The sequence below is a fragment of the Papio anubis genome, chromosome 7 (assembly GCF_008728515.1).
Source record: "Papio anubis isolate 15944 chromosome 7, Panubis1.0, whole genome shotgun sequence".
In the NCBI taxonomy this organism is placed as follows: Eukaryota; Metazoa; Chordata; class Mammalia; order Primates; family Cercopithecidae; genus Papio; species Papio anubis.
This window is the reverse complement of record NC_044982.1, coordinates 97878940-98023118: the sequence shown is the minus strand read 5'-3', so window position 1 is coordinate 98023118 and position 144179 is coordinate 97878940. Positions and strand designations below refer to the sequence as shown.

At 43.0% G+C, this 144179-nt stretch overlaps 3 protein-coding genes and 2 long non-coding RNA genes across 9 annotated transcripts in view; 3 read left to right on the top strand and 2 right to left on the bottom strand.

Moving 5' to 3' along the window:
- LOC101006208 (SNW domain-containing protein 1-like) overlaps window positions 1-4410 on the bottom strand; it is a 33306-nt gene extending 28896 nt beyond the window's left edge. Inside the window, exon 1 of the mRNA XM_031668979.1 lies at window positions 2722-4410. Within this exon, the coding sequence (XP_031524839.1) occupies window positions 2722-2853 (132 nt within the window). The 5' untranslated portion in view covers window positions 2854-4410. The remainder of the gene's footprint in view (window positions 1-2721) is intronic.
- A 21707-nt stretch (window positions 4411-26117) lies between these two features.
- Window positions 26118-29359, top strand: LOC110742345. Its single transcript, XR_002519986.2, has 2 exons — window positions 26118-28259; window positions 28483-29359. It is a non-coding gene; the product is annotated as an uncharacterized LOC110742345 (long non-coding RNA).
- Window positions 29360-32979: 3620 nt separating this feature from the next.
- LOC116275767 lies at window positions 32980-67376 on the top strand. Its single transcript, XR_004185012.1, has 3 exons — window positions 32980-33431; window positions 66140-66237; window positions 66969-67376. It is a non-coding gene; the product is annotated as an uncharacterized LOC116275767 (long non-coding RNA).
- Window positions 67377-70048: 2672 nt separating this feature from the next.
- On the bottom strand, window positions 70049-91336 carry LOC101009208. Its single transcript, XM_021940319.2, has 6 exons — window positions 91175-91336; window positions 78885-79101; window positions 77356-77474; window positions 71424-71513; window positions 70934-71018; window positions 70049-70569 (listed from the first exon to the last, which is right to left on the bottom strand). Exons 1-6 carry the CDS (start codon window positions 91334-91336, stop codon window positions 70142-70144), a joined length of 1101 nt encoding a protein of 366 aa, XP_021796011.2. The 3' UTR covers window positions 70049-70141.
- A 46656-nt stretch (window positions 91337-137992) lies between these two features.
- Window positions 137993-144179, top strand: part of SV2B (synaptic vesicle glycoprotein 2B) — a 171343-nt gene continuing 165156 nt past the window's right edge. For 2 of the 5 annotated variants that reach the window (XM_031668325.1, XM_031668326.1), the window contains exon 1: window positions 138168-138759. The gene's annotated coding sequence lies outside the window, so the exon portion shown is untranslated. Of the gene's footprint in view, window positions 138091-138167; window positions 138760-138928; window positions 139496-139661; window positions 140717-144179 lie in introns of those variants that run through there. The other 3 variants (XM_031668329.1, XM_031668327.1, XM_031668328.1) reach the window with 3 other exon arrangements.

The window sequence follows — 144179 nt, the reverse complement described above, 5'->3', positions numbered from 1 at the left end:
AAGTACAAGAAGACCCCTAATGGTTAGCAAGATATGTAGAACACAGAGGACCTAGCAGCGCACTTTTCCAGTCAGGTGAGCTGGAGCTGAAATCTCATCTTTCCCACTGATTATGTGATCTTGGGTCAGATTGATTTACTACTTTATTTTTTCATTTATTTGTCTTCATTGTGACTGGGCCTTTCTGTGCTGCAGGTTAGTCTTGAACCCCTGGCCTCAAGCTGTCCTCTTGCTTCATCCTCCCAAAGTGCTGGGGTTGTAGGACTGAGCCACTGTGACTCGCCCAATTTGCAATTTTTAATGGAGGGTGAGGGAGTCATAAGAACAACAAAGATGGTAAAGGGAATTTGAGGAGAAAACAACTAAAATAACAAGGTGAAAATAAAACTGCCTGAGTTCTTTTACTGACTTCAAAAAGGTGATTTTCAGATTGAATGTTTTTGCAGACATTGCCTTTCCCTTCCTTACAGTGCTTATTTTTTCAGCCCAGGTTCAAGCTCAAAGGCCTAAAGTTTTGCAACATCTGATGAAGCAGGAAGATTTTTGAGACCAGCGCCAGCCTCTATTACATAAAGGAAACATAACCAGAATTTTGTCTAGCAGCCATTTGAAACAAAGCAAGAGCTTTTCTCCACTCCAAATTAAAAACACAGCTAACAGGGGCCACATTATTTGGCAGGACAGTTCCAACATGTGAACATCCTCCACCTCACTGCAGTTGGGGCTTACTTGACTCATAAGCAGCTGTTCTTACACAAAATATTAACGCTGAACCACGTGGTCACACAGAAGGCAGCGGTCGGATTGTGGATGTGGCCCAGCATGTTCTAGGAATGCTGAAAGGTGGGAGGAGCACAAATAAAAGCCTACTCTTTAAAAAACCAAATAATTCAAAGTAGAATTTTCTATCCCCACTCCCTCTCCCCTAATTCCCCAACTTCTCCACAATAGAAAGTAGCATCCAGATCTGGTTTGTATCCTCACCACTCACAAAGTGTTGCCCCCATAGCACTTGGTATCATCAGGTTATGGATAATTACAGTTCATTTGCTTTGAAGAGATGTGTGTCTACTCCTCCTCCTCTTCTGCCTCTCATGCTCATGTTCTTGGGGCTGCTGCTGAGGGTCTTTGAGAGCCACCAAGCTGTCTGGCTTCCAAAAACTTGTCCAAACCAAAAGAATCTTCCTCAAACTGAACTGGTCCTTCTCATCCTTTTGGCCTCTCTGCCTGTGGTCTGAACCAGAAAACTTGTCGGGAACAAATCTAGGAAACAAGAGAGAAGAGTATGAACTACTTTGTTTTCACTGGTGTAAACACTGAAACGGAGTTATATGGCTTGATATCTGTTGGTCTTTATTCTGGCTTCTAGGTCATCACCAAACATGTCCTTGTCTAGATTTTTACTGGACCCATAAATACTCTGGGCCATATCTTTACCACCTCTCCAGGCTTGGTCATAAACATTATAAATGATCTTCTCTCCACCAGCAAATCCACACTGACCATACCCTATAGGAAGGTGGAATGACATTAAATAAAACGAAATATCGTTACAAAAGATGAATCTGACAACATTCATGTGAAGCATCAACTGTTATAATTTGTAGCTCAAATTTTCCAGAATCTGAACTGCAAATTTTAAAAAGGTCTTCATTGGAATGCGCGTGGTGGCTCAGGCCTGTAACCCCAGCACTTTGGGAGGCTGAGGAGAGTGAATCACTTGAGGTCAGGAGTTCACGACCAGTCTGGCCAACATGGTGAAACCTGGTTGTTCTCGCCACACGCAGAATTGCCCCCAGTCTTTGGGGTAAGGGCTGCCACCTCTGGTTCCATCTGGGCTGAGGTCACCAAGTGAGTCACGCACTGGCAGAGCACCCTTTACTCCTTCAGCTGCCCATGTGGCTGTGTCTGCTGCCCTTCCTTGGCACTGGCTAAAGCCGAGTTTAAAAAGGCCACCTGCAGGCAACATGTGCGCATTCTTGTAGGGGCATACACAGGACAAATGGGGCAGGGACCAGGAGAGGAGCCCTTCCTTTGGGGCCTCAGAGGGTGCACCTGTGGGTCACAGGTGAAATGATGTGTGACTACTGGCTCCCAGGGAAGGCATGAGGTTCCAGAGAAACCAGAAGGCAGGAAACCAAGAGCATAAGGGGGTCTGGAAGGGACCACAGTGGAAGGCAGCAAAGGTGGGGCAGCTGGAGTCAGGCTCACCATGGCTGCCCAGCTCTCCAGGTCCTCCCGGATGCTCAGCATGGGCCGATGCGGCTGCTCCTCCTCTTCCTTCCCCCCTTCTCCTTCTCCCTTTCTCCTCCCCCCTTCCTCTTTCCCTTTTCGTTCCCCCCTCCTCCTCTTCATCCCTCTCCTCCTCCTCCTCCCTGCCCAGTCCATCTCCTGTGGGGGGTGGGGGTGTTCAGAGGGGTCCTCAGACAACCCAAAAGGGAGGTACTGTGGCCCACCCCTGTCCCCACCCTCACTGTGTAACTATGGGCCAGCCCCTTCCCAGAGGGTAATGAGCAGCTGTTCTTTATTTTCATTCATTTTTTTTTTTTTTAAGAGCCAAGGTCTCAGTGTGTTGCCCAGGCACAGTCCCACTGGCCATCAGTGCGGGAGTTCTGACCTGCTCCCTTTCTGATCTGGGCCAGTCTACCCATCCTCAGGCAACCTGGTGGCCCCCCTGCTTCTGGGAGATCACCATATCAATGTTGAACTTAGTGCAGACACCTGGTAAGCATAATGACCAGCTGTTCTAAAGGTCTCTTCCTCACTCCTACACTGCCAGCAGTCCCCGCTTCCTCCTGGGGCTCTCTCCTCTTCCTCTGAGTGGTCTCCTGTATCTTCCCCAGGGAGAGCCATGAGGCTCAACTGGGCCTGTAGCTGCTGGTTCTGCTGGCTGGTAGCTTCCAGGTGCTCCTAAGGGGCCAGGAAAGAGGGTGAGAAGGCACGGAGATTGCCAGGTTGTCCCCCTCAGGGCCCAGCCCTCAGTAACTCCCTCATCTGGGTCTCCTGAAACTCTTGGCAGACCATCTCAGCTACTGTTTTGCCCTGAGCTTCCTGTTGCTGCAGCTGGTCCACGAGCTGGGTCTGCAGCAGTAACCGTCTGTGCAGCACCTCCTTGTCAGAGGTCAGCTGCTGATAGGCAGCCACATACTGCTGCAGGTGACCCAGGTACTGGTCTGGCTGCCACTGCAGAGTCTGAGCCTCTTGGCTCTTCAACTCCACCTGAAGCCGGTGGCTGGCTTCTAGATTCTGGGCCCATAAGTAGGGTAGCGAGGGCACTGTGGGGCTGTTGCCTGCCCAGGCTCCTGGCCCCTTGCTCCAGGCCTAAGTGACTGCATCCATTGTCTTGCCTCCTTCCCCAGCCTCAAATCTCACACCCTTTTTCCTACCATTTAAACTGTAGGCCACAGACTGGTGGAAAAGCAGAGGGAGCCAAACACCATCTGCTAAGTGCACTACATGCCAAATGTTTCCATGTATTATCTCATTTAATCCTCAGCACCTCTGCAAGGAAAATGCTAACTTCATTTTGAAGTTAAAGAAACCAAGACTTGGAGATGCAAGGTAGTTCAATGGTGAGCAGTGGAGCTGTGGCTGGAATTCAGTTTCAATCTAAGTAACCTCTTATACCACTGTCTCTTTCCCTGTGATTTTGGAACTCCATGCCTCTAACTGGGATAATGATGTCCAGACCTGGGAGGAGCCCAGGGCTACCCACCACTAAAATTCAGAGGGCAGGAAGCAAGAAACAGTCACAGCACTGCCCTGGAGGGAGCTGGGGTCACCTCCAGGCTGGAGCTGTCTCTGGCCTCGCACCTCCCTTCCCCAGAGGCTGGTGCCTGCCTCCCAGCCCTTCTTTGATGGGGCAGGGGTTACTGTCTCCTTCATTTTCAGTCAGCTGCTCCTTCAGCTTGTGGTTCTGCACCCCTCCCACCTCGCCCACGCTACCCACGCTAAGGGCCCCAGACCTCCCTTTCCACCTTCCCCCATCCTAGGTGTTCTTGTCCACCTGCAGCCTGAGGGCATCTCTGTCTCTGCTTAACTGGTTGTTGTCCTGCAAATACAGAAAGGTGAAGTCAGGATACAGCAGGCAGAGGAGCAACTGGCCGACCAGGAAGACAGCTACAGTGACTATTCCACAGCAACACTTCATCACTCTCAATCATGCCTGACATATTTTTAAGGCATTTCCAAGCCCGTGGTCTCATTTGTTTCTCAAAGAACTCAGTAAGGGTGGAAGGGACACAGAAAGAGATCGAATTTATAGCTGGCTAGCAGAGGCCCAGAGAGATCAGAGAATATTGCTATCGTTCTTACCATTATGACTACCCCTGTTTGAACCTTTATTGAGTGCTTCAGCAGGCATCATGCTAACAACCCCATTTAATCCTCACAACCACCATAGGAGACAGTTACTATTATCAAATTTCATTGTGATGAAAAACATGGGGTATTAGAGGTTAAGTGCTTGCCCAAGATCACTCAGACAGAGCTGGGATCTAAACATCCAGGTATATCTGATTGTCCATGTCCCTGTTCTCACTGTGAGGCAGGAAAATAGGGTCTGGAGGCAGGGAACATAAGGCCAGTTCACACTTCAGCTATAACAGGAAATATCCTCTCCATAGGGCGTATGCGTAAATGACTTTGTAACTTTACTTCATCCTCTCCAGTTACATAGGGCGTACCTGAAGTAACCAATGGAATCCTCTAGGGGGTTCATTAAACCCTCCAAAATTTTGTAACGGGGTCCTTGAGCCTCTGTGCTCCGGCGCGCTCCCACACTGTGGAGTGTGCTTTCATTTTCAATAAATCCCCTCATTCCTTCCTTGCTTTGTGTGTTTTGTCCAATTCTTTGTTCAAGATGCCAAGAACCTGGATGCTTTCCACCTTTAACAGCTGGGGGTAAAGCACAGATAGAGGCAGAATAATCTGTGTTCACTTTTTGAAGAGTACATTTAGTATAGCCCAAAAACTCAGGCAAAAAATACAGAAGGGAAATATCTCCCAGCCACTGCATACCTCTCTCCTGAGTTTTTTTTTTGAGACACCGCTTCTGTCACCCAGGCTGAGTGCTGTGGCTGGATCTCAGCTCACTGCAAGCTCCGCCTCCCGGTTCTCGGCCATTCTCCTGCCTCTTCAGCCTCCCGGTAGCCGGGACTACAGGCCCGCCACCCTGCCCGGCTAGTTTTTTTTTGGTATTTTTTAGTAGAGACGGGTTTCACTGTTAGCCAGGATGGTCTCGATCTCCTGACCTTGTGATCCGCCCGTCTCGGCCTCCCAAAGTGCTGGGATTACAGGCTTAAGCCACCGCACCCGGCCTCTCCTGAGTTTTTTACCAATCCTTGCAGACATGTTTTATGTATAGTTTCATAGTACACACACACACACTAACACACACACACACACACACACATGTGTTCCCACTGTCTACACAAATGGTAACATATTAAAGATAATCTTCTGTATCTTTATGGTACAAGTATCGTAACCCCCACCTAGGACTTGGTCAATGCCACAGTCAGGTAAGGGCAGGGCAAGCATTTGGCCTCCAAGCTCTGTGTCCAATACTTGCTCCCCTCAGTGCCCTCCAACTCACCCACAGCAGCCAACTGCCTCTAATGACCACACACAAAAGCAGTGAGAAATGGCCCATGCTGCCTTCTGGGTGGGACATGCCTTCCTGCAGAAGGGACCTTTAGGCTCACTCCTCCATCTGGAAAGCCGGGCTGCCACGACATGGTTAGGTGGTTGACTCACCCTATTTGCCTTCTTCTGCTCCCTCTCCAACTCTCCCACATGCCGTCGGAAATACTGCAGGCGGCTGGTCAGATCCTCGGCCTCTTCTGGAATGAGAGAGGTTGAGATGGGGCCCAAAGGACTTCCCCTAAAGGCCTGTCAAAGTGTCAAGTTGAAGGATGATGGGGTGCTCAGATTCCCACCTTCAAACTGCCTGGCAGCATGCTGGGTGTAGTACAGTGCTGTCTGCAGCTGAGTTTTCTCACATGTAAGGATTTGTATTGCATGAACCTGAGCCTTTGGGATAAAAACCAAGCCAGGCATGATGGTTATTGCCTGTAATCCCAGCACTTTGGGAGGCTGAGGCGGGTGGATCACCTGAGCTCAGGAGTTCAAGACCAGCTGGCCAACATCATGAAACCCTGTCTCTACTAAAAATACACAAAAATCTAGCTGGGCATGGTGGCAGACACCTGTAATCCCAGTCACTTGGGAGGCTGAGGCAGGGGAATCGCTCGAACCAGGGAGGTGGAGGTTGCAGTGAGCCAAATTGTGTCACTGCATTTCAGCCTGAGCAACAGAATAAGACTCAGTCTCCAAATAAATCATTAAATAAATACACAATGCTTTCCATTTAATAAGCACTCAAAGCCCTTTATCAGTTTAAAATAAATACAAGCTGCTTGTAAAGTAAGGCTGAATGCTAAGTGATGCGGGAGAGAAAAAGGACATAAGTAACTCCTACTCTCATGAGGTTAATGACTAAATCCTGTTTTTCTAGAATCACCTGGCCTCTCTAAGCCCTGTGAATGAAACTGAATTTCTCACTCAATACCTGGCTATGACTTGCAATCATGAAAACCAAGAATTGTGTTATGTCACCATGTATTGCTTGTAACCTGAATTCCAACTAGGCTGGGATCAAGGGTTGAATCTTTCATGATTTGCTCCATAACCTGTGTGCTTCTTATCCCAGACCAAACTAAGCTTTTTTCTAGAGTTCTGCAATTTACAGTTAGTATATAAGGGTGGTTTTCAAACATGTAGTCTCTGGACCAGCAGCTCTAGAAGCACCTGGGAACTTCTTATAAATGCAAATTCTCAGGCCCCACCCTGGACCTGATGAATCAGAAACTCTGGACTAGGGCTTAACAATCTGTGCTGCGGTAATCCCTCCAGGTGTTCAAGAACCTCTGGGATATAGCCGGTAGTAAAATGTATTTCCTTCTGTAGGTCCAAAGCCAGGGATACTATATGTTCTGTCTCGATATGAAAAAATGACATGCAATTAAAAGACGTATATCTCCTTCCTACTCCTACCCTCCATCCAATGTGTTTTATTTTTGAGTTAAATAAGAAAATGAGTGGCAATCAGAGATTTAATCTAAAACGTATATTTACAGGTATTGGTTCTCATCCAGCCTGATCTCATCCAATATCATTTATATCCTCTTACATGTAAATTTTAGAAAAGGATCTTCACAATGTAAGACTCAGGCATACTAGGAGTTCTGTAATAAAACACCAAGTAGATCAGAATGTCCAAAATTACTGGAGAAGAAAACTGGAATCTTTGGTTATCTTTTCAAATTGCATTCAACAGGAAATTTAAGTTTTGAATTTTTTTCACCTTCATCTTCCAAGTTAATAGAATTAAGCCAAAATACTCCAGCCTTCCGAAGCCTCTAGCCAGGCAAAATTTTACTATATTACTTCTTGCTTTTCAATGGCTATAAAGCAGACTCACATTTTGTATAGCTGCAAAGATGCAGACCTAAACAGTTCCATCTGTTTAATATTAAAACAAAAGTCCTGTAAACCTCAGATGGTGAGTATAATACTTCACCATTAGCCCCAAAGCCTCAAATATGAAAAGATACCAAGAACACCACTAGCAATCAAAAGTAAACTCTCGGCCAGGAGCACTAGTTCATGCCGTAATCCCAGCACTTTGGCAAGCCAAGGTGGGAGAATTACTTGAAGTCAGGAGTTCAAGACCAGTCTGGGTAGCATAGTGAATTCACATCTCTACAAAAAGTTTTAAAAATTAGCTGGGTGTGTCAGCACACTTCCTGGGGCTGCTGTGCCATTGCTGGAATCTGCTCTATGGAGAGTATTGAGTACTTCTACCTGTAGCACTTTCCCTGACTGGAATCCTGCAGTTTTCACAGTGGCCCAAGATCCAAGAAGGCAGGGCAGAAGCATCGTGTCCCCTTCCCAGTGGGTGCAAGAGAGGCTGGCGGGGGGGGGGGGGTGATGCACAAGCCTGTGGGAGGGTGAGGGGCAGGAGGGGTGCATGGTGAGCCTCTGTTGACTGCTTGCTGCCTCAGCTGGAAGGTCAGGACCCAATGTCTATTACAGGTTGAATTACAGAAGTATTTCAGATTTCAGATTTTTTTACAGATTTTGGAATTCGAAAATCTGAAATCCAAAATGCTCCAATGAGCATTTCCTTTGAACCTGGCCTTCAAACATCATATCGGCGCTCAAACAGTTTTGGATTTTGAAGCATTTCAGATTTTGGATTTTCGGATGAGGGATGCTGTATTATCTTCTGAATGAGGCCACTCATTTAGGAAAGCCCAGAGTTTGGGGACATGGAGCTGCAGGCCAAAGAGGTGATTTCTGAGGTGGCTTCCAGTATGGAAGGGCCTCCAAAGTGGTTTAAGGCAAGCCACAAAATAGAAAACCTAATATTTAGCTAATGGAACACTGATAAAACCTGCTCAAGATGTCTGTCTACTAACACAGATGGATCCAAGCCAATGCATTATTATCATTTTAAAAAGGTACCAATCCCTCTGCAAAAGCACTGAATTGTGTATCACAAGGAATCATCATGGTGGTTTTTAGGATATAAAGAAGGTGTTTTCTGCCACAGATCGCATCTACACATTCATCTCCGTAAATCTCTAACATTTCTCCCTGTTCAGTCTCCATAGCTGTCCAAATCCCCTCTCTGGTTATTCCAAAACTCAAACCATGCTCTGATTTTCTGTATCCCGCTCCTCCCTTCTTGACCACCTGGAAGCCCTGTTCTGAGGGGTGCCCCTCCTCCCCTCCTGGGATCCCTGATCTTTCCTCAAATGGAGCAGTTTGGCCTCTCTTAGTTTCTCCAACTCTGCAGCTCAACCTTTCTTCCTTCACTACACAATAATGTCCAGGAGGCAAAGAGCCCACAAACCAGGGAACCTCCCTTTCCAGAAGGGAGGAGAGAGGTGACTACAAATATGTGGTTATGATATTCTTCCCTGGCACGACTGTTTCCATGGGCAGCGCTGAGCCCCAGTCCTGGCAGACCTCAGAACCAGGCTCTCATGAGCTGGGGCAAGTGGGGCCTAGGGAGTCTCTGGGTTGAGGATCTTGCGTACTACTCTGCAACTGCCCTGCTGATTTGGCTCACTGCAACCTCTGCCTCACTGGCTCAAGTGATCCTTCTACTTTAGCCTCCCAAGTAGCTGGGATTTGGGCTACCATGCTTGGCTAATTTTTGTATCTTTTAGTACAGACGGGATTTCCCCTGTAGCCCAGGCTGGTCTTGAACTCCTGGACTCGAGTGATTTATCCTCCTCAGCCTCCTAAAGTGCTGGGATTACAGGTGTGAGCCGCTGCGCCCGGCCTTGTGCCAGCTTTTAAATATCAACAAGGACAGATTAGAGAACAGTGGAAGAGGGTGAGCAGCATGATGAGATAATACAGAAATAATTTCACACGAAGAACTGGGCATGCTTGACCTTTTTTTTTTTTTTTTTTTAAAGCCATTCTTGGCTGGGCACAGGGGCTCATGCCTGTAACCCCAGCACTTTGGGAGGCTGAAGCTGGTGAAACCCCATCTCTACTAAAAATACAAAAATTAGCTGGGCATGGTGGTGGGCACCCGTAATCCCAGCTACTCAGGAGGCTGAGGCAGGAGAATTGCTTGAACCCATGAGGCGGAGGTTACAGTGAGCCGAGATCGCGCCACTGCACTCTAGCCTGGGTGACAGAGCGAGACTATGTCTCAACAACAACAGCAACAACAACAATGCCATTCTGTGCGGGTTGATTAAGAAAATAGAGTCAGGCGCAATGGCTCACCTGTGTAATCCTAGCACTTTGGGAGGCCGAGGCAGGTGGATCACCTGAAGTCAGGAGTTCAAGACCAGCCTAGTCAACATGGTGAAACCCCATCTCTACTAAAAATACAATAAATTAGCCGGGCATGGTGGCGTGTGCTTGTAATTCCAGCTACTCGGGCAGCTGAGGCAGGAGAATCGCTTGAACCTGGGAGGTGGAGGTTGCAGTGAGCTGATATCGGACAATTGCACTCCAGCCTGGGCAACAAGTGAAACTCTGCCTCCAAAAAAAAAAGCAAAAGGGAAAAAAAAAAAGAAGAGAATATATGTATTCACCGGAGGTCAACATTAGCTTAGGAGCATTTCTGAGATGAGATTTGGAGCTATTCAGCAATGGAAGTTCCTGGTACACACATCAGGTATTCACAATACCCTTTCTCAGGTGTTTGGTCACTGCTAGTGAGCCTGCCTGGATCAGTGTTTCCCAAATGACAGTTATTTGCATCTTTGCATTATTTTTGGGGGTGGGGTGGGGGCATATCCCATACTAGATTTTAAAAAATTGACATTAAAAATACATGTTTAAAATGTGTAAAGTGCACTAATCTTAAGTGCACTGGATGTATTTTTTATTCATGTATATACTTTTGTTATCCATCACCCAGGTCAAAATACAGAACCAGCACCCAGAGGGTTCCCTCCTCTTCCTTCCCAGTCAATAATCATACCCTGCTACCTAACCACTGTTCTTACTTCAATCACTGTCAACTAGTTTTGCACGTTCTTGAACTGCATATAAAATGTCTCAATTTTTACTTAACATTTTTCTTGAAGTACACTTGTTTTTTGCCACTTTTATTTGACCTAAGAAATACCTAATATTAATGAAAACAATGGTTTGATGATAGGCATTTCCCTCCTAATGCGGACTAAAGACTTAACCATTTGAAAAAGAAGTATCTTTGTGTATCAACTAATATATTCTCCTCGGCCACTGCTACATCATCGGACCACATTTGTTTCCTCAGCAACCAGATGATTTCTGAGGTCACGGTACTCGAACACGGAATGACTTTGTGGTGATCGAGTAGCCAAAAGTTCATTACGGAATGCACTGTCATAATTGTGATTCCGATATAGCGCTGCATCCATCCAACACTTGTTTAATAATTACATTTAATACCCACCTTAGACTGTCCTGTATTGTGCAATACACAGAAGATTAAACCTCACTTGAGTTGAAGCTGGGGGGAAATAGAGGAGTAAATCATTTCACGATGTGTGGTTAAGTGCTGCAGCTCAGGTAAACCACCGGGCACACAGAGAAAGGGCGGTTTCTTGAGGCAGGCGGAGGAGATCGTGGGTGGGCATCTCAGAGCAGCCTCTGCCAGCCACTTTGCACTCTGATCACTTTGCCACAAAGCAGCAGCCGCGGTCAACCTCATCTCCCCTTGGCAACCTGAGTGCCCCGCCCAGGTGCCTTACTATTGGTCTCGTGGAGCGGGATGGGCAGCTCTGCCGTGCAATCCTAGCTCGCAGCCCTTGCTCCGCGTGTACTCACGGGAGGACTCGCAGGCGTTACCGCCCTCCTGCGTGCCCCGCCCACCCCCGGGCAGCCTGTAGCTGGTGTGCAGGCGGGGCTGTGTGCAGGGCCGGCGCGGAGCCGGAGCAGCTGCAGTGAAGCGCTTGGGCTCCGCCGAGACTGCCGTGCCAGTTGCTCGCCTCGGTCGCCGCCTGTTTAGCCACCGCCGCCGCTGCTGGGGGAGCGGCCGCCTATTGTTTTTCTGTGCGGCGAAGGTGAGGAGCTGTCTCGGCCGGCGCGGGAGCCCCGGGAGCGTCACTGTGAGAGCGCAACTTAGTTGGCGGAGTTGGGGGAAGTTTTGTGATTTGAGGAGGGGTGGGGGTGCGGAGCGCGGCCCGTCCCCTGCGGCTGCTAGGTGGGGCGGGCCCCGGAGCTGCGCGGGGCTTCCGGGGCAGGCGGGACGGATGGGTAGCCGGGCGGCGCGGGGACCTCAGCTTTGCGGACCCCTCCTCTCTGCGCATCACCCTTCTCCCGTATTGTCTGCCTGGGGCTCGGCGCGCCTCCCACTCCGCAGCCCAACTTGGGGCCGTCGCCGCTTTCCGGGTGGGGGGCGCGCCCGGCCGCGGATGGCCCCGAACCCTGCCCCGGGTCCTTTGGGTGGCGCTGCTGGGGCGGGCTCACTCCTCCCCTGGGGCCGGCGGCCTCCGTTTGGAGTCCGCGCCCAGAACAAGTGCTGCGGGAGCGGGGGAGCGGCTCCCCGGGGGCCGACGCAGACGGTAAATCTGTCGGACGGCGCCCGCCTGCTGGGGTCTCCGCTGCTTCTCCCGGACGCGGCCCGGCTGAAACCCCGCCGCTCCGAGTCGAATGACCCAGGAGACCTGTGCGGTCGGTCCAACTTGCAGCTATACTTTGAGACTAATCTTATTTTTTTTTTTTTTTGTAAAGGCAAACCGGTATGTGAAATTGAAAAAAGGAAAAACCCTCAAACAAACTTTCTTTCTTTCTCTCCTCTCTTTCTCTTTCTTTTTTAAACTCAAGAAAGGGGGTAGATAGGTTTGTTTTGGAAATGGTTCTTATAGCAGAGTGATACCGTCACATTTAATGCTCCTACTGTGAACTCAGGAATTCACGATGGAAGTTGGATTGAGCGGTATTTTGGTGTTCATTCTTTGCTGACACTCATTAATGAAGTTATTTGGAGAGTTGATTGCTTCAGTAGAGTAAAAACCAGTGTGCCTTTTTTTTTTGTTTGTTACTACTTCCCCCCCACCCCCCGCATTGTTTTAATTTTCGAAGAAGCAGTTTATTCAGTTTTTCTAAACCATTGGATTGCCCAGATGAGGACAAACGGTGCAGTTCTTGAAAGGTCATTATTGGCAAGTTTGTGAAGGAGCTAAGATTAGTTGAGAAACCAGTGTTACTGTTCTTGTATTCGGTCGTGGACTCTTGGGGATTTGCAGGCTGCATTAAGTACAAGTCTGGTCCAGTTTTGGGTGCACGTATTCCACTGAATAATTTGTGTGGCTTATTATATGAACATGATTCTGTTTCAGTTCCCCAGATGGAACTAGCTTAAATGTCTGTCATTCATAGTGACAAATGAACAAAATAGCCAGAGTGTCATTTACTGTTAACTTCAGTTGTATTCCTTTACCATCTGCTAAATGAAAAAGAAAAATTTGAGAAATAACTGTGTATGTCAGTTTGTTGTGAGTGATTTCTCATGCTAAGTGAGTCATGTGGAGAAGTGTTCCTGGGCTTTTCTGGTTTGGTGGGCCTTGTGTTATAAAACCAATTTTCTTCACCTGATGAAGCTAAAGACAAATTTTCTTCAGGCACAGGCGTTGCACTTTAAAACTATAGAGCCAGTTTAGGATTCACAATACTCGCTCGATGGCTTCCCTTCCTGGTTGTGTGGTTGTGTGTGTGTGTGATTGTGGGGAGGGAGGTTGGTTGACAGGTTGGAAGGGATTGTCAGGGAGGGACACAATGTAAGCAAGTACTGTTTACAACATAACTTGACGAGTGCACCAGTTGCTTTCCTTCTCTGGGCGGTGATGGCATGTTATCTTGTAGGTACTATTGTTTTAGGATTTCTTACACTTCATTTGCCTTGACTAAATGGTAACTGCACACATACTGTACTATAAATGGACTCCTCTTCTAGTCCGTAACTCCTTGAGGGCTGTGATAGACCTTACTTAGCTTTGTACCCTCTTTGCCAGTAGTCTTAACAGTGCAGGCACAGTATGTGTTTGAATTGGGTAAATTATTTTTACTGCCTAGTGGTAGCTAGCGTACACAGGAGAGAGCCACTAACTCTGGGGACTTGTCCAAAATGACAATTCACTTGCAGATCTGTGATGAAATTTACTTTAAAAGGATTTCTAACTTAAAAAAAAAATCTGTCGGTTATTATTTATTTAAAGAAGTGGGGCTTAACTGGTGCTCTAAGGATTTCAACAAGAGATTCAACAAGAGATTTAGAAATCCGCCCCGCCCCCCCCTTTGGTGAAACTGTTATTTTTTTGGAGTCGGAATCTCACTGTTTCCCAGTTGTCTGCCGGGAACCCAACCTGTCCTCCCACCTCAGCCTCCCACAGTGTTGGAATTACAGGCCTGAGCCATCCCACCCAGCTGGTGAAATTATTAAAATTGTAGTGACAACTCTCCCTCCATTGTGAAATTGGAAAAAAATTAGACATTTTAGAAAAACGTACACCCTTTGAAGCTAGGTAGAGTTCAGATCCCCACATTTCCATTGACTAGCTGCATAGCCTCTCAGAGCTTCAGTTTCCTACTCCATAATGGTTAGTAACATGCTTTGCAGTGTTTTTAGGGATGAATGAAACTGTGAGGTACTTAACTGCAGTATTTAACATGAAGTAGGTAGCTATTTCCTAGTAGCTGTAATGATAATAATTTTGATAGGTTTTTACATGACTTAAGCATTCTTAAAAGTCTGATGCTTCTGAGTATAGAGGCTTAGCTATTTTCTACAAAGAAGGGGCCCCCTGACTTGCAGAGTCTTATAGGAATGCATTTCTTAGGTCATGTAAACTGGAAGGATAATGGAACAATAGCGAGTTTATCTCTCCTCACCTGTGAGTCTTCTTTTATATGTGGGACTCCTTTGAGAGTGCTTGTGCAGCCTTTGTGACTATGGCATTTAGGAAACAGAGAGATGGTCATACTGTGCACATCAAATAAGAGCTATGAGGTAGTCTAACTTCTTTATTTCACCTTAGTCTTGACAAATAACAAGTGTGGATTATGTCGCATTTCAATTTGTTTGCATGTAGAACTGGACTGGGCAATGCTGTTCAGTACAGATGAGCAAATCATCACTTCAAGATAACACACTTTAAAGGTGCCACCATTTACAGAAGAAAAGCAGTGATTTAAAGGGCTATACAGCACAGTTTAGGAAGTCACTTACAGCAATTCCATGAAGTGCATTGGCATTCTAGAAATATTTACCTGTAGGAGTTGAACAACAGGAAAAACATGGACACAATGAGGAACACGCACACTGGGCCTGCTGGGAGTTGGGGCCAGGGGAGGGATAGCATTAGAGAAATACCCAATATAGATGAGCAAGCTGATGGGTGCAGCAAACCACTGTGCGTACCTATAACAAACCTGCACGTTCCGTTACGTATGCCAGAACTTGAAAGCATAATAAAAAAAGAAAAATAAATACTTCTACCTGTTATGACATTTTCTTATTTTATCTCATTCCTTTCCAATAGTTTTTATGAAGAGATTATAGTAAACCTTTAAACATTATGCATTTGATCAAACTTATAGATTGAGGTTAAAGAAAACCTTTTAAAATTATATTTATGACCCTTTACAGAGTGAGGGTAAAACATCCTTATTGTGCTTTCAGGCAAAAGAGACTTGGAATTTTTTTTTTTTTGAGAAGCATCTCACTCTGTCACCCAGGCTAGAGTGCAGTGGTGCATCTTGGCTCACTGCAACCTTTGCCTCCTGGGTCTGCTTTTCGACCTTCTGTCAAGTCGGTAGCTGGTGCTACGGTGTAATGACCTCACCATGTCTTGCTAACTTTTGTGCCTTTAGTGGTAGCTTGTCACCTATATTGGCTGGTGGATCTGGTCTCAAACTCCCTGACCTCGTGGATTCACTCACTTCCGGCCTCCGAAGTGCTGGGATTATAGGTATGAGCTACCACCGCTACTGTCTGAAACTTGGACTTTGATGTTCCTCTTTTAAAGTTAACATCTGGCACTTGAATAGATCATTATTACTGATGGGGACAGGCGCCTGATGAAAGTAGCTTCCCTCTCTCTCTCTCTGTCTTCCCCAGGTTAGGCTGTTCTACTGCTGTAAATGGGGAGAGAAGAGAAAAGCTGTGTGGGTGGAAGAAAGTTTGTTTCATGGCTCAACGTGCCTATGCCTGTAATCCCAGCATTTTGGAAATGGAAAGGTGATCACTTGAGTTCAGAAGTTCAAGACCAAGCCTGGCCAACATGCCAAAACCCGCCTCCTACTAAAAATAGAAAATTAGCTGGGTATGGTGGCGTCACCTGTAATCCTTGAAGCATTTGGGAGGCTGAGGCAGGAGAATTGCTTGAACCCAGTCGATGGAGGTTGCAGAGCTGAGATTTACAACAATACCGTGCCTCTGCCTGAGAGCAAGACCTCACAAAAGAAGAAAGAAAGATAGGTCCCACCAAAGGCTCGAAAGCAAATGCAGTGGTAGACCTGCTCACTGCAGCCTGACTCATGACATCCCACCTCAGCTTCCCAAGTAACTGGGCTCATATGCATGCACCACCATGCCTGTGCTTAATTTTTTGTTTTTGTAGAGAGGATCTCCATGCCCAGGCTGGTCTCCAACTCCTGGACATGATCCTCTCACCGTAATCCCTAAAGTGCTAGGGTAGGGCTTATATGTGAGCCACTCATGCCTGTAGCTCAAGTTGGGGTTTTTGATTGGCATTGCATTGAAGCTGGAAACTTCAGGAGGCAAAATTGACACTTTAATAAATCTGTTTCTGGTATATCTATTTATTTAGGACCTTCTTAGATTCTTTCACCAGCCTGTAGTTTTAGCAATTAGGATCTTACGTATTTTGCAGTAATCTTATATTTATCATGGGTTGTGGTGCTGCCGTGAATGATACTCTTCAATTCCAATTACTGGGCCATAGGATATAGGGAAGATACGATTTTATGTTACATGCTGACCTTGGATTCTGGCTAACCTTGCTAAACTCATTTTTAGTACTCTAGCATTTTCTGTAGATTTTTGGAATTTTGTGCATAGACAGTAATGTCACTGCCAAATAAGGGCAGTTTAATTTCTTCATTTTCACTTTGTATACTTTTATTTCCTTTTTTTTTTTTTTCTTTTCTGAGACGAAGTTTTGTTGCCTGTGGCTGGAGTGCATTGGCTGGACTGCCCCACTGCAACCTCCTGCCTCCTGGGTTCAAGTGGATTGTGAGCCCAGCCTCCCATTGGGCTGGGATTACAGCCATACTGCTCTGGCTAATGTTTGTATTTTTAGTAGAAACAGGGTTCTCACCATATTGGCCAGGATGGTTCAACTCCCACCCTGGTGATTCCTGCCCCAGCCTCCCAAAATGCTGGGATTATAGGCATTGTTGACCGCCTGGCCCAAGAGGATTACACTGTCTTTGGCTTGGCTGGTATTTGCTAGTGTTAGATCAGGGGTTGGTACATTATAACTTACTGACTGTATTTAACATGCTGCCTCTTTTTATAAATAAATCTTTATTGGCACACAGCCACACCCATTCATTTACATATTGTTTAACAGAGACCATATGACCTGCAGAGTGTAAAATATTTACCACCTATGCCTCCTGTTAGCACTTTGCTGAGCACTGCTGGTGGGACACCACCTTGATTTAGGTGGCTATAAACTTTTGTAGCTTCGAAAGTTTGCATTAATTTTGCTCAGGCATATAGGTTGGTGAAAGTGCTTTCTGTTCCTTCTCCCAAACCAATCACACAACCATGTAACTTCATGCGTGAGTTACTGTGTGGTCCTCTATAGTGATTGAGTTTTTACATAGTTCTTTGCAGGCAGCATGAATTTCAGAAATCTCCAAACTTTTGATATTGCTAATCTTTGTAAACTTTGCACACTCAGCGCTGGTACATTCTGATGATGGTGTCCACACTGCACTCTATGAAGAAAAGACTGATGATAGTTTATATTAAAATGCAGGAAGAGAATTGCAGCAGCAACTTTTGCTTCTCTAATCAACACCGTAAAAGACTTACTATGTGTGGGCAGTGGGGGAGAATGTTAATTTGTAAATTGAGATAGTTGTATTAAAATTGAGTGACTCTTATTTTGACATGAAGTGAATATGTCTCTTTTATACAGTAGAAAACTATTAAATTTATTTGAGGACTTGTTTGGCCATGAAGTCACGTCTATTGTCTGCAGGGTAAGTTCTCACTGAGCCTCCTAGCACCTTAGCCACCACATCATAAGGTGACTTCAATGCTGTAATTCAAGGGCAAGAGCTCTAGATTTTTGAAATGAACCACTCATTTTTTTTTTTTCTAAGAGGAAATGCACAAATTGTGAGAGGAGATCTCAGCTTTTGTTCTAGATCTATAAGTTTTCTCCTCTATAAAATTGGCCTGAGCCAGGTGTGGTGGCATGCACCTGTAGTCCCAGCTAGTTGGGAGGCTGAGGCAGGAGGATGGCTTGAGCCTAGGAGTTTCAGGCTGCAGTGAGCTGTGATCACACGGCTGCACTCCAGCCTGGGTGACAGAGCAAGATGTTGTCTCTAACAACAACAAAATTGGTCTTTAAAAACTTAAATGAAGACTGCTAATCTGTGTGAAGTAGTGTGGTATAGCAGGTAGTGTGTGCATGAGGGGCAGAAGATCTGAGTAACCCTGGCCTTATTTCTTGCATATAATCTGATTTTTTTTTTTTTCTTTTGAGATGGAGTCTCACTCTGTTGTCCAAGCTAGAGTGCAGCGGTGTGATCTTGGCTCACTCCAACCTCCACCTCCTGGGTTGAAACAATTCTCCTGCCTCAGCCTCCAGAGTAGCTGGGACTACAGGTGTATGCCACAATGACCAGCTAATTTTTGTATTTTCGATAGAGACGGGGTTTCACCGTGTTGGCAGGCTGGTCGCGAACTCCTGACCTCAGGTGATCCACCCGCCTCAGCCTCCTGTAGTGCTGGGATTACAGGCATGAGCCACCGTGTCTGGCATAATCTGATCTTTGACAAGTTATGCAACCTCTTTCAGCCTAAGTTTTCGCATCTGTAAAGGAGTAATAATAATACTAATGATACTCAACCTTCCTAATTCCCAGGGCTATTGTTGTAAGGAACAAATAAGATGATGTATATGAACATGTTAATCAGTCTGTGGGGACATGGAATATTTATCGAGGAAAAAAACCTAGAAAGTCATCAAGTGGAGCTTTTTTGACCACAGGGGGCTCTTTTGATAGCAGAATGAACAGGAAGTAACCACAGATGGAATGGACTTGCATAATGAGAGAGATTTTTCCAGCCAACATTTAACCCTTTTTCCTACTTGCAGCCAATGACTCTCAATAGCTAGAGAAGATGTTCATGTATATTTCTCACAGGTACTTTTAGGGGAGTTTCTGCAGAGGACATTTGTGTGGAACTTTTCAACAGTTAGTGGGAATAAATTAGGGCAGTAGAAATACAGTTGAAGAATCTGAACTTGAAAAACTGTAAATGGCAAAGTCATACGAAAGTGAACCTAGTAAAACAGTAAAGTTATGTTTGTCCTGTCACTCATGACTGCCCTTGCCTGTCCAGAGGTCTGAAGGTTTAGTCTCTGAAGGGATCAAACAGAGAAGCCTCTGAATGGGATACTTGAGACTTATTTGTGGGTGTGAGCACAATACCAGTGAATGCCATGCCAAAAACAGGGATTGAATGGCTATATGCACACTCAATTCAGAATGGAGGCTGGGTGTGTTGGCTCATGCCTGTAATCCCAGCACTTTGGGAGGGCAGATCACTTGAGGCCAGGAGTTGGAAACTAGCCTGACCAACATGGCAAAACTCTGTCTCTACTAAAAATACACAAATTAGTTGGGTGTGGTGGGACGTGACTGTAATTCCAGCTACTTGGGAGGCTGAGACATGAAAATCATTTGAGCCCGGGAGGTGGAGGTTGCATTGAGCTGAGATTTCACCACTGCCCTCCATTTCGGGTGACAGAGGGAGACTCTGTCTTTAAAAAAAAAAAAATCCAGAATGAAGGGACTCATTGTCTTGTTCCTCCAACAAGAACATTGGTACCAAGGACATTACCTCTAGGCAGGAGGATAGAAGGCTTTTGTTTAAGAAATTGACCAGAGCGAGAAAAAAATGCCTAAATATACTGACATCAGTGTTTTATCCCAATAAGTACCATCTATACAATCCTAGAATGAAATTCGAAGTCAACAAAGTTCATCGTATGCTCAGAGTTTCAAATCAAGTTTTCTTCTCTACTGGTTAGTATAAGTAGATGGCCAAGAAGTACTAGTTATCTGAGAAAGTCTCTAACATGATAGGTTGGGATGAAACAGCAAAAAACCCACAACAACTTAGAGAATACACAGGCAAGACAGGGAGAAAATGAAGTAATAGAAAATTATCTATTATTAAAACCCTTAGAAGGAAAGGAAAGTATACTTCATCTATGGAAAAAAAACCAAGATGCTATATATAAAAATAAATATTTGGAGGACAAATATTCTGGAAATTAAAAGCACGATACTAGAAATTAGAAACTCAATAGAAGAAAAGGAAATCACCTAGAAAGTAGAATAAAAAATATAGAAATAGAAGCTAAGCTAAAAATGTAAGACTTAAAGGACCAGGAGATCTAATATCTGAATAATGTGAGTGTCCAGAGTGAAAGAACAGAGAACACAAAGTGGAGGAAATCATCACAGAAATAGTTCAAGAAAATTTCTCTGCATTAAGAGACATGAGTTGTCAGATTGGAAGGTTCTGTTGAATTTACAACAAATTGAGTAAAGACAGATTTACAACAATGCACATGTTGTGAAGTTTCAGAACACTGGGAACAAATGTTTCTACAGCCTTCCAAAATTTGTCATTACAAAGGATTGGTAACAAAAGTGGCCTTGAGCTGTTGAATCACAACCTTGAAGACAAGAAAATAATAGAGCAGTGCCTTCAAAATTCTGAAGGAAAATTATATCCATTCTAGAATTCTGTACATAAACTATCACTTCAATTTGAGAGGTGAAAAACTACATTTTTGGGTGTGTAAAATCTGTAAAACTGGGTCTTATGTAACCTTTCTTAAGAGGAATTAGGAAGTGGGCCGGGCACGGTGGCTCACGCCTGTAATCCCAGGTCGAGGCGGGTGGATCACCTGAGGTCAGGAGTTCAAGACCAGCATGACCAACATGGTGAAACCCAGTCTCTACTAAATACAAAAAATTAGCCAGGCATGGTGGCTCATGCCTGTAATCCCATCAGGAGGCTGAGGCAGGAGAATCACTTGAACCCGTGAGATGGAGGTTGCAGTGAGCTGAGATCACACCATTGCACTCCAGCCTAGGCAACAAGAGCGAAACTGTCTCAAAAAAAAAAAAAAAAAAAAAAGAGGAATTAGGAGATCCAGTTAGAAGAGAGTCCCCTGGAGGATGAGGAGATCCCAGAATGAGAGTTGTGCCAGTGGTGCAGATTGGAAGAATAGACTAGAGAGACAGATTGAGTGCTGTCATGAACAATTCCCCTGCTGACATTTACTTTTTTTTCAACTTTAGGAAAACATGCCTGGGTTTCATACTAGCTTCTAGTCTTGTCTTGACCACATATTGATGAAATTCCTACATCACTGCTGCTTAGACCTTCTAAGGTTCATTTATTTCACCCCACAGAATTTTTCTGTTTTCATTGACTCCTGAAGGCTAGTTGGCAAGGACTGAGGTCAGGTCACGGCAAGTTTAGAAGCAGAAAATACTGAATTCAGAGTACAGTCCATCCATTCAGAATGCTAGACATCCTTTGCCTGGCCCACAGGACAGTCCTATCTGATGGCCCAATTGTGGCAAGCCCTATGTTACTGAGGACTCACTGGTATGCCTGGCCCTACGACTTCACTGGAAGGGGCGCTCATAAACATTCAGGGCAACTGGAGACAGAGTGTGATCTGGAGACTTCTTCAGCTTTTCTTTTCTTGGAAGCCTTCATCTGAAAGTGGTGATATTATCTGCTTTTTTTTTTTGTGTGTGTGTCAGAGTCTTGCTCTTTGCCCAGGCTGAAGTGTGGTGGTGCCATCTCGGCTCACTGCAACCTCTGCCTCCCGGGTTCACGCCATTCTCCTGCCTCAGCCTCCTGAGTAACTGAGACTACAGGTGTCTACTGCCATGCCCGGCTAATTTTTTTTTTTTTTTTGTATTTTTAGTAGAGACGGGGTTTCACTGTTAGCCAGGATGGTCTCCATCTCCTGACCTCGTCATCTGCTCACCTGGGCCTCCCATAGTGTTGGGATTACAGGCATGAGTAACCGCGCCCAGCCGATATCATCTGTTCTGTACAGGGCTAGGGTTGTTCTGACTCCTGAGTTTTTCCAAATGAAACAATTATTTTTTAGGGATGCATACATTTGTGCTACAACTTAATAAAATGCAAAGGAATGCATAGCATTAAAGTCAGAACAGTGCTTAATTCTCTGGGGAGTGAGGGAGAACAGGGTACAATTCGGGAAGGGCAGGGAGTGGACTTTAAAATGACTTGTAATGTATTAATATTTTTCAACCTAGGTGGTGGGTACATTGTTGTGTAATTTTTACTATTTTGAAAGTGTAGGTTGGGCCTGGTGGCTCACACCTGTAATCCCAGCACTTTGGGAGGCCGGGGAGGGCAGATCGCTTGAGCTCAGGTGTTTGAGACCAGCCTGAGCAACATGGTGAAATCCCATCTCTACAAAAAAAATGCAAAGATTAGCTGGATGTGGTGGCATGTGCCTGTAGTCCCAGCTACTTGGGAGGCTGAGGTGGGAGGTGCGCTTGAGCCCAGGAAGTTGAGGCTGCAAGTGAGCCAAGATTACATCCCTGCACTGCAGCCTGGGCAACTAAGTGAGACCCTGTCTCAAATAAAAGTGTACATATACATTTTATACATTCTTCTCTATTACCTATATTTTAATACAGTTTTTAAAAATTATTTTTAATTTTTATGGATACATAATAGTTGTATGTATTTATGGGGATACATGTGATATTTTGATACAAGCATATAATGTATAATGATCAAATCAGGGTAATTGGGACGTCCATCACTTCAAACATTTATCATTTCTTTGTGTTAGGAACATTCCAATTCTTCTCTTTCATTGATTTTGAAATATGAAATAATTATTTTTAACTATTATTCCCCTATTGCGATGTCAAACCCTAGATCTCTTTTTTTTTTTTTACCTAACTGTATTTTTTACCCATTGACCAACTCCTCTTTGTCCCTGACCCCACTACCTTTCCCAGCCTCTGGTAACCATCCTTCTACTCTCTGTCTCCAAGAGTTCAGTTTTTTTTTTCTGCTCCCCCGTATGAGTGATAACGTGATATTTGTCTTTTTGTGCTTGGCTTATCTCACTTAACATAATGCCCTCCAGTTCCATCCATGTTGTTGCAAATGACGGGATCTCATTCTTTTTTCATGGCCAAATAATATTCCATTGTGTATATGTATCACATTTTTAAATCCATTCATTTGTTGGTGAACATTTAGGTTGACTCTCTACCTTGGCTGTGAATAGTGCTGCGATAAACATGAGTGCAGACAAGAGCACATAAGAGTGTGGATATATCTTCAATATATTGCTTTCCTTCCTTTTGGGTGTATACCCAACAGTGGGATTGCTGGATCATATGCTAATTCTAGTTTTAGATTTTTTGTGAAACCTTCATACTGTTCTCCATCTTGGCTGTACTAATTTGTTTTCTAACCACCAGTGTATGAGGGTTCCCCTTTCTCCACATCCTTGCCAACTTTCGTTACTGCCTGCCTTTTGGATAAGAGCTATTTTAACTGGGCTGAGATGATATCTCATTGTAGTTTTGATATACATTTCTGTTATGAGTAATGAGATTGAGAATTTTTTCCATATAACTGTTTGTCATTTATATGTCTTTCTTTTTCTTTTCTTTTTTTTTTTTTTTGAGACAGGGTCTTGCTCTGTTGCCCAGGCTGCAGTGTGATCTTGACTCACTGCAACCTCCACCTCCCAGGTTCAGGCAATTCTCTTGCCTCAGCCTCCTGAGTAGTTGGGATTACAGGCATGTGCCACTACTCCTCGCTAATTTTTGTACTTTTAGTAGAGATGGGGATTTTGCCATATTGGCCAGGCTGGTCTCGAACCCCTGACCTGAAGTGATCTGCTCGCCTGGACCTCTTAAAGTGCGGGGATTACAGGTGTGAGCCACGGTGCCCGGCCTCGTTTGTATGTCTTCTTTTGAGAGAGATCTATTCAGATCTTTTGCCCATTTTTAAATCGGATTTTTCTTTTTTTTGCTATAGAGTTGTTTGAGCTCCTTATATATTGTGGTTATTAATCTCTTGTCAGATGGGTAGTTTGCAGATATTTTCTCCCCTGTGTGAGTTGTCTCTTCACTTTGTTGATTGTTTATTTTGCTGTGCAGAAACTTTTTAGCTTGAGATGTTCCCAGTTGTCTACTTTTGCTTTGGTTGCCTATGCTTTTAAGGTCCTACTCAGGAAACATTCGCCCAGGGCAATGTCCTGGAACATTTCCCCAGTGTTTTCTTTTAATAGTTTTATGGCTTCAGGTCTTAGATGTAAGTCTTTAATCCATTTTGATTTGATTTTTTTTTTTTTTGAGACTGAGTTTTGCTCTTGTTGCCCAGGCTGGAGTACAACGGCATCATCTCGGCTCGCCACAACCTCTGCCTCCTGGGTTCTGGCGATTCTCCTGCCTCAGCCTCCCCCATAGCTGGGATTACAGGCATGTGTCACCATGCCCAGCTAATTTTGTATTTTTAGTAGAGACGGGGTTTCTCTATGTTGCCCAGGCTGGTCTCAAACTCCCGACCTTAGGTGATTCGACTGCCTTGGCCTCCCAAAATGCTGGGATTACAGGTGTGAGCCACCGCAATCGGCCGATTTGATTTTTATATATGGTGAGAGATAGGGGTCTAGTTTCATTCTTCTGCATATGGATATCTAGTCATAATAGAGTTTTGAAATACAAATGGACCCAAAGTTATGCAGCAGATGGGGGATTCCTAGAGTGGATGCTTGAGTTACGTTGAGCCCCAAACTCCAAGGCTTAAGGTAGAATTATTCTGGTTCTGATAGAGGGGAAGAAACTCCCAATTCCTCAGTATTAAATTCTCCTAGGAAGCTATTTTCTGACTTGCAGTGGCCTGTTCTGCAAGGATCGAGTCATGGGAAACATCAAGAAAGATATGGTTAGTTCTTTTCCAACTGCTGGCCTGCTGGAATGTTCTCTGCCTTGATTCAGATGTTACTGGAGTGGGAGGGAAGCCCTTAATTATAGTCAGTGACTGACTCATATCCATACTTTGCTCATGGTTATTTCCTCAGAGAAGAATATATGTGGTATTTTTGCCTACTGAGTGCGCATGTGTGTGTTGTTTATTATCTCTCCACAACATCTTTACATGACCTTTAGCTGTAGGATTGGGCCTTCCTAGGAGCTCTTAAGTCAGCCCCAGCTGTGCACACTGCTGCTGGATTGCTTTCACAGTCACACCTAGAATGTGGGTGTGGCTTTGAAATATGCAGCTCTCTGGGGTGTCATTTCACACTACCTGCTGTGGTCAGTAGTAACTGAACAGGATGTGGAACCACACCTGCTCCTAGGAGCTAGTCAGGACTCCCTAGGTTACAAGAAGCAGAAGCCCAATGCACAGATTTAAATGCAGAAAAGACATACTGGCATACTTAACTGCACAGCATTGGAGGAGATTCAGGTACAGCTGGATCCAGGCCCCCACTGGATCACTGGAAGCTATTTCTATCTGGTTTCTTCTGTATTGACTTCTTTTCAGGTGCACTCTCCCCCATCTGGTGACCTGGGGCAGTTACAGTCTTGTATTAACATTTTACTTGCTTATTAACTCCAGTAGTTTTTATATACTGAGTTCTTTTTGAATTCTCTGTCTCTCAATAATTCCAGCAAAGGTTTGGAGACTTGTAATGGTCCAGCTAGGGCTATGTAACCATCTCTGAAGCAATTGCATTGGCTAGGGCGATAGAGTGGTTTCACCAAGAGGACACACATGCCCACCCCATTTCTGAGGGAGGGGCTTAGATCCACATGACACGGATTGAGAAAGGAAAGGTAGCTTTCATTATAACAACTATTTGTACATACAAACTTCTTTGGAGTGAATTTTAGATAACTGATTTTTGAATACAGCAATGTTTGAAATGATAGATTATAAATCTAGTTTCTGAACATCGTCTTCCTACCTGGCCATATTTTATGAATTTCCACACTTAATAAAAACATGCTTTAAAAACATAGAAGTTTTCAATTCAAATGAGTAAGAAAGTTTCTGTGCCAGCCATAGTGGCTCATACCTGTAATCCCAGAACTTTGGGAGGCTGAGGCGGGCAGATCACTTGAGGTCAGGAGTTTGCGACCAGCCTGGACAACATGGTGAAACCTCGTCTCTACTAAAAATAAAAAAATTAGCTGGGTGTGGTGGTGGGAGCCTGTAATTCTGGCTACCTGGGAGACTGAGGCAGAAGAATCACTTGAACATGGGAGGCAGAGGTTGCACTTAGCTGAGATCCTGCCACTACACTCCAGCCTGGGCGACAGAGCAAGACTCCATCTCAAAATATATATATATATATATTTTAGTAAAGCAATTGGGCAGCAACAGAGCTCTTACGTCTTTCTATTGAATGGAAGAAAAACTCAGCAGAAGAAATCTATTGCTTCTGACAGATCTTAGGGTATAATTTATTCAGACTTGGGGCCTTGAGTTCAATTTGATTCATTGAAAGCTCGGGACACATTTTGGTTTGGTTTAAAGGCTTGCCCATTTAGTTTTCTTACTGAAGGGATTTCTAACCCAGTACCTGGAAAAAGAAAGTGTTTCTAGATTGAAGGAGTTTGCTGCACATGTTCTCTCTTATTAAAGAAATACTCGCATTTCTGACTTCATATTTCCCCTTCTCTGAGGGGACTTGTATTCTCTTTCATTGTGCAGGGGTAAGATGCATTTTGGAGATGCATTGCTTGATTTTAACTTCTGGCTCTGTTTCTCTGACTGTGACTTCGTCAGAAAGCTAGTCACTCAGTGCCTTTTTATGCTTCCATTTCCTCATCTGTAAAAACCTACATACAATAACCTACAGAAACTACTTAGGATGGTGCCTGGCACATAGTAAGCCCTTTATGGGTGTTTGCTACCAGTATTGTTATTTCATGAGCTCTCAAAGCACACAACCACAGGCCTGTTTTACTTCTGGTTGAGATGAAGCTTGGAGGGCAGAGGGCAGACACCTGAAGCTAAGCAGCTGATTAAAAGTAGAATAGAAATAGATGAGAGGAAACCAAAGTGCTTTACTCTTTAGATACTTATCAAAGCATGCTTCGCTGCAGACTGTGGGCTTGGGTATGGCCAGAGGTCAAAGGCCCTCTTATGTGCAGTGACATTTCTGAGCACAGGGCTGAGTTATAAAACCCTTGAATGGAAGGTTTTGGCACTTGGAACACGGGTTGGGCTAGAAGGGCAGGGTTTTTATAGAGGCGATTCATGGAACTGCTTATGCTGGTGAAGAACCCAGACTATTATGACTCACTTGTCTCTTTATTGCTTTGGACCAAGAACTGTTGTTTCCTTTTAAGTCCCTCTGTAGGAGCTGAACTACAGAGTAGAGCCAAGATAACTCTTTCAGGAAGACAGAGTGGCTTCAGTGAGTGTGAATGGGAATACTGCCTTGTTGGGCTCTGGGTCAAGTATCCTGGACAAGCAGAATAAGGATTTTATTTTACCAGGGTAGAATTGCTTTTGGAAACTGGCAGCATCCTTAAAATCTTAAATTTCAGATAAGCTTTCCTTTTGTCTGTCTGCCATTTTCATTCTCTGAAATCCAAGCTAAATGTGATGGTGTGACAAGCAGAGGACAGAAGAACAACTTTGGAAAGTAGAAATTAATGTGTCTGGGCTGCTACTTACAGAAGTAGGGGTCATTTGGAGTTCAGTTTGCCTGAGGTCCTGCTAGATCTCCTGGGAAAAACTGAAGGGGACTTTTGGACTGACGTGAGGCCTTGTGTGGTAGGCAGACTTCTAGGATATATTGCAGTGCTCTCCAACTCCTGGTCCTTACTCTTTAGGTAAGCTCCTTCCCTTGTGTTCAGGCCAGACCTATTGACCTGCTTCTCATGAATGGAATATGACAAAAGCAATGAGGTGTCACTTTCATGATGAGGCTGCAAGAGGCTGTGATTTCTACTTTGCTAGGAATCTCTCTTACTGCTGCTTTCTCCTTCTCTCTCTCTTGACTTCTTGACTTGTGTGCTTTGATGCTGAAACCAGCTGCCGTGATGGAGCAACCTGCAAGGCAAGAAATCAAGGGCAGCTTCTTAGTCAGCATCCAGCAGAGAACTGAGTCCTCAGCCCAACAGCCCAAAAGGAAGTGAAACTTGCCAACAGCCACTGGATGAGTTTGGAAGTATATCTTGTCCCAGTTGAACTCTGCGTTGACTGTAGCCCAGCTGGGGTAATTTTCAATGCAGCAATAGATAAAGAATATACCAGGTCAGTAAAATTTACTGTCTTGAACAAGAAAGGAAACAAAGATTACCCTCAAACTATGTGGCTTTGGATACTTTTTGTGAGTTTGGAACTCATTGTGAAGTAGCAGATCATCCAGAATTCAAGGAGACGGTGGTTCTTCGTCCCTGAGGGATCCTAGGTAATGTTATGGTCTCCAATACAGTGCCTGGAAGTTATTCCAAGACATTTGAGAAAGGATGCTAAAGCCAAGAGCGCCAGGATTTCTTTGGGACTCCTAATTGATGCTGAAGTCACTGGTTGGGAGAAAATCTCCTCCTTGGTGAACAGGAGCAGGAAGTATGAAGTGTGGGAAAAGACAGAGGCAAATCCAAGTCTTTATTTATTTATAATTCTGGTTTCAGAATGGGGCTACCACATGGTCAGGAGGAAGACACTCACAAAGAAAGATGAAGGTTGCAGAGAGGTGCTGTGGAAATAGCACATGCTGAAGGAGTCTTCTAAGCAGCCCAGAGGCGATGACATACCAGTGCCAGCAGAGGAGGAGAACCACGCTTCAGTATAACAAAAACTTCAGTGAATCATGCTCAATGTGGGAAAGTTAAATAGGCATGGCTAAGGATAAAAGAAAAAAACATACACATAATCTCACGACCCAGAGAGAAGCAATGTTGACATATTTCTCTTCCTCAATGCATATTTACATATTGTTAATATTTTTACTGTCTGTGCAATTTTGCTTTAACTAAACATTTAAATAATGAAATAATTCAAACATACCAAAACAATATGTCACCAAGTGTGGCAGTTTGGACTAAGATGGGTGGCAATAGAATGAGTTCCCCTTCATTCCAGGCAATAACATTGGTTTAGACAAGAAAGACATTAATTTTTCTCTCACCTAAACCATGTCTGTAGATGGTCAATCCAGGGCTGGTTTGGCAGTTCTATATCATCATCACTGGGGATGCAACTTCCAAGTCTCTGGTGTGCCATTCCTAGGATGCCTTTGTATTTGTAAGTTGGTTGTTGGAACTCCAGAAATCTCGCCCACATCCTACCACATAGGAATCCCTCTTTCTCTTTAAAGAAACTCCCAAGAACGTTTATACCACACTTTCATTCATACCTTGTTGGCTAAAATGTAGTAACATTGCCACATCTAATTGCATGATAGGTGGGAAATGAAGTTTTAATTCAAGATGATGTGACCAGCTAAAAAATTATTTGCCAAGCCATGGAACCATCAATGAGGTTTAATATATGATATCGCTTCGCTCATTTGGATCTCTTTAAAATTTTTTTAAATTAAGAAATGAAGAGTTAGGCCAGGTTCGGTGGCTCGTGCCTATAATTCCAGAACTTTGGGAGGCTGAGGGGGGTAGATCGCTTGAGCCCAGGAGTTTGATACCAGCCTGGGCAACATGACAAAACCCCATCTCTACTAAAAATGCAAAAATTTAGCCAGGTGTGGTGGCACGCGTCTGTAATCCCAGCTACTTGGGAAGCTGAGATGGGAAGATCTCCTGAGCCCAGAGAGTTTGAGGTTGCAGTGAGCTGCGATAGTACCACTGTACTCTAGCCTGGGTGACAGAGTGAAACCCTATCTCAAAATAAGAAAAAGAAATGAAGAGTTAAAGATTTGGATAGAGTCTACTTTCACCAAGGATATAGAAAGCTAAAAAAGTATTACTCCCACATAACAAGAAAAAGCCAGATACACTACAAAATTACAACTTTTCTTAAACCCATCTGAGAATTGAGTTCGGAGGGTGACTAAGCAGCCTGAAATCCAAGCAAAGACCGGCCCCTCCGAGATCTACTTTTAGATCTATATTTCTTTAAGAAATCTCCATACTGTTTTCCATAGCGGTTGTAATAATTTACATTCCCAGCAGCAGTGTATAAGCATTCCCTTTTCACTACTTCCATGCCAACATCTATTTTTTTGACTTTATTATAATGACCATTCTGGCAGAAGTAAGGTGATATGTCATTGTGATATCAATTTGCATTCCCCTGATGATTACTGATGCTGAGTATTTTTTCATATGTTTGTTGGCCGCTTGTATATCTTCTTTTGAGAAATATTTATTCGGCCGGGCGCGGTGGCTCAAGCTTGTAATCTCAGCACTTTGGGAGGCCGAGACGGGCGGATCACGAGGTCACAAGATCAAGACCATCCTAGCTAACATGGTGAAACCCCGTCTCTACTAAAAAAATACAAAAAACTAGCCGGGCGAGGTGGCGGGCGCCTGTAGTCCCAGCTACTTGGGAGGCTGAGGCAGGAGAATGGCGTGAACCCAGGAGGCGGAGCTTGCAGTGAGCTGAGATCTGGCCACTGCACTCCAGCTCGGGCGACAGAGCAAGACTCCGTATCAAAAAAAAAAAAAAAAAAAAAAAAAAAAGAGAAATATTTATTCATATCTTTTGCCCATTTTTGATGGGCCTATTTCTTTTTCTTGCTGACTTGTTTGAGTTCCTTGTAGATTCTGGATACTAGTCCTTTCTCAGATACACAGTGTGCAAACATTTTCTCCTAATCTGTGGGTTATCTGTTTACTCTGCTGATTATGTTTTTGTGCTGTGCAGAAGCTATTAAATTTAATCAGGTCTCATTTATTTATTTTTATTTTTGTTGTAGTTGCTTTTGGAGTTTTAGTTGTGAATTCTTTGTTTAAGCCAATGTCCAGAAGAGTTTTTTTAAGGTTACCTTCTAGAAGTTTTATGATTTTGAGTCTTAGATTTAAGTATTTGATTCGCCTTGAGTTAATTTTTGTATAATGTGAGCGATAGGGATCCAGTTTCATTCTTCTAAATGTGACTAGCCAGTTTTCCTAGCACCATTTATTAAATAGGGTGTCCTTTCTCCAATTTATGTTTTTGTATGCTTTGTTGAAGATCAGTTGGCTGTAAGTATTTGGCTTCATTTCTAGGTCCTCTATTCTGTTGCATTTGCATAAGTGCCTGCTTTTATACCAGTACCATGCTGTTTTGGTAACTATAGCCTTGTAGTATAACTTGAAGTCTGGTAATGTGATGCCTCCAGATTTGTTCTTTTTGTTTAGGATTGCTTTGACCATTCTGGCTCTTTTTTGTTCCATATGAATTTTAGGATTGTTTTTCTAATTCTGTGAAAAATGATATTGGTATTTTGATAGAATTGCATTGAATCTGTAGATTGCTTTGGGCAGTATGTTCATTTTCACAAGATTGATTCTTCCAACCCACGAACATGGGATGTGTCATCTATGATTTCTTCCAACAGTGTTTTATAGTTCTCCTTGCAGGTATCTTTCATCTCCTCGGTTAGATGTATTCTTAGGTTTTTTTTTTTTTTTTTATTCCAGCTGTTGTAAAAGGGATTGAGTTCTTGGTTTGATTCTTAGCTTGGCCATTGTTGGTGTATAGCAGCGCTACTGATTTGTGTACACTGATTTGGTAATCCGAGACTTTACTGAATTAATTTATCAAATCTAGGAGTCTTTTGGAGAAGTGTTTAGGGCTTTCTCGGTATATGATAATATCATCAATGAACAGTGATAGTTTGACTTTCTCTTTTCCAATTTGGATGCCCTATATTTCTTCCTCCTATCTGATTGCTCTGGCTGGGACTTCCAGTAATATGTTGAATAGAAGTGGTGAAAGTGGGCATCCTTTTCTTGCTCCAGCTCTCAGGGGGAATGCTTTCAACTTTTTCTTATTCAGTATGGTTTTGGCTGTGGATTTGTCATGGATGGCTTTTATTAATTTGAGTAATTTATTAATTTGAAAATTTATTAAGTACCTTCTATGCCTAGTTTGTTGAGGGTTTTTTAAAATCATAAAGCGATGCTGAATTTTATCAAATCCTTTTTCTGCATCTACTGAGATGATAATATAGTTTTTGTTTTAAATTCTATTTATGTGATGTATTACATTTATTGACTTGCCTATGTTAAACCATGCCTGCATCCCTGGGATGAAATAAACTTGATCACAGTGTAGCATCTTTGTGATATGCTGTTGGATTCAGTTAGCTAGTGTTTTATTGAGGTTTTTGCATGTGTGTTCATCAGGAATATTGGTCCGGAGTTTTCTTTTTTTGTTATGTCCTTTCCTGGTTTTGGTGTCAGGGTGATACTAGCTTCATAGAATGATTTAAAGAGGGTTCTCTCTTTCTCGTTCTTTTGAAATAGTTTCAGTAGTATTAGTACCAACTCTTCTTTGAATGTCTGGTAGAATTCAGCTATGAATCCATTTGGTCTTGGGATTTTTTTTTTTGTTGGCATTTTGAAAAATGTACTGATTCAATCTCTCTGCTTGTTATTGGTCTGTTCAGGGTTTCTGTTTTTTCCTTATCTAATTTAAGAGGGTTGTATGCTTCTAGGAATTTATCCATTTCCTCTAGGTTTTCTGTTTTGTGTGCCTAGAGGTATTCAGAGTAGTCTCCAATGACATTTTGTATTTCTGTAGTATTGGTTGTATGTCTCCAGTTTTATTTCTAATTGAGCCTATTTGAATCTTCTCTCTTCTTTCTTGGTTAATCTGGCTAATGGTCTATCAATTTTGTTTATCTTTTCAAAGAATCAGCTTTTTGTTTCATTGATCTTTTCTATTTTTTTTGCTCTCAATTTCATTTAGTTCTGCTCTCATCTTTGTTATTTCTTTTCTTCTTCTTCTTCTTATTTTTGAGACAGAGTCTCACTGTGTCATTCAGGCTGCAGTGCAGTGGCATGGTCTTGGTTCACTGCAACCTCCACTTTCTGGGTTCAAGTGATTCTCATGCCTCAGCCTCCTGAGTAGCTAGGATTACAGGTGCCCATCATCATGCCTGGCTAATTTTTGTATTTTTAGTAGAGATGGGATTTCACCATGTTGGCCAGGCTGGTCTCAAACTCCTGACTTCAAGTGACCTGCCATCCTCAGCCTCCCCAAACTGCTGGGATTACAGGTGTGAGCCACTGTGCCCAGCCTAAATTTGTTTTTTTAAATTTCTTTTTCCCCCCTTAATGATGTGACTTAAATGTTTATAGTTTATTGTAGCCTAATTCAGGGGTGAAGGCTCTGTATGCTTTCAGGAGTGCTTTCAGGGGTGAAGGCTCTGTATGAGTTCCTTGGTTGTAGAGTCTTTGTATGACGGCTTTTTCAGATGCTGGTTGTAGTAGCACTGTGCTCAGTGTGTGAGCAAGTTCACTGTCTCCCATAGGATTGGAATGACAGAGGTCTCTTGAAGCTTATCTCCTTCCTCCATATTATGTATTTCTTTCTTTCTTTATTTTCCCCCCAGTATTTTATTTACAGGGTTGAATAGTCCAAGCTTCAGACCAAAAGGGAGCTATCCGTGGGTGAAAACCAGCTGTGGCTAAAGCAGGTGGGTAAATGCAATAACCAACGATGGGCAGAGGTCCCTGCCTTGTCAGAGGTGACTGGGGGAGTTCTCAGTGAAACATTCTGAGGTCTTATCAGAAGGAAGGACTGGAGCCACCTCAGCTCTTCTGCCAGGCCCACAGGAAAGCTATCCACCTCCCAGACACACTCTTGACCCAGTGTTCTGGCTAGTCAGAGCAGATAGGCACCTCTGCTCGTCTGCAGGAATGTTGGTGTTCCAGGTGGAGAGGAATTGTGACTCTGTCTCTTGGGCAAGCCTGCACCTGGAGGGTGCTCCTCCGGTAGGGATGCAGTCACCCTGAAGTGTTCCAGAGAGGCTGTCTAGAGGTGCAGCCACACTGAGTTCCCATGGGAAAAGCCCCAGCTGTGTTTGCAGTGGTGATTGGGGTGGAAAAGAAATCCCCCTCTCCAAGGCCCTTCACAAACACCAGCACTGCCTGACTCGTGGTGGGAGAGCTACAGATTTTCCCTGCTGATCTCTGAACTGCAGTTGTGCCTCTGCTGAAGGAAACTTCCCACCAGCAGAAAGACCCGGGACTCAAGGCTTGCCACCTGGGTTCTTTTGTCCCACAGGGTGTTCCCTTGAAGGGGTGCACTCCCCCTTCCTTTAGGAGTGGGAGGCCCTGAGAGCCAGACTACTGTGAATGCTGTTACTCCTCTGAGTCTAGCCACCCAGTGTGGCTGCCACACTGCAATCTGGTACTAGGGAATATCTGCAAGGGATCCAGAGTTGTGACCTGCCCTCAAGTCTCCCAGCAGTGGGTACCAGCACCAGCTGTAATAGGAGTGGCAGGGGAGTGATGTAGACTCAGAGATTCCTTAGTTATAGATAGCCTTCATGTATTGGCTTCCTCAAATGCCTATCCAGGTAGTAATAAATAGGTCACATGGGCAGATTCAGGACCTCCTGGTTAGCCAGAGTGGTGCAGGCAATGGTGATGGCTGGGGTCACACACAAGTTTTCTCCTTCCTGGACACAGTGTTATTCTAGCTGCAGATGCTGTAATGGACTGTGTGAGTTGGCCTCCAGCCAGAAGTGATGCTTGCCAAAGAGCACCAGCTGTAGCAGAAGTGATGGGATTTGTGCTCGCCTTATGCTACCCAGGGCTGGTACTTTGGATTATCAGGCAATGGGTGGGGCCATACAGCTCCAAAAAGTTTCTGTCCTTTGTGCTCCAAAAAGTTTCTGTCTTTTATGTTAAGCTACCAGGCAGGTCGTGGGCAAAGCCAGGTGGGGACTGGGTCAGGCAGGTCCATGTTTTGACTTTTCACATGCGGTGCTAGCAGTGGCCCCTGTGGGAGTTGGGTGATGGTTCTCTGGCCATTGTGATAATGTTCCAGAGAGGAGCATAACTGCCTCTGCTGCACAGGAGAGTTCATGCAGGGAGTGGGGAGTAATAGGCAGCAGTAAGCCCCACCCAGCTCCCGTGCACTTGGCAAGGCAGATCTCTTACCTGCAGTATTCTGCTAGCAGCAGCCAGCTAAGTTCCTGGCCATCTATGCTTAGAACTCAAAACTTCCTTGGGCCATAAGCCTTTCCCAGGGGAGACAAGAACCATGGCTTTCAGGCCATGCCCCTCCCAGTCTGCCTGCACAGGCGGGGCACCCAGCTCATTTGCTCATGACTGCAGCACACTTCCCATTCGCTACCAGGTTCTGGCCAAGGGAGTTCTTCCCCACTCAAGGTTATATCGCAAAATTCAGTTGGGAACTTCTTTTAATTAACTCAGGCAATGACCGCTGCCTGAGTAAGTTGGCAGACTTTTGTGAGGTCTCATATGCAGCAGAATAAGGAATGGCTTCCCTTGGTCCATGCTGGAGACAGACAGTGCATGCAAAGTTCTTCCTGCTCTCATTTGTGCTTTTATATTCCTCTCCACTCCCAAAATCAGTTCCAGTGTTGGGTAGGGTTAAGGCCTTTCCCTGTGGCCTGAATTACCAGGTTCCCTGGTGGGGGTGTATACCCTGGAGGCAGTCTCTCCCCTTGTCACACTCTGGGGACTTACAGTTGTGTTTTGTTTCGTTTTTTGAATCTGGCTCATGCCATAGGCTGCAGCCTGCTACTTAAAAAAATAATGGGTGCAGCACACCAACATGGCACATGTATGCATATGTAACAAACCTGCACGTTATGCACATGTACCCTAGAACTTAAAGTATAATAAAAAAACAAACAACAACAAAACAAAAAAAAAATCTATGGGCCAGGTGTGGTGGCTCATGCCTGTAATCCCAGACTTTGGGAGCCCAAGGCAGGTAAATCACTTGAGATCAGGAGTTTGAGACCAGCCTGGCCAACATGGTGAATCCCCATCTCTACTAAGAATACAAAAATTAACTGGTGGTGATGCATGCCTGTAATTCCAGCTACTCAGGAGGCTGAGGCAGGAGAATTGCTTGAACCCGGGGGGCAGAGGTTCAGTGAGCTGAGGTTGTGCTACTCCACTCTAGCCTGGATGACAGAGTGAGACTCCATCTTGATAAAATAAAATAAAATAATCTGTGGGTTTTAGTTTTCCTGTTTAGTTCCTGCATTGTTTCTTGGGAAAAAAGTCACAGTGTGAATATCTACAGGTTATATTTTGTGTTTCCAAGTGGGAGTGATGTGTGAACACTGCCTCCAATCTGTCATCTTGGAGAATAAAAGCAATCCTAAAGACTACCTAAATGTTGAGACTATCTGGGAATTTAAAATAACTATGATTAATAGGTTAAAGGCTCCATTGGAAAATGTAAACAACATGTATGAATCGATGGATTTCAGTAGCGAGGTAAAATATATGGAAGAGTCAAATTTAATTGATAGAAATAAAAAACAAGGTAACAGAGATGAATTATGTCAGTGAGCAGTTCAGGAGACTTTACATTGCCGAGGAAAGAATATATGAACCTGAAGACAGGTCGTTAAAAATTATGCAAACCAAAACACAAAGAGAAAAAAAATAAAAACCCCAGAGCACCCAAAAGCTATGGGACAATATTGAATGGTCTAACGTAAGTGTAATTAGAATACCAGAAGGAGATGAGAGAAACAGTGAGGTAGAAGACATCAACTATATTACTCACCCCATTTTTTCTTCTTGAAGCTAACCACTTATCCTAAAGTGAGTGTGTATTACTTCCATCCTGTTTTAATACTTCTTAGTATAGCTAAATATAGCACCAAATATGTGCATAGGTTCAGACCTGAATGGGTTTGAAGCAATGGAGTTGCTTTTGTTTTTAAATGTATATAAATGGCATCATGTATCCTTTTTGTAATTTACTTTTTAAATTAAAAATTAACTTTCATTAATTTTGACTGGATAGTATCCCATTATATAGTTTACTTATCCCCCCAAGTGATAGAAAACCTGGTTTATTTTAGTTTTTACTGTTATAAACAATGCTGCAATAAACATATTTACACATGACATTGTGAACATATGAGGTTCATAATATATTCTTCAGTGTGCAATTCTGAGTTGAGAAAAAGCAATTTTTTTTTTTTTAGAAGAATCTCACTCTCTCACCCAGACTGGAGTGCAGTGATGTCATCTCGGCTCATTGCAACCTCAACCTCCACCTCCTGGGTTCAAGTAATTCTCCTGCCTCAGCCTCCCAAGTAGCTGGGATTATGGATGCCCGCCACTACACCTGGCTAATTTTTGTATTTTTAATAGAGATGGGGTCTCACCAGGTTGGCCAGGTTGATGTCGAACTCCTGACGTCAACTGATCTGTCTGCCTCTGCCTCCCAAAGTGCTAGGATTATAGGTGTGACCACCGTGCCCCGCAACAAAAAGCGATTTTCAATATTGCTATTGCCAAATTGTTCATTAAAGTGGTTAAACTGATTTACACCTCCACTAGCAGTGAATAGTAATTTCTAATTCATGACATTTTCATAAACAGTATTATCAGAGTCTTAATTGCTGCCAAATTATAGATGTAAAATTATTGTCGTTTTAATTTGCATTTTCCCTGAACATCTTTTTTTTTTTTTTTTTTTTTTTGAGACAGTCTTACTCTGTCTCCCACGTCGGACTGCAGTGGTGCCATCTTGGCTCACTGCAACCTCCACCTCTCGGGTTCAAATAATTCTTGTGCCTCAACCTCCCAAGAAGCTGGATTATAGGCAGCCACCACCACACCCGGCTAATTTCTTTTGTATTTTTAGTAGAGACAGGGTTTTGCCGTGTTGGCCAGGCTGATCTCGAACTCCTGGCTTCAAGTGATCTACTCGCCTTGACCTCCCAAAGTGCTGAGATTATAGGCATGAGCCACTGCACCCAGCCGTGAATATCTTTTTGTATCTTTCTTGGACACTTATGTTTCTGTTTATGTAAATTCCGTGATCATCTTATTTGCTCATTTTTAATTGCATTGTCTTTTTCCTATTATTTTGTAAGATTTCTTTATCCCAGTTGATTAGTCTTTATTATATGTTTTTCTGTGGCTGACCTTTTATTTTTGTTATGAGCTCCTTTTTTAATACAAATATTAGAATTTTAATTTGGGAAATTTAACAATTGTTCTCTTTGTGTTTTTGCTGCCTTATGAAGTGCTTTTTTACTGTAATATCATAAAATTACGTTTTCCTCTGTTTTCTTCCCAAAGTGCTAGAAGTGTTTTTTTCACATTTGCAAGTTGTTATATGTGAGATAGGGTGTCATTTATCATTTTCTTCATGAAGCCAATTGTCCTGGTACTATATTTTCAATTGTGTTTTCTTTCCCCAGTGTTTAATGCCACTGTTGTCTAGTTTCAAGTTGCCACTTATATGGGGGTGGGTCTGTTTTTAGGCTTCTTATTCTGTTCTTTTTGCCTTTTTTTCTGTCTTGGTGCCTCTTCCATTTTCTTCACTTAACATTATTTCATAGGAATATATGAGGAAATTTAGAGGCGGCCAGCAGTGTCTGGACCACTGAGAGAACAGCTGTAAAAACTAGAGTGTTTACTTTTCTTCCTTTTTTGGGCTTTATTTTTAATTGACAAATGATAATTGTATATATTTGTAGGGTATAATGTGATATGTTGATACATGTATGCATTGTGGAATGAGCAAATCAGGCTAATTTTGAGGAGTTTTGATTCCTGATGAGCTTACTGGGCATAGACTGGAGAACCAGAGAATACTCCAAAACCTTCTGGAACGCTGCTGTCATTAAGTATGATGAGTAAGCCACATGACTGGCGCTGTGAGTGTAATGATAAGCTTTGGGGAAAAGGAAACTTCAGCCTGTTCTCATCCCATATTGTTTCACCTGAAAGCTTATTTGAATTATTGAAATTCTTACCATAGCTTAGATTATTAAAAATTAAAACTTCTGATGGAAGAGGCAACATACTTACGTACCAGATTAGGGAATTGTTTTAAAGAAACACAAATGTTCCCTACTTTTCTTTTTTCTCATCCGGTAATAACGTGAAGGTGGAAGAAATCTTTGAGGTCATCTAGTATGGGTCGCCCGGATGGAATTTTGAGAAGTTTGTTCTACTGATGTACCATGTTCTTATGACAGTTGTGGAGGAAGAGCAGGAGTCATTTTAAGTCAGAGGAAAGTGATTTCACTGATACTCCTTGGCTAGCTTGACATTTGTCTTCTGAAGTTGGAGGGTCTAGGGCAGCTCTATGAGTCATACCCAAAAAGTCTAAAATCAGGAGGCCATGGTTGGAGCTGTTCCTGCCTGGCAACAGAGTGACAGGTGATGGCTATACTCTGAGCTGCACTTTCACTAATGATAGGCCAAGATGCCTGTTTTTAGAGCTATGGAAGGGAAGATTTGTACTGGAATAAATTTATATTATTCATATTACATTGGACTACTCCCAAATTAGGTAATTATTAGGTTATTTGAGACTTTATGCAGGAATAGGGAAGAAACTGCAGAGAAAGTTTGAAGGGGTCTTCTGAAGTTGGAGGGTCTAGGGCAGCTCTGTGATTCATACCTGAAAAGTCTAAAATCAGGAGGCCATGGTTGGAGCTGTTCCTGCCTAGCAGCAGAGTGACAGGTGATGGCTGTACCCTGAGCTGCACTTTCACTAATGATGGGCAAAGATGTCTGTTTTTAGATCTGTGGAAAGGAAGATTTGAACTGGAATAAATTTATATTATTCATATTACATTGGACTAGTCCCAAATTATGTAATTATTAGCTTATTTGAGATTTTATGGCAGAATAGGAAAGAAACTGCAGAGAAGTTTGAAGGGGTGGGGAGAAATAATAAAGTTAGTTTTTTTGTTCTTATACTCCTTTGGGTCCTGCTTAATGAAAACACTAGTCAAATATGAATCTTCAGGTCAGGTGCAGTGGTTCACCCCTGTGATCCCAGCACTTTGGGAGGCCAAGGCGGGTGGATCACCAGAGGCCCGAGTTCGAGACCAGGTGGCAAATATAAAAATTAGCCAGGCATGGTGGCGCACACCTGTAATCCCAGCTACTCAGGAGGCTGAGGCAAGAGAATGACTTGAACCCAGGAGGTGGAGGTTCCAGTGAGCAGAGATCCCACCACTGCATACCAGCCTGGGTGACAGAGTGAGACACCATCTCAAAAAAAAAAATATATATATATATATGAATATGAATCTTCAGATTGGAGAATCATAACAAGTCACAACTAAGAAAAAATAAACATTTAGGTAAAATCACAAAGAGAATACATTTTTAAAATTCTGTCTGCCCCCTACGATCCCTCCAGGAATATCATGTGACTCTAAATGTGTGATACTCTGAGGATCCAACATCACCTATGTGATATTCTGGGCAAAAATGAATATCCTGAATCTAATAAAGAAATATCAGACAAACAAAATGAGAAACACTGTATTTAAAAATTTGGGGGAGAGGAGTATAATAAAACTGTCAATGTAATAAAAATCAAAAGCTACATAAATAGTCCAGATTCAGGAAGGCTTAAAATATATAACAACTAAATGCAATGCCTGAGAAGAGATTGGGTTGTGTACTTGAGGTGGAGAGATGGGGGAAGAATGTGATAAAGGACATTACCAGGCCGAATGAAGAAACCAGGAGAAGAATGGAAGATTAATAAAAATGTATCATTGTTAAATTTATTAAAGTTGATAACTGAGCTGAGGGTTATACAAGAGAGTGTCTGTACTCTTAGGAAATGCACACTGAAGTATTTAGGGGTAAAGAGCACAGTATGCATAACATATCACCAAGTGGTTCAGAAATATATATATATATATATTTTTTTTTTCTTTTTTTGAGATAGAGTCTTGCTCTTGTTGCCCAGGCTGGAGTGCAGTGGTGTGATCTAGGTTCACTGCAACCTCCGCCTCCCTGGTTCAAGTGATTCTCTTGCCTCAGCCTCCCAAGTAGCTGTGATTACAGGCATCCGCCACCATGCCTGGCTAAGTTTTTGTGTTTTTAGTAGAGACAGAGTTTTGCTATGTTGGTCAGGCTGGTTTTGAACTCCTGACCTCAAATGATCCCCCTGCCTCAGCCTCCCAAAGTGATGGTAGTGCAGTCGTGAGCCACCGTGCCCAACTGCAGAACTAAAACATTCTAATATCCTAATATTTTCTTTGTAATTCATACATGTTAAAATTTTAAGATTATTTTTATTTTTAAATTTGTGTTATTATTTATTTATTTATTTAGAGACAGAGTCTTGCTCTGTAGCCCAGGCTGGAGTGCAGTGGTGAGATTTTGGCTTACTGCAGCCTGTAAGGCTTAAGAGATCCTCCTGCCTCAGCCTCCTGAGTAGCTGGGACTACAGGTGTGCACCCTTACACTCAGGTAATTTTTGTATTTTTTTTTTTGTAGAGATGGAGTTTTGTTACATTGCTCACACTGGTCTCGAACTCCTGGGCTCAAACCATCTGCCCACCTCAGCCTCCCAAAGTGCTGGGTTTATAGGCTTGAGACACCAAGCCCATTCTAAAATTTAAGATAAGAAAAAGAAAAATCTATAACTTCTTAAATGGTTAGGGGAAAATAGAGGGAATAAAGAAAACAAGATACCCTCCCTTTTCCAACAAAGGGCTAGGAAATAAAAAGTGTAAATAGAAATACACAAAATAAATAGTGAAAATACGTTTCACTATATTGGCAATCACAGGGAATGTAAGTATCTATAAAATGGAAAACCATATAGAAGTCAAAACAAACTAATTAGATCTATATGTAGCAACACAAACCAGTCTCAGATACATTGTACTGCACTTATAAAATAAGATGCAAAAGGATATCATAGTAAAGGACCAGTTTGTAAATTTAAAAAATGACATAAAGCAACGTTATATATTGTTTATAGATACAAATATATGTAGCAAAATTATAGATGGAAGAATACACACCAATTTGATAGTGTTTATTTCTGGAGATGAGAGAGGGGAGGATTGGGAGAAAGAGATGAGAGTAAATATTTTTATTTATTTATTTATTTATTTATTTATTTATTTAGAGACAGGGTCTCACACCATCGCCCTGGCTGGAGTGCAGTGGCATAATCTCAGCTCACTGCAACCTCCTCCCAGGTTCAAGTGATTCTTGTGCCTTCTTGTGCCTCAGCCTCCCAAGTAACGTGATTACAGGTGTGTGCAACCTCTCCTGGTTAATTTTTGTTTTTCTTTTTTTCTTTTTTTTTTTTTGTGAAGACAAGGTTTCACCATGTTGGCCAGGCTGGTCTTGAACTCCCAGCCTCAAGTGATCTGCCTGCCTTGGCCTCCCTAACTGCTGGGATTATAGGCATGAGCCACTGCACCCAGCCTATGAAAGTGATCTTAACTGTATCTGATTTTTTCCTTAAAAAACAAAAAATAACAACTCTTAAACAACACATAACTAAAAGTTGATGTGTTACATCTGAGTTGACCACAAATGGGTGTCTGTAATATTTATTTCTGGATTTTTCTGTGCATTTAAATTATTTAATAATTAAATCTCTGTATTTTCTATTTCTTAATTACATTTTTCTAAGGACATAGAGATGATGCAGTCCTGCTTTCACAGGTGCTGGCTGAGGTGCTTCTTAAAATACAGCTTCCAAATATAGTGCCAGAACTGTGAGGGGTGGGGACAGGTGGGAGCTGAGTCCTCACCTATCATAACCAGGAGACAATGGATAATGTCACAGTGCACAGTTGACCTGACCAGTGCCCTGGGAGTCCCTCAGCTTCATGCTCTGCCCTGCTCCACTGAGTCCAGTGGACTGGCTGCACTGTCAGGCTTTCTTCCCAGCTGGCTTTGAGGGTTCAGCCAGTGGGTGGCTCTGTGAGGAGGAAGATGGGAGGGCTGGATTCAAGCAGAGGTCAGGGTGGCTTCTTTAGCTCTCTTCCTGCTGGCATGCTATATCTGGCTGTAGCTGCATCCTAGGTACAACTCTTACTCACTGGGCTCTGATAAGTGTTTCTTTCCCTTGTCTCAATAGGCCCTGGAAACAGGGAGGGTGGTAATAGCTTCTCAGCACTGCTAGTCTCTAGCCTTGTTTGTTACCATATCCAGTCCAGAAACTCTGTGAATAGTCCCTTCATTAACGCCTTTTCATTTTGAGCCATCCTGCGATGACACGAGAAACACTGTGAAAAGTAAAAACTGCTTTTGTTTGTTTGTTTCAGAACTCCTTTGTTGTGGATGAGAAGATTGACTAGTTCAAAGCCTGTTTGCATAAAACGACGACGACTTGTCTTTCTTTTGTTTTGTTATTTTGAGACAGGGTCTTGCTCTGTCGCTCAGGTTGGAGTGCAGTAGTGCAATCATGGCTCACTGCAGCCTCCACCTCCTGGGCTCAGAAGATTCTCCCGCCTCAGTCGCCTGAGTAGCTGGGACCACAGGTGCATACTACCACACCCAGCTAGTATTTTTAAATGATTTTTGTAAAGACGGGATCTCCCTATGTTGCCCAGGCTGGTCTTGAACTCCTGAGCCCAAGCAATCCTCCTGCCTTGGCCTTCCAAACTGCTGAGGTTACAGGTGTGAGCCACCACGCCTGGTAACAATTTGGTTCGAGAGCATATGGTTGACAACATCTTGATGAAAAGGGATATGGCTGGCCAGGCATGGTGGCTCACACCTCTAATCCCAGCACATTGGAAGGCCAAGGTGGGCAGATCATGAGGTCAGGAGTTCGAGACCAACCTGGCCAACATGGTGAAACCCCATCTCTACTAAAAATTCAAAAATTAGCCGAGTGTGATGGTGGATGGCTGTAGTCCCAGCTACTCAGGAGAATCACTTGAACCTGGGAGGCGGAGGTTGCAGTGAGCCAAGATCTTGCCATTGCATTCCAGCCTGGGTGACAGAGTGAGACTCCGTCTCAAACAAACAAACAAAAAACCAATAAATAAATAAATAAGTAAGTAAGTAAAGGATATGGCTGATACACACAGAATGATCTACTCTCCTAAGATGTTGTGCCCCAAGAATTTTATTACTTATCAGATGGTATCAGTTGTGTTTTATAATTTATTTATTCATTTACTTGATAAGTTTTGACCGAGTGCTGCTCTGTACCAAGATCTGTGTCAAGAAATGAGGATACATTGCTGTGTGAGAGGAAGTCCTCACGTGTTGGGAGCTTACGGTAGATGGGGAAGACACACAAACTCATTACGAAGAAAATATGATAAATGCGAGATGAATGGAAGCAGAGGGTGCTCTGGAGTACCCAGGAGGGTTATTCAACCCCGCCTTGTAATGTCAGGCATAGTTTCCCAAAAGAAAGGACATCTAACCTGAGAGCTGAAGAATAAATACTAGTTAGCCAAGTTAAGGAGGATGGGTAGATGGGAGTGAGTGAGTTTTAGTTTTAAGGCATTTTAGATAGAGAGAAAAGCAATTTGGGTAAATCCAGTAGGGGATAAAAATCATTTGGGAAACTGAAAGTCAGTCTCTTGAGTTGATTGCTGGAGGACAGGGTGAGATAAGTTAGAAGGAAAACAGGGATCAGATCACAAAAAGCCTTATAAGTAAGATTCAGGGTAGGGGTATTATTATGAGGTCAATACAAAGCCATTAGATCTTTTGAGTAGATGGTGTGCAGTGTAATTGTATTTGCATTTTCAAAAGATTACCTTGTCTATACGGTGAGAATAAACTGCAGGTGGATAAGAGCAGAGGCAGCTCCCTTAGGAAGTTGTTGCTGTAGCCCAGGCCAGAGATGATGAGTTGGACTAGAGGCTGGGGCTGGAGAGAAGTGTCCAGAGAAGAACATATGGCTAAAGCAGGCAACCTGAAAACATTCAGGAAATTATTGTCATTAGAGGACAGACTGGCAAAATGCAAATTCTTCTGTCCTTATTTGATCTCAGATGGACTGTGAACTCTGGGGGGACAGGGTCTATTTTGTATTCATCCCCGTTTCCAGTACTATGGAAGTGCTCAGGAAATGAATATTCTTCCTAAGTGAGTCTCAGTGACATGGTGTCTGGGTAGAGTGGTAACCCTCACGCCTTTGCTGACCCACCTTTATTAGGGGATTTCAGTAGCAATTGTGAAGTCAATGTGTAGAGCTACTGCGGCAGGGACATTAAGGTGCAGAGGCTTTACCCAGTTCACACTGAAATGCCCATGCTGGTTTTTCCTGACTCAGTTCTCTTCTGCCATCTGCTGGGACAGCCTTTCATAGCACATCAAAGCAAGATCACCAACGAAGACAAGTCTGAAAGCTTTGTGGGAGCCGTGGTGGACAATGACTTGGATAAGTTTACAACTTAGTTGGAGATGCAAGTATCACATCCAAACCACTGCCCATTTGAGGCTAATCTTCAGTATTTATTTCCCAGAAACAAAATGTCTCTTTTATAAGAATGAGTTCATGTCCTTTGCAGGGACATGGATGAAGCTGGAAACCATCATCCTCAGCAAACTAACAGGGGAACAGAAAACCAGACACTGCATGTTCTCACTCATAAGCGGAAGTTGAATAATGAGAACACACAGACATAGGGAGGGGAACATCACAAACTGGGGCCTGTTGGGGGTTGGGGTGGGGGGCAAGGGGAGGGAGAGCATTAGAACAAATTCCTAATGCATACAAGGTTTAAAACCTGGATGACAGGTTGATAGGTGCAGCAAACCACCACAGCACATGTATACGTATGTAACAAACATGCAGGTTCTGCACATGTATCCCAGAACTTAAAAAAAAAAAAAAAAAAAAAAAAAAAAAAAAGCCTTTTTTTTTTTGGAGATAAACTCTTGCTTTGTCACCCAGGCTCCAGGCTGGGGTGCCATGGCATGAACATGGCTAAATGTAGCCTAGTCTCCTCCTGGGTTCGAGAAATCCTCCCACCTCAGCCCCCCAAAGTACTGAGATTACAGGCGTGAGCTGCCATGCCGGCCCACGCAGACTGTCTTAAATGTTTGTATTCTCCTTTGAGTTTTTGCAACAACCTTACGATAGCCATATACTATAACATTTTTTAAACAAGGGAACAGAAACACAGATATTTAAATGAAAAGCCAGCTTTGAACAATAAATAAGTAGCCCGAGCCAAGACTGAAGCTTCCTTGACTCCTGGTTCCACACTTTTCTCACAGCGTCTCAATGTCTCCAACACACCAAGGGGGAGTGCCAATAGGCCGAGACAGGCTGCTGATCTGCAGCAGGGACAGGGCAGGACTAATGTGAAGGCTGACAAGGCTGGCGGCTCCCTGATGTTCAGCACAGAGATGCAGAATGTTGGCATGGGGTGGGGTGGGGGAGAGCAACAGAAACGATTCTCCACATTCTGTGTTCCCCCAAGATATGTCAAGGTGATGTTTCCAAGGGAATGTTTTTAAGTATATGAAAACTAATAGAACTTAAACTTTTGGTGGATGTTGTCAAATAAAATAGACCCTACTATTTTTGTTAATGTGTGTGCTTAAGACTAAGAAACTATTGCACTATCCTTTTCTTTCTTGTCTTCTTTTTTTTTTTTTTTTTTTTTTTTGAGAGAGGATCTCACTCTGTCTCCCAGGCTGGAGTGCAGTAGTGAGATCACAGTTCATTGCAGCCTTGAAAAGCTGGGCTCAAGCAATCCTCTTGCCTCTACCTCCCGAGTAGCTGGGACTACAGGCACGTGCCACCACATCTGGCTAATTATTTTTTAGTTTTGTAGAGACAAAGTCTTGCTATGTTGCCCAAGGAATCCTCCTGTCTCACCCTCCCAAAGCACAGGGATTACAGGTGTGAGCCACTGCACCTAGCCAACTTTTCACATTTAAACTTAAGTTACTCTTGTATGAATGCCCAAATACATTCTTGGTGTTAAAATATCCAAACATTCAGGTAATGCTAAACATTCCTTTTACTACAGGTTTCAAGTCTTTCCCTTACAGGTTTCAAGCCTTTCCCCAAAGACAAACACATTCAGGGGTACGCTTTCAGATCTTCTAGGAAATACGAGTGTTCCTATGGGAGCATGGTCTTGTTTAGTGTTTTATCTCCCTTACATGAATGGGATCTTGCTCCCCATTCCCCTCCCCAGGCCTCTGGAAACCACCTTCTACTTTCTGTTTTATGAATTTAAATACTCCAGGTGCTTCATGTAAGTGAAATCACACAGTATTTGTTCTTCTGTGACTGACTTATTTCACTTAGCATCATGTCTCGAAAGTCCTTCCATGTGGTAGCCTGTGCCAGAATTTCTTTCTTTCTTAAGCTGCATGAGATCTTGCTGCCTCTCCAACTGAGTGGCCCACACTCCCCTGCCTCAGCAGGAGGTGCGATTTGACTTGTCCAGGCCCCTCCTGGGAAACTCCACGTTATCCCCTGAGAATAGACACCCTCAGTGCCCTCCTGCTTGTATACCATGCCTCCCAGCTGCAAGCTCCCCACAGCCCTCGTCCAGCTTCCTCATAGCTTACCTTCCCCCCCGCTTTTTTTTTTCATTGTGGCAGGATGCATATAACATAAAATTTGCCATTTTAACCATTTTAAAGTATACACTTCAGTAGCACTAAGTAAATTTTCATTGCTGTGCCACCATTACCATCATCCATCTCTGAAACTTTTTCATCTTCCCCAACTGAAACTCCATTCCCATTAGACAATAATTCCCCATTCCCCTCCCCAGGCCTCTGGAAACCACCTTCTACTTTCTGTCTTATGAATTCAACTACTCTAGGTACTTCATGTCACACAGCATTTGTCCTTTTGTGACTGGCTTATTTCACTTAGCATCATGTCTTGAAGGCTCATCCATGTGGTAGCCTGTGCCAGGATTTCTTTCTTTCTTAAGTTGCATAATATTCCATTGTATGCATGTATCACGTTTGGTTTATCCATTCTTCTAGTTGGTGGACACTTAGTTTGCTTCTGCCCTGTGGGCTATTGTGAGTAAGACTGCCATGAGCATAGGTGTACAAGCATCTCTTTGAATTCCTGCTTTCCATTCTTTGGGGTATATGCCCATAAGTGTTGCAGCAGCTTTCTGAGTACATTTCAGGCTGTGGGTGTCTTCTTCAGTTGAATACCCCTTGCATTTGGGCTATTTACCATAATTACCCACTGACGTAGTTTGGATTTATGACTGCAAAAATCTCATGTCAAATTGTAATCCCCAATGTTGGAGGTGGGACCTGGTGGAAGCTGACCGGATCACGGGAGTGGATCCTTCATAAATGGTTTAGCACCATTCCTTTGGTGCTGTATTCATGATATAATTCTCACGAGATCTGGTTGTTTAAAAGTGTGTAGCACCTCCCTGCTGTCTCCCTCCTGCTCTGGCCATTTGAAGTGCCTCTCTCTCCCTTCACTTTCTGCCATGATTGGAAGCTTCTTGAAGCCTCCCCAGAAGCAGAAGTCGCTATGCTTCCTATACAGCCTGCAAAACCATGAGCCAATTAAACCTCTTTTCTTTATAAATTTCCCGGTCTCAAGTATTTCTTTATTGCAGTGTGAAAATGGACTAATATACTCACCCACCAAGGGCACTCCTTTTTCCTTTCTAGGGCAGCTATAGGCTTAAACAAGTGGTTGTCCATTTCTAAAGATTTGGGGCAGAAGAAAGAAGCTGTTCTCAGGCTCCTGTACTGTAAGGCTCAGTTGGAATGTCCCTGCCTCTGCTGTCTTCCCTGATCAATCTAGGGACTGAGTGCCCTTCTCCTTTTTACCACAGTGCTCTCTTGTTTAACAGCAGTGTTGCTGCTCTTTGTTTAGAGTCCACCTTCCTCGGGATCCTGGGAACTCCTTGAGGGAGAAGACTATGCCTTTTCAGTCTTTGATCTGCTGTATTGTACATAGTGGGCAGTGTCTGTATTTAAATTTTTAATTAATTTAAAACACATCTTTAATAATTACATAGAGTTAAAAAACTCAGGGCTGGGTGCAGTGGCTCACACCTGTAATCCCAGCAATTTGGGAGGCTGAGGCAGGTGGATCACTTGAGGTCAGGAGTTCAAGACCAGCCTGGCCAACATGGTGAAACCCCATCTCTACTAAAAATACAAAAAATAGCTGGTGTAGTGGTGGGTGCTTTTAATCCCAGCTACTCAGGAGGCTGAGGCAGGAGAAACCCTTGAACCCAGGAGGCAGAGGTTTCAGTGAGCTGAGATTGCGCCACTGCACTCCAGCCTGGGCAACAAGAGTGAAACTCCATCTCAAAAAACAAAACAACAAAAAAAAAATTTCAGGCCAGGCACAGTGGCTTATGCCTGTAATCCCAGTACTTTGGGAGGCTGAAGAGGGAGGATCACAAGTTAGGAGTTCGAGACCAGCTTGACCAACGTGGTGAAACCCCATCTGTACTAAAAGTAAAAAATAAAATTAGCTGGGCATGGTGGCATGTGCCTGTAATCCCAGCTACTCGGGAGGCTGAGGCAGGAGAATCACTTAAACCCGGGAGGTGGATGTTGCAATGAGCCAAGATCGTGCCACTGCACTCCAGCCTGGGCAACAGAGCGGGACTCTGTCAAAAAAAAAAAAAAAGAAAAAAATCAAAGAACAAATAAAAGATTTGTAAACATTAACTTCCCCCTCTCTGTCTTAGTGCTACATTTCAGAAGGAAACACCTCTTTCAATTTTCAGTTCTCTGAGTGGTAATCAGCTTCTCTAAGTAGTAAACTTGAACCACTACACCAGCAACCCTAAAGGAGACAATCTACTGGCTTCTGCGTTGGTTGATGAGAATTTAGTTCACCTGTACCACCACCCACCTTTCCTGCCCCCATTGGTTCCAAGCCTTCACTCCGTCCCCACCCATCTCCAGGCCCATTTCCTTGTGGCTTTGCAGTTTTGCCCACTTACATACCTTGTTTTTCACTTTGGACTCAGCCATATCATGTGCTTTGGATAATGGAATGTTTGCAGGCATGATGTAAGTAGGGGTTAGAAAAATGCTTGTGTTTCTGGACACAGTGGCTCATGCCTGTAATCCCAGCACTTTGGGAGGCTGAGGTGGGTGGATCACTTGAGGCCAGGAGTTCAAGACCAGCCTGGTCAACATGATAAGACCCCGTGTCTACTAAAAATACATAAAATTAGTGGGGCATGGTGGCATGCACCTGTAATCCCAGCTACTCAGGAGGCTGAGGTGGGATAATTCCTTGAACCCGGGAGGCAGAAGTTACAGTGAGTCGAGGTAGTGCCACTGCACTCCAGCCTGGGTGACAGAGAAAGACTTCATCAAAAAGAGAGACAGAGAGAGAAAAAAGAAAAGAAAAGAAGGAAGGAAGAAAGAGAAAAGAGCAAGCTTGTGCAGTAGGGTCTGTTCTCGTGTACCTCTGTCATCATATGGCTAGCCTGCTGGTCTTGGGAGAAGGATAGAAGATGTAGGGCAACACCATCCCAGTGACTTGTAGACTTGCAGACAAGAAGCAAAGCAATCTGACAAGACCCAGCCTAGATCAGCTGAATTATAGCACATCTGCAGATGGGTGAACAATGATAAATGATTATTGTATCAAGCCACTGAGTTTGGGGTAGTTTGTTATGCAACAGTAGCTAACCACTACATACCATGATCTACCTTCCCAGTCCCCCACCTCCTTCTCCAGTTATATCACCATTTTTGTTCTTTGTTACCAGTTTAACCTTTCTTATTTCATAAATTATTGATGGTATCACTTCTCTCCCCAATTTTTTTTTTTTTTTTTTTTTGAGATGAAGTCTTACTCTTGGTGCCCAGGCTGGAGTGCAATGGTGTGGTCTTGGCTCACTGCAACCTCCACCTCCTGGGTTCAAGCGATTCCCCTGCCTCAACCTCCTGAGCAGCTGAGATTACAGGTGCCCACCACCACACTCAACTAATTTTTGTATTTTTAGTAGAGACGGGGTTTCACCATGTTGGCCAGGCTAGTCTTGAACTCCTGACCTTAGGTGATCTGCCCGCCTTGGCCTCCCAAACTGCTGGGATGACAGGAGTGAGCCACTGCACCTGGCCCCCGTTTGGTATCATAAGTTTATTTTCACTCTTCTTCCTTCCACTCCACTCACCACTTTCCAACAACTAATTTCCATCAGCTACACCTTAGCTTTTACACAGAGATATCTGATTTCATTAACATTTTTTTTGTAATAGAACTTTCGGACACTTGCTGCTTTCTAAGTACATCAGGTTTCTATGGAGGAAAACTGACAAGATACTCTTTCAGAGCAAACCCACAATTTCCCATGAGCTAATTTAATGTGTTTCTCTTTCTTGCAACCAAATGATCCCAAATTAATACATCCTCAGTCCCATCAAATCTAAGACCAAATGTAAGACCAAAATGTAAGCAGCAGGAAGACTGAATGGCAGGATGAGACTTCTTTGCACTGAGTTATGTTGGGTTTTAGCAGTGGTAATAAAACCCTGGGATGTTTCCTCTCTGACAACTCTTTCCACTGTCACAAACATTTGTGCTAGTAGCAGATGGATAGGTCACATCAATTTAATGTAACAACTGTACTTTATAAGGCGCTGTCTTAATTAGTAACGATCAATTAAACCAAGATGGGCATTTTGCCCAGAAAGTCAGTGGGACATTTAACAAGAAGGATATTCTCAATTGATACACTTTGCCATAATATTTTTTTAACCAGATAAAATAAAAAAATTGGAGATGAAAATGAATAGATATTTTGTAAGGTTTAGACTGGAGACGGTGATGTTGGAAACTGGAATTCTCCATTGGTAGGAATATTATCCTTGGGTTTGAGGAATCTCAGACCTTTCTTGACCCCTCCACACCTACATGGGTCAGGAGTGTAATAAGGGACACTTCCCCTCTGAGGACACTGGTTCTGAGGACATTTTACTTCCCCCATATTCTCTGGAATCATGAAAAGAACATGGATTTGGGAGTAGACAGTTTTACATTTGAGCAGCCACTTTACCATGGCTTGGCAAGTGGAACTTGGCCAAGTTCCTTAATGTTTCTGATCTTCAGTTTCCTCAAATAAGGAAAATAAATAAATGCTGAATAGGTTCTGCTGTGAAGAGTGAATGAGCCAAGCATCTCATATGCCTGAGTCAAGAGAGAATATTACAAAAGGTAGCTGCTTTTATTCTTACTATTATTATTCATCACCTTGAGACACATATTTATCTTAATATTTAACTTAGCTCATTTTATTATCCCATGCAATTTATAGTGAGAATGTATTTTTCCCCTGCTATCTTTTCTTCTGTGATAACTCCAAGATGTCTCCTCCCTAAGGGATATTCCTTGATTCTTGGATGCTGTCACTTACAGCAGAGAAAACTGGAAAACAAGGGTGTCTAGGATTTTTTACTGTTTCTGCTTGTCCTAATACACAGTGGTGCTGTTGAAACAAGCAATCATGCCACTGGGTGCCATCCTCCTGGTCCAATGTACAGAGATCTTAGAGAACCAGGCAGGCATCTCCATGGAATACAGGGATCTGGCGGCAGTTGCTATAGCCCATCTCAGCCTCATGGAGAGATCACTCTTATTTAACTACGACTTGTGATGACTATCATGTGTGCAGGAGGGATCCTCACCCTGGTGTCCCCGCCTGTGTCTGAGGCTCAGTCCTGCTGCCCTGTTTAATTACTCTGAACTTTGAGTTGACACATCCAGAACCTCCATGACAAGTGATTTCTCTCCATGCAGCTACCACCATACTCAAGTAATTAGCATTCTTCTCCCTGGCAGTATTCACTTGCAGGTTCCTGCCACAAAGGTGCCCTTGTAGGGAACCAGCTCTGACTAAAGCTTGCAAAACTCACACCTCTCTGGGCACATATCTGCCCAGATGAGTTCCTTGGACCTGGATGTTTCTGCCCACACTCACGAGACCTGGGCTGGAATTAGAAAGCTGTCAGTGCTGAGGGAATGTTGGAGATAACATCACTTGTTCGCTTTCACCTCTTAAGCCAAATCTCAGGACTTTAAATGTATTGAGGGCGTTTGCCATGGGAAGGAGGGGCATGAAGAGATACCCAAGAAAAATGGTTTAATCGAGAAAACAAATTGGCAAACTAGATGTGTAACATGATCCCATTTCCCTGGTTTTTTGTTTGTACTTCTCTATTGTCTGAATTTAATGTACAGTTATAAAGAGTACGAATTAGTTTTACATATAGTAAAAAATGATACAGATGTTAAAAACCACCCTATTCTGCTAGCAAGTTGGTTGGAAATAGAGGCTTCAATTGAAAGAGAAAAGAAGGGGATAATGTGGTGTCTTTATCAGGATTGCTTTGGAAAAACTGAAAAATCGTCAAAATTATTTGCTTCTAGTGTTATATAATCCATTATCAAAATTATTTTAATATTTTAAAATTTATTTTTGAGACTGAATTTCACTCTGTCACCCAGTCTGGAGTGCAGTGGTGCAATCTCGGCTGACTGCAACCTCCACCTCCAGAGTTCAAGCAATTCTCCTGCCCTAGCCTCCTGAATAGCTGGGACAAAATTATTTTTTAAATGAGCACAAAATAAAATTCATGAGGTGATGTAAAACTATATTGTGAGCTGGCCTTTGCTTCCTTAAAATGATTTCTAAAGAGATCAAAACAATTTCAAGGGCCAGGTGCAGTGGCTCATGCCTGTAATCTCAGCACTTTGGGAGACCCAGGAGTTTGAGACCAGTCTGGCAACATGTGGGACCCCATCTCTACAAAAAATTACAAAAATCAGCTGGGCATGGTAGTGCATGCCTGTAATCCCAGCTACTTGGGAGGCTGAGGCAGGAGGATCACTTGAAACCTGGGAGGTCCAAGCTGTAGTGAGCCGAGATTATGCCAGTGCACTCCAGTCTCAGTGACAAAGTGAGACCCAGTCTCAAACAAAACAAAACAAAACATCCGTATCAAAGTCTGACAGTAACCGTACACGAAGGACAACAGCAGAATCAGGCAAGAGCAGATGGTGTTTCTGTCTACTTGTGACCAAGAAAGGTTTTTATGCCTTCCTTTCATGTAGGCTTCCTTTTTCTGTGTCTGCTTTTGATCAAGTGGTTAGTGGCTATATTCTTTATATTTGATTATGCCTCCATGATGTAGTGTGTCTGAGCAGCAACCCTCTGTTCAGTTAGAGATTAAAAACTGAGGAGGTGAGGGAAATTGACATTTAATGGATACCAACTAGTATCGAGCACTGGGCTAGTGACTTTCCTGCCTTCATGGCTCAGAAGCCTATGTCCAAGAGGGTTTAAGAGCAAATTCAAAGTTGCTGGCTTTTCCTTTTTATTTATTTATTTATATTTTTATTGTTTATTTTTGAGAGGGAGTCTTGCTTTGTCACCCAGGCTGGAGTGCAGTGGCATGCTCTCGGCTCACTGCAAGCTCCGCCTCCTGGGTTCACGCCATTCTCCTGCCTCAGCCTCCCGAGTAGCTGGGAATATAGGCGCCAGCCATCACGCCTGGCTAATTTTTTATATTTTTAGTAGAGACGGGGTTTCACCATAGACAGGATGGTCTTGATCTCCTGACCTTGTGATCTGCCCACTTCGGACTCCCAACGTGCTGGGATTACAGGTGTGAGCCACCACTCCTGGCCAAGCTGCTGGCTTTTCAAGACACTTGGTTCTTGGATCCTGCATCTATGAACATGGGAATTGCAAATATATATACTTCTTTATGGAAGGGAAGAATTCAAATTTTTCCAAATATATATTCATGTCTATTTTAGCTGCATATGTTTTCTGTATTAATTGGGTGATGTCAGCTGCTGTAGCAGATTAACACCACTTCTCAGTGGATTAACATGAACAAACATATTTCCTTAGTTTCCTGGTTCATATTGGTTGGGAAATATTCAGTATGGCTACTCAGAGCCCAGGTGCCCCCATCCTGTGGCTCTGCCCTCTGCTCTGTCCCCAGAGTTCTTTTCATTCAGCAGATGGGTCAGGAAGAGCTATTGTGTGGAAGACACACATGTTTCTTAGTCACTTTGACCCACAGGAGACAAGAGCACAGCATCATTTCCTTGGTGAGAACTAGTCCTGCCTAGAACTGGGTTTGGGCAACCCCTTCCCACAACGACTGTGCGCCGCGGAAGGGATCACTTGTCTTTGACGGTCAGCTGATCCTTTCTACCACGTGTATACTCAGGACTCAAATCAACGACTCTGGAAAAATGTCATATTTAATGTCCTCAAAGTCACTTTCCAACTCCAGCAGTGAAAATGGCAAGAAAGAGAGGTCATTTGGAGTCCACTCAGAGAGAAGGTTGAGCTTCAGATCAGGCATCCTGGAGCTTCCTGTTTGTATTTGCACAAGCAATCTATCTCCAGACCCGGTATCTCCTCAGCAGGTTGGTCAGAGGGCAGGCAGAAGCATATCTATCTGTCAACAATTTTTTTTTTCTTTTAGATGGAGTCTCGCTCTGTTGCCCAGGCTGGAGTACAGTGGTGCAATCTTGACTCACTGCAACCTCTGCCTCCCGGGTTCAAGTGATTCTTCTGCCTCAGCCTCCTGAGTAGCTGGGGCTATAGGCACCCACCATCACACCTGGCTAATTTTTTATATTTTTAGTAGAGACAGGGTTTCACCATAGCCAGGATGGCCTCAATCTCCTGACCTCATGATCTACCCGCCTCAGCCTTCCAAAGTGCTGGGATTACAGGTGTGAGCCACCGTGCCCGACCCCATCTGTACCGTTGATGAGGATTTATTTCCCAATCAGCAACCCTGGACAACTAAATAGTCCAAACAACTACATGTATGAATGACTCCCAGGGGTTTCTATTTTTTTTGAGGGGGGGGGGGCAAGATGGTATCTTAAGAGCAGGAAAACCTGACCAAGTTCTTATGAGATAGAAATAAATTATTCCAGCATGCCACTGTCAGTAACCATAAATAAGTCACCATAAATAAGATCTAGGTCTTACAAACATGTCTGCTGCCTGGGACAAGCCCAGAGCCAAATCACATCTCACTATCCAGAACGTGCTTGACAAATGTGCCAGTTTCCCTTAGACACACAGCATATTAATGCTGCAGTGTAATTGGAGTTTTTAAAAAAACTTTTAAACAGAAGATTCCATAGAAGAGGAACAGAAGAGTGAGCCATTGGGATCAGCGTTGAGCCTCATAACTTTGTGTTTACTGTCTGACTTGCATCTGTTCAAGTAGGTCTGTTTTATTAATGCTTACTGGCCTAAAGCTATAGCCATAATATTGAAGATGCGATGTTAGCACAGCACTGACATATAGATTGTTTTCTATAAGAAATAAATTAATGCTTGCATAGGATTTTGAAGTCCTGGCTTTCCTCCAACTTTCTGGCCTCCATGTTCAGAGGCTGGATTAAAGATAAAGATTACAAAGGGGCCCCTAGGGGGGTTACCATTAAGAATGGGGTAGAGATCAGCGAAAGCTAGACTAGGGGACTAAGGCTGAGATATCAGCTCACCTCAATGTGAGACCCGACTTCCTCCCCATTGCTCAATCCTCAAGCATCAGGTAATCCATATGGACTAGCAGGTACTTGGTAAAGAAGGAAACAAAGTGATCCCTTGACTCATAAACATCCAAACAGCTTCGTCAGGCAGGTGGCAGAATTACATTTATCATAAATGCTGGGGTCCTTTTGTCACTAAGAATAAGAGAGTGTAGCCACCTCCAGTTTGATCCAGGCCAATATTCATGCTCAAAATATTGAAGGGTGGAGCATTTAAATTCAGTTTCTAGGCAGCTACCATCTTGGATATCAGGGACTCTGAAGCCCCAGCCCAGGAGGCCCCTCCAAGCAGATGAGAACGAGAGTCTCAACCACAAGGGAAGGTGGGGGTTGAGTGGGAAGATGACAACCCACTAAGCTGGTCCATGCTTCAGGGCAGGACTCCAGACCCATGAATAGAGAGGGCCTTAGAAACCAGAGGCTGGATGGAAGGAAAGCTGCACCAACAGAGTGCACTCAGAATCAGGAGCCAGGGGACTGGAGGTGATGCTGCTGCAGACTTCTCGAGGTATTCAGACTAGGTGATCCTGATACAAGAAGACTGACTCCTCAGGGACTCCCTCTCCTGCGGGAACAAGTTCCTCTTGGAATGGTGGCTGCCATGGGTTCCAGGTCAGAGGGAGATTAGTCTGTGACTGACCAGCCTGATTAGGGCTTTGTTCTTGAGCTAGGCTTGGCAAAGTTCTTTTGCAAAGAGTAGTAAATGTTTTTATTTTTATTTACCTATATTTATTTATTTAGAGACAGAGTCTTGCTCTGTTGCCCAGGCTGGAGTGCAGTGGCATGATCTTAGCTCACTACAGCCTTTGCCTCCCAGGTTCAAACAATTCTCCTGCCTCAGCCTCCCTAGTAGCTGGGATTACAGGTGCACAACACCATGCCCTACTAATTTTTTGTATTTTTAGTAGAAACGGGGTTTCACCATGTTGGCCAGGCTGGTCTCTAACTCCCGGTCTCAAGTGATCTGCCTGCCTCAGCCTTCCAAAGTGCTGAGATTTACAGGCATGAGCCACCATGCCTGCCCAAGGGTAGTAAATATTTTTAGCTTTGCAAGTCATAGGCTCTGTCTTGCTATCATTCAACTCTGCCCTTGTAGCACAGAAGCAGCCACAGACAATATGTAAAAAATGGGCATGGCTGCATTTCCCACTCCTCCAAAACAAAAGCTTTGTTTACAAAAACAGGCAGATTTGTCTTGCAGAATGTAATTGGCTGACACCTGTTCTGGAGAAAAATAACTCTTTTCTCCACAAGGCCATCCCTCCTATCCATCAGGCCTCTTGTTTACGGCCCAGCGTGGGTGCTCCTCGATACTTCTCTTTCCCTCCTTTCTCCTTTGCTTTTCTTTCTCCGCTCCTTTTTTGTTTCTCTCTTCTGTATCTTCAATCTCTTTCTGTTTTTCTTGTAAAGCACTTGCCCACCACATTGTAATGTAATCATCTGCACTACAGATGTGTCCTCTACCGGACTTCCTTAAGGCTCTGTTTCTGAGAGTTTGTAGTTTTTCCGCAATGCTTTTTAGGCAGTAGGTGCTCGGTCAATGTTAGCTCATCAGCCTGCTCAACTGGGATATTTTACTCCTTTTCCTGAATGCCTGGTCTTCCCCTCATAACCTCCACAGCAGCTGTGTTTCAGGAGCAGCTCCTCCTTTCTGTTTGGAGCTCTCAGTGTTGGAGAAACAGCCACTGGGATGGGATTCTCTTGAGTCCAAGAACCTTCAGCAGCTGGTCCCTGCCTGAAGAGAGAGCTGCTGTTCCAGTTCACAGCACACCTGGTTGCAACAGGAGAACAAAGGAGCCCTGACAGGAGCATTAGTCAGACTGAGAGGGCGTGAGAGCCTTTCGGTGAAGGTCCCAGAAGGAAGAAGGTCTTACTTAGGGCTTGGGCCAGAGGTGTTCCACCCAAGAGGATGTCTGGCAGGTGGCAGCTTTCTTTCTATACTCTTGCCCCATTCATCCTCTCTTTGGCCCTCATCTCTTCCAAGAGAAGGACTCCTTCCTCCCATTTTGCAAAATGACTGATTATCATTTATGCCAATCTACTTGACAGAGCCAGGTCGATACAGGGCTAAGGTAAGTGTCTGACTTCACAAGCCCCTGGGGCAACAGCTCCTCTGATGGTTATAAAGAGCCTCTCAGGAGATGTTGGGCCTCCCCACATGGTCTTTTTTTGGGAAAGAACTTACCTGCTGAGTATGCATCTTAGAGGCCTGCTGTAATTTTGGCTTCAGAAACGGTGTCATCTGGGGCTTGGCCTGAGTCCATGTTACCTTTGGTCTCCTTCAGTGAGACATTTCCCCCTCTCAGCCTAATGAGGTTCTCATCTACAGGAACTAGACATCTTAGTATCTGTTTTCTATTGGAGGGCTGGAGGGGCAGGGTACATCCAAGCACTCTGGCATCTGTTCTCCATGTGTGACGTATAGGTTGAAAAGCAGTCTTCCATTTGCACAAAGGGAAAGTAACAAAATTGTTTAAATTAACCAGAAGTCTGTAACAAGGTTAAGTTAGGGCTAAATGTTGTCGTTTCTTGTTTATCATTAGTTGTTTATCATTAGGAACACATGATGATGGTAATGCTGGTGATGAGGGTGACTGGGCTCAGAAATGATCATAGTTCACCTAGGTTTTGAGGCCTAATTTTCTAGTTTCTAGAAATGAGGTTAGAAACAAGAGTTCTGATCAAAATCTCCCTTGGCTATTACTGTTAATATGGTTTGCATCTAGAATGACACAGAAAGCTCATTACCCATATCTTGACTAACGGCAGCGAGGAAAACAGAGTAAGTTCATGAACACAGGGATTTAGGCTTGGGTAACGAGGAAGGCTATGAAGCAAGGTTTCTGACATTTCTAAATGTCTGAAATCCGATTTGAGTCTGGGCACGGTGGCTCACACCTGTAATTTCAGCACTTTGGGAGGCCCAGATGGGAGGATTGCTCAAGCCCAGCAGTTTGAAACTAGCCTGGGCAACATGACAAGACCCCATCTTTGCAAAAAGTACAAAACATTAGCTAGGCATGGTGGTGCGCAGTTATGATTCCAGCTACTGAAGAGGCTGAGGTGGGAGAATTGCTTGAACCCAGGAAGTTGAGGCTGCAGTGAGTCATGTTCACACCACTGCAGTCTTGCCTGGGTCACAGAACGAGATCCTGTCTCAAAAAAATCAATCAATCGATCAATCCAATTTTGGCAGATGAAAAAGTTGGCAGTTTGATTTGGAGCGCATGGAAACTTTCAATTAATCTTTTCCCGTATTTTGAATTTCTAGAACAAGGAAACTGGCTCTCAAAGAGGTTTGGGTTGGGTTCAGTTTTCTTCAGAAGAACTTCAGAATGCACTACAACCGGAAAATCATACTGTAGATGGAGTCAAGGTCAATCTGTTTGAATGTCATATACATCTATGATATACATGTAGCTACTATCTGATTATGTATCAATTAAATAGATCATAAATGTGGAATGATGGGGACTTTGAGAGATTTGTAACTGAAACTCCCTTCATGCTTGTTAGAATGGTCGGGTGGAAGAGTTCCCTTTTTTTTTTTAAATTATACTTTAAGTTCTAGGATACATGTGCACAACATGCAGGTTTGTTACATATGTATACATGTGCCATGTTGGTTTGCTGCACCCATTAGCTCGTCATTTACATTAGGTATATCTCCTAATGCTATCCCTCCCCCTCCCCCCTCCCCACAATAGGCCCCGGTGTGTGATGTTCCCCTTCCTGTGTCCAAGTGATCTCATTGTTCAATTTCCACCTATGAGTGAGAACATACGGTGTTTGGTTTTCTGTTCTTGTGATAGTTTTCTGAGAATGATGGTTTCCAGCTGCATCCATGTCCCTACAAAGGACATGAACTCATCCTTTTTATGGCTGCATAAATGTGCCACATTTTCTTAATCCAGTCTGTCACTGATGGACATTTGGGTTGATTCCAAGTCTTTGCTGTTGTGAATAGTGCCGCAATAAACATACGTGTGCATATGCCTTTATAGCAGCATGATTTATAATCCTTTTGGTATATACCCAGTAAAGGGATGGCTGGGTCAAATGGTATCTCTAGTTCTAGAACCTTGAGGAATTGCCACACTGTTTTCCATAATGGTTGAACTAGTTTACAATCCCACCAACAGTGTAAACGTTTTCCTATTTCTCCACATCCTCTCCAGCACTTGTTGTTTCCTGATTTTTTTAATGATTGCCATTCTAACTGGTGTGAGATGGTACCTCATTGTGGTTTTGATTTGCATTTCTCTGATGGCGAGTGATGATGAGAATTTTTTCATGTGTCTGTTGGCTGTATGAATATCTTCTTTTAAGAAGTGTCAGTTCATATCCTTTGCCCAGTTTTTGATGGGGTGGTTTGTTTTTTTCTTGTAAATTTGTTTGAGTTCTTTTTAGGTTCTGGATATTAGCCCTTTATCAGATGAGTACATTGCAAACATTTTCTCCCATTCTGTAGGTTGCCTGTTCACTCTGATGGTAGTTTCTTTGGCTGTGCAGAAGCTCTTTAGTTTAATTAGATCCCATTTGTCAAATTTGACTTTTGTTGCCGTTGCTTTTGGTGTTTTAGACATGAAGTCCTTGCCCATGCCTATGTCCTGAATGGTATTACCTAGGTTTTCTTCTAGGGTTTTTATGGTTTTAGGTCTAACATTTAAGTCTCTGATCCATCTTGAATCAATTTTCATATAAGTAGTAAGGAAAGGATCCAGTTTCAGCTTTCTACTTATGACTAGCCAATTTTCCCAGCACCATTTATTAAATAGGGAATCTTTTCCCCATTTCTTGTTTTTTTCAGGTTTGTCAAAGATCAGATGGCTGTAGATGTGTGGTATTATTTCTGAGGGCTCTGTTCTGTTCCATTGGTCTATATCTCTGTTTTGGTACTAGTACCATGCTGTTTTGGTTACTGTAGCCTTGTAGTATAGTTTGCAGTCAGGTAGCGTGATGCCTCCAGCTTTATTCTTTTGGCTTAGGATTATCTTAGCAATGCACGCTCTTTTTTGGTTCCACATGAACTTTAAAGCAGTTTTTTCCAATTCTGTGAAGAAAGTCATTGGTAGTTTAATGGGGATGGCATTGAATCTATAAATTACCTTTGGCAATATGGCCATTTTCACAATATTGATTCTTCCTATCCATGAGCGTGGTATGTTCTTCCATTTGTTTGTGTTCTCTTTTATTTCACTGAGCAGTGGTTTGTAGTTCTCCTTGAAGAGGTCCTTTACATCCCTTGTAAGTTGGAATCCTAGGTATTTTATTCTCTTTGAAGCTATTGTGAATGGAAGTTCATTCATGATTTGGCTCTCTGTTTGTCTGTTACTGGTGTATAAGAATGCTTGTGATATTTGCACACAGATTTTGTATCCTGAGACTTTGCTGAAGTTGCTTATCAGCTTAAGGAGATTTTAGGCTGAGATGATGGGGTTTTCTAAATATACAATCATGTCATCTGCAAACAGGGACAATTTGACGACTTCTTTTCCTAACTGAATACACTTTATTTGTTTCTCTTGCCTGATTGCCCTAGCCAGAACTTCCAACACTATGTTGAATAGGAGTGGTGGGAGAGGGCATCCCTGTCTTGTGCCAGTTTTCAAAGGGAATGCTTCCAGTTTTTGTCCATTCAGTATGATATTGGCTGTGGGTTTGTCATAAATAGCTCTTATTATTTTGAGATACGTTCCATCAATACCAAATTTATTGAGAGTTTTTAGCATGAAGGGCTGTTGAATTTTGTCAAAGGCCTTTTCTGCATCTATTGAGATAATCACGTGGTTTTTGTCTTTGGTTCTGTTTATATGCTGGATTATGTTTATTGATTTCAGTATTTTGAACCAGCCTTACATCCCAGGGATGAAGCTCACTTGATCATGGTGAATAAGCTTTTTGATGTGCTGCTGGATTCAGTTTGCCAGTATTTTATTGAGTATTTTTGCATCAATGTTCATCAGGGATATTGGTCTAAAATTCTCTTCTTTTGTTGTGTCTCTGCCAGGCTTTGGTATTAGGATGATGTTGGCCTCATAAAATGAGTTAGGGAGGATTCCCTCTTTTTCTGTTGATTGGAATAGTTTCAGAAGGAATGGTACCAGCTCCTCCTTGTACCTCTGGTAGAATTCAGCTGTGAATCCATCTGGTTCTGGACTTTTTTTGGTTGGTAGGCAGTAATTATTGCCTCAATTTCAGAGCCTGCTATTGGTTTATTCAAGGATTCAACTTCTTCCTGGTTTAGTCTTGGGAGAGTGTAAGTGTCCTGGAAATTATCCATTTCTTGTAGGTTTTCTAGTTTATTTGCATAGAGGTGTTTACAATATTCTCTGATGGTAGTTTGTATTTCTGTGGGGTGGGTGGTGATATCCCCTTTATCATTTTTTATTGCGTCTATTTGATTCTTCTCTCTTTTCTTCTTTATTAATCTTGCTAGCGGTCTATCAATTTTGTTGGTCTTTTCAAAAAACCAGCTCCTGGATTCATTGATATTTTGGAGGGTTTTTTGTGTTTCTATCTCCTTCAGTTCTGCTCTGATCTTAGTTATTTTTTGCCTTCTGCTAGCTTTTGGATGTGTTTTCTCTTGCTTCTCTAGTTCTTTTAATTGTGACATTAGGGTGTCAATTTTAGATCTTTCCTGCTTTCTCTTGTGGGCATTTAGTGCTATAAATTTCCCTGTACACACTGCTTTAAATGTGTCCCAGAGATTCTGGTATGTTGTACCTTTGTTCTCATTGGTTTCAAAAAACATCTTTATTTCTGCCTTCATTTCGTTATGTACCCAGTAGTCATTCAGGAGCAGGTTATTCAGTTTCCATGGAGTTGAGCAGTTTTGATTGAGTTTCTTAGTCCTGAGTTCTAGTTTGATTGCACTGTGGTCTGAGAGAGAGTTTCTTATAATTTCTGTTCTTTTACATTTGCTGAGGAGTTCTATACTTCCAACTATGTGGTCAATTTTGGAATAAGTGTGATGTGGTGCTGAGAAGAATGTCTATTTTGTGGATTTGGGGTGAAGAGTTGTGTAGATGTCTATTAGGTCCACTTGGTGCAGAGTTGAGTTCAATTCCTGCATATTCTTGTTAACTTTCTGTCTCATTGATCTGTGTAATGTTGACAGTGGGGTGTTAAAGTCTCCCATTATTATTGTATGGGAGTCTAAGTCTCTTTGTAAGTCTCTATGGACTTGCTTTATGAATCTGGGTGCTCCTATATTGGGGGCATATATATTTAGGATAGTTAGCTCTTCATGATGAATTGATCCCTTTACCATTATGTAATGGCCTTCTTTGTCTCTTTTGATCTTTGATGGTTTAAAGTCTGTTTTATCAGAGACTAGGATTGCAACCCCTGCCTTTTTTTTGTTTTCCATTTGCTTGGTAGATCTTCCTCCATCCCTTTATTTTGAGCCTATGTGTGTCTCTGCATGTGAGATAGGTCTCCTGAATACAGCAAACTGATGGGTCTTGACTCTTTATCCAATTTGCCAGTCTTTGTCTTTTAATTGGACCATTTAGACCATTTACATTTAAGGTTAATATTGTTATGTGTGAACTTGATCCTGTCATTATGATATTAGCTGGTTATTTTGCTCATTAAGTGATGCAGTTTCTTCCTAGCATCGATGGACTTTACATTTTGGCATGATTTTGCAATGGCTGGTACCAGTTGCTCCTTCCCATGTTTAGTGCTTCCTTCAGGATCTTTTGTAGGGCAGGCCTGGTGGTGACAAAATCTCTAAGCATTTGCTTGTCTGTAAAGGATTTTATTTCTCCTTCACTGCTGAAACTTAGTTTGACTGGATATGAAATTCTGGGTTGAAAATTCTTTTCTTTAAGAATGTTGAATATTGGCCTGCACTCCCTTCTGGCTTGTAGAGTTTCTGCCGAGAGATCTGCTGTTAGTCTGATGGGCTTCCCTTTGTGGATAACCTGACCTTTCTCTCTGGCTGCCCTTAACATTTTTTCCTTCATTTCAACTTTGATGAATCTGACAATTATGTGTCTTGGAGTTGCTCTTCTCAAGGAATATCTTTGTGGTGTTCTCTGTATTTCCTGAATTTGAATGTTGGCCTGCCTTACTAGGTTGGGGAAGTTCTCCTGGATGATATCCTGCAGAGTGTTTTCCAACTTGGTTCCATTTTCCCCATCACTTTCAGGCACACCAATCAGACATAGATTTGGTCTTTTCACATAATCCCATATTTCTTGGAGGCTTTGTTCATTTATTTTTACTCTGTTTTTCTCTACACTTCTCTTCTCGCTTCATTTCATTCATTTGATCTTCAATCACTGATACTCTTTCTTCCAGTTCATCGAGTCGGTTACTGAAGCTTGTGCATTTGTCACGTAGTTCTTGTGTCATGGTTTTCATCTCTATCAGTTCTTTTAAAGTCTTCTCTGCATTGATTGTTCTAGTTATCCATTCATCCATTCTTTTTTCAAGGTTTTTAGTTTCTTTGCGCTGGTTACATAGTTCCTCCTTTAGCTCTGAGAAGTTCCATCGACTGAAGCCTTCTTCTCTCAACTAGTCAAAGTCATTCTTCGTCCAGCTTTGTTCTGTTGCTGGCAATGAACTGCGTTCCTTTGGAGGGAGAGATGTGCTCTGATTTTTTGAATTTATAGCTTTTCTGCACTGCTTTTTCCCTATCTTTATGGTTTTATCAGCCTTTGGATGATGGTGACGTACTGATGAGGTTTTGGTGTGGGTGTCCTTTCTGTTTGTTAGTTTTCCTTCTAACAGTCAGGATGCTCAGCTGCACGTCTGTTGGAGTTTGCTTGAGGTCCACTCCAGACCCTGTTTGCCTGGGTATCAGCAGCAGAGGCTGCAGAAGATAGAGTATTGCTGAACAGCGAGTGTTGCTGTCTGATTCTTGCTCTGGACGCTTCATCTCAGGGGTGTACCCAGCCGTGTGAGGTGTGAGGTGTCGGTCTGCACCTAGTGGGGGATGTCTCCCAGTTAGGCTACTCAGGGGTCAGGGACTCACTTGAGCATGCCATCTGTCCATTCTCAGATCTCAACTTCCAAGGTGGGGGAACCACTGTTCTCTTCAAAGCTGTCAGACAGGGACTTTTACGTCTGCAGAGGTTTCTGCTGCTTTTTGCTTAGCTATGCCCTGTCCCCAGAGGTGCAGTCTACAGAGGTAGGCAGGCCTCCTTGAGCTGTTTTGGGCTCCACCCAATTCGAGCTTCCTGGCAGCTTTGTTTACCTACTTAAGCCTCAGCAATGGCAGGCCCCCCTCCCCCAGCCTCAGCTGCCACCTTGCAGTTAGATCTCAGACTGCTGTGCTAGCAATGAGGGAGGCTCCGTGGGCATGGTACACCCTGGACCAGGTGCGGGATATAATCTCCTGGTGTGCCGTTTGCTAAGACCCTTGGTAAAGCGCAGTATTAGAGTGGGAGTTACCCGAGATTCCAGGTGTTGTGTGTCTCAATTTCACTTGGCTAGGAAAAGGAATTCCCTTCCCCCTTGTGCTTCCCAGGTGAGGCAATGCCTCACTCTGCTTCAGCTCTCGCTGGTTGGGCTGCACTCCCAGACCAGCATCGACTGTCCGACATGCCCCAGGGAGATGAACCCAGTACCTCAGTTGAAAATGTGGAAATCACTTGTCTTCTGTATCGCTCATGCTGGGAGCTGGAGGCTGGAGCTGTTCCTATTTGGCCATCTTGGGCACCCCCCCCCCCCCGATAGCCCTTTTTTGTATGTCTAAGGGAGTTGTTCAATGCAGAGACTGAATTGCTTTCTTGGGCCCCACTGATTCTCCTCCTTCCCAGGTTTGTCTGTGCTGAGATGTCCACTTCTAGAATTACAGCCTAACTTGCAGTCACATACTTCTTAATCTTTACCTTTTCATTCTGCTAATGATTGTGCAATATGTTGCTTTCTATGCCTTTCTGTACTCAGCCGAATTCCCAGTTTTAAAGGAGAAGTACGAGAAGACCCGTAATGGTTAGCAAGATATATAGAACACAGAGGACCTAGCAGTGCACTTTTCCAGTTAGGTGAGCTGCAGCTGAAATCTCGCCTTTCCCACTGATTATGTGATCTTGGGTCAGATTGATTTACTACTTTATTTTTTCATTTATTTGTTTTCGTCATGACTGGGCCTTTCTATGCTGCAGGTTAGTCTTGAACCCCTGGCCTCAAGCTGTCCTCTTGCCTCATCCTCCCAAAGTGCTGGGGTTATAGGACTGAGCCACTGTGACTCACCCAATTTGCAATTTTTTTTTTTTTTTTTGAGACGGAGTCTCGCTCTGTCGCCCAGGCTGGAGTGCAGTGGCCAGATCTCAGCTCACTGCAAGCTCCGCCTCCCGGGTTTACACCATTCTCCTGCCTCATCCTCCGAGTAGTAGCTGGGATTACAGGCGCCCGCCACCTCCCCCGGCTAGTTTTTTGTATTTTTTTTAGTAGAAACGGGGTTTCACCGTGTTTGCCAGGATGGTCTCGATCTCCTGACCTTGTGATCCACCCGTCTCGGCCTCCCAAAGTGCTGGGATTACAGGCTTGAGCCACTGCGCCCGGCCCAATTTGCAATTTTTAATGGTGGGTGAGGGAGTCATAAGAACAACAAAGATGGTAAAGGGAATTTGAGGAGAAAACAAATAAAATAACAAGATGAAACTAAAAACTGCCTGAGTTCTTTTTACTGACTCTCTCATAAAAAGGTGATTTTCAGATCGAATGTTTTTGCAGACATTGCCTTTCCTTCCTTACAGTGCTTTTTTTTTTTCAGCTCCAGGTTCAACCTCAAAGGCCTAAAGTTTTGCAAACATCTGATGAAGAGGAAGATTTTTGAGACTGTGCCAGCCTATTACATAAAGGAAACATAACCGAGAATTTTGTCTAAAGGTTTTTATTTGAAACAAAGCAAGAGCTTCTTTTCCCCACTCCAAATTAAAACACAGCGCAACAGGGGCCACATTTATTTGGCAGGACAGTTCCAACATGTGAACATCCTCCACCTCACTGCAGTTGGGACAACTTGACTCATAAGCAGCTGTTCTTACACAAAATATTAACGTGAACTACGTGTCACACAAAAGGCAGTGATCTTGATTGTGGATGTGGGCCAGCATGTTCTATGAATGCTGTAAGGTGGGAGGAGCACAAATAAAAGCCACTCTTTTAAAAAACCAAATAATTCAAAGTAGAATTTTCTATCCCCACTCCCTCCCCACTCCCACCTTCTCCAATAATAAAAAGTAGCATCCAGATCTGGCTTGTATCCCAACCACTCACAAAGTGTTGCCCCATAGCACTTGCGTCATTAGGGTTATGGATAATCACAGTTCATTTGCTTTGAAGAGATGTGTGTCTACTCCTTCCTCCTCCTCTTGCCTTCATGCTCATGTTCTTTGGGGCTGCTGCTGAGGGTGTTTGAGAGCCACCAAGCTGTCTGGCTTCTTCCAAAACTTGTCCAAACCAAAAGGATCTTCCTCAAACTGAACTGGTCCTTCTCATCCTCTCGGCCTCTCTGCCTGTGGTCTGAACCAGAAAACTTGTCGGGAACAAATCTAGGGAACAAGAGAGAAGAGTATGAACTACTTTGTTTTCACTGGTGTAAACACTGAAACAGAGTTATACGGCTTGATATCTGTTGGTCTTTATTCTGGCTTCTAGGTCATCACCATATATATCCTTGTCCAGATTTTTACTGGACTTATAAATACTCTGGGCCATATCTTTATTTACCACCTCTCCAGGCTTGATCATAAACATTATAAATTTTGTCTTCTCCACCTGCAAATCCACTGTTCATACCCTGTAGAAACGTGGATGACATTAAATGAAAATATAAACACCAATTATTAAATGACGAATCTGATAACATTCATGTGAAGAGTAAACTCTTGCTAATTTGTAGCTCAAATTTTCCACAACCTGAACTGCAAATTTTAAAAACGTCTTCATTGGACTGGGTGTGGTGACTCATGCCTGTAATCCCAGCACTTTGGGAGGCCAAGGAGGGCAGATCACTTGAGGTCAGGAGTTCAAGACCAGCCGGGCCAACATGGTGAAAACCCAGTGGATCTCCCCAAATGCAGAATCGCCCCCAGTCCCTGGGGTTGGGACTGCCACCTCTGGCTCCTTCTGGGCCAAGGCCACTTGGTGAGCCAGGCGCTGGCAGCACACCCTTTGCTCCTTCAGCTGCCCACATAGCTGTGCGTACTGCTCTTCGTTGGCACTGGCTAAAGCCGATTTTAAAAAGGCCACCTGCAGGCAAGGCGTGTGCATTCTTGTAGGGGGATACACAGGACAAATGTGGCAGGGAGGGGGACAGGAGCTCTTCCTTTGGGGCCTCAGATGGTGCATCTGTGGGTCACAGGTGAAATGATGTCTGACCACTGGCTCCCAGGGAAGGCACAAGGGTCCAGAGAAACCAGAGGGCAGGAAACAAAGAGCAAAAAGGGGTCTGGGAGGGACCACAGAGGGAGGCAGCAAAGGTGGGGCAGCGGGAGTCAGGCTCACCATGGCCTCCCAGCTTTCCAGGTCCTCCAAGATGCTCGGCATGGGCTGAGGCCCCTCCTTCTCCTCCTCCTTACTGCCCAGTCCATCTCCTGTGGGGGGTGGCTAGAGGGGTCCTCAGACAACCCAACAAGGGAGGTACAGTCGGCCCAACCCTGGGCCAGCCCCTTCCCAGATAGGAATGAGTAGCTGTTCTCTATTTTCATTTTTTTTTTTTCTAAGAGCCAAGGTCTCGCTATGTGGCCCAGGCACAGTCCCACTAGCCATCAGTGCGGGAGTTCTGACCTGGGCCAGTTCTCCCATCCTTAGGCAACCTGATGGCCCCCTGCTCCCAAGAGGTCACCATATTGATACCGAACTTAGCGCGGACACCCGGTCGGCATAATGACCAGCTGTCTTAAAGGTCTCTTCCAACTCTTCAATCCTATGCTGCTAACAGTCCCCCTTTCCTCCTGGGGCTCTCGCCTCTTCCTCCGAGTGGTCTCCCGTACCTTCCCCAGGGAGAACCATGATGCTCATCTGGGCCTGTAGCTGCTGGTTCTGCTGGCAGGTAGCTTCCAGGTGCTCCTAAGGGACCAGGAAAGAGAGTGAGAAGGCACGGAGGTTGCCAGGTTGTCCCCCTTGAGGCCCTGCCCTCAGTAACTCCCTCGCCTGAGTCTCCTGCAGCTCTTGGTGGGCCATCTCGGCCACTGTTTTGCCCTAAGCTTCCTGCTGCTGCAACTGATCCATGAGCAAGGTCTGCAGCAGTAACTACCTTTGCAGTGCCTCCTTCTTGGTGGTCAACTGCTGAAAGGCAGCCATGTACTGCTGCAGGTGACCCAGGTACTGGTCTTGCTGCTGCTGCAGACTCTGAGCCTCTTGGCTCTTCAGCTCCACCTGTAGGAAGACCCTAGGCATGAGGGCAGCTGGTGGCTGGCTTCCAGATTCTGGGCCCATTAATAGGCTAGAGAGGGCACTGTGGGGCTCTGTGGCCTGCCCAGGTCCCTGGCTTCTTGCTTCAGGCCTAAGTGACTGCCCCTACTTCCCAGAGCCCCATGCCTCCTTCCCTAGCCTCAAATCTCACATCCTTTCCCCCACCATTTAAACTGTAGGCCACAGACTGGAGGAAAAGCAGAGGGAGACAACCACCATCTGCTAAGTGCACTACATGCCTAATGTTTCCATGCATTATCTCATTTAATCCTCAGCACCTCAGTGAGGAAAAACCTCACTTCCTTTTTAAGTGAAAGAAATGGAGAGTTAGAGATGCAAGGTAGTTCAATGGTGAGCAGTGGAGCCGAGGCTGGAATTCAGTTTGAATCTAAGGAGGCTCTTATACCACTGTCTCTTTCCCTGTGACTGGGGGGCTCCATGCCTCCAGCTGGGATGATGATGTCGAGACCTGGGAGGAATCCAGGACTACCAACCTCTAAAATTCGGAGGGCAGGAAGCAAGAAACAGTCACGGCTCTGCCCTGGAGGGTGCTGCGGTCACCTGTCTCCCAGGCTGCAGCTGCCTCTGTCCTCGCACCTCCCTTCCCCAGAGGCTGGTGCCCTTCTTGGATGGGGTGGGAGTTACCATCTGCTTCAGCTCGGCCAGCTGCTCCTCGAGTTGGTGATTGTGGGAGAGCACGTGGCTGATGGTGGTGTGGTCGTTCTGCACAGAGGACTGGCAGGCCTCCCCCTGCTCCTCCCAGAGCTTGGGTTTCCACTCCCACAGCATCTCCTCCTGCTCCCGGTTCAGGTGACTCAAGCCCTCATTGGTTTCTACCTGGGCTTGGAGCTGTCCTGCCAGATTCTCCAGCTCCTTCTGCAGGTGCTTGACCTCGGCTTGTAGCTGCTGCTCCACCTCTGAGGGTCCTGTTGGGGGCTCCAGGTGTAGGGGTTCAGCTTAGAAAGGAAGCAGACAATAAGGGCCTCTGGATTTTCAAAAAATCCTCCTCTTGGTGCACAGCTCCTCTCAGGCTCCCCAAACTTGGCCTCCCTGCTAATGATTCCTTGCTCCCGATAGTAGCCAATCTTCCAAGCCACTTTCAGATAGCACTGTGGGTGGCTGACAGTGGGCACTCCTCCGTCTTTGCTGATGGGGACACTGAGGCTCATGGAGATGACAAGACTTGCCATCTTCTGGCACAGACCTCTCTCCCTCTGCCTCAAAGCCCTTCCATCCACCCACCTCCCTGGGGCATTCTAAGCCACCCTCACAGCCCTCTGAAGTCAGTCCTGCTTCAAGGTCACCCCAGTCCCAGCTCACCCATCTGGTTCTTCAGTTTGGCCAAGCTTGTCTCCAGCTCCTGTACCTGATGCATGTCATACTTCTTCTCCTTCAATGTGCAAAGCTGCCCAAAGCACAGGGGGAAAGGGCCCTGGAGAGAGGGATTGGTGGCTGGACAGGCTGCCATCTCCCTCTCTGCCCCCACCTCCACAAAGCCCAGACCCATGACCACCTCTGGCTGTGTTCCTCCCATTGCACAGATGCTCAGAACAATCAAACGACCTCTCTAAGGTGGGGCCTGAAGGGTCAGGTCTTGCCTGCTCTGACGTCTCCTGCATCCTCTGCCACACATGGCGTGCTCTCCTTGGAGATACTCAGCGTACTCATCTCTGCATTTGTTGATACTGCAGCCACTCCTTCACCTGCAAGAATCGACACAGAAGTTAGGAAGGGCTGTCACTGGTCCTCACCTACTCCTGGCCACCTGGGGTCATCATCCTTCCACATCCTTCCCTCTGCAAAGCCTCACATGCCCCAGGTGTGCTTCCAGCTGTGCCTGTTCCTCCATGGCCTGCTGTAACTCCTGGTTAGCATCTGGGGCTTTGCAGCAGCTAGACAACTGGATGGTAAAGCGGGAGAAATTTCAATCTGGGGAGCCCGGACCGTTCCACACAGTGCCTTTAAAAGGGCTAGGGCTAGGCTCGTACGACTCAGTCAATAAAGATCTCTGTCAAGTTGCTTTGCTTTAGAAACAAAAAATTAAATAATTTTAAAGAGATCTCAGGCCGGGCATGCTGGCTCATGCCTGTAATCCCAAAATTTTGGGAGGCTGAGGCAGGTGGATTCCTTGAGCTTAGGAGTTCCAGACCAGCCTGGGCAACATGACAAAGCCCGTCCCTACAGATACAAAAATTAGCCAGGTGCAGTGGCATGCACCTGTGGTCCCAGCTACTTGAGAGGCTGAGGTAGGAGAATAACTTGAGCCTGGGAGGTGGAGGTTGCAGTGAGCCGAGATAGCACCACCAAACTCCAGCCTGGGTCACAGAGTGAGACCTCATCTCAAAAAAAAAAAAAAAAAAAAAAATCACAACTCTCTATTATTACCAGGAAATAGTGAAAGTGTTGGCTTGAACCTCAGAAGGAAATAAACAGACTCATGAGCTAGCCATATAAATGTAATCTATAAAATAATGGTTTTCATCCATGATGCTTTAAGAAAAAAAATTTTAAGCCCTAACCTTGAAATTCTGATTCCCCAGGTCTATGGCAGGACCTCAATTTGTAGATTTTTAGCAGTCTTTAGGGGATTCTATGGCAGGAGCAGAACAAGGACTCAAATTTTTCAGCTCTTGGCTGGAGCCTCCCCATACCCAGCATGATCCCTAGGCCATGGCCCCAACTGGATGGGGCTTCCACCACCCCAGGGCTGCAGTAATCCCTCCAGGTGTTCAAGAACCTCTGGCATACAGCAGGTAGAAAAATGTTTCCTTCAGTAGGTCCAAAGCCAGGAATACCATATGTTCTGCCTTGATATGAAACAATGACATGCAATTAAAACACATAAATCTCCTTCCTACTCCCACCCTCCATCCAAAGTGTTTTATTTTTATGAGTTAAATAAGAAAACGAGTGGCAATCAGAAATTTCGTCTAAAACATATTTACAGGTATCAGTTCTCATCCAGCCTGATCTCATCCAATATCATTTAAATTCCCTTACATGTAAAGTTTTAGAAAAGGATCTTCACAGTGTAAGACTCAGGCACCCTAGGAGTTCTATAACAAAACACCAAGTAGATCAGAATATCCAAACTTACTAGAGAAGAAAAGTGGAATCATTGGCTGTATTTTCAAATTGCATTCAACAGGAAATTTAAGTTTTGAATTTTTTCCACCTTGAACCCAGGAAGCGGAGGTTGTGGTGAGCTGAGATGGTGCCATTGTGCTCCAGCCTGGGCAACAAGAGCAAAACTCTGCCTCAAAGAAAAAAAAGAATTACTCAGAAAAAAACGAATGATTTCTAACAGAAAATGGGCAATGGAGACATGGGAACTTCCTCCAAGAATAAAAATGGCCAATGAGCATATGAAAAAGATTCAAAAGCACTAGAAATCAAATAAATGTCATGAAAACAATGAGATTTTCTGCTTAAAGAGCAGCAAAGAGGACAAATGGAAGGGGAACCTGGAGCTCTGTCCCTGTTGGTGGGAGTATAAACTCAACCAATTTTCCTGCAGGATAATTTGAACACTTCTGTTAAAAACACAAATTGTTTTATGTTATTTTCCTCCAGAAATTCTTCTTCTATGAATTCAGTCCAAAAATGCTTGCTCAAGTCTATTAAAAATGTATATAGAAGGAATTTCACCTCTGGGGTGGCAATGATTCACTTTGTATACAGCCAGCTATTAAAAATGATGATGCCAGGATATATTTCTGCCATAGAAACCTGCCCCAAATACAGTAAGTGACAAAAGACTATATATTATGATTCTACTTTTTAAAATGTTTATATGCATACAAAAGTGTAAAAAGCAACAAACCAGAATGTTTTGAGTGTCAAAATTAAAGATTTTTCTTTATATTTTTTCATCCAAATGATACAAAAGAATGTGATTTCCTTTGTAATCAGGGAGAAGTGTTATTTTCATTTATTTATATTTATATATTTTTTCTTTTTCTTCTTTTTTTCCTCCGGTATGTTTTCCATGTAGGCTAGAGAGCTTGAATCTCTGCCTCTTGAGGTCAGCTCGTTTTCGGGATGTGCAGTACACAAAGCTGTCCCATCTTCCTTTTATTTTTCATTTTTATTTTATTTATTTATTTATTTTTTGTTCTGAAATGGAGTCTCGCTCTGTTGCCCAGGCTGGAGTGCAGTGGCATGATCTCAGCTCACTGCAACCTCTACCTCCCAGGTTCAAGCGATTCTCCTGCTTTACCCTCCCTAGTAGCTGGGATGACAGGCGCCCGCCACCATGCCTGGCTAATTTTTTTATTTTTTTTATTTTTAGTAGATATGGGGTTTCACCATGTTGGCCAGGCTGGTCACAAACTCCTGAGCTCAGGTGATTCATCCACTTAGGCCTCCCAAAGTGCTGGTATTACAGGCGTGAGTCACCATGTCCAGCTGAGATGTTGACTTAGATTTTTTTTCTCCCCCCTACCCTTCCCCCTCATTGTAGCCAGCAACAGCTCCAAACTTCACTGCTGCTGGGGAGGATGTAGTAGAGGGGAAGGACAGAGAGAGGAGGTGGGGGGCTGCAGGGGGACCCTGACCCTCTCCCATGACATTTCCTGCCACCCGCAGCAACAGTGTGGTGTGTTTGGGTGATCCCAGGCCTGCCACGGAACAGAAACAATGGCTAGAAAAGATGGGTGTCTCAGTGGTGACCGAGGTGGAAGGATGACTGAGGTGTCTCTCTGCACCCCAATCCCCTGACTTCACACAGAACTGAGGCACAGCTGACTGCCCAGGAAAGGGGCCTTGCGTTCAGAAACTCAAGTGTTGCATTTAAAATCAAGGAATTTAAGATGAAATTCCTCATGCACTGCATTCTGGGCTGGGATTCAAGGTGCCATGGATGGGGTACCTCCCAGTGCTGGGGTTTTGTGTGCAGCACTTTGTATCCATTCTCTCTGACCTCCTAACAGGCCACTGAAGGAGACATTACCACTCTTATTTCACAGCGAGGTCAGAGGCTACAGGGAGGTCATGGGGGAGAAGGAGAAGCAGGTACCTGAGTCTGAGGTTGGGACCCGCTCCACCTCTCACTCTGAGGGCAGTGCTGAGCAGCTCCCTAAGAGGCAGGGACCAGAGCTGGAGGAGTGGAGATAGTTACACACCCTCCTGGGGCTGCTATGCCATTGCTGGAAACTTCTCTATGGAGAGTACCGAATACCTCTACCTGTAACACTTTCCCTGGCTGAAATCCTGCAATTGCCACAGTGGCTGGAGATCCAGGAAGGCAGGGCAGGAGCATCGTGTCCCCTTCCCAGCAGGTGCAAAGGAGGCTGGGGGGCGAGGCACAAGCCTGTGGGAGGGTGAGGGGCAGGACAGGTGTGTGTGAGCCTCTGTTGACTGCTTGCTGCCTCGGCTGGAAGGTCAGGACCCAATGGCTATTAAAGGTTACAATTACAGAAGTATTTCGGATTTTGGAATTTTTCAGATTTTGGAATTTGAAAATCTGAAATCCAAAATGCTCCAATGAGCATTTCCTTTGAACCTGGCCTTCAAACATATCGGCACTCACACAGTTTTGGATTTTGAAGCATTTCAGATTTTGGATTTTCAGATGAGGGATGCTGTATTATCTTCTGAATGAGGCCAGAGTTTGGGGACATGGAGCTGCAGGCCAAAGAGGTGATTTCTGAGGTGGCTTCCAGTGTGGAAGGGCCTCCAAAGTGGTTTAAGGCAAGCCGCAAAATAGGAAACCCAACATTTAGCTAATGGAACACTGATAAAACCTGCTTAAGATGTCTGTCTCTACTAATTCAAATGGAGCCAAGCCAATGCATTGTTATCATTTTAAAAAGGCACCAGTCCCTCTGCAAAAGCACTGAATTGTATCATGAATCATCGGCGGTGGTTTTTTTAGGGATGTGAAGAAGGCGTTTTCACAATAGATCGCACGACACACTATCTTCCAAATCTCTAACCATTTCTCTCCCCAGCCCGGTCCTCTCCATAGTTGTCCAAATCCTTCCCTCTTTTCTCTTGTCTCCAAAACTCAAAACCGTGTTCTGACTTTCTGTATCCCCCCCCACCCTTGGACCACCTGGGAAGACCCCTGGTTCCCCAGGGTGTCCACTTCTCCCCTCCTGAGATCCCCCATCTTTCCTCAAATGAACCAGTTTGGCCTCTCTTAGTTTCTCCAACTCTGCGTCTCAACCTTTCTTCCTTCACTACACAATAATGTCCAGGAGGCCAAGAGCTCACAAGCCAGGGACCCTCTTTTTCCAGAAGGGAGGAGAGAGGTGACTACAAATATTTGGTTATGGTTTTCTTCCCTGCAACGCCTGTTTCCATGGGCAGCGCTGAGTCCCAGTCCTGGCAGACCTCAGAACCAGGCTCTCATGAGCTGGGGCAAGTGGGGCCTAGGGAGCCTCTGGGTTGAGGACCTTGCAATCCTACTCTGCAGCTGCCCTGTCCGAACCTCTGTCCCTTCCTTCCTGTGCCCCCAGGCCTGCCCTGTCCTGCCTCAGCCTGCCCAGGAAGGCCTCTGCTTGAGGCCTGCAAGAGGCTCACCCCGGAGCAGGCATTATGATGAGGACTGCCACATCCCACCTGCAGAGTCTGCCTGGGGCTTTGAACCAGCCAGGAAGCTCATGCAGTCAGGGCTGACCCCAGGCCTAGTGGTGGGGGAGGCAGGCCAAGTCTGAGCCCTCCCCAGTGCTGCCCCCGTTCCCAGGCCTGGCTTCCTCTGGCACCCAGTCCTGCAGGTCCCACCCACCCTGTGCTCTGCCAGGTCAGGGGACTGCTGCTATGGCATTAGAGGTTCAGAGCTGCAGAGGGCCCTGGAATTGATTAGCCGAGTCTACCTCCCATGCCTCAGGATGGGGATGTTAAGGCCTAAAGCAAGTCAGGGATCCTCATCCATAAGAGAGCACATAACTTTGGACAGAATGAGCTAGAACTCTGGTCTCCGAATTTCCATGCTAGTGTTTTTCCCATAACACATAGGGATTCGATCATTCCTAGCTGGGCTCATTGGCTCACGCCTGTAATCCAAACACTTTAGATTCTGAGGTGGGAGGATTGTTTGAGACCAGGAGCTTGAGACAAGCCTGGGCAGCAATTTGAGACCCTGTCTCTATAAAAAAATCAAAAAATTAGCCAGGCATGGTGGTGCACATCTGTAGTCTCAGTTACTTGGGAGGCTGAGGCAGGGGGATTGTTTGAGCCCAGGACTTCAGGGCTGCAGTGAGCTGTGATTGAGCCACTGCACTCCAGCCTGGGTGACAGAGCAGGACCCTAAAATTGTAATAACAGTAATTTCTAAACTATGGAGGTGAGTGGAGAGTGGGTGCTGTTGAAATTAATGGAATTGAAAGTGTAGATTGTGGGTTCTCCTATGGTAATTTGCATTTTAAGTGGAACATAAAGATCAAACATCTTGACACGCAGGCAAATCCACAGAGACAGAAAGCAGATGAGTGGCAACCGGTACCTGGGGAAGGTGCGGAATTGGAAGTGGCTGCTTCATGGGTATGGGGTTTCTTCTGGAGTGATGAAAAGGTCCTGCGATGATTAGTAGTGATGGTTACACAGCACTGTGAGTGTACTTAATGCCGCTAAATCGTACACTTGAAAATGGTTGAAGTACTAAGTTTTATGTTTCATATATTTCACCGCAATTAGAAAAGAAATCTCCCCGACTCAAATACATAAAACCTGTATAGAAAAAGGTCTCACTGCTGGGAGTCTGTTTTGCTTCTTCCCTTCTCTCTCTGTCCCTCCCTCACCCAGTCTAAGAGGGGAGCTACACACAGTGTAGACAGTGACTGAGAATCCACTCCAGGACAGCATCCCGAGAAACGAGACAGAACCAAATGATAAAAGGAGTTGTTCCTGGAAAAGCATCCTGGAATAGGGGAGGGAGCACAGGTCAAGCCACAGGGGAGGGTATGTGACAGCTGCTTTACTGCACGGGGTACCACTGAATGCTCCGGTGGTTCCTGACTTCACTTTTTAAAAATTATTTTTATTTTATTTATTGATTGATTGATTTTGAGACAGGGTCTGTTGTCCAGGCTGGAGTGCAGTGGCACGATCTCAGCTCACTGAAATCTCTGCCTCCGGGTTCAAGTGACTCTCCTGCCTCAGCCTCCTGAGTAGCTGGGATTACAGGTATGTGCCACCATGCCCAGCTAACTTTTGTATTTTTAGTAGAGATGGGGTTTCGCCATGTTGGCCACGCTGGTCTTGAACTCCTGACCTGAAGTGATCCTCCTGTCTCGGCCTCCCAAAATGCTGGGATTACAGGTGTGAACCACCTCGCCTGGCCCTGAGTTTACTTTTTTTTTTTTTAAGACTCCACATATGAGTGAGATTGTGGGCTATTTGTCTATGCGTGCCTGGATTATTTCACTCAACGTGGTGTCCTCCAGGTTCATCCATGTGGTTCCAAATGACAGGATTTTGTTCTTTTTATGGCTGAATAGTACTTCATTGCATATACGAAATGATCCATGCATGAGGGGATGGATGCGCTGCCTCCCTGATTTGATCATTATGAAGCACATCTGTATTGAAACATCAAATTGTACCCATTTTATGTACAATGACAACGTGTCCATTTTGAAAAAGCTGGCTCACTGTGGAGACCAGTAAAGGCTTTCACAGCTCCAAGGGAGATCACAGACTATGGAGCAGGCTGAGGGCTCCAGGGCCTGGGCCCCTGGCACTCACCACTGTACTTCCCAGGCACAATCCTCCCTCTCTTTAATGTCAGGCATTCCCTCTCCCCTTCCTGAAGGTCCTGCTTCAAGCCTGCCTCCTCCTTCCTCACCCAAACTACATGCTGTGTTTTCACTCCTTGTCAGAAAATTACTTAGGCCATGAAGATCTGTATACATTTGCCAGCTTTCTGAAAAAGTTTTCATATCAGGCAGTTTCCCACAGGGTTGGAATCTCAACACATTGAAATGATAAATTATGCTGGGTGCAGTGGTTCATGCCTGTAATCCCAGCACTTTGGGAGGCCGAGATCAGGAGTCCGAGACCAGCCTGGCCAACATGGTAAAACCCCACCTCTATTAAAAATACAAAAATTAGCCAGGCATGGTGTGCACCTGTAATCCCAGCTACTCCAGAGGCTGAGACAGGAGAACTGCTTGAACTCGGGAGGTAGAGGTTAAAGTGAGCCGAGATCACGCCACTGCACTGCAGCCTGGGTGACAGAGCAAGGCTTCATCTCAAAAAAAAAAAAAAAAAAAAAAAAAAAAAGAAAGAAAAAAACTTAAAAATAAATGGTAAATTATTTTTTCCTTACTCCCTTTACTGAACTTGTAGGGCCTAGCACCATGTTCTGCACACTTGAGTCCATTGTCCGGCAGATGCTGGTCCTTCACCTGGTCTGGGGCTCCGAGCACTCGCCCTACAGTGCTGACCTGGCAGTGCTCACCAGGGTGGGAGGGAGTTGGTGCTACTCTCCTTGGAGTGCTCTTGTAGGTATGCGTTAGATCTGTGGTCTGAGGCATGTTAGGAATCTAGAATAATTTCCCAACGGGAAGAACTAGAAGTCCCCATAAGAGAACAGAGCTTGCCCATCTACTGAGGAGTAGTCCTCTAGGGTCCTTTCCTGACCCTGCTCAGCTTCGAACTCCCTCCTCGCCCACCCCTCCTGTTCCTCTTCCTCCTCCTCCTCCTCAGCTCTCAAGGCTTAACCATCAGGTTAAACATAATCCCCACGAGGTGAACCCAAATGAACACCCAGAGCTGTCAGACACAGACTATTGCATGAATAGGCTCATGGCAACCCTTCAACCCACACATAGGGCAGCCTTATCCCAAGCATGAGCTTTGTAAACACACACTTCCCAGGGGCGGACAGGGAGCCTGGGTTCCCGGCTCAGCTTAAGTGCTGATCGAGGTATAATCTTAGTCCCTCTTCTCTCCAGACCTTGGTTTTCCAGCTGTACGATGAGAGCACTGGACTCAATGAACCTGGGTTTCCTTTCAGCTGGAGTGTCCATGTTCACAAAGTTGTTCTTGGTGTCACTCAAACAGCTGCTCCTGCCTCCCCAGCCCCACCCACACACATGCCCAGAACCACACACATGTGGTTAGAGTGGGAATGAGGAGGTGTGGGAGGGCAGCACCCTCAGAAACTGCTGGCCCTGAAGTCCCGGGCAGTGCAGGGAGCGGCGGGCAAGCATCCACTTCACCCCAGAGGCTGCTCCTGGCTTTGCCAGACCTGACCTCAGAGGAGTTGGTCACATGGGGGTGTTTTATCCCTGAGACTCACAGAGACACGTAAAACATCAAGTGGGGGGTAGGGGTGAGGCCTACAGAGGGGAAGGAACTTGCTGAGGCCTCCACAGTGAAGAGGGCACCTCCAGCGCCTGGCCTCCAGAAGGTCCTCAGGCCTGAGCCCCTCTGTAGCACCAACACAGGGCAGTGCTGGGCCACTACCCCCTCCCCCCGCCCACTTCCCTAAGGTACGGCTCATGGGTCAACTGTCCTGGTCCAGGGACATTTTTAGACAGCAACATTTTGCTCCGAAGGTGACTTTCCTGTGGCTGCTGTAACAAATTGAAACACCTGGTTGGCTTAAAATGCCAGAAATTTGCTCATAGTTCTAGAGGCCAGAAGTCTGACAGCAAGGTGCTGGCAGGGCCACGTTTCCTCGAAATGTGCCATGGCAGAGTCCCTCCTTGCCTCTTCCAGTTCCTGCGGGCCCCAGACATTCCTTGGCTCACGGCTGCATTGCTCCCGCCTCTGCCTCTGTCTTCAAGGGGTCTTTTTTTCTGTCTCCTATAAAGATACTTACTGGATTCAGGTCCCACTCAGATGATCTTATCTTGAGATCCTTGATTACATCTACAGTAACGCCAGATTCACAGGGTATCAGGGTTAGGAAATGGACATATCTTTTTGGGGGGCCACCGTTCAACTCGTAACATATACGACTGCATTATCCCATGCCCCACATTGCCAACCATACTCTGTGGTTTATTCCTGCTTTGTGGTAACAATAACTGCAATAGCAATACTAACAGATAACATTAATTGAGCGCTTACTACGTGCCAGGCACCATGATAAGCCCTTAATATATTAACTCATTTAATTGTCACCACAACCCTGTGAGGTGGTTACTATTCTCTCCAAACTACAGCTAAGGAGATGAGGGTCAGAGAGGAAAATGTTGATCACAGGTGAAAATACAGAACTCAACTCCTGGGATCCCAGAGTTCAGAGTGGACAAGACAAAAGCAAGAGACAGAGGACCTACCCCTGGGGTTGGAGAGCGGGAGGACCAAGGAAGGTAGTGGAGGAACTCAGGCCAGCACCACTCCACCCCTTTCAGCTGTGTCACCCTAGGCTGGGGTCATGCATCACACACCCTGTGGACACTGGGGCTACAGCTGATACATGGTCCTGCCACATGGTGCTGAGAATCTTGGGAGAGAGAGATGGAAACCCAACAGTTGCATAAATTAAGGTAAAAATTGCAAATGGGATGCAGAGCACAAAGGAGCCTATAAAACCTTAGGCCAAGGAAGAGCTTCCTGAGACAGAAACGTCCAAGCTCAGAAGTAACCAGGCAGAAGAGGAAGGGAGGAGTGTTTTGGGCAAAGGGAATAGCATCTGCAAAGACTGCATGGCCAGAGGAGGCATGATGAGTTTGAAGACTTGAAAGAAGGCCTGGGTGGCTGGAACTTAGAAGAGGCTTTCTAGGTGGTGAGGAGGTGAGGGGTGGAGCCAACCATGTCAGGCTCTGAGGGCCCAAGAGTGGTAAGAAGCCAGATTTTAGAGAAAAAAAAACAGGTCCCTAGGGAGACAGAAAATGCTTTCTATTCCTCCTGGACACCAAGAAACAAAGCACAAGTTACATCCTCAGCAGTTGCCCACTTCTCCGGTCCTGGATGGGACACCCTGCTCCCTTGCAAAGAGCTCAATTTGGCCCTACCTATGCAGCACAACAGGGCAAAGAGAGGCTTAAGCCCGGGAAAGGCTGGGATGGGCTCCTTAAGCTAAATCACAGGTGCTTTCTTTTTTAACACTTGCCTGAAGGACTTAGGTGACTGATGGGTGAGCAAGAGGAAAGTTGTTTGGATTCTTGGGTGAACATTTAGGCAATTTCCATATTCCATGTATGAGTGCCACTGCAATGCATATTGATGCATTGATTTTGCACATCGGATTATTTCTTCAGGATCTATTTCTAGAAATAAAATTTCTGGTGCAAACAGATGGGACATTTTTAGGGCTGTGGCCCTACAGAACAGTTGTTCCAATTTGCAGCCCCAGCAGTGGATGAGTGTCTGTTTACTTAAACTCTCCCCTGTCCAGCTGTCATTATGACCATATCTTTCTGATCTCTGCCGATTCAGCAGGCAAAAAGAGGTATCTTGTGGGTTTAGTTGCATTTCTTATTCTTCTCCTCCTCCCTCCTCCTCCTCCTTCTTCTCCCCTCCTCCTTCCTCCTCCTGTGGTTTTAGTTGCATTTCCTCCTCCTCCTTCCTTCTTTCTCCTCCTCCTTCTTCCTCCTACTGTGGTTTTAGTTGGATTTCCTTCTCCTGCTTCCTCCCTCCTCCTCCTTCTTCCTCCTGTGATTTTAGTTGCATTTCCTCCTGTTACATTTTCTCCTCCTCCTCCTTCTCCCCCCTCCCCTTCTCCCCCTACTTCTCCCTCCCTCACCCTCCTCCTCTTCCTCCTCCTCTTATGACTTTAGTTGCATCTCCTCCTCTTCCTCCTCTTCCTTTTACCTCCTCCTCCTCCTCCTCTTCCTTCTTCTTCTCCTCCTCCTCTTTCTGCTTCTCCTCCTCCTCCTTCGTCTCCTCTTTTCCCTCTTCTTCCTCTTCTCTTTCTAAGACAGGGTCTCGCTCTGTCACCCAGGCTGGAGTACAGTGGTGCAATCTCGGCTCACTGCAGCCTGGACTCAAGCCATCCTCCTTCCTCAGCCTCTAGAGTAGCTGGGACTACAGGTGTGCAACATGATGCCCAGCTATTTAAATTTTTTTTTTTTTGAGGGCTGGGCACAGTGGCTTACACCTATAATCCCAACACTTGGGGAGGCCAAGTGGGGTGCTTGCTTGATTCCAGGAGTTCAAGACCAGCATGGACAACATGGAGAAATCCCATTTCTACTAAAAATACAAAAATTAGCTTGACATGATGACATCTGTAGTCCCAGATACTTGGGAGGCTGAGGCAGGAGGATCACTTGAGCCTGGGAGGCAAAGGTTGCAGTGAGTCGTGATTGTGCCAATGCACTCCAGCCTGGGCAACAGAGTGAGACTGTCTCAAAAAAAAAATTTTTTTTCCGTAGATATAGGGTTTTGCTTTGCTGCCCAAGGTGGCATTAGACTCCAGGCTTCAAGTGATCTTCCCACCTCGGCCTCCCAAAGTGCTAGGATTACAGGAATGAGCCACCGCAGCTGGCCACATTTCTTTTATTACTCTCATGGTTATGAATGGTTTCATATATTTACTGGTCATTTCTACTTGTTTTTAAGTTATATACCCATGCCCTGTGCCCACTCCTATTGGGAAGATGTCTTTTTCCTATTGATTTGTACTGATATTAACCCTCTGTCTGACATACATTGAATTCTCCTCATTTATCATTTGCTTATGAATTTTGTTTCTGAGATTTTTGCGTCATAAAGAAATCTTTTTGTGATTGCGTTTCCAATCTTTCCTTTATGGTTTCTGATTTCCATGTTAAACTTAGGATGGCCTCCCTCACATTGACATTATACAAATGATTTCCCTACTTCATTCTCTCATCTTTTTGGTATCCCTTTTCACTTTTGTTGTTGTTTTTTTTTTTAGATGGAGTTTTGCTCTTGTTGCCCAGGCTGGAGTGTAGTGGCACAATCTTGGCTCCCCGCCTCCTGGGTTCAAGTGATTCTCCTGCCTCAGCCTCCCGAGTTGCTGGGATTACAGGTGCATGTGCCACCACGCCTGGCTGATTTTTGTGTTTTTAGTAGAGACAGGGTTTTGCCATGTTTACCAGGCTGGTCTCAAACTCCTCACCTGAGGTGATCTGCTCGCCTCATCCTCCCAAAGTGCTGGGATTATAGGCGTGGGCTACCGCACCCAACTAAAAAACTATTTTTCTGAGGACTTTTCCACACATATAGCATGATTATTTTCTGAGCAACCAAGTTATTTCACAATTTTAAGTCTTGTAGTTAAGAATGGAGCTAAAGAAAAGAAAGCCTACTCTCCACAAAATGGTCCCATCCCATTATTTTTCCTCTCTCCATTATTCCCTACTTCTGGAAATGTTATCAGCTCTACTCAGGATGCTGCAATCACAGGCCTGCACTCCTGGAATAGAAAACTTACATGGTAATAAAAACGAGAAATTAAAAAAAAAAAAACTTACATGGGAAACACTTATGGATATAGAGAAGGTATAAAAACAGTAAGGGTCTGGGCGTGGTGGTGCTCACCTCTAATCCAGCCATCGGGAGGCCGAGGCAGATGGATCACTTGGGGCCAGGAGTTTGAGACCAGCCTGGTCAATATAGCAAAACCCTGTCTCTACTAAAGATTCAAAAAAATTAGCTGGGCATGAGGGTACATGTCTGTAATCTCAGCTACTCTGGAGGGCCGAGGCATGAGAATCAGTTGAACCCGGGAGGCAGAGGTTGCGCTGAGCTGAGATCGCACCATCGCACTCCAGGAGAGTGGGCGAGACTCTGTCTCAGAAACATAAAGAAAACGGCAAGAAGGAAATATGGGGATCCGGGCCTTTGTTTCCAGAACAGAGGGACCTGGGCTGGGCACAGAATCTCAGAGCATTAGGAAACAGGCTGTGGACCCCTAATCAACTGCATCATTGGCAGATAAAAAGCCGAATACTCAGCTGCAGGACTCCTCTAGGCCTGTGCCCCGCACAGTACCACTCAGTGTCTCCCCTGAGCCGGCAAGGTGAATCACAGCACCTGGACAGAACTGACTGGCCGACGGGGGTCAAGCGTGATGACTGAACAGCTCTCTAACAGTAGCCAGGGTGCTCTGTCTCAGCGTCCCCACTACCTGACATGCTCACCCCCAACAGGATCTGGTTCCATCTGCCCTGCTTCTCTGCAGGCAAGTTAGATATGGAGGAAATGCCAAATCACAGCCAAAGGAGGTCGTCTCCTAGCCCCATGTACCCCCAGGCCCTGCCCCACACCAGGCTTCCTGCGCTCCTGAAAGGTGCTCTTTGAGTTCATAATGCTGGCCATAACCTCACCACTCCCCCTGCCTTCCCAACTCCTCATGTGGTTGAATGTTACCAACTGTAATCTTCAAGCCAGCCTCAAATGCCACCTCCACCAGCCTCGAGTCCATTTGGAACCAACCTACCCATGAGCTGAGCATTTGGAATGTTCCAAAATTCTCTCTTGCCTTCTTCACAGGAGTCTGCCTCCCTCAGTGTGCAGCCTACCTTGTTCATCTATTTGCTAAAACTTCGACTAAAAATTAATTTAAAATGATTACATGTTGAGGTTAAAGAAGTAGAACTAAAATTCTAGACAACAATAACATGGAAGATAGGAGAGGATAATCCAGAGCTAAAATATTCTGTTTTATATATTTATTTTTTTTCAGATCGCTCTGTCACCCAGGCTGGAGTGCAGTGGTGCAATCTCCGCTCACTGCCACCTCTGCCTCCCGGGTTTAAGTGATTCTCCTGCCTCAGCCTCCCGAGTATCTGGGATTACAGGCACCCACGACCATGCCCAGCTATTTTTTTTCCATTTTTAATGGAGATGGGGTTTTGGCCATGTTGGTCGGGCTGATCTTGAACTCCTGACCTCAAATGATCCACCTGCCTCAGCCTCCCAAACTTCTGAGATTACAGTCATGAGCCACTGCGTCCAGCTGCAGAACTAAAACATTATAATATCCTAATATTTTCTTTGTCATCCATGCATGTTAAAATTTTGAGATTATTTTTTATTTTTACATTGGTGTTATTTATTATTTATTTATTTATTTTTTTGGAGACAAGGTCTTGTTCTGTTGTCTAGACTGTAGTGCAGTGGTGAGATCTTGCCTCACTGTAGCCTGTAAGGTTGATCCTCCTGCCTCAGCCTCTTGAGGAGTTGGGACTACAGGTGTGCGTCATCACACCCAGCTAATTTTTGTAATTTTTATAGAGATGGGGTTTTGTCACGTTGCTCACACTGGTCTCAAACTCCTGGGCTCAAACTATCTGCCCACTTCAGCCTCCCAAAGTGCTGGGTTTACAGATGTGAAGCACTTCCATTACAGGAGCCAGCACTTCCATTCTAAAATTAAAGATAAGAAAAAAAAATCTATAACTTCCTAAATGGTTATGGGAAAATAGAGGGAATAAAGAAAACATGATACCTTCCCTTTTCCAAAAAAGGGCTAGGAAGCAAAAAGCATAAGTAGAAATACACAAATCACAGGGAATGTAGGTATCTATGAAATAGAAAACCATATAGAAGTCAAAACAAACTAATCAGATCTATATGTATCAATACAAACAAGTCTCAGAAATATTGTACTGAGTTTATAAAATAAGATGCAAAAGGATATCATAGTATGGGACCAGTTTGTAAATTTAAAAGATGACATAAAACAGTGTTATATATTGTTTATAGATACAAATATCCGTAGCAAAATTATAGATGGAAGAATACACACTGACCTAATGATAGTATTTATCTCCGGAGAAGATGAGAGACAAGAGGAATGGGAGAGAGACATGCAAGTAATTGCTTTTTTTTGGAGACAGGATCTCATACATCACTCCGGCTGGAGTGCAGTGGCACAATCTCAGCTCACCAAAACCTCCACCTCCCAGGTTCAAATGATTCTTGTGCTTCAGCCTTCCAAGTAACTGGGATTATCAGCTCTGCTCCGGATGCTGCAATCACAGGCCCGCACTCCTGGAGTAGAAAACTTACATGGTAATAAAAATGAGAAATTTAAAAAAAACTTACATGGGAAACACTTATGGATATAGAGAAGGTGTAAAAACAGCAAGGGTCTGGGCTTGCTGGTGCTCACCTGTAATCCCAGCATATTGGGATGCTGAGGCAGGTGGATCACTTGGGGCCAGGAGTTTGAGACCAGCCAGGGCAACATGGCAAAACCCTGTCTCTACTAAAAATTCAAAAAAATTAGCCGGGCATGAGGGTACATGTCTGTAATCTCAGCTACTCTGGAGGGCTGAGGCATGAGAATCACTTGAACCCAGGAGGCGGAGGCTGCACTGAGCTGTGATCGCACCATCGCACTCCAGGAGAGCGGGCGAGACTCTGTCTCAGAAATATAAAGAAAACGGCAAGAAGGAAATATGGGGATCCGGGCCTTTGTATGTGCCACCACTCCTGGCTAATTTTTATATTTTCTGTTTTTAGTGGAGACTGGGTTTCACCATGTTGGCCGGGTTGGTCTCGAACTCCTGACCTCAAGTGATCTGCCTGCCTCGGCCTCCCTAAGTGCTGGGATTACAGGCATGAGTCACTGCATCTGGCCTATGAGAGTGATCTTAACTGTATCTGCAATTTTTTTCCTTAAAAAACAAAAAATAACTTTTAAACAACATATAACTAAAAGTTAATGTGTTACATCTGGATTGACCACAAATGGGTGTCTTTTATGTTTATTTCTGAATTTTTCTGTGCATTTAAAGTATTTAATAATTAAATCTCTGTATTTTCTATTTGTTAATTACATTTTTCTAAGGACATAGAGATGATGCAGTCCTGCTTTCACAGGTGCTGGCTGAAGTGAGATGCTGGTTATTTGTGTGCCTAGGGTCCCTCCCAGCTTCATGCTCTGCCCTGCTCCACTGAGTCCAGTGGACTGCACTGTCCAGGCTTTCTTCCCAGCTGGCTTTCGGGTTTAGCCAGTGGGTGGCTCTGTGGGAAGATGGGAGGGCTGGATTCAAACAGAGGTCAGGGTAGCTCTTCCCAGCTCTCTTCCTGCTTTGGCATGCTATATCTGGCTGTAGCTGCATCCTAGGTACAACTGGTACTCACTGGGCTCTGATAAGTGTTTCCTTCCCTTGTCCCAGTAGGCCCTGGAAACAGGGAGGGTGGTAATAGGTTCTCAGTACTGCTAGTCTCTAGGTGTCCTACCATACCTTGTTTGTTACCTTATACAGTCCAGAAACTCTGTGAATAGTCCCTTCATTAAAGCCTTTTCATTTGAACCATCTGGGATGACACAAGAAACACTGTGAAAAGTAAAAACTGCTTTTGTTTGTTTGTTTCAGAACTCCTTTGCTGTGGATGAGAAGATTGACTAGGTGACTTGCTCCAAGTTCAAAGCCTGTTTGCATAAAACAAGGACTTGTTTGTTTGTTTGTTTTGTTTTGTTTTGTTTTGTTTTGAGATAGGGTCTTGCTCTGTCGCTCAGGTTGGAGTGCAGTGGCGCAATCACGGTTCACTGCAGCCTCGACCTCCTGGGCTCAGATGATTCTCCCGCCTCAGCTTCCTGAGTAGCTGGGACCCCACAGGTGTGCGCCACCATGCCCAGCCAGTATTTTAAAATTATTTTTGTAGAGACGGCATCTACCTACGTTGCCCAGGCTGTTCTTGAACTCCTGATGTCAAGCAATCCTCCTGCCTTGACCTTCCAAAGTGCTGAGGTTACAGGTATGAGCCACCGTGCCTGGTCACAACTTGACTCGAGAACACATGGTTGACAACATCTTGATGAAAAGGGATATGGCTGGTCAGGCATGGTGGTTGACACCTGTAATCCCAGCACTTCGGGAGGCTGAGGCCCGTGGATCACCTGAGGTCAGGAGTTCAAGTCCAGCCTGGCCAATATGGCGAAACCCAGTCTCTACTAAAAATACAAAAATTAGCCCGGTGTGGTGGTGGGCGCCTGTAGTCCCAGCTACTTGGGAGGTTGAGGCAGGAGAATTGCTTGAACCCAGGAGTCGGAGGTTGCAGTGAGCTGAGATTATACCAGCCTGGGTGACAGAGTGAGACTCTGTCTCCAAAAAAATAAGGGATATGGTTGATACACACAGAATGATCTGCTCTCCTAAGACCTTGTACCCTAAGAATTTTATGACTTATCGGATAGTATCAGTGTGTTTTATGATATTTTTATTCATTTACTCGATAAGTTTTGATTGAGTGCTGCTCTGTACCAAGATCTGTGTCAAGATATGAGGATACATTGTTGTGTGAGAGGAAGTCCTCATGTGCTGGGAGCTTACGGTAGACAGGAAGACAGACAAACTCATTACAAAGAAATATGATATATGCAAGGCGAATGGAAGCAGCGGGTGCTCTGGAGTACCCAGGAGGGTTATTCAACCCAGCCTTGTACTGTCAGGGATAGTTTCCCAAAAGAAAGGACATCTAACCCGAGAGCTGAAGAATAAATACTAGTTAGCCAAGTTAAGGAGGATGGGTAGATGGGAGGGAGTGAGTTTTAGTTTTAAGGCATTCTAGGTAGAGAGAAAAACAATTTGGGCAAATCCAGGAGGGGATAAAAATCATTTGGGAAACTGGAAGTCAGTCTCTTGAGTTGCTTGCAAGAGGAGAGGGTCAGAAAAGTTAGAAGAAAAAAAACAGGGATCGGATCACAAAAAGCCTTATAAGTAAGATTCAGGGTAGGGGTATTATTATGAGGTCAATACAAAGCCATTAGATCATTCGAGTAGATGGTGTGCAGTGTAACTGTATTTGCATTTTTAAAAGATTACCTTGTCTATACAGTGAGAATAAACTGCAGGTGGATAAGAGCAGAGGCAGCTCCCTTAGGAGGTTGTTGCTGTAGCCCAGGCCAGAGATGATGAGTTGGACTTGAGGCTGGGGCTGGAGAGAAGCAGGCAGTGTAGAACATATGGCTAAAGCAGGCAACCTGAAAACATTCAGAAAATTATTGTTGTTATAAGATGGCCCAGCAAAATGCAAATTGTTCTGTCCTCATTTGATCTCAGCTGGACTGTGAACTCCGGGGGAACAGGGACTTTCTGTATTCATTCCTGTTTCCAGTACTACGGAAGTGCTCAGGAAATGAATGTTCTTCCTAAGTGAGTCTCAGTGACATGGTGTCTGGGTAGAGTGGTAACCCTCACGCCTTTGCTGACCCACCTTTATTCGGGAAGTTCAGTAGCGATTCTGAAGTCGATGTGTAGAGCTACTGCAGCAGGGACGTTAAGGTGCAGAAGCTTTACCCAGTTCACAGTGCACACTGAAATATTCGGGTTGTTTTTTCCTGACTCAGTTCTCTTCTGCCATCTGCTGGGACAGCCTTTCATAGCACATCAAAGCAAGATCACCTATGAAGGCAAGCCTAAAAACTTGGTGGGAGCCACAGTGGACAATGCGTTGGATAAGTTTACAACTTAGTTGGAGAAGCAAGTGTCACATCCACACCACCGTTCATTTGAAGCTAATCTTCAGTATTTATTTCCCAAAGACAAAATGCCTTTTTTTTTTTTTTTTTTTTTTGAGATAAGGTCTGGCTCTGTCACCCAGGCTCCAGGCTGGAGTGTGGTGGCACCAACATGGCTCAGTGTAGCCTTGGCCTCCTGGGCTCAAGAGATCCTCCCACCTCAGCTCCCCAGAGTGCTGAGATTATAGGCATGAGCCACTATGCCTGGCCTATGCAGACTATCTTAAATATCTGTATTCTCCTATCAACCTTATGATAGCCATAGATTGTAACAATTTCTAAGCAAGAAAACAGAAACACAGAGATTTAAATAAAAAGCCAACTTTGAACAATAAGTAAGTGGCCGAGCCAGGACTGAAGCTTCCTTGACTCCTAGTTCCACACTTTTCTCACAACATCTTAACCTCTCAAACACAACAAGAGAGAGTTCCCACAGGCGGAGACTGGCTGCTGATCTGCAGCAGGGACAGTGTGGGCCTAGGGTGAAGGCTGACAAGGCCAGTGGCTCCCTGATGTGCAGAGCTGCAGAATGTTGGCATGGGGTGGGGTGGAGTTGGGGGAGAGGAACAGAAACAATTCTCCACATTCCATATTCCCCAAAGATGTGTCAAGGGGATGTTTCTGAGGGATTTTTTTGTTAAGTATATGAAAACTAATAGAACTTGAATCTTTGGTGGATGTGGTCAAACAAAATAGACCCCACTATTTTTGTTAGTGAGTCTGGTTAAGACTAAGAAACTATTGCACCATCCTTTTCTCTTTCTACTTCTCTCTCTGTTTGTTTGTTTTTTGGTTTTTGTTTTTTTTTTTTTTTTTGAGACAGCCTCTCTCTCTGTCACCCAGGATGGAGTGTAGTGGTGAGATCACAGGATCACAGCTCTGGCTGATTATTTTTTATTTTTGTAGAGATGAGGTCTCGCTATGTTGCCCAAGGAATCCTCCTGCCTTGGCCTCCCAAAGCACTGGGATTACAGGTGTGAGCCACCGCACCTAGCCAACTTTTCTCATTTAAACTTAAGTTATTCTTATGTGAATACCCAAATATAGTCTTGGTGTAAAACAATCCAAACATTCAGGTAATGCTAAACTTTTCCTTTACTACAAGTTCCAAGCCTTTTCCCAATGACAACCACAGTCAGGAGTATGCTTCCAGATCTTCTAGGAAATACAAGTGTTCCTATGGGAGCATAGAGTCTTGTTTAGTGTTTTATCTCCCTTACATGAATGAGATCTTGCTGTACTGTCCTGCCTCTCCCGTTGAGAGGCCCACACTCCCCCGACTCAGTGGGAGGTGCGCTTTGACTTGTCCGGGCTACTCCTGGGAAGTTCCACTTTAACCCCTGAGAACAGACGTCCTCAGTGCCCTCCTGCTCCCATGCCATGCCCCCCAGCTGCCAGCTCCCCACAGCTCTCGCCCAGCTTCCTCATAGCTTGTTTCTACCCACCCCCCCCTTTTTTTAATATTGTGGCAGGATAAATATAAAATTTGCCATTTTAACCATTTTAAAGTATGCAGTTCAGTACTATTAAGTACATTGACATTGTTGTGCTACCATTACCATCGTTCATCTCTGGAACTTTTTCATCTTCCTCAACTGAAACTCCATTCCCATTAAAAGATAACTCCCAGTTCCCCTCTTCAGGCCTCTGGAAACCACCTTCTACTTTCTGTCTTATGAATTTGACTACACTACTCTAGGTATTTCAAGTAAGTGAAATCACACAGTATTTGTCCTTTTGTGACTGGCTTATTTCACTTAGCATCATGTCTTGAAGCCTCATCCATGTGGTAGCCTGTGCCAGAATTTCCTTCTTTTTTAAGTTGAATAATATTCCATTGCATGCATGTACCACATTTGGTTTATCCATTCTTCTGTTGGTGGACACTTAGTTTTCTTCCACCCTGCGGGCTATTGTAAGGCTGCCATGAACATAGGTGTACAAGTATCTCTTTGAATTCCTGCTTTCCATTCTTCGGGGTATATGCCCATAAGTGTTGCAGCAGCTTTCTGAGTACATTTCAGGCTGTGGGTGTCTTCTTCATTTGAATGCCCGTTGCATTTTGGCTACTTACCATAGTTACCTACTGATCTGGTTTGGACTTAACGTTCCTGCTCAAATCTCATGCCAAATTGTAATCCCCAGTGTTGGAGGCGGGGTCTGGTGGGAGGTGATTGGATCATGGGGGTGGGTTATATCCAGTTATATCACTCCTTCTCCAGTTATATCACCATTTTTGTTCCTCAGTTGTTACCAGTTTAACCTTTCTCATTCCATTAATTATTGATGATATAACTTCTCTTCCCATTTTTGTATCATAAATGGTTTAGCACCATCCTTTTGGTGCTGTATTAGTGATAGAGTTCTCACAAGATCTGGTGGTTTAAAAGTATGTAGCACCCGCCCCCGCCTCCACTGCCCCCACCGCCCCCATCTCTGTTCTTCCTGCTCTGGCTGTTTGAAGTGCCTTTCCCTCTGCTTCACCTTCCACCATGATTGGAAGCTTCCTGAAGCCTTCCCAGAGGCAGAAGCCACTATGCTTCCTGTACAGCCTGCAGAACTATGAGCCAATTAAACCTCTTTTCTTTATAGATTACCCAGTCTCAGGTATTTCTTTATCACAGTGTGACAACCGACTAATACACTCACCCACCAAAGGCACTCCTTTTTCCTTTCTAGGATAGCTATAGGCTTAAACAAATGAAGATTTTGGGCAGGATAAAGAGTCTGTTCTCAGACTCCTGGACTATAAGACTGAGTTCAAATGTCCCTGCCTCTGTTGTCTTCCCTGACCAATCCCTAGGGACTGACTGCCCATCTCCTTTTCACTGCAGGTCCACTGTGTTCCTTCCGGCACAGTGTTGCTGCTCTTTGTTTAGAGTTCATCTTCCTCATGAGACTGTGAACCCCTTGAGGGAGAAGATTGTGCTTTTTTTTTTTGTCTTTGATCTGCTGTATTGTACATAGTGAACAGTGCCTGTTTTAAAATTTTAAATTAAACAACATCTTTAATGGTCGAGTGGGGTGGTTCACCCCTATAATCCCAGCACTTTGGGAGGCTGAGGCAGGCAGATCACTTGAGGCCAGGAGTTCAAGACCAGACTGGCTGACATGGTGAAACCGTGTCTCTACTAAAAATACAAAAAGTAGCTGGGTACAGTGGTGCATGCCTGTAATCCCAGCTAATCGGGACGCTAAGGAAAGGAGAATCGCTTGAACCCAGGAGGTGGAGGTTGCAGTGAGCTGAGACTGTGCCACTGCACTCCAGCCTGGGCAACAGAGTGAGACTGTCTAAAAAAAAAATCACACACACAAAAACAAAAATACAAAACAAAACAAAAATCACCAAATTTTAATAATTATATAGTTAAAAAATTCAAACAGATAAAAGGTTTATAAACCTTAACTTCCCCCTCCTAGTCTAGTACTGCTCTTCAGAAGGAAACACCTCTGTTTCAATTTCTAGTCCTCTGACTCTGAGTGTAGATCAGCTTCTCTAAGTAGTAAAGTTGTACCACTATACAACCAACCCTATAGGGCTTTATCTACTGGTTTCTGCCGTGGTTGATGAGAATTTAGTTCACCTGTACCACCACCCACCTTTCCTGCCCCAATTGGTTCCAAGCCTTCACCCCTCCCTATCAGGCCCACTGCCATGTGACTTTGCAGTCCTGCCCACTTGCATATCCCCAGATTTTGACTTTGGGCTCAGCCATGTGATGTGTTTTGGATAATGTGATGTTCTCAGGTACAATGTAAGTAGGGGTCAGAAAAGTGCTTGTGGGCCAGGCGTAGTAGCTCACACCTGTAATCCCAACACTTCGGAAGGCCAAGGCAGTTGGATCACTTGAGGCAAGGACTTCAAGACCAGCCTGGCCAACATGGTGAAACCTTGTCTCTACTAAACATATAAAAATTAGCCGGGCATGGTGGCACGTGCCTGTAATCCCGGCTACTCAAGAGGCTGAGGCAGGGGAATCACCTGGACCCGAAAGGTGGAGGTTGCAGTGAGCCATGATCGCACCACTGCACTCTAGACTGGGCAACTGTGTGACAGGGTGAGACCCTGTCTCAAAAAAAAAAAAAAAAAAAAAAAAAAAAAAAAAGAAAAGAAAAAAGAAAAGTGCTTGTGCAGTAGGGTCTCTTCTGTTTTACCTCTGTCATCACCTGGCTAGCCTTCTGGTCTTGGGAGAAGGATAGAAAATGTAGGGCAACACCATCCCAGGGACTTATAGACTTGCGGACAGAAGCAAAGCAATCTGGCCAGACCCAGCCTAGATCAGTTGAATTACAGTATGTCTGCAGATTGGTGAACAATCATAAATTATTATTGTATCAAGCCAGTGAGTTTTGGGGTAGTTTGTTATGCAGCAGTAGCTACCAATACATACCACAATCTACCTTCCCAGTCTCCCTCTTCCTTCTCCAGTTGTATCATCATTTCTATTCCTCAATTGTTACCAGTTTGACCTTTCTCATTCCATTAATTCTTGATGGTATCTCTTCTCTCCCCATTTTGTATCATGAGTTTATTTTCACTCCTCTTCCTTCCACCTCCACTCACCACTTTCCTAATTTCATCAGGAAATTCCAACAGCTGATTTCCATCAGGAAATTCCAACAGCTGATTTTTGTCAGCTACATCTTAGCTTTTACACAGACATGTCTGATTTAATTAACATTTTGTTTTGTAACAGAATGTTTGGACACCTGGTGCTTTCTAAGTCCATAAGGTTTCCATGGAAGAAAATTGACAAAAGATTCTTTCAGAGCAAACCCACAATTTCCCATTAACTAGTTTAGTGTGTTTTTCTTCCTTGCAACCAAATGACCCCAGATTAGTATACCCTTAGTCCCATCAAATCTCCTGGGGACCAAAATGTACGTAGCAGGAAGACAGTATGGCAGGATGAGACTTCTTTGCATTGAGTTATGTTGGGTTTTAGCAGCGGTAATAAAACCCTGGGATGTTTCCTCTCTGACAACTCTTTCCACTGTCACAAACATTTGTGCTAGTAGCAGATGGATAGGTCACATCAATTTAATGTAACAACTGTACTTTACAAGGCGCTGTCTTAATTAGTAAAGATCAATTAAACCAAGATGGGCATTATGCCCAGGAAATCAGTGTGACATTTAACAAGAAGGATATTCTCGATGGACACACTTTGCCATAACTTTTTTTTTTTTTTTTTTACCAGATACAATAAAAAATTGGAGATGAAAATAAGTAGATATTATGTAAGGTTTAGGCTGGAGATGGTGATGTTAGAACCTGGAATTCTCAATTGGTAGGAATGCTATCTTTGGGTTTGAGGAATCTCAGATCTTTCCTGGACCCTCCACACCTACATGGGTCAGAGTGTGTAATGAGGGACCTTCCCTTCTGAGGACATTGGTTCTGAGGACGTTTTACTTCCCCCATATTCTCTGGAATCAGGAAAAGAACATGGATTTGGGAGTAGACAGTTTTACATTTGAGCAGCCACTTTACCATGGCTTGGCAAGTGGAACTTGGCCAAGTTCCTTAATGTTTCTGATCTTCAGTTTCCTCAAATAAGGAAAATAAATAAATGCCTAATAGGTTCTGCTGTGAAAAGTCAATGAGTAAAGCATCTTATAAGCCTGAGTGATAGGGAGAACATCACAAAAGATAGGTCCTTTTATTCTTGTTATTCATCACCTTGAGACGCATATTTATCTTAATATTTAACTTAGCTCACTTTATTATCCCATACCATTTATAGTTAGAATGTATTTTTCCCCCTGCTATCCTTTCTTCTGTGATAACTCCAACCTCTCTCCTCCCTGAGGGATATTCCTTGATTTTTGGGTGCTGTCTCTGCCAGCAGAGAAAACCAGAAGACAAGGGTGTCTAGGATTTTTGGCTGTTTTTGCTTGTCCTAACACACGATGGCACTGTTGAAACAGACAATCTTGCCACTGGATGCTGTCCTCCTGGTCCAATGCCCAGGGATCTCAGGGAACCAGGCAGGCACCTCCGTGGAATATAGAGATCTGGCAGCAGCTGCTATAACCCATCTCAGCCTCGTGGAGAGATCACTTTTATTTAAGTACAGCTTGTGATGGAAACAGACCTGCAAGCCTATTGTGTGTGCAGGGGGGATCCTCACCCTGGTGTACCTGCCTGTGTCTGAGACTCAGTCCCACTTCCTTGTTTAACCACTCTGAGCTTTGAGTTGACACATCCAGAAGCTCCATGATAAGTGATTTCTCTCCATGTAGACAGCTACTGTCATACTCAAGTAATTAGCATTCTTCTCCCTGGCAATATTCACTTGCAGGTTCCTGCCACAAAGGTGCCCTTGTAGGGAACCAGCTCTGAATAAAGATTGGAAAACTTATACCTCTTTGGGCACATCCTGCTCAGATGAGTTCCTTGGACCTGCATGTTTCTGCCCACACTCACGAGACCTGGGCTGGAATTAGCTATCAGTGCTGAGGGAATGTTGGCAGGAACATCACTCATCCACTTTCACCTTTTAACCAAATCTCAGGACTTTAAATGCATTGAGGGTGTTTGCTACAGAAGGAGGGGCATGAAGAGATACCAAAGACAAATAGTTTAGTTGAGAAAACAAATTGGCAAACTAGATGTATAAGATGATCCAATTTCCCTATTTTTTTCTTTTGCACGTCTCTATTGTCTGAATTTAATGTACTTTTACAAAGCACATGAATTAGTTTTATATATAGTAAAAAAATGATAAAGATTAAAAAAACACCATATTTTGCCAGCAAGTTGGTTGGAAATAGAGGCTTCAACTGAAAGAAAAAAGTAGAGGGATAATGTGGTGTCTTTATCAGGAGTGCTTCTGGAAAAATTGAAAATCATCAAAATTATTTTTTCTAGTGATACATGATCCCGAATCAAATTTTTAAAATTTCTTTCTTTCTCTTTTCCTTCCTTCCTTCCTTCCTTCCTCTCTCTTTCATTCTTTCTTTTTCTTTCTTTGTTTTTCTTTCTTTTTTTCTTTCTCTTTTTCTCTCTCTCTTTCCTTTCTTTCTCTTCTCCCCTCCCTTCCCCTCCTTTCTCCTCCCATCCCCTCCCCTCCCCTTCCCTATCTTTCTCTTCCCTTCCCTATCTTTCCCTTCCCATCCCTATCCTTCCCTTGCCTTCCCTATCCTTTCTTTTCCTTCTTTCTGCAGTCTCACTCTATTGTCCAGGCTAGATGAAGTGCAGTGGCGTGACCTTGGCTCACTGCAAACTCCGCCTCCTAGGTTCAAGCAATTCTCCTACCTCAACCTCCAGAGTAGCTGGGACAAAATTATCTTTTAAATGAGCACAAAATAAAATTGACAAGATAATATAAAAGCATATTGTGAGCTGGCCTTTGCTTCCTTAAAATAATTTCTAAAGAGATCAAAACAATTTCAAGGAATAGGCACAGTGGCTCATGTCTGTAATCCCAGCACTTTGGGAGGCTGAGGTGGGAGGATTGCTTGAGCCCAGAAGTTTGAGACCAGCCTGGGCAACACGGTGGAACCCCTTCTCTACAAATAATTTTAAAAACTAGCTTGGCATGGTAGTGTGTGCCTGTAAACTCAGCTACTCAGGAGGCTGAGACAGGAGGATCACTTGAAGCCTGGGATGTTGAGGCTGCAGTGAGCCGAGATTGTGCCACTGCACTCTAGCCTGAGTGACAGAGCAAGACACTGTATCAAACCAAACCAAACCAAACCAAACAAAACACCAGTATCAAGGTCTAACAGTAATCATACACTAAGGACAACAGCAGAATCAGACAAGAGCAGATGGTGTTTCTGTCTACTTGTGGCCAAGAAAGATTTCTGTGCCTTCTCTTCACGTAGGCTTCCTTTTTCTGTTTTTACTTTTGATCAAGTGATTTATATTTGATTATGCCTCCATAATGTAGAGTGTCTGAGTAGCGTCTCTCTATTCAGTTAGGGATTAAAAACTGAGGAGATGAGGGAAATTGACATTTAATGAATACCAACTGGTACTGAGCACTGGGCCAGTGACTTTACTGTCTTCATGGCTCAGAAGCCTATGTCCAAGTCAAGAGCAAATTCAAAGTTGCTGGCTTTTGGAGACACTTGATCCTTGGATCCTGCATCTATGAACTTGGGAACTGAAAATATGTATACTTTTTTATGGAAGGGAAGAATTTAAAATTTTCCAAATATATATTCATGTCTATTTTAGCTGCATATGTTTTCTGTATTAATTGGGTGATGTTAGCTGCTGTAGCAGATTAACACCACTTCTCAGTGGATTAACATGAACAAACATATTTCCTTAGTTTCCTGGTTCATATTGGTTGGGAAATATTCAGTATGGCTACTCAGAGCCCAGGTGCTCCATCCTGTGGCTCTGCCCTCTGCTCTGTCCCCAGAGTTCTTTCATTCAGCAGATGGGTCAGGGAGAGCAATTGTGTGGAAGACACACATGTTTCTTAGTCACTTTGACCTACAGGAGACAACAGCACAGCATCATTTCCTTGGTGAGAACTAATGCTGCCTAGAACTGGGTTTGGGCAGCCCCTTCCCACAACGACTGTGCGCCGCGGAAGGGATCACTTGTCTTTGACGGTCAGCTGATCGTTTCTACCACGGGTATACTCAGGACTCAAATCAACGACTCTGGAAAAATGTCATATTTAATGTCCTCAAAGTCACTTTCCAACTTCAGCAGTGAAAATGGCAAGAAAGAGAGGTCATTTGGAGTCCACTCAGAGAGAAGGTCGAGCTTCAGATCAGGCATCGTGGACCTGTTTGTATTTGCACAAGCAATCTATCTCCAGACCCGGTATCTCCTCAGCAGGTTGGTCAAAGGGCAGGCAGAAGCATATCTATCTGTCAACAAATTCTTTAAAAAGGTAAAATTCCTCAATGGATTGTAGTAATGCAAATGTAATATATGTTTCCAAATACTGTTAGTGTAATTGGACACCCGTTTGTGTGAGAAGTAGCTGTACTTTTAATATGCCACTGGTGAAATTTTTAATTGGTTTAGCCATTGAGACAACACATTGGCATAATATCTCAGAGTTGAAAATGCAGGCATCCTATGACCCAGCAACTCCATCTGTACCATTGATAAGGATTTTTTTTTTCCCAATCAGCAACACTGGACAACTAAATAATGCAAACAGCCGCGTGTATGAATGACTCCCAGTGGTTTCATTTTTTTGACAAGATGATGTCTTAAGAGCAGGAAAAAATTGACCAAGTTCTTATGAGAGAAATAAATTCTTCCAGCATGCTGCTGTCAGTAGCTGAACACGCACATTGGCAGCAAGTTCTAAATGATGGAGACCATCACGCTGTTTGCCTCACAGACATTCTCAGGGCAAGTCTACTGGAAAGTCAGAATTTGAACAGGTAAAGGTATCTGTGCAAAGGAGAATCAATGCAGTACTATCTCACGTAGTCTCATGGGATGGAAAACATGATAAGGAATCAACTTTACAGTAACATTTTAGCCAGTATCTATATATTTTTTATCAACAGGAGTATTGATTCAAGTAGAATGGAAATGTTGTAGAATGTATCTGTTGTAGGAAAAGTGGAGATTTGTAGGTAATATTTTGCTTTGCAGACTGGCGATTTGAGTGACATGATAGGAACACAGGGGGTCACCATTGTGACAGATGTAGTAAATTTTGTTTTATATTGTCACTTATCTGAGGACTTTCCCTCTTCAGAAGTATAAACGTATGGAAAATAAAATAGGCTACTGAGCAACAGAAATATGTCACAGACATTATGAGCTGAAACTTACGAAAGCTCCTGTGAGATTTCCACAAATATCATGCCAAGCTTGTTTTCTATTTATTTTCTTATGTTTTTGTCTGATAAGCCTGGCTAGCTCTTTCCTTCTTTGAGCAGCACTATAAGATGTAGCATGTTAGAAATGTGTCTGTGTGCATGAAAAAATGCTCATCATCACTGGCCATCAGAGAAATGCAAATCAAAACCACAATGAGATACCATCTTACACCAGTTAGAATGGCGATCATTAAAAAGTCAGGAAACAACAGGTGCTGGAGAGGATGTGGAGAAATAGGAACACTTTTACTCTGTTGGCGGGACTGTAAACTAATTCAACCATTGTGGAAGACAGTGTGGCGATTCCTCAAGGATCTAGAACTAGAAATACTATTTGACTCAGCCATCCCATTACTGGGTATATACCCAAAGGATTATAAATCATGCTGCTATAAAGACACATGCACACATATATTTACTGCGGTACTATTCACAATAGCAAAGACTTGGAACCAACTCAAAAGCCCATCAATGATAGACTGGGTTAAGAAAATGTGGCACATATACGCCATGGAATACTACGCAGCCATAAAAAGGATGAGTTCATGTCCTTTGTAGGGACATGGATGCAGCTGGAAACCATCATTCTCAGCAAACTATCGCAAGTACAGAAAACCAAACACTGCATGTTCTCACTCATAGGTGGGAATTGAACAATGAGAACACTTGGACACAGGGTGGGGAATATCACACACCGGGGCCTGTCATGGAGTTGGGGGAGAGGGGAGCGATAGCATTAGGAGATATACCTAATGTAAATGACGAGTTAACTGGTGCAGCACACCAACATGGTACGTGTATACATATGTAACAAACCTGCACGTTGTGCACACGTACCCTAGAACTTAAAGTAAAAAAAAAAAAAAAAAAAAAAGAAATATGTCTCTGTGTATTTGTGTGGCTGTGTACTCACCTAGAACAATTGTTCTTAAATGGGGGTGATTTTGCCCCTCCCCAAAAGGGGACATTTGGAAATGTCCAGAGACATCTTCAATAGGCAAGGCTGGGGAGGAAGGGAGAGTTACAACTCACATCTAGAAGATAGAGGCCAGGGCTGCTGATAAATATTCTACATTGCACAGGATGCCCCTGAAACTATCCAGGCCAAAGGTCAACAGTGCCACCCTAGTAAGACACCCTAGCAGGCACAAGGACATCAGTGAAATATTTGTGGTAGCTTATAGCCTAAAAGTGAGGTAGGAGGCAGAAAAAATTATAACAACAAACATATGAATTTAAAAAATTAAATTTACAAAAGCACGTCAGTGTGGCACCACTGGCATAGAGGGAAAGAACTCCATGTGTGTCAATAACCCCTGAGACTATTGCTGTATCAGGGCACTGAGTAGTAATGGCTGTCCAAATAATGTTAATATATTCAGTTTCATAAAATAGATGGGAGATTTTTATTACCTGCAGCGCCACAGGGCTGAGTCTAGCAGACACTGACATCCGTGATAAACAGATACCTCTGACTTCTGCCTGGAGCTAAGGGACTGCAATCCAGTGTATTAGAGGCAGAATTTATGTGGCAAAGTACGTGCATTTAGGAGTCCTAGACACCTGGGTCCAGTCCTGGCTCTGCCACTGTGTGACTTTGGGCAAGTTTGAAATCTTCTGAGTCTCTACAGGGGATTATATTATCTACCATGCTGAGTGCTATGAAGATAAAATAAAAATATTTGTTAAATGCCTGATGCGTAGAAGGCACTTAATAAATAATGGCTCTTATTACTATAGTAAGTGATAAATAATTTATAAACATAATATAAATAACGTTAATAATAAAAACTTTATATTATATAGTGATAAAAATATAAACAACTTTATAATAAAAATACAAACAACTTCATATTCATAATAATAAAAATATGAACTATGTTATATTTATAATATATGTAATAACCAGCAAATGATTAATAAATAATCGTTGTTATCGATAATCTGGTGTCCTGAGGCCTAGACATTCTGATACCTTGCCACTTGGCAGATAAAAGGTAATTGGCACAATCCCAGTGGCCTGACCTGGGGTGGCAAGTTCCCTCACCCATTCAGACAGCTGCGGTGAGTTTCTGGCCTAGAATAGAGGAGGGAGACTGCCTCTAATCCAGACAGCCTCAATGATTGAAAGGGGAGAAATAAGAAAAGCCTGAAAGTCAATTAACCTGAAGCTGAATAACGGAATGCCTGACTCCATTGTTGAACTCCCTTCACCCAGCAGCTACTTCAGTGCTGTAGAAAGACTGTCTTGCCTATTCTCACTCCTGCTGGCCGAGAAAGCACAGGAACCTCACAGGACCTGCACACTGAACTAAATTACTTCTAGCAGAAAAAACTCCATCAGTGAAGCACTTGTGCGTCCCAGACATATTTTAAGGGCACCAGTGACGATCTCTCCTTTAACTCCTGGGCCTCTTACTGCTTCAGCTTCAGACAAAACTGGGTTAGTATCATGGCTTTGTTGCTTCCTAACTGGGTGGCCCTGTTATCTAGGTCAAATGTCTTGTGGCTTGTCGAGAAGCAACTTACTTGATTTCTGTAAGCCTTAGTTTTCTCACCTGCATATTAGGGATAGAAATAATATCTATTTTTCAATGTTATTGCTTAATACATATCAAGCATATTATTAAATAAAAATTAAATGCATCTATTAAATAAATATTAAATATATTACTGTATAACAACAATGTCTCTGAAGCACTTAGCTGAGGGCTAGCATATCCTAAGAGCTCCATGAACGTTAAATGCTCTTTTTATTATAAAATATTATCACTACCCTTGGGATGGCTGTAGATGAAGATCTTATTGAATATCTCCCTAATAATCTTGGTCTGAAGCAGCAGTGCTCTTAAGGATAGTTCCTGTATTGCACTTACAGTAGTTTTACATTAACTCTTAGAAACTGAACAAGTAGGCTGGGCATGGTGGCTCACGCCTATAATTCCAGCACTTTGGGAGGCTGAGGTGGGTGGATCACTTGAGATCAGGAGTTTGAGATCAGCCTGGCCAACATGGCGAAACCTCATCTCTACTAAAAATACAAAAATTAACCGGGCATGGTGGTGCATGCCTATAATACCAGCTAGTCAGAAGGTGGAGGCAGGAGAATCGCTTGAGCCCTGGAGGTATAGGTTGCAGTGAGCCAAGGTGGTGCCACTATACTCCAGCCCGGGTGACAGAGCAAGACTCCATCTCGGAAAAAAAAAAAAAAAAAAAAGAAGCTCAATAAGTAAATTTTGTTTACAATAAGGGATGAACAAGTTCTTTGTTATTTTAGAGATGAGGTCTCCCTATGTTGCCCAGGATGGACTTGAATTCCTGGCCTCAAGTGATCTTCTCACCTCAGTCCCATGAGTAGCTGGGGCTACCATGTCTGAAGCTTTTCTTTTTTTAAAAAATTCAAACAATATCATTTGTGTTACATTTACTCTAGGGAAAGCGAACATTATAAACAAGGGGAAACTGCTGTTGAAATGAAAAATACATCATTTTGTCCTTTTATAGTTTTACATTGGTGAAAAGAATATGTCTTTGTATAATCAGAGTGTTATTTCAAATGTTCTGGCTTCCTGCCTTTTTCTTGTTCTATATTACTGTCTGTGTTAGAAGATAATAAACAGTATGTGTCCTCCCCAGCTTGAATCTGTTATCCACTGTGGGAAGCTGCTGGCTTTGCTTTATGTTCAAAAACATGATTTTTGAGGAGGTTTATGCATGTTAAAAGATGGGACTTACCTCAACTGGGACAATCTTTCATTTTTTGCTGCCTGAGCAGATAAAGATGAAAGAGCAGGAAAATCAGAGTTGTAGGTCATAATAATTCCAAATGATGGTTTGCTTTGGGGCTTAGGCCTGGATCATTTATTTTCTCTTTTACTGTCATCTTGCTAAGGGATCTCATCCTGTCTGCTGGTTTTGAATGCCATTAACTTGCTGATGGTTCTCGATTTGTATCAGCAGCCCAGACCTCTCCTGGGAGGCCAGTCAGGTCCACCCAACTGTCTACTTGACATCTCCACTTGTCTGTCTAAGAGGTGATCCAAACTTCACACATCCAAAACCACACTCCTGATTATAGCCTCAACCTTCATCATGCCCACCCTCCCCCAGCTCAGTAACTAGCCTCAAAGAATTGTCTTTGTCTCTAGCTTTTGTGAGGGAATCACTACACCGTTGGGATTTCCCAAGTGATAGGAGTGTCTTTATCATTCATGGTGGGCCCCTCAGATCACATCTGAGTTTCTGCTAATGAGATGACTCAGGACAGAGGCCTATCATAATAGAATGGCCAACTATGTGATTAGAGGATTGGGGCTTTGAGCTGGGTGATATCAACTTGAATGATGGAGAGGGGAAGGGAACTGGAAGTTGAGTTCAATTTTGTGGTCAATGATTCAGTCAACCATGCCTACACAATGAAACTGCAGTAAAAACTCAGGACACCAGGGCTCAGGTGAGCTTCCCTGGTTGGTGATACATATTGATGTGCTAGGAGGGTGGCAGGTTAATGTAGTGGACAGCCAAGGTTGAGAACCAGGTCAGACACAACAAGCTCTTACTGCCTCTAGGCCTTTGTCTTTTATGTCCGCTCACTTGAAATGCTATTCCCAGCTCTTGAAATTGCCAGGCCTCAGCTCAGATATCCCTTCCTCAGAACAGACTGCTCTGATGTTCCTATCTAAAGTGACCCCCTCCTGTCTCCCTCTTTTTCATTACTATATTTACTTTGTAAGACTTACTTCAGTCTGCAAGTATCTTGTTTATTTAGGTTTACTTGTGTCTGCCTCCCCCAGTAGAATGTGAGTGCCATGAGGGTAGGGGCCTTGTGTCAGTGCCTAACACTATGTGAGGCATAGCTACACCCAGTAAGTACTTTTAAAGTATCTCTTAAACAAATAATTGCATAAATGAATAACTGAAAAAAGCTGGCTGATTAGGTAACATTATACAAGGAAAAATGATACTCGATGAATTTAATGAGTTTTTGTCCTGTATGTAATTACCTAAATCTATCTCTATGTGTATGTTTGTGTGTATATATAATATACCTATTAGACTGATGCAAAAGTAATTGTACTTTTTGCCATTACTTTTAACGGCAAGAACTGCAATTACGTTTGAGCCAATGTAATACATACGTACATACATGGATACATAAATACGTATACATAATATGTGTGTGTTATATATCCATTTTTTTTTTTCCTAGAGTGGATGGTTCTTTTACAAATATTTGCCTGACAGTGTAAAAATGTGAAGTACATGAATTCCATGAGCCCTAAATAGCCGTTTTGGCTGACAAATTGGAGATTGCTCAAGGTGGGTCCCAGGAGCAAAGGCTTCATGAAACATTGTCCTTTGACCAATTCCTGGTTATTTCTCAGGCCCCATGGTGGAGGTGCCTCTCCTCTGTGCCATGATGTGGCAGTCACTGCCCAGGACTTGATGTGCTTGTGTGTTCGTCAGTACCTATCAGAGGACTGTGCTCTCGGGGACTCTGTCCTGTCTCTACTTTCTCCCAGCACCTAGCACAATACCTGACATATCGCTGGAACGCACCATGTGTACAGAATGCACTGAAGCACAGGGCATTAACAGGGGAGGTTTCAGAGACATTCAGTCTGGCTCAGACCCCAGCTGCCACAGTGACTGTCCTGTCACCCCGGACAGAGCCTGGGGGACCTCTTTTGTAAAATAGGAAAAATAGTATCTGCTTCCAAGACTCCTGGGGAAGGACAGATGAAGACTGTACTGGAAAATGCTTTTAAAGGCTATGCTAATTACATTTTATTTTAATTTTATTGGCTTCCGCAACATTTCTTTAAAGCAGGCACCAGGCCTTCCAATTTAGCCCATGAGGACTTGTCACGGGACACTGCTGTGCCTATTCTCTGCTCGCCCCTCTGTGGCTCTTTCACTCAGTAGCATATTCCCAGGTATCTTGATCTGTAAGTAGGGCTCTGAAGCAGTGCAGATTCTGTGAAAGTCAAGCTCTCCTATGGGTCGATAACTCTGGAAATCTAGAGAACGAGTCAGCATCTGTGACAAGTAAGCAGAAAACACGAAGGGACCTTTAGGCTACTTTTCTTCCCTGGTCATTTAACTACAATGTGCAAAAGGAAGTTGTGAGTCTGGATCTTAAATCTGGGGAGCTGACAAAGGCATCTTCAATGTACAAATTTCCATCTGATTCTCAGTGTCATGGCACTTGCCAGAGAGGCTTCATTGCTTGATTGATGAGGGTTTTGCCAAGGATTTCTTTTTTTAATCTTCGAAATTCTTAGCATGCTTACAACTTGGGGACTCCAAGCACAGGCAGTTTCACTCTCTTCTAGGAAAATGGACCTTTTTCAAGAAAATTAATTTGTTTCTGAAAACTCATTCTGATGCACACACTCTCTTTCTCTTGCTTATTTTCTTCTCTATTCCTTAAGCAGTTTCAAGGGGGCTTGCACTAAGGTAGCCGCCCAACCTGTAAATTAGGAAATAAAGGGAATGAGGTTGTAGTTAGAAAACTGAATAAGAAAGTACATGCTAGATGGGGTTAGCTATCTGTGGAATAAATCATAAGATTATTTGTGTGTAAATATTTGAGCAAAGAGAGGACACCCCAAACTCCAATCAAGTGGACAGTAGAGAATTTATTGAAACAAGTAAATGAGGTGTTATATCCAAAGCACCTTGGACAATGCTGGTGCATCACAGGTATTGAGTAAAAGGTTGTTACCAATAACACCATCTTCATTACTAGGGTTATTAGGGTACAGTTTCAAGGAGGTGGAACCACTAGATGTGACTGCAATTTTGAAAAAGAACTGTCAACATTTGTAAGAGCACTTACCATACAGTAGGCTTCGGAGTAAATGCTAGTGTAGGTGTATTAACTCAACAACACTGTGAGGTACTATTCTTATGCCTATTTTACAGAATTGGAAAGTAAGGCACAGAAGCAAAGTCACATAGCTAACAGCGGTGAGATGTCAATGCACCAGAACTCTCCCCAGAGCTTGTGCCCTGACTCACTGACTATGTCAGCCTCCTCCCAAGGCACAAATCCAATCAAGTCTTGGTTCATTGTATTAAGAAAGACTTATGAAGACAAGGGAAGTGATGAATTTAGAGAGCAGGGCAGAGGAAAGTGATTCATCCTGCTGGAGATGTAGAGGCACAGCTGGAAGCTACTTTCTGCAATCAAAGGACTGTGTTGGTCAGTTAGTCTCAGCTAACATTCAGTTATAACTAATATTGTTTTATTTTATTTTATTTTATTTTATTCTATTTTATTCTATTTTGAGACAGAGTCTTACTCTGTTGCCCAGGTTGGAGTACAGTGGCACGATCTTGGCTCACTGCAACCTCCACCTCCTGGGTTCAATTCTCATGCCTCAGACTCCTGAGTAGCTGGGGCTACAGGTGCATGTCACTATGCCTGGCTAATTTTTATATTTTTTGAGAGACAGGGTTTCACCATGTTGACCAGGCTAATCTTGAACTTCTGACCTCAAGTGATCTGCCTGTCTCGGCCTCCCAAAGTGCTTGGATTACAGGCATGAACTACTGTGCCTGGCTGAGTTGTAACTAATATTGTTTCAATGAATATTTCTGTATCATTTGCATATGCTTTTTGTTAATCTATAGTTACTGTATTATTTTGTTGACATAAGTCACATTAATGCATCAATGGCTCAGAGAGTTTTGTGTGTGGCTGTGTTGTATAATATATTCAGAGAGGTGGTATTATTATCTTAAATATAAGGTATAAATTTATATTTACACATTTAAGAAAAACAGTAAAATGACCAGGCACCGCGGCTCACACCTGTAATCTCAGCACTTTGGGAGGCTAAGGCACTTAGATTACTTGAGCCAGGAGTTTGAGACCCTCCTGGCCAACATGACGAAACACTATCTCTACTGAAAATACAAAAATTAGCCAGGAGTGGTGGTACATTCTTGTATGTTCTCTGTCCCCCAAAAAACAAAACAAAACTCAGTAAAATGAGTAGTTGTATAACGAACAACTGGGAGAACTAGAACACTGCCAGTACTTTACAGGCCCCCACGTCCACCTTCCCCAGCGGCGCCCCTCTCTCTTCCTTATCTCCCTCCCTTACCATGTTCCTAACTTTTCTATCTTTAATTCTCTTTCTTTTCATTCTAGCTCTACCACCTGCGTATATATCACTAAATAACTTATTGTTTAATTTACTTATTTTCTTTTACTTTCTATAAATGAAATCACATGTTTTCCTGTGACTTGCTTCTTTTGTTCAATATGTTTTTGAGATTCATCCATGTTGCTGTACTTAGCTCTGATTCATTTATTTTCACTGCTGAATATGTTCATACAATAGAATGAACTTATGACTAGACTACAATTAACTCATATGTTGTCAGTGGTCATTCTGATTGGCTTGTTTCCAGTTGGTTTACTTTTACAGATCATGCTGCTTGAACATTGTTGTTCATGTCTGATAGTGCATGTGTAGATGAAAAAATTTGTCTTCTTTTTTTTTTTTCTGAGACAGGGTCTTGCTTTATCACCCAGGCTGGAGTGCAGTGGTGTGATCACAGCTCACTGCAGCCTTGACCTCCTGGACTCAAATGAGACTCTGACCTCAGCCTCCCTAGTAGTTGGGACACCAGGTGTGTGCCACCACACCTGGCTAATTTTTAAGTTTTTTTTTTTTTGTAGAGATGAAGTCTCCCTATGTTGCCCAGGCTGCTCTCAAACTCCTGGGCTCTTGAGTGTCAAATTACAAAATGCTTTCTCACAAAGAATAATTGGCACTTAACTATATGCCTCCTAATCTTGATTTAGCATTGACAGAAATACTGCAAATTGTAAGAACAAACTGTGCACATTTTTTTGGCATGCCGACTGGAGAAACAGGCAGTTAGCGCAGTACCCTGCTTTTCCCCAATGGAGGGCATTGTTGAGGGTGGGAATGGTACACTTTTGTCTTTAAATAAGAAACGAAATTAAATGTTTTTCATAATGCTGTTTTTAACCTTAATTCATAAATCTTAGTATCTTGAATGGTGTAATCTAGGGGCCTCAGCTCTCACATTAGGGACAAAATACCCTATATGCTCAGGAGACGATATTAGAATTTCTTCAGTAGGCTAAATGATGGTGCAAAGAGTTTGATTTCTGGGAATTTGATAGATTACCAATAGTTAACTTTTTTTTTTTTTTTTAAATTTGCTAGAGAAAGAAATTAAGAAAACCAAGATGTAACGCTGTTAGCCTTGGTGAATTCATATGGGTCTGCAGAAAACTCAGTTATTGCCTCCTCAGAAGAAAGAATATGACCGAGGGATATAAGGCAGAAGGAGACACTGAGGCAAGTTTTAGAGCAGGAGTGAAAGTTGATTAAAAATCTTTTTTTTTTTTTTTTTTTTTTTTTTTTTGAGACGGAGTCTCGCTCTGTCACCCAGGCTGGAGTGCAGTGGCCGGATCTCAGCTCACTGCAAGCTCCGCCTCCCGGGTTCACGCCATTCTCCTGCCTCAGCCTCCCGAGTAGCTGGGACTACAGGCGCCTGCCACCTCGCCCGGCTAAGTTTTTGTATTTTTAGTAGAGACGGGGTTTCACTGTGTTAGCCAGGATGGTCTCGATCTCCTGACCTCGTGATCCGCCCGTCTCGGCCTCCCAAAGTGCTGGGATTACAGGCTTGAGCCACCGCGCCCGGCCTGATTAAAAATCTTTAGAGCAGGAGCGAAAGGAAGTATACCTGGAAGAGGGCCAAGCGGGTGCCTTGAGAGATCGAGTGTGCTGTTTGACCTTTGACTTGGGGTTTTATACACTGGCACGCTTCCAGGCTATTGTGTCCCTCACTTGCCCCCCCCATTCTTCCCTTGGGGTGGGCTATCCGCATGCACCGTGTGTTTCCTGGAGTTGTACACATGCTCCCTTGAAGCATTCTTCCCTTACCAGTAGAGTGTTCCCAAAAGGTCATACGCCTGTGAAACTCCGCTGCTTGCTTCTTAGTGCGCATGCGTGAGCCCACTCGCCCAGCTCCTGAGATCTTAGTTTTAGGTGTTTCTGCCTATTGGGAGAATGCCTTTCCCTGGTCCCGGCTGCATCCGGTTATTGTTTTGGAGAGACAGCTTAACAGCTGACAGACTATCACCTGGTGGTCGCCTGGTGCAGGGAGGTCAGGGGGCTCTCCTGCCCTGCTCAAGTCTGGCTCGCTACCTTGTGTAACGGTGCTGCATATTTAAAAATCCACGTCTTCATCCAAGTACTGCAACAGAACATAAAACAATACCTTCAGAGCCACAGTCAATGAAAGAGTGAAAAAGTCTGTCTTCAAAGTCGTCCCGGAATAGAAACATTTGCCCCTTGTCTTTTAGATACGATTTCTGTCAATGTAGCGTCCGACAGGGTGGAGAAAGTTGTATTCAGTAAGAAACCCTTTATTTTCCATTCGATTTTCCCAAATTTGTGTAAAAGAGACACCAAACATTCACTGACATTCCCGATGACCTGAACTCTGAGATGAAATTTTCTAATTTAGTAAAAATATATGGGAGGAAAATAAACTTTAACAGGAGGAAGGATATAGAACCTAATCTATAGCTCAAGCTATAGAACACTAAGCCAGATACAGAGACATTGGTGGAAGATTACAAAGGATAGTTCTATAGCTGATAAAATGTCGATTAATATTAATATTAATAATTTTTATAATTTTAAAACATAATTTTAAATATTTTATCACTTATTCTTGTCTACCAATTCTATTTTTAAATTTTTATTTTCATTTATGATTGCATTTTATAAACTTAAGGGCTACAATATGATGTTTTGATATACATAGTAAATGATTTCTACAGTTAAGCAACTTAAGATATCCATTATTTCACATCTCACATAGTTACCTTTTTTTGTGTGTGTGGTAAGAGCACCCAAAATCTACTCTTTTAGTGAATTTCCAGTATACAATACAATATTATTAACTACAGTCTTCAGCCAGGCATGGTGGCTCACACCTATAATCCCAGCACTTTGGGAGGCTGAGCTCAGGAGTTCAAGGTCAGCCTGGGTAACACGGCAAAACCTCGTCTTTAGAAAAAATGCAAAAGTTAGCTAGGCACGCTGGTGCACGCCTTTAGTCCCAGCTACTCTGGTGGCTGAAGTGGAAGGATGGCTTGTGCCAGGGAGAGAGAGGTTGCAGTGAGCCAAGTTTGTGCCACTGTACCCCAGCCTGGGGGACAGAGTGAGACCCTGTCTTCAAAAAACAAAACAAAACTATAATCCTCATGCTATATTTTAGATCTCCAGATTTATTCATCCCACCTAACTGCAATCTTGTACCCTTTGACCTATGTCTTCCACACCTCCCACACTGCTTCCCACTTCTGATAACCACTTATTCTCTGTCAATTTTACTGTCATTGATAAAATGTGATTACTCTTAATGTTAATGATATTTTTAATCAACATACTTAAAAATTAGTACTAATTTTTATCTAATTTATTTAAAGCCAGCAGACCACATTTGTGTTGAGAAACACTCAGCTCTCCACACATGGAAAAATTTGAGACACATACCCCCATCTAATCCTACACCAAGATAGGCACTGGGGAAAAAAAGATGAACAAAACATGTTATTTCTGATAGTCAAGGTATGGAGTTTAACTGGGAGATGAACATATGCCTAAATTAGCAGAATGATAAGGCGGTGTATAAATTGTAATTATACAAAGAAATTTGTATTTGCCCATGATTGCTCAACAAATTAAGTGGCAGAACTAAAGTCAGGGCAGGTTTCCTTGACTGTGGCACTGTATCAGTGATATTTTACAATTTTAGTGTTTAACATGAAAATTTTAAGCAAATACAAAAAAGAAGAAAATAGCATGATGAGCTACCATTTACTTTTACATCGCATCATCAATTATTAAATCTGTGGCCATTCTTATTTCATCTATGTGACAACTACTTCTTCCGCCCCACTCCCTGCATTATTTTAAAGCAAATCCAAAAGTTACTATTCCACCCATAAATATTATCAGTATGGATCTCTAAAAGATGTGTGCTCTTTAAAAAAAACCTACAATATCATTAAACCACTTAAGAAATTACTACTTTCTAATCTCAAATATTTGATCAGTGGTAAAATTTCCCCAATTGTCTTATACACGTGTGTGTGTGTGTGTGTGTGTGTGTGTTTATACTTGGCTTGTTGGAGTAAGGTTGCAAACAAGGTTCATACACTGAATAACATTGATTTATCTCTTAAGTGTCTTTTAAATCTATAGGTTCTCTTACCCTCTCTTCTTCCTTTTCTTGCCTGATCAATAGGAAAAACATTTATGTAGTCAAGCTTATCCATTTTTGCTTTACTGCTTCTGGATTTGGTGTAATGGTTAGAAGTAAGAGTTCCCCATTCCCAGGTTGCATAACTTCACTCATGTTTTCTTCTGTATGATTTCATATTTATATTTGAAATTTATTCTAGTGTATGGCATGAAGAATAGATCTAATTTTGCATTTTCCCAGATGACTATCCAAATTCCCAACACCATTTATGAAATACCCATTTTTTCCCCCACAGTGCTTTAAACATTTTTCATACTCTGTTCTTCAAGGGAGATGTTATTATGAGAGTACTGGATGAATAATATTCAGACGTTATAACATATAAGGCAGTCCACATGTACTGACATAGAAAAATGTCTCTTATATGAAGTAAAAGAAGGTGCAGAATAGTATGTATTATGAATCAACTTTTGCATAATAATTACTTATATCTGTACAAAAAATATTTGTAAAGTCATTCTTCTTCAAATTGTCAATAATGGTTAATGGTAGTTACCTCGGATGGTGGGGAATGAGGGGGTAGAGTTTTAATTTTTTTCTTTGTAAAATTTAGTACTTATTTATTTATATTATGTGCATGTATCATGTTTCACTTAAAAATTCAAATTAAAAAAGGTCATTAGCATATCCTGAACGTCTTTCAATTAGTGTTCCGTGAGTTCCACTGTATACCAGTTTGCTTGTATGCTCTGTGTCTAAGGATGTTTCCCCACCACATATTTTCAAATCACCTGCTTTCTCTGTTTCTGTTTTCTCCTTTCTGAAAAAAAGGGAGCTGCAGGATGCACTCAGGATGGACAATCAGGGGACCTGAGTTCTGGTTTCCACTTTGCTAGGCAGCTCTGTGAACTTGTTAGCCCAAATGCATTGCTTCTCTAACCCTCTGAGTCTGCATCTGTTAAACAAGGGCTTGGCTCAGATCCTCTCTGTCTTGTCTTATCCATCTCTGAAATTCTGTGATCTGATAATATTTACATATGCTCTGCATGGTTATCTGACCAATTCCATCCTAGCCAGGCTGGCCAATTCCAGTAAGTCCCTGTACATCCAGACTAACTGTGAATAGTTTTCATTAAGTATTTACTCTGTCCGGTTGTGCCCTGCAGATCAGGAGAATGATTTATTTGATTTATATTTAGTAAGTGTCATAGTTGACAAATAGCAGGGCATTATTTTTTGGGAATTAAAAAGGATTACATAGCTTCTTGAGTAATCAGGGTTTTTCTTGTTGTGTTTTTTTTTGTTTGTTTGTTTGTTTTTTGTTTTCGTACAGGTTTTGCTCTGCATTCAAGCTGGAGTGTAGTGTCATGATCATGATCAGGGCTTACTGCAGCCTCGAACTCCTGGACTCAAGTGATCCTCCCACCTTGGCCTCCCAAAGTGCGGGATTATAGGCATATAAGCCACTCTGAAAGACCCAGGGTCTTTTTTGTTGAGGGTACTGAAGTTCTTTCCTTCAATAGTTTTTTTTTTTTTTGAGTAATACATTTTTAATATAGCTTTTTTTCTGATTTTATGGGTACAGTACAATTGCATTATAAATATACTCAATGTAAGCAAATTCAGCTAAATGTATGTGATTCTAGTGTTTAAAGATGCTTATTTTTCATACAGCATGAACTTTAAATGCAAACTGACTACCTCATCTAGTGCTTAGCTAAAGAAACAACTATCTGTTCCAGTGCAATAGGAATTACTGGTTGGGTTGATTAAATATGTGTGTGAGTACCATCTACGGTAGACAATTAAATGAATTCAACACTGACTATATATAATTTTTCACATTACAAACTGTCATTGGAAATGAATCCTGGCATAAAATGCATTTCTATTATAATACATGCTCATTGCAGAAAATTTGAAAAAATATAGCAGAAGATAAAAATCATCCCTCATCCCTCTATATGGAGATAATTGTAATGATTATTAAGGGCGTATGTCTCTTCAATACTTAATTCTATGCAAATATTTATGTGGTAGGATACAACTTAGAGATCCTACAATAGGTCCTTGCCCCTACCTCATTCCCTTGTGCTCTATCCTGTGGCATTTCTAACCGCCCCACCCCTACACCCACCATCCCTCTTCTTCAAGGTTCAACATTGCCTTTTGATGCTTATATCAGAATTAAAAGCATTGAAAGTCAAACTCTGGGATGTGAATATTCTGAAAGTCCGTGTCCCAAATAATTAAGTGCATAAAATTGAATGAGGTAAACAAGAAGGGAGGGCCAGGTGCAGTGACTCACGCCTGTAATCCCAGCACTTTGGGAGGCTGAGGCGGGTGGATCACCTGAGGCCAGGAGTTTGAGACCAGCCTGGACAACATGGTGAAACTTTGTCTCTACTAAAAACACAAGAAAACTTAGCTGAGTATGATGGCACATGCCTGTAGTCCCAGCTACTCGTAAGGCTGAGATGAGAGAATGGCTTGAACCTTGGAGATGGAGGTTGAAGAAGGCTGAGATCATGCCACTGCACCTACAGCCTGGGCAACAAGAGCAAGACTCTGTCTCAAAAACAACAATGACAACAGCAACAACAAAACAAAAACAAACAAACAAAAAAAACGAAACCAAAACAAAAGAAGGAAAGTGGAGCCAGGTCCCCCTCTCCTAGGGGAGATGAAGAATCTCCTTATGGGGAAAGGCATGTGGGGGGAATGGAAGGCACAGAACACTTGCCTAGAGAAAGAAATTGGTGGGTTTCAGGCAAACTATGTAGACCCACCCGAGGGGACCAGTACTGCGTTGCCTCTGACTTGAGTGAGCACCATCTGTTGCTGGCAATGAGAGCCCCAGGGGAGCTGCCACAGGCCCCACTGCCCGCTTGCCCAGTGTAGGTAAGTGTTTGTATTACCAGTGCTTGGGAACTAAACTAAGTCTGCAGTTTCCTCCCTGCCATTGTGCTAGGAGTGTCCATGGACACTAGCCAGTGGGTCTCTGGCATAGGGACCAACTGACACAAGTGTTAACCATCTGTTCCCTGAGATGCTGCTGCAAATTACTTTGTGTGGCCAGTGCCTCTCTTGAAAGATCGAGTACACTTGTGAGCCCATATACTACCTGGATGGGCAGTGGTGAGGTCACAAGGAACGAGCCAGCTTTGGTACTTTGGTGGAACTGTGTGAAATCAGCTCTCCAGAGCACACACCTCACCTTTTAGGCATCCCAAATTGGGATCATACTGTACAGCCTATTTGGAGACCCTGTATTTCCACTTTATATTCTATCATGTACTTTACCTTCATGATTAAATAGTCTAAGGTGATTTTAATGGCTTCAGGATATCCCATCACATGAAAGGTACCAGGGTTTACTTTAAAAATCCCCTCTTGTTGGACATTAAAATGATTTCCAGTATTTTGCTGCTACTAATAATGCAACAATGACCTTCATTGTCCTAAATCTTTGTGAATATCTCTGAATTTAAAAACATCTTAAAATATGGCAGGCGATCACAAGATAACTACTGTGAACATGATTGTCTGGGTTTTGGCTTAATTTTCTAGGATTATTGGCAGCTGTTGAAGCAGCTCAGGTCCCACCTGCTTTGCAGATGGGCAAGGCCTGCAGAGGCTTGGAATCGACTTAACACACTGGTTGGAGGAAGAAAGGCAAACATACGAATATAAAATTGCCATGGAAACATGCTTCCTGGCTAAATACTTATCTTGGTATCTAACCCATGTCTCAGAGTCTATGATGACTTGCATATATGAAATGAGGTCCTGCTTTGAGCTTAGCATTTCAGAGAAGATTGTAGTTCCCAGGAGCCTTCATCCTCTCTCTTCTGCCTCAGACAGGAAGTCCAGTCTGAGTTGTCCTCACACATGAACAGAAAAACCATGAAATATTAATGCCTTGTTAGTGACTCTGCTGCAAACATTTAGAAAGCATCAGTCCCTTCCTAATCAATATGCTCTAAATTATGCATAGCAATGCCACAAAGTCACGCTTACTATCCTTTGGGTTACAGTGGTGGGAGGACTAGGAGCAGATACCTGAAGAAGATGCTAATCAAAGAGGGTCACAATCTCTTCTCTATATATTTGCTGTAGAACAAATTCAACTGGTTCCAGAGAAAGAGAGTGTCTTATTCATCCAACAAGTCAAGATTTGGAAGTATAATGCTTGAAGTAGCCCAGTAGATCACTTTGATTTATCTCCCTCTTTGGCAGTAGGGAGAAGGAAATGGTAAAATTTTAACATATTTTGTCTCTGCTTACTTAGAAGGAATACATATCTATTCTAAAAAATTTGGAAAATGTAGAAAGATTAAATTTAAAATTTCCTGTTTAAATAGACACTGTTATTTTTATTTTATTTCTGTTTTTATATTTATTTTTTGAGACAGGGTCTTGCTCTGTTACCCAGGCTGGACTGCAGTGTTACAATCTTGGCTCACTGCAGCCTTGAACTCCTGGGCTCAACTGATCCTCCCACCTTAGCCTCTTGAGTAGCTGGGTATTTAGGTGTGTGTCATCACGGCCAGCTAATTTTTATTTTATTTTTTGCAGAGATGAGGTCTTGCTATGTTGTTCAGGCTGGTCTTCAACTATTGGCAATCTTCCTGCCTCAGTCTTCGGAAACACCTGAGATTACAGGTGTGAACCACTGTGCCTGGCCCGAATAGACATTATTTCAAAGAATAGGTTTAGGTTCAAAGAAAAATTGAGTGAAAAGTTCCCACATGCCCCCTTCCCCTACACATGCACAACCTCCTCCACTATCAATATTTCACATGAGCATGGTACATTTGTTACAATCAATGAAGTTACCGTTAAAAAACAAAATTTCAACAAATTGAGTTTAATGATTGAATTGGCTTTTGTTTGTGATTCATAAACTGGGCAGCAACTCGTTTATGAAATAGAAGGGTACTAGGCTGGACGTGGCATGATTTTTGCAAGGTAGCTTAAGCAGGAACAAGGAAGTATCACAGTGCAAAAAAGCAGATTGGTTAACATCAGGTTACTTCAGGCAACTTTCCTTGTATGATTTAAAGCAGAGGAAGATTACTTACGCTGGCCAAAACTTGCCTGTTTGGGGATTTGGCTATCACCTCTCTCCTGATTTCTCAGAAGGTCAGATCTTAAGAGTAAACAGCTTGTGTTTTAGTTTGGTAATATGAAAACTTAGCATGAGTGACTCCCTTTCAGGTTGTTCTGCCGGGGCCTGTGCAGGATCTCCATCAGTGGTCTCTTAGAAATTTTATTTAACACGGCTGGGCGCAGTGGCTCATGCCTGTAATGCCAGCACTTTGGGAGGCTGAGGCGGGCGGATTGTCTGAGGTCGGGAGTTTGAGACAAGCCTGGCTAACATCGTGAAACGCCCTCTCTACTAAAAATACAAAAATTAGCCGGCTGTGGTAGCGCATGCCTGTAGTTCCAGCCATTCTGGAGGCTGAGGCAGGAGAATCGCTTGAACCCGGGAGGTGGAGGAATTGTAGTGAGCTGGAGATTGTGCCATAGCACTCCAGCCCTGGCGACAGAGCAAGACTTCGTGTCAAAAAAAAAAAAAAAAGAAAGAAAAGAAAAGTTATTTAATACTACGTTGATACCTCATTGCCTACCAACTCCATGGTTTTCATTAGAGTTCACTTTTGGTGTTGTACTTTGTAAGGTTTTTGAAAATGTATAATGACATGTGTCTACCACTATAATATCATACAGAATAGTTTTGTTACCCTAAAAACTCTATGCTTTGCCTATTCATCCCTTTACTTTTTTTTGAGATGGAGTCTCACTCTTGTCACCCAGCCTGGAGTGCAGTGGTACGATCTCGGCTCACCGTAACCTCCGCCTCCTGGGTTCAAGCTATTCTCCTGCCTCAGCTTCCCGAATGGCTGGGATTACAGGCGCCTGCCACCACGCCTGGCTACTTTTTGTATTTTTAGTAGAGACGGGGTTTCACCATGTTGGCCAGGCTGGTCTTGAACTCCTGACCTCAGGTGATCTGCCCGCCTTGGCCTCCCAAAGTGCTGGGATTACAGGCGTTAGCCACTGCGCCCGGCTTCATCCCTTTACTTTTAATATATGTGTTTATGTTTAAAGTGAGTTTCTTTCGGGCAATATATAGTTGGGTCTTCTTTTTTGGTCCACTCTGACAATTTATCTTTTCAGTGGTAGGTTTAAGCCATTAATGTTTAAAGTGATTATTAATTTAGTTGTGTTGATATCTATCATACTTATTACTGTTTTCTATTATGGCCTTTTTCTTTATTTCATTTTTGCCTTCCACTCTTTTTAGGCCATTTGTGGTTTTAATAGACCATTATATAAATTTTCTCCATTTTATCTTCTTTCTTAGCATATCAATTATACTTTTAAAACTTTTTAGTGGTTGTTCTAGATAGAATTTGCAACATACAACTAATTCAATCCACCTTCAAATAATACCATACCACTTCACAAGTAGTGCAAATACCTTATAATACAAAATAAGCCTAATTCCTTCTTCTCACCCCTTATGTCATTGCTATTATTCATTTCACATATACATAAGCACATGTAATTGTATACGGATGCTCTTCAACTTACTTTGGGATTACAGCCTAATAATTGAAAATATCACAAGTGAAAGATGGATTTAATACACCTAGCCTACCAAACGTCATCACTTAGCCTAGCCTATGCGCTCAGAACACTTACATTAGCCTACATATAGGCAAAATCATCCAACAGAAAGTCTGTTTTATAATAAAGTGTTGACTATCTCATATAATTTGTTTAAAACTGTACTGAAAGTGAAAAACAATGATAGTATGGGTACTAGAGGTACAGTTTCTACTGAATGTGCATTCCTTTCATACCATTGTAAAGTCAAAAAAGTCGTAAGTTGAACAATCAGACGTCATGGACTGTTTGTATATATTTACATACACATGCACATACATAAATATGCTATTGCTATTGTTATTTTGAACAAACCATTCCCTGTTATGCCAATCAGGAATAAGAAACATAAACATTTTTATTTACTTTTATTTATTCCTTTTCAAATGATCTTCCTTTATGTAGATTTGAATTTCTGGACTTTATCAATTTTCTTCTCTCTGAAGAAGTTTTTAAAAATATTCCTTGAAAGGAAGGTCTACTGGCAACAAATTCCCTCAATGTTTGTTTGTCTGAGAAATTATTTCTCCACTTTTGAAATATACTTTCACAGGATAAAGAATTCTAGTGGGGCTTTTTTCTCTAAACACTTTAAATATTTCACTCCATTCTCCTCTTGCCTTCATTGTTTCTGAGAAATGAGATGTAATTCTTATCTTTGCTCCTCTACGGATAACGTATTTTTGTCCTCTATTGTTCTCCATAATTTTTTCTTTATTTTTGATTTTCTGTAGTTTGAAAATAATATGCTTCAGTGTAAATTTTTTGTATTTATTCTTCCTGGTGTACCCTGAGCCTCGTGGATCTGCGATTTGGTGTCTCACATTTACTTTTTGGGAAATTCTGTTATTATTGCTTTAAATATTTCTTCTGTTTTTTTTTTTTTTTTTTTTTTTTATCTGTATTTCTACTTTTCCTGATATTCACAATATTTATGTTGCACCTTTTGTGTTTGTCCCATAGTTCTTGGATATTCTATTCTATTTTTCAGTATTTTTTCTCTTTGCTTTTTAGTTTTAGATGTTCTATTGACATATCCTCAAGCTTGGAGATAATTTCCCCAGCCATGTCTAATCTACTAATGAGTCCATCCAAAGGCATTCTTCATTCCTCTTACAGTGTTTTTGATATATTGCATTTCTTTTTGACATTAGAATTTTCACCTCTCTACTTACATTGCCCATCTGTTCTTGCATGTTTACTTTTATTCCATCAGAGTCCTTACCATATTAATTACAGTATCATGATCTGATAATTCCAGCATCTCAGCTCTGAGTCTATTTCTTCAAACTGTTATTTTTCTTTCAGTATGCCTTTTACTTTTTGTTAAAAGCTGGACATTATGTACTGGTAGAAAGGAACTCTAGTAAATAGACCTTTAGTGATGTGGTGGTAAGGTGTAGGGGAGGAGAAACATTCTACAGTCCTATGATTAGGGGTTTTAGTGAGCCTGTGTCCCTTGACTATGCACTTCACAAGTGCCTTTAAGGTCTCCCCCACCCTGCTTTAGGTAGGACAGGGTGGGTGGAAGGGATTGGAGTTGGATATATCACTTCCCCTAGGTTGGTTAGGCTCTGACAAAACCCCAATTAATTATGCTCTGGTAAAATAATATTTCTCTCTCTCTTGCTCGCTCTCTCTTTAAGAGACAGAGTCTCACTATATTGGCCAGGTTGGTCTTGAACTCCTGGTTTCAAGCAAACTTCCCTCCTTGGCCTCTCAAATTATTTGGATTACAGGCATGAGCCACTGTGCCCAGCCAAAGCTGATGAATTTTAAAATTTTTTTAAAAATAGAAATGAGGGTCTTGTTTTCTTGCCCAGGCTGGTCTTGAACTCCTGTGCTCAAGGAGTCCTCCTGTCTCAGCCTCCCAAAGTGTGGGGTTACAGGTGTGACCCTAAAATATTAATAGTTTCTTTTGAAGGCACACCTTGTTCAGAAGAAAAGAATGCTTCGGTGTACTTCAAAGTAACCACTTTTCCTCTCTTCTCTTTCCCCTGCTGGAAACATAAGAAGATTTTTCTTCAGTCTTCATTGTGGGAACCTGGTTGAGCTCCTGGACTTAAAACTAACGAAAGTATGGGGGCCCCTTAATAACTAGGCCCTCCTGGAGTTTTGGTATGACAGACTTGTTCATACTGAGCCTTCAGCAATTTGTCAGTTACAGGTTAGGTCCCTTTCCCTCCCTCCCTCCCTCCCTCTCTTTCTCTTTCTTTCTCTCTTTCTTTCTATCTTGACAGGGTCTCACTCTGTTGCCCAAGCTGGAGTGCAGTGGTGCATTCTCAGCAACCTCCACCTCTTGGATTCAAGCTGTTCTCCTGCCTCAGCCTCCTGAGTAGCTGGGATTAAGGTGCACACCACCATGCCCAGCTAATTTTTATATTTTTAGTAGAAATGGGTTTCACCATGTTGGCCAGGCTGGTCTTGAACTCCTGACCTCAAGTGATCCTCTCACCTCAGCCTCCCAAAGTGCTGGGATTATAGGTATGAGCCACTGTGCCCGGCCAACTCAGGTTTTTCTACCCCAGTGGCTCCCATGGGGTTTTCTGCTCCAGTATGTTACGATTTTCCGTATCTGCCTGTTCATCTCTCCAATTTTGGGGTCAATGGTTTGCTCTGTGACCTCACTTCTCTGATTCGTCTAAAAAGAGTTGTTAATTTTTCAGTTTGTTCAGGTTTTTTCTTATTGTTAGGATGGAGTGGCAACTTCCAAATATCTTATATGTCAGACAGGAATTTTTTAAAAGATATTTTAAAAAATGCCTGTAGACATCCCTAAAAGATTTAGATGCTATTAACTATTTCAATGCATTTCCATGTGCATGTATATATGAAAGCAGCCACATATTACCGTTTTTTAATATATGTAGGAATTATTTGCATACACAATAATATACATATATGTATTGTATACTGTGTATGCAAATATTTTCTATATACATATATTAATACGATATATGTAGTTGCTTTCGTAAAATTTTGATTAAGTTTGCACAGCTTTGTATTTAGATTTTTTCTTAATTTCCATTTGTATTTTTCTGTGTCATTAAATAATCTTGTTAACAGCAGTTGACATTCAAATTATCTCATATAACTAAGAGATGAAGCATAGCAGAAAACTACCTGTGAAGTCAAGAGAAGTTGGCAATTAAAAAAGTGTTGATCATCTGTGAACCTTTAAGTTGACATAAAATTATTTTAGTTCAGTTAAATAATACATATTAAGTACTCCAACCCTGTCACCTGCATTGTGGTTACAGAGATAAATGGAATGTAGACTTTGGCTGGAGGGGCATATACCTACATGAGAAAAAGACTAACAAATAGACAATGATAATAAGAGTTGGGAAGTGCTGTGGGGTACATGCATATGCATGGTATATATATGGACAGTGTTTGGGAGATGAGTAAGAGAAGCATTTCACCCAGCTTTGGTGGCTTTTTAGGTGGCAACAGCTGGGCTGAGTTTTTAGCAATGACAAGAGTTTGGCCAGAGGAAGACTCAGTGTAGGAAAGGAAGAGCAGGTGTCCTAAATAGAGGTAACAACCTGTGTGGAGCTGGAGGTGTGGAACCTGAATTGATACTGGGTGGGAAATGAAGATTCAGGTACACTGACATAGGAAAACCCAAAAGTTGTTTGATAGGAGGGACCAAGCTACTTCTTAGTTATTAGTTTCATTTTGGTCTCAAAGTATTGTATTTTTCTTGAATAGCAAACAGAAACTTATACATGTAGTGTAGAGTCCACCACATGCCAATCTCTGGCAAAGCGAAGCCTTACCAATTGGACTATGCTCGAGAAATCCTATTTTAGAAAAAAATGAGACAAGAGTCAGCTTGTGTAGGATTTGTATCAAACACAGTGAAAATTTAAAATAAGTTTTGTGACTTAAAGGGGGTAAACATTATTTACCTGAAAAATTCACTTACTTGGCTTTATAAAAAAGAAATATAGTTTTCAATTTTTCTATTAGAAGGACTTTAACAAAAGTAAATATTGAACACAATCAAGTATATAAAACAAAAATAAGTGTAGCATCTCTGCTTGAAGCAAGGTGTGTGTGTGTGCGCACACAGAAGCATCCAGAGCTCAAACCACTCAGCATGCCCCTTTGCCAGAAGAACCTAGAATTGCAGAATATAATTTACAAACTATTGAAGTAGACTGGAGGACTATGAGGGGTGAAAGGACTGACAGATTTAATTGAAACATCCAAACCTTGGATTTTAGACATGGCCCTCAAAGAGTTGGCAAGGGATTGTGACTTTCCCAGGATAGTGGGACTGAATAATTTCTCAGGCATTTCTTAAAATTCTGATGATTTTATCCCATGACATGCTTTTGCCTGGAGAGGAACTCAACATAATAGGAACATCTTGGGCCTCCATTCAAGAAAACGTAGTAAAATAATAACAAATATAAAGTTTATTATTTTTGGAACACTTTTTGTGTATCCTACACTGTGAATGCATTTTGTATTCATTATCTTAAAAAATTTTAATTGGCCTGGTGCGGTGGCTCACGCCTGTAATCCCAGCACTTTGGGAAGCCAAGGCGGATGGATCACCTGAGGTCAGGAGTTCGAGACCAGCCTGGCCAACATGGTGAAACCCTGTCTCTACTTAAAATACAAAAATTAGCTGGGCGTAGTAGCAGGCGCCTGTAATCCCAGCTACTTGGAGGCTGAAGCAGGAGAATTGCTTGAACCCGGGAAGCAGAGGTTGCAATGGGCCAAGATGGCACCATTGCACTCCAACCTAGGGGGCAAGAGCGAGACTTTGTCTCAAAAAAAGAAAAAAAAATAATTGTAGGCTGGGCATGGTGGCTCACACCTGTAATCCCAGCACTTTGGGAGGCCGAGGCGGGTGGATCACCTGAGGCTGGGAGTTCGAGACCAGCTTGGCCAACATGGTGAAACCCCATCTCTACTAAAAAATACAAAAATTAGCTGGGCGTGGTGGCAGATTCCTGCAATCCCAGCTACTTGGGAGGCTGAGGCAGGAGAATGGCTTGAACCCAGGGGGTGGAGGCTGCAGTGAGCCGAGATTGCACCATTGCACTCCAGCCTGGGAGACAGAGCAAGAATCTGTCTCAAAAAAAAAAAAAAAAAATTAATTGTAAACTACCTATGACATAAGATTTACTATACTAATTATTCTCAGGTACACAGTTCAGTGGCATTAAGCACACTCACATTGTTGTGCGACCACCACCATTTATTTCCAGAGTTCTTTTGATTTTGCAAAACTGAAACTCTATAGCCATTAAACAATAACCTCTTTCTCCCTCCCATTAGCCCCTGGCTACCACCATTCTCCTTTCTGTCTGTATGAATTCAACTACACTAGGTACCTTATATAGGTGGAATCATATAGTATTTGCCCTTTTGTGACTGACATTTCATTTTGCTTAATGTCTTCAATGTTCTTTCATGTTGTAGCCTCTGTGAGAATTTTCTTTCTTTCTAAAGCTGAGTAATATTCCACCGTATGTATATACTACATTTTGTTTATCCCTTCCTCTGTTGATGAAAACTTGGATACTTTTAACCATTTGTTATTGAGAATAATGCTGCTATAAACATGAATCTAAAAATATCTCAAGTCCCTTCTTCCAATTTTTTTACATACCTATTAGCATGTCATATAGATAATGGATCATATGATAATTCTAATTGTAATTTTTTGAGGATCCGCCACACTGTTTTCCACAGTGGCTGCACCATTTTACTAAACAACAGTATACAAAGTTTCTTACCAAGTGTGCATACAAGCTCCAATTTCTCCAAATCCTTTCTAGCGCTTGTTATTTTCTGTGCATATTTGTGCTTTTTTTTTTTTCCGAATAAACAGCTATCCTAATAGATGTGAAGTGCTATCTCACTGTAGTTTTGATTTTCATTTCTCTAATCATTAGTGATGAGGAGCATCTTTTCACTTGCTTATTGGCATTTGTATATCTTCTTTGGAAAAATGTCTATTTAAATCCTTTGCCTGTTTTGTTGTTGTTGTTGTTGTTGTTGTTGTTGCAGGAGTTCTTTATATAGTTCTTATATTGATCCCTTATGAGATATATAGTTTGAAAACATTTTCTCTCATTTAGTGAGATGCTTGTTCACTCTGTTAATTGTGTATTTTGATGCACAGAAGCTTTTAATTTTGATGCAGAGCAATTTATCTCTATTTTCTTTTGTTGCTTGTGCTTTTGGTGTTATATACAAGGAATCATTGTGATATTTAATATCACGAAGACTTTTCCATGGTTTTCTCTAAGAGATTTATAGTTTTTATCTCTTATGTTTAGATCTTTGATCTATTCTGAGTTCCTTTCTGTGTATAGTACCCTAAGGGTTGAACTTTATTCTTTTGCATGCAGACATTCAGTTTTCTCAATAACATTTATTGATTAATGTGACTTTCTTAGAGCCACATAGACAGTAGCAGAGATGTGGCCAGAACCTAGGTTCCCTGATTCTAGGTCTTTAGGACTTCCTCTACTATTGTTTGTTCGTGCCCCATTGCCCACTGTCTTCCATAACTGAGGCACCACTGTGTTCACACAGAGGTGTGATGGAGTTCACACTCTGAGTGCACCTGCATTTGAAAGGCAGAATTTGTTGTCCCCAGTATTTTTGAACAAGGAGGTCATCTAGTGCTCCCTGCCCAACTGGTCATCCAGTTTTGCTTCTACTTCATCATTTCATTAAGGCTGGAAAGGAGGCAAACCCAGTCACAAAAACTTGCCTTCAGAATCGCATGTTGTTTATACTTTACTTCACACGCTTTTCCTTAATAAACCACAAGGCTCTTTAAGAACCAGGCCCTCTTCTTTCAGGAAAATAAAATGGGCTTGTGCAATGAACTGTACAAATTAAAAAATATGAATTATGAAATGATGAATGTGAGAAGTCCAAACTTAGCGAAATTAATTTCTAAAATACATTCTATCTGCTGAGACTCTGATCTGATCCTTTTTCAATTCATACCTAAACTACCATCTATTTAATTTTCTTTGCAGGAGTTGGTGGTTAGTATATGTCAGAGGAAAATACTGAAAAAAAATCAATGAACAAAGTATTTTAAAATCACTTGCAAATGTGTTAAACATTATAAATTTCATGCAGTGTAAACTTGTGTAACACATGTATACTGGGTCCTACATGGTCCCATCTTTGCATGGTCATGTATTTCAAGAAACATGCCTCAGAAACACAACTGAAGGTCATTAAAAGTAATTCCAATCTTTACTTGGCTATTGATTAGCATTAAAGTGGATTCAATTCATAACTTATATTTCTTTCAATTTCTGCCTGTCTCTTTCACATTTTGCAGCTGCTCCCCAATCAAATGCACCCTTCAACACCTATCCAATGACCTTTTCTATTTCGTTGTCTTCCCCATCTCCTTCTGGATCCCCCTTTTCTCTCAGACATTTTCCTCCTCAAAATTTTACTCATATGCATAATAAAGGGGATGGTGATGAACACTTCTTACCACCTTCGTTTTTTTTTTTGAGACTAAGTCTCGCTCTGTCACCCAGGCTGGAGTGCAGTGGCATGTCTTGGCTCACTGCAACCTCTGCCTCCTGGATTCAAGCGATGCCCCTACCTCAGCCTCCTGAGTAGCTGGGATTACAGGCACCCACCACCGTGCCTGGCTAATTTTTGTATTTTTAGTAGAGATGGGGTTTCACCATGTTGGTTAGGCTGGTCTTGAACTCCTGACCTCAAGTAATCCACCTGCCTTGGCCTCCCAAATTGTTGGGATTACAGGCATGAGCCACTGTGCCTGGCCCACCTTCACTCTTTCCACGTGGTCCAGGCCACCATCATTTCTAGCCTGAATCGCTATGTGAGTCTCTCAGTTGGTCTCCTCACTTCCACTCCCGCCCCTTAGAGTCTATTCCAGATACAGAAGCCAAAACAATCCATTAAAATATAAAGTCAGCATTAGCTTTCTCCTTCCCCTGAGTATTTATTTCCTTACTGTCTGTTTCTCCCCACTAGACTGTAAGCTCCTTGACTGTGGGCAGTTTTCTCTGGTTCCCTGCTGTATCTCTGGTGAAAACAACACTGACTGGTACATGAGAGGTACCTCCAATTTGTTGAATGAGAGGCTGAGTTGATGAATGAATTTCTTACTTGATTTTACAGGTTATTTCTTCTGTATGAAATAACTACTATAAGAATTGACATGATTTTGGCTTCAGGTTACAAAAAAGACAGCATGCTTTATTTTATGTAAATAAGAAGCCATTTCTGAACATGAATGATGTGTTACCATTAAGGCTTCAAAACCAACGAGGAAAACAAACGCTCTATCTCTGACTGCCTTTCTGCTGTTACTTGCCATGCTACAATTCATAATTTTTTTTTTTGGTCTTTCAGTCTCCCTTTATTAAAGGGGGAATTAAAAAGAGAGAAGTGGCTTAAACAATGAGGAATTACTGCTCACATTACTAGAAGTACAGAGGTAGCCTGATTCTAGCAACTGAATGATGGCCTTGAGCTTGCAGGTGCTTTTTCTTTCTTTGACATCCAGTACTACAGGGCACCTTCAGTAGGGACTTCGTAGTCTCTCAGTCTATCTTTAATCTAGCAATTGGTGCAGGAATCAGCTCTGCCCGGGTGCATCAGCACCTTGCCTCAGCTGCACACCATAGTTTTCACTTTCTGTTCCAGGGCTCTTCTGCTAGCAGATGTGTCTTCTAGGAACCAACTGAGGGACCAGCTGGACCCTTGTGCACAAGCAAACTTACAAACAGGAGGACGTTAACATGCCATGGGGTAACTGTTGACCAATGGGAGATGAGAACGAGTAGATAAATGTTTCAGTCTTTCAACCTTTGGGTCACATTTCTGAGTCGTATTCTATACAGTTCTTTTAGAATCTCTTAGCAGGATCAATGTCCAGTTGCCCACAGTAGTGACTAATTTGATAGTGTGCCATTGAATTTACTTTCCTTTCTCCCCTCACTGTTCAGAGTCTTCCCACTCTTGTACCCCAAAATTTTCTCAAATAAGCTACTCATGGGGATATTCTTGCCCCAGGCTCTGTTTTCAGGGGAAAACCTAGGCTATGAGAGTTGGAACCAGAAAGTTCTCTGAAAGCAGTCCCTCAGGATGGATTCTGTGACTTGATTACTCATTGGTAGATGGCAAGAAGGACTTCATTGTTGGTGGAAAGCAGGGTGTTGCTAACCCTTGACATGCAGTATTACTACAATTACTAAGACTCTGTATGGTAGAGAATTGGGATGAGGAGCAGCTGGAAGGTGAGACACTGGCATAAGTTGGGGAACCTAGGCTAAGACGGTAGCCTTTATGTAAATGCTGGTCCTCCTCATGCTCATAAAATGGCTGTGAGTAGCAAGCGGAGTGTATTAGTCTGTTCTCACACTGCTAATAAAGACATACGTGAGACTGGGTAATTTATAAAGGAAAGAAATTTAATGGATTCACAGTTTTGCATGGCTGGGGAGGGCTCACAATCATGGCAGAAGGCAAAGCAGAAGCAAAGGCACATCTTATGTGGCGGTAGGCAAGAACTTGTGTAGGAAAACTCCCCTTTATAAAACCATCAGATCTTGTGAGATTTATTCACTATCATGAGAACAGCATGGGAAAGACCTGCCCCCAAGATTCAATTACCTCCCACTGAGTTCCTCCCATGACAGGTGGGAATTATGGGAGCTACAATTCAAGATGAGATTTGGGTGGAGACACAGCCAAAGCATATTATGGGGCTATTTGCTTCCTCTTTCACATCCAGGAGAAGAGGGAGAGTGCCTCCAAGAGTAGTTCTTCCTTCAGTATGATCTCATTGACTTTTTTGGACCAATTTTTGTTGCAATGAAATGCTATTAGGCTTAGGTTTCTGAATGAATCATGGCCAAGGGGCACTGAAATTACTTACTGGAATTACTGCAATTACTCAGATGGTTAACGTTAGGTGAGTCGCAAACCATTCATGAGGTTCATATCTTTTCCAAACTTTTTTAAAGTTCGTAGTTGCTGAGAGAGACTGAATTGCATGCTGGGGAATCAACCACAATGTCCATTGCACTCTTCTATTCCTGATTTCTTGATGAACCGCTCATCTTTCTTCAAGACACTGTTAAAACATCACCTGTTCTGTGAAGACTTCTGTGAGGCAGGCTTATCTTCTCTGTGCTACATCTGAACCTATGTGAGGTAGTGGTTTTGAAAGTATGGGTGCTGGAGCCCATTTACCCAACTTCCTAGCTGTGTGATGTCGGGAAACTTGTTTAACCTCACTGTACATCAGTAGTTTCATAAATAAAAAAAGTATTGACTTTATTTTCTTTATTTTTCTTTTTTGTTTTTAGATTGGGAAAAAGGTACTTTAGAGTGTTGCTGTGAAGATTAAATATGTAGAATGTATAAGTGGTTCAGAACAGTGCCTGGTGCATAATAAGTGCTCATTGCGTCTGTTATAGGATTTCACTCCTAGTCATTTTTGTGTTTCCAGTGCCTGAAGTGAATAAAGATCTGTTAAATGAATAAATGAATGAACAAACAGTACAGAGAATACACAAATATCTGGAAGAGAGAGATTGCTGTGAGGAGCTGGGGGATGGAGGAGAGTGGTTTGAGCATGTTTATTGGAGGACGTGGAATCTGAGTAGAAATTTGAAGGATAAATTGGCCTTTTCCAGGGTCGAGGATCAAAAACAGTACTAGTATGAGGAAGTGTGTGTAAAGACACAGAAGAGAAGATAAGTACAGAGCATTTGAGAGAATAGAGCAATGTGGCTAGAATCGAAGGAGTGGGAACGGAAATGAGGAGGGATAAGACAGGACAGTTAGGTTGGAACCAAACTGAGGAGGAACCAAGCCTATATGAATAGGAGAAGGATAATTTTGTGGAAAGAGGTCAGGCTTCAGAATTATACCATGGTTTGGACTCTTGTCCCCATCACTTACTGCTTGTCTGGCCTTAAAATCACTTGACCATTCTAAGCTTATTTTTTAAATCTATAACATAAAAATAGGCCAGGCAAGGTGGCTTCTGTCTGTAATCCCAGCATTTTGGGAGGCTGAGGTGAGCAGATCACTTGAGCCCAGGAGTTCAAGATCAGCCTGGGCAATGTGGTGAAACCCTTTTTCTCCAAAAAATGCAAAACTTAGCCAGGCATGGTGGCACGTGCCTGTAGTCCCAGCTACTTGGGAGGCTGAGGTGGGAAAATCGCTTGAGCTCAGGGGGTTGAGGCTGCAGGGAGCTAAGATCACGCCACTACACTCCAGCCTGGATGACATAGAGAGAGCCTGCCTCAAAAAGTATTTGCATAATTTGTAGAGATTTTTTGAAGATCAGCAAAAATCCACATAGAATGCCTTTCAAATGGTAAGCACATGATAAAGGCATTTGTTAAGTTGATTGTTATACCGGCAGGTAGTGTTAAAACCTTTGTTTTGTACAGGAGAGTGGCATTTTAACGTCCTTTGATGGTAGTATAATTGAACCATCAAAATTTATAGAGTGATAAAACCCAGGAACTGAACCAGCAAGTCTACCAGACATTGCCAATGCATGGAAATCACTGCCTTCTTTGGTCGATTGGGAGGCAGCAGAAGGTAATGGAAATATTTCAAGTGATGGGACTTGGCAGATTCCTTTTTTCCTCTTTCAGATTTAGTTTTATAATTCTGCTTTCAAGCAGACCACCACTTTCTTTATAGGATTGTTTGATTTATCTGCACTGTTGAGTGACACTTTACTTCCTAAAAACCGACCAGAAGTCTTTCTTAGTCAGTTCATAAATTGGATCTTGCCATGGTCAAATCTGAATTTCGTCTCTGCCATTACAGGGAGTGGAAGAGATGCTGATTCTTTACATATTAACTTTTCCTTCTGGTAAAACTGCAGGAGAGACTTTATCATGATCACATCATTATTAGCCAAGGGCCCACAAAGAGTGAACACCAGAGATTTTCAGGCTTACATATTAGCTTCAGTTGTGACTTACCCTTTGCAATCACAAGCTGACAGCTCCCTGAAGGCCTGTAGGTTCTCACCTGATATTCTTTGGTTCTTGTGAAATCACAAATTGATTGTGGATTTCCCCATTTCTGCTCTAATTGTCTTAACTTTTGCTGTTCTAAGTAAGGTGTTTAGAAGGCTACTGCACTTACATTCCAAGAGTGAAAACATAAAATGAGGGTGTTTTCCTAGATTCATTTGTATTGGTGAAGCAAATTGTTAAAATTAACAATAATATTCTAAGGGAGGAAGACACAGAAAATTTGACAGTTGTCCCTCATGTTTATTGAAGAAAATCGGAACAAAAATGGCCTTTGAGGAAGTGAGGTTTGTCCTTTGATTCTTGAGGAGTAGGAGAAGGTAATTTAATTTCTACAGAATAATTTTGGTGAGAAATGTGCCTTGAATTTAAAGTAATTTATTTACGTATCTGACTAACGTAAATCTCAAAAGAATGTTTTAGAAATGATCTTCTTTCCAGATTTTCAACTAGAAATCAGAATTAGCATTTCTTCACCTATTATATAAAGGATACTCTCATCCATTGGAGCAATATATTAGAATGGTCATTACCACACCTGGTTTTAGAATGCGATAACTTAGGTTGATCTCCTGGCTTCATTACTTACTACTATGTGATCTTTGGCAAGTTACATAATTTGTCTGAAAATGATACCTACTTCATAAAAATGTGAGGATTAAAAGAGTCAGCAAGTTGATTTCTGATTTCCAGTAAGATTTAACAGGTAATGGCAAGCCATTAATCTTATGTAGCAACTAGAAAAAAATGGGTAAATTACATAAATTATGTTTTAAAAAATATCAGAGGACAGTGGAAACAAAAAGGACTAGATGAACTAACATTTCAAAGAGAGAAGGACTCTTCTTAGGTGGGCTAAGATTATTCTCTTGTTTCTTATGAAGATGGGCTGGGTCTGACTATGTGTTTACTATGTGTTATAGACTGAAATTTTATACTAGGGGAAGAGGAACCAGTAGAGCTTTAGAATAACATATAGCTTGATATACTGGTTTAAAGTCTAGAGAAGGCCCAAATGTACAGATAGTTTGCCTGATAGAATATTTGCTGAAGCTGAATTGAGGGGTATGAGAAGCTGGTATTAGACTGGAAAGGCAGAATAAAATATTATGTAATTTCACAGGGTTTTTGAGAAAAATCCTTCCTGGAGAAACGTCCTGTAATAAACACAAGACAGATTTCATTCTTGAGACATATGAAAAGCAGAGGTGAAGCCATCTATGTAAAGCAATTATGAAGCTTCTTGGAAGCTTACTGCTTGAATGAATTGAGGTAATCCATCTCTTATCTTATCTGCCTAACAGAGGACAAGGTGAACCGTCTTTGAAGGAAAACAGTATCAACTTCAGTTTTCCATGGTTCCTTTCCACACAGTGTCTGGCATACAATAACAAAACCAAGACACATTTGAAGAGACAGAAAAATTTTTTTCTTTACAAATAATCAAGAGAAAAGAAAAGACAACAAAATAGATAAAATTATCCACATGTTAAAGTTAGTACATTTTATTATAAATATGTTACAGAAAATAGAGAAAATGATGAATAGATGAATAAAAATATAAATCAAATATTAAAAGTTTGAACAAAGCCTATGTAAAATAATTAAATGGACATTTGAAAATGTAGTATCTAGACTTAAACACATTGGACAGGTTTAACAGAAAACTGGTCATAGCAGAAAACAAATTTAGTAACTTCAAAGAAAGTTCAATAGAAAATATTCAAGCTAAAGCACAAAGAGGGGGAAAAGGAAAAGAAGGAACAGAATGTGAGAGAAATGTGGGACAATATCAAAATGGCTTAATTATGCATAACATATGTGTTCTTTCAATACAAAAGCATAAGAGAGAGAAAATAGGGCACAAACAACCTCTGAAAAGATAAAGAGTGATAATTTTCTAAAACTTATATAAAAGATATCAACTCACAAATTCTAGATGCTCAGAGACCCACAATCAGGATAAATACAAAAAGAAAACTATACATAAGAATATAGGGGAGAAGGTTGGGCGCGGTGGCTTACACTTCTAATCCCAGCACTTTGGGATGCTGAGACTGGTGAATCATTTAAGATCAGGGGTTCGAGACCAGCCTGGCCAATATGGTGAAATCCCATCTCTACTAAAAACTCAAAAAAATTATCTTGGCATGGTGGTGGACACCTGTAATCCTAGCTACTGGGAGGCTGAGGTAGCAGAATCACTTGAACCTGGGAGGTGGAGGTTGCAGTGAGCCGAGATTGTGCCACCGCACTCCAGCCTGGGTGACACAGTGAGACTACATCTCAAAAAAATACCAAAAAACAAACAAAGAAAAGAATACAGGGGAGAAAAAAATGCTTTCTTCTATCCTTCTAGGTTCTTTGGCTGGTCTTCACATTAAATTGACATAAGATAGATTAACAGGAGAAAAGTAACTTTAATTATGTATACACAGGAGACCCACAAAAATATGAGACTAAAGAAGGTGGTCAGAGGACTGAGACTTATCAGATGACTGAGACTTTAATGTTCTAAGGATTACAGGTGTCCACCACCATGCTAGAGAAAGGAATAGAGGATTAAAGTTTCTGGAGAGTGGTGGAGACAAATTATGGGAAAGTGAAGGGAGGAAATATATGGTAAATAAAAATTACCTTGTTATGCAGATAAACATCTCTTAGGTGATAAAAGTTGTCTCAGAGTAACTCTCTTCCTAGTATAGATATTTTTGCCAATAAAAATTATCTTTAAAAATCAAATTTTTCTTATAAAAGGGTAAATTTATACTTTGTCTTAAGCCGCTGAAAGGGAGGTAAAGATTTTTTTAAGCACTGGCTGTTTGTCAATTTCTTTTAGCTCAAATAATCAATATGCCCAAATAGCATATTTTGCAGTGACATGTTCTAAACTCCTTCAGAAACATTATAATTACACTCTGATTGAAAAGGTAAAGAGAAAAATACTAAAAGCAGCAAAAGAAAAAAACATTATTTTCAAAGAATTGATAAAAAAAATCAATTGCAGATTTTTCAACTGAAACTATGGAAGCAAGAAGACAATAGAATGACATCTTCAGAATGATGAAAAAAAGAGACTTTTATCTATGATTTCATACACAGTGAAAAATATCCTTCAAAAATAGTGATAAAATAAAGACATTTTAAGTCAAACAAAAGCTGAGCATATCAGTCCCTAGTAGGCCTGCACTACAAGAAATACTAAAAGGAGTTGTACTAGCTGAAATAAAAGGATCTCAGAAGCACAGAACTTCAGGAAGGAATGAAGACCACCAGAAATGGGACATACGCAATTCAATATCGGAGGATATTGACTTTTAACGGTTTATAGTGTTATACATTAAGTAAAATATATGAAAACAGTAGCACAGAAGTCAGGAAGAGTCGAATGTAGTTAAATTTTTGCAAGGTTTTTGCATTGTTTGGGAAGTAATAAGAGTAATAAGGTTAACTTAAAGTTGTTAGAGTTGCACGGTAAAATCTCTAGAGTATCCAGATATTATAAAAATAGAAAAAGGGAAATGTAAAAAGCAAATAGAGGAGATATACTGATTTAAGTTTTAAATCTTTAAGAAAGGAAGAAAGAATACTAATCTACACAAACTATTCCAGAAAAGATAAGTGAGAGAATACTTCTCAGCCTATTTTATGAGGCCAGTAAATCCTGATACAAAAACTTGACAGGGACACTAGAAGAAAGAAATACTACATGCTAATCTCTCTCATGAACACAAACACAAAAATACTAAACAAAATATCATCAAATCAAATGCAATGAAAATAAAAATATTACACCATGACCAAATGGAGTTTATTTGAGAAATGTAAGGTTGGTTTAACATTCAAAAGTCACTCAAGGTAATTCGCTATATTAATCAAACGAAAGGAAAAAAACAGTCATTTCAGTAGATGCAAAAAAAAAAAATGACAAAATTTAGCACCCATTTGTTATATGTTTCTTAGTAATCTAACAGAAGACGGAAGCTTTTAAATATAAAGATTAGAAATATCTCCCCAAAATATGCCACTTTGGCATAAGGCTTATTTTGAGCTAAAGACAATTGGGGAAAAGCAGATAGAAGAAAAACTCTCTGTCCTTTCCCTATTTTCCTAAAAGCAGGGCATAAATATACATGAAAGTCTCCCCTCCCCTCTCAACCAAGAACACCAAAAGCAAATCACCAGATAGAAATGACTTTAGACCCTTATCAGACTGGAGACAGCAGCAGAACGTCTACATAACACAACTAGCATTTATCTACCATTAGTTTCCGTATATTTGCCTTCCTACAATTTCCTAAATTGTAGGAGACTCAAAGTCCTTTTCTTTTGTCTTGTCACTTCTCTAAAAGTTTATTATTTTTTGTTGAAGATGTATAAGCTGGAGTTTGAAGCTATCTCTGTGAGAATTACTTATTTTCTGGGTATCCTCTAGGCATATGTAAGATATACATGTTAACAAACTTGTTTGGTTTTCTCTTGTTAGTCTGTATTTTGTTTCAGAAGCCCCAGCCAAACATTTTAGAAGGGTAGAAGGGAGCTTATTTTTCCTCCCCATACACCCATGGTTAGCATCATACTTACTAGTAAGAGTGCTTTCCCTCTGAAGTTACGACTAAGACATGCTGTTAATTATTACCATGTTTACAATTAACATCATACATAACAGTATGAAAATGCCCCATCCTCCAAATTTGAGAGTAAGACAATGATGTCCAGTGTCATCACTTTCATGAAAGGTCCTAGCTAGAGCAATAGGGCATAAAAAGTTTATGTAGATGTTAAACATTAGAAAAGAAAAAGTAAAATTGTCTTTAATTGCATATATTCTGTACCTTAAAAATATCAAAGAATATACAAGCTTTTTTTTTTTTTGCTTTGTTTTTGAGATGGAGCCTTGCTCTGTTGCCAGGCTGGAGCGTAGTGGCACGATCTTGGCTCAATGCAACCTCCGCCTCCCAGGTTCAAGCGATTCTCCTGCCTCAGCCTCCTGAGTAGCTGGGACTACAGGCATGTGCCGCCACATCCAGCTAATTTTTGTATTTTTAGTAGAGACAGGGTTTCACCATATTGGTCAGGATGGTCTCAATCTCTTGACCTCGTGATCTGCCTGCCTCAATCTCCCCAAAGTGCTGGGATTACAGGCGTGAGCCACTGTGCCTGGCCTATACAAGCTATAAAAATTAATAAGTGAATTTAGCAATTAAAAGAATATGGAATATAAGAACAATATATTGAAATAAGTTTTATTTTGATTTTGATATAAGGTTAATCTAAAATTAATTATATTTTTGTATACTAGCAATAAGATTAAAAATGAAGTTAAAGTGCTATTTACAATAAAATGAAAACATCAAAAATTTAAGCGTAATACAACAAAACATAAGCAAGATCTATTCACTGAAAACTATAAAGTATTTCTGAGTGACATTAAAGAAGACCAAAATAAATAGATATAAAATGTAAAATTATTGGAGGACAGTATTGTTAAGGTGTTGATTCTCACCAAATTGATCTATAGATATAAGGCAATTTCAATCAAAATCCCATCAGGGATTGTGTGCATAATTTGACAAGTTGATTCTAAAATTCTTGTGGAAAAGCTAAGGACCTGAAAGAACCAAGACAATTTGGAAGAAGAAAAAAGGTGGGCAAATATGATCAGATTTCCAGACTTATAATAAAGGTAACTAAGACTGTGTAGCATTGATGTAAGGATAGGGACACAGACCAGTCTAGAAACAGATGGACATATAGATGGTCACTTGACTTATAACAAAGATGCTATTGCAAGCTAATTCATAAAGAATGGTGTTTTCCACAATGGTTTTGGAGCAACTGCTATCTTGAAATAAAAGTAAAATTTCAGCCTACCTTATCCCATGCACAAATAGAAAATAAACTAAAATGTAAAGGGTAAAACAAAGGCTTGTAGAAGGAAAGAAACATCAGACAATAGATGCCCAACTCTGAGACAAAGAAAGAGTTGTTAAACAAAACACACAAAAGCAGTCATCTTTTAATGATAAGAGAAAAAATTAATGTTGTGTTTCATTAAAATTAAGAGAATAAAAATATAAGCCCCAAACAGGGAGAAGATATTAAAACTATTATATCCAACCAAGGATTTATACCTAAAACAGAGAGCGTGCCTACAGATCAGTAAGAAAAAGACAAAAAAACCAATAAATTGGTCAAAAGACTTGAAACTTTACAAAAGAATACCCAAATGGCCAATAAGCATAAGAAATTGCTCAACATTAGTAATCATCAAGAAATACAAATTAAAACTATATCAAAGTTTTAATTTCAATGTAATTTACACTACACACAAGAATGGCTAAAATTAAAAGCACTGATAATGCCAAGTTATGGCAAAGAAATAGAACACCTGGAATTCTCAAACATTGCCGATGGGACTAGGACTGTAAATTGCCACAACCACTTTGGAAAACTGTTTGGTAGTACTGTATCTACTAAGGCAAAGTACTGTATCTATTTACTAAGGCAAAAACAGGTATTTATCTTGTGACCCAGCAACTCTATTCCTAGTTACATATTCAAAAGAAAAGAGTACATATGTCTATCAAATGTTCATAACAGGCTGTGCGCCGTGGCTCACACCTGAAATCCCACCACTTTGGAAGGCTGAGGTGGGTGGATCATCTGAGGTCAGGAGTTTGACATCAGCCTGGCCAACATGCCAAAACCCTGTCTCTACTAAAAATACAAAAATTATCCAGGCTTGTTGGCGCATGCCTGTAATCCCAGCTACTTGGGAGGCTGAGGCAGGAGAATTGTTTGAACGCGGGAGACAGAGGTTGCAGTGAGCTGAGATCATGCCACTGCACTCCAGCCTGGGCGACACAGTGAGACTCCATCTCAAAACAACAACAACAGTAACAACAACAAACGTTCAGGGAACCTTATTCATCACAGCTAAAATCTGGAAGCAACTCAAATGTCCACTCATAGGAGAAAGGATAAATAAATTGTGTTATATTCGGGCAATAGAATACTATTCAGCAATAAGAAAAAAATGACCTACTGATACATGTAATGATATGGATCCTAGAGCGGGCCAGCCATCTGCGGTGTTGTACTGTTTGAGCCCGCGTCCGAATTTCCAGTGTCCTTTCCTTGCTCCTCACTTCCTCCTAGAAGGAACCCTATTCTCCTAAAGAGCCTTTCGGTGCTGAGCCTTGGCAGTTTAGTTTGCTGAACTCTCGTCAGTGGAGTTAGTGGGTGGTGGTTTGGAAGTCGGGAGAAAGAGGTGGAGGGCTTGTTTGAATGCACCAAGCCTCGCAGGCTTTCCTCCTCCCCGCGCTGGTCAGGTAGGTTCTTTTCAGTTCCTGATGAGGCAAACGAAAACAAAGCAGTTGAACAGCACCAAAGTATATACTTTGGGGGCGCCGTGATCAGAGGATTCCCTTTCCCGGGAACTTGCGTCTAGCCCTCTGACGCATCCTAGTTCGGAGTGGGTGGAAGGGCATGTGGAGTCCACAGCGCCCCCTCGCCCTAGGCGGGGTGGAGACAGCGAGACGACGCCCATGATCAGCTGGTTACAAAACTCGAGGAATAAGAAGTTTAATATCTATTAGTCTGCAAATCCGGAGACCTTGCGGCCTCACTGGTCCTCCTTCCCTCTGAGCTATCTCCACACCCAGCCTTGGATCAGAGGGGATTTAGAAGCAGAGCTGTCCGCAGCGAATACTTTTAATGCCCAGGCCGGGAAGAAAGCGGGTTAGGATCTGATCCCGCTGAATAGAGGACCCAGGAGCCTCCCGCCCCGGGTGCTCTGTAGTGCGGGGGCGCGCTGCGCGCTGCGCCTGGGCGGCTGGCGGCGGCGGCGTGGGGGCGGTGATGCAGGTGTGACACCGGCCGGCTACTGCCTCCGCCCGGATCGCCCAGCGCCGCGTTAGCCGGAGCTGCACGCGGGGCTACCGGGGTGGAAGCTGTTCTGCCTGCATCCGGAGGCGTCCGCCAGCGGATTTCCCACCCAGGTAGGGGACGGCGTTGCTCGCTGCGGTGCAACCAACCCAGCCGGGGCGCGGACCCCGCGTGCGCCAGGACTCCCAGGCGCTTCTGCCTGGCCTGAAATATACACGCTCGCACCGCTGAGTGCTGTTCATAGTAAATGGCACAAAAGACCGAAGAGTCTTGGGAAGCCGGCGCAGAAAAGCAAGGGCTTGCCCGCTGCCTGGAGCTGTGCGCTTCTCTGAAAGCGGCCTCCCCAAGGGCTGTTTTTAAACCCTGTTTGAACTATTAGCGCCATAAGTAGTTTTTCAACTTATAAATGTCAGGCTGCTGGCATTTATCGCTCCGTTTCCATAAGCTTCCTAGCCACTGCTTTTAGTTTCAGTTACATTCTAGTAGATGGATTTTGTTATTGTTGTTCGTTTGTTCTTAAAGAACAGAATTCAAACGTGCTTACACCTAGTGGCTCTTGGGGTTTGTGAGTGTGTATTTCTGCATGTGTAGGGCGCCCTCCGTGGGCGTGGGGGCCGTTTCTTAGGGACACAGAGAGGATTTGTTTATGGACGGGTTTTAGCGCAAGGGAAAGAACATGACTTGTTTTGCAGGGATGGGCTAGCAAATGCGTTTAGCCAGGGAGGAGCAAGGCACTGCTGTGTCTTCGGCAGATGGGTGGTAGGAATCTCTGCTGTCCAGGGTTCAGCAGGGCTGATGAAATACATTCCTTTATCCGGAAATTACAGATGCAAATTACTCCGTTTAAGGGTAACTTAACGTCGATGTCTTGGGCTCTGATAAGAGCAGCCCCAGTGGGGTGGGGTGGGACGCTGGGGGATGCTTGCTCCTTTCTAGCCCTTGGGGAGGTGAATGTGGGTGGTTTTGGGGCTCAGACAGTGGCAGGTGAGGGGTGAGGAGGGTGCATGGGGAAGGATTGGGCACTGTAGTCGGCTCAGCGGTGGTGCTGGTCTATGTTGATCTCCTCTGTATTACTGCTTCCTGCCTTTTCCAGAAGAGGTGACTTGTTCTGCTTGTTCCAGTCAGTGAAGTAGGTACAGTCTCGTGCTGCATCTTTCTTGAGTCAGCAAATACTTACTGAGCACTTAGTATTTGTCAGAGATGGGATTAGTCCGTGGGGATGCAGAGATGATGATAACAAAGTCCTGGCTCCCTGAAGTTCACACCTGGTAGGGGGAGAAGCACTTATAGTCAGGAGGTGGATAAGTTCATGATGGTGTTGGAAAAGAGCAGTGAGAGCAGAGAGGAGGAGGAAATTGATAGTGGCAGTGATTGGTATAAAAATGAAGCCCTCATGGATTAGGCATGACATGGATTTCAGCAGGGACTGGGTCGCTCTCTTGGTCCTTCGGTCTGGGAGTGACCCACATGACTCTACCACACCATTGCCATCACTGCCAGTGGGTGGACAGAGCTTTACAAGTCTCGGCTGGGCTGGTATTTGCAGTACGTGACTAGAACCCAGTAGACACAGGCGGACACCCAGAGAGGAGCACATGCAATACAAGTCAGACTTTTAATTTTTTCCTTTTTTAATGAATGGCTTTCCTGAATTCCAGGACTATAAAGGTTTTGAAGCAGCACTTCACAAAGGTAGGAACTCTGGAAAATTCTGAGGGAGTTTGAGAGCAGATGAACTTCTGTCTGCTTCTCCCTGGATCCCTGACCTGTCTGTTCTTGTACCAGCCCAGTTCGAAAGGAAAACTCTCCCTTGATTATCCCTAAATAGGTGGAATAACGGAAAGCTAAAGCTGTTACTACCAATCGTCTCTGGGAGATGAAAATCCAGTCTCAAGGATGTTTCTTCCTGGACCAAAACTGTGAGGGGTGAAGAAAAATGATAGAATGAAAAGCTCTTGTATTGTGTAGTTGCCAGAGATGTGCATTACATGCACCTACATCATCACTAAGGTGTTTGAAAAGCAGCCTGCACTGTAAGAAGCATAAGTGTGGATGCTCAAACAGACCTAGGTGAGTGTCTTGGGCAAGTTACTTAGCCCCTCTTTGAGCATTAGTTTCCTGATCTGTAAAATGGAGACAGTAATAGGATTCTTATAATAGTTAAAGAAAAGATACTTTAAAATATTTACTCATTGTTACCCTATCATCATATATAACTTGCTTGGCACAAAGTAGGTGCTCAAGCAATGGCAGTTCATTCATTAAGTTCCTACTATGTATCAGTCACTGCTCTATGTATGGAAAATACAGACAAAACAACCAAAAAAGCCCTCTCTCAAGGAGCTTAAATTAATGAGTGTGTGTATGTGTGTGTGTGTAAGATGATGGACAAATAAATAAATATAGAGTGTATCAGCTGATGAGACATTGTAATGGAGAAAAATAAAGCTGGCTAAGAGGACTGGGGAGTGCTGCCAGAGGGCAGGGTGGGGCTTGTTATTTACTTTTATGCAGCTTGGCCAGGGAAGGCTTTTTTGTAAATGACATTTGACCAGACATCTGGGGAAGTGAGGGAGGAAGCCAGGGATTCTGGTAAATGACATTTGACCAGACATCTGGGGAAGTGAGGGAGAAAACCAGGGGTTGTAGGCAGCACCTGCAAAACCCTGAGACAGGAGAGAGGTGTGTTCCCAAGAGACCCAGAAAGGAGGTCACAGAAGCTGCTATTGAGTCAGACACCAGGACAGCAGTAGGAGCTGAGGTCATAAGGGCAACACGGCAGGTCTTTGAGATATTGCCTCTTAGGGTTCCTATTTGTGACTATGATGTATGTGCTGAGTTATTGTTTAAGGAATTGGATGAAATCCTAAACTCTGTGTTTAGAAGAAGGTTGGTTGGTAGACATAAGTACCTGTGGTCATTCAGAGCGTAAATGAATGCAGCAAGCAGAAAGCATAGGTCTTTGCAAGGCAACAGGAAGCACAGGAATTAAGGAGACTGTGCAATGCAGCATTCAGGTTTCTCCCATCCGAATGGAGGACCATGTTGGTGCTTCTTTTGAATCTTAGTATTAAGATTTTTTGTTTCTTTTCCCCTACACTAAAAGAAAAGGTCATCTTTAGCAAACAGGCCAGCAGTCCTTGCCAGATATTCTTTTTTCTTTGAGCATGAGAAGAGTTTCTGTGATCATGGAAAAGTGTTGGGATCATCTGGAAATATGCTGACCTTCAGTGACCATGGAATGCATTTACATAATATCATATGGCAAATTTATTTAAAGCCTCTGTCTTATGGGCTTAACATAAAGATCAGTTTGCTGCTCTGCCCTTTGGAAACTTTATTACTCTAGAGAAAATATGGTTTGGGGATTTGAGAGCCTCATCACTCAGCTGTCCTTGGTGCAGAAGGGCTACTGCAGTGTGTTCCATGGCCAGAAATGGAGCTGGATGCCTGAGAACCTAGTCAAAGTTTCTGTGAAATAGAATGAGGTGAGGCTGGGTCAAGGTCAGAGAGTCTGACTGGGTGTCCCCAAGTCCACCTCAGAAGGCAACATTTACTTCTGTGAATTTCCCCCATCCAAGATCCGGCTTTTAGTATTGCTGCCTCAGAAACCTGATCTGTCTTTCTGGGCCACATCACAGTGACCTTGTTCACCTGCATGCCAGCATATTGATTTGCAGTGGTTGAGACACTGTATGGCTTGTTTAGTGGGTCTTCTTCCTACAGACCCCTGTCATAACAGCCAAATCACAAGGAGAAGGTCTCCTAAAGCACATTATTCAGAGCAAAGCAGCTTAGATGCCTACCCTAGGAACTGGTTACATGCTTTAGGGCCAATCTTGCCAAAGGGACTACAGACCAAACCACCCCTAAACTTCGTGGCCTAAAACAACAGCCATTTGTTATTTTCTCTCCTGTCTTTTGGTTGGCTGGGTAGTTCCGCTGATCTGAGTTGTGCTTGCTTGATTTCAGCTGTGCTTGCTCATGTGATTTTGGTCTGCCGATGGAGTGTCTGAGGGCTGGCTGCTTTAGGATGGCCTCAGCTGGATGACTTGGCTCTGCTCCGTGTGGTCACTCATCCTCCAGCAGGCCAGCTCAGCATGTTCACATGGTAGTGGCAGGAGGCCAAGAGAAAGTGAAAACTTGTATGGCCTCTTGAGGCCTAAGCTTATAACTGGCACTCCATCACTTTATCCTTGTCTAATGACAAAATTAAGACACAAGATAGCCCAGAGTGGAAAGTTAGGAAAATAGACTCTACTTCTTGATAGAAGGAGCTACATAGTCACATTACAAAATGCATAGATACAGGGAGGGGAAGAATTGGGACATTTTTGCAATCAATCAATCAATCAATCAATCAATCTACCATAGGGATCTGAATATTTGTTTATTTATTTTTGAGATGGAGTTTCACTCTTGTTGCCCAGACTGGAGTGCAGTGGTGTGATCTCGGCTCACTGCAACCTCTGCCTCCGGAATTTAAGTGATTCTCCTGCCTCAGCCTCCTGAGTAGCTGGGACAACAGGCCTGCTCCACCACACCTGGCTAATTTTGTATTTTTAGTAGAGATGGGGTTTCTCCATGTCGGTCAGGCTGGTCTCAAACTCCTAACCTCAGGTGATCCACCCACCTCGGCCTCCCAAAGTGCTGGGATTACAGGCGTGAGCCACCGCGCCTGACCGGGACCTGAACGTTTAAAGTGCTCTTGGCTAGGTTTCCTTTTCTTCTGGACTCTGCTTGATTGGGCAGAGTCTGTACTTGCTCTTTTGACTGTCTCTTTTTCTGTGTTTCTGTGGTTGACCATGTAGGGATGTATGTATGTTTAGATAATCATTCATTCACTAAATAAATATTTATTGAGTGGTCTCTATGTGCCAGGCATGTTATAGGAAGCAGACCCATCTCATGAAGCATTCATTCTAGTTGAGGGAGACAAATAATATATAAGTAAATAACGTATGTTTTATATCAGGTGATTAAGGAACGTTGAGCAGGGAAAGGAAGATGGGAGGTGCCTGGTTGCGTTGGAGTGGGAGGGTAGGGTAAAGCGAGGAGTGGGTGTTTTATGTAAGATGGTCAGGGTAACATGAAGGAAGTGAAGGAGTGAGCCAGACAGTTATCTGGGGAAAGACATTTCCAGGTAGGGAGAACAAGTGCAAAGGCCCCGAGGCAACAGATAACTGGCATGTTCCAGGAACAGCAAGGTGACTTATGCAGAGGGAACTGAATGAGACAGGGTGAGCGTGGGAGAAGAGATCGGAGAAGTAGCAGGGAGCCAGCTAATACAAGGTCCTATAGGGCCTTTCGTAGACTTTAGCCTTTACTTTGAGAAAGGTGGGACACCACTGGAGAATTTTGAGCACAGGGTACTATTAGATGATTTATGTTTTCCAAGGATCCCTTGAGCTTTAGAGCTTAGTGCAGACTCTCAGAGGACAAGGGTAGAAACAGAGAGATTAGTCAGGATGGTACTGCAATGACTCAGGTGAGAGAGGGTGGTGGTTTGGACCAGGCTGGATAGTAGTTAAAA

Bases quoted from the DNA above. Each gene is read 5' to 3' on its own strand.
- LOC101009208 (XM_021940319.2), bottom strand. From the start codon at position 91,336: ATGGCATGGGAGCAGGAGGGCACTGAGGACGTCTGTTCTCAGGGGTTA. The intron at 79,102-91,174 runs GTAAGGGAGATA...AAATTATTCTAG, and splicing joins TACAGCAAGATCTCATTCAT to ATTCCTAACATGCCTCAGAC. The intron at 71,019-71,423 runs GTGAGGCTTTGC...TGCTTTGGGCAG, and splicing joins TGGAAGCACACCTGGGGCAT to CTTTGCACATTGAAGGAGAA.